Source organism: Phodopus roborovskii, unplaced genomic scaffold (assembly GCF_943737965.1).
Source record: "Phodopus roborovskii unplaced genomic scaffold, PHOROB, whole genome shotgun sequence".
Lineage (NCBI taxonomy): Eukaryota > Metazoa > Chordata > Mammalia > Rodentia > Cricetidae > Phodopus > Phodopus roborovskii.
This window is the reverse complement of record NW_026126413.1, coordinates 5966389-6093085: the sequence shown is the minus strand read 5'-3', so window position 1 is coordinate 6093085 and position 126697 is coordinate 5966389. Positions and strand designations below refer to the sequence as shown.

Sequence of the window (126697 nt, the reverse complement as noted above, 5' to 3'; positions counted from 1 at the left end):
CATTATGAACATTCATCCCAGATTTATCATGGCTCCAGTATTCAGAGCGTGTAATAGTGACCGGTATGAGATATGCTGGATTTGGAGGCCGTATTCCCTAGCTGTAAAGCCTACAAAGATATGCTAGCTTGTAAATCAGGACATCAAGATCTCAACCAACAAAGGGGGAGAACTTAAGCCAGTCCATCCTCGCTGCTGCTGATTACCCAGTTTCCATGGGGAACCTCCTGGTGGAGCAGCCACATGGCTGTCAACGCCTCTTCTCTGGATGAAACACATCTAAAGACCTTTCTCAATTATGAACCTCTTGGGAGAGGAGGGGAAGGGGACCTGATGGCTGGAAATATTTGCCTTTCAAGCATCTCTCTTTTACAGCTCACACAAAGGTTTCTGAGCCCGCAGGTCCTTCCAGGGCCCCACGGTGCCCTCGTTTTTCCACTCCACGGTACAGGTAGATTAACCAGTATTTGGATGATCTTTCCCTGGACGTCTTGGTGTTTTATGAGGCACTGTAAAGAAGGTTACAGATCCCCTTCTAGAGAAATATTTCTGATCACTGAAGTCTACCAAGCCATGTTCACAAAACACAGTCGTCTACCAGGCAAGTTTATCAGCTGATGAGATCTGAAAGTCAAGGTTTCACCTCTGTCCGTCTCCAGCTCTTACGTGGTTCCTGTCCCCTCTTCTGGGATGCTCCCTCTGCCTTGGCTGGGGGTGGGGAGTGATACAGATGTCCCAAATGGTAACTGATCGCAGCACTTTGAACAGCTCAGTCTCTGCTTTAACTGCTGACCACTACAGCTAAAACCTCCCTGGTCAAGGGTGACCCAGCCCTAGCAGTTTGTCAACATGTCAGCGTAGCAAAATGGCAATAGGTTCCCCCATAGAGCATGACCTCCTGAACCATGGGCTTTGGTCAGGTTTACATTACTAGGCTTGGATTCCTTCCTGTCAAACAGACCTCAGATACAATCAGAAGGCGATTGCTTACCCTATTATAACCTTCATGCACGTGGGAACATTTTGCATGTGAGGTTGGTGTTGAATCACACGGAGTCCACAACTGAGTAAGACCACTGACATCTTTTCACTCCCAGAAGCCGCCATAGTGCCTGCATAGTGCCTACATAGTGTCTGTGTAGCACATGAAGGCCGATAGGCAGGACGTTTCCGGGTCAGTTCTAGCTCTATTTCTCTAAGAGTCCTCCTTTAAATCCAGCTTGATACGAATGGCTCCAGAGTTGAAGCATAAATAACCACTCACCCACTCTATGAATTCTCTCCAATGTTGTTCCTCTTCTGACTGCTTCTGTTACTTGGAGTGTAGGAGATGTTGCTGTAAGGGAAGGCCCAAGCCTGGGTAAAATTGCACAGAACATACAGGAGAGCCCTTGGGACAGAGAGAACGTCCAGGAGCAGAGAATGCCCAGTGCATAGGGACAGGCAAAAAAAGGGATGCTAAGATATTGCTTCTGTCTGAGAAGGACAGGAAACCCTTCCTTCTCCCTCCAAAGCATTAGGCTGTGCTTCACAAACATTAGAGAATGCCTGCAGCTCCACTTTTGAGGTCAGTTATAGAGTCAAGGAGGGTGATGGAGGTGTAGGAAGTTGCTATTATTTAAATTCCTTTGAGCATTATTTCATGGTCCGAATTAGGGAGATAACAGGGAAGTATGTAATAAGATTATTATAAATAAAGTCTGATCTAGAAGCAAGGCAACTTGGGAACTATGACATCGCTGGTAACATTAATGAAAGGAGGCAAGCTCTTGGTTAGAGCCACCTGTGGGATCCTAGCAATAATGGCTTTTTATGGAGTAAGTTTTAGTCATTTTACCTGCCCTTGCATGTGTAATCCAATGCATGGTAGAACAGACGATCCTGTCAGGCTGACGATATGCAGATGCCATTATAATAAGGTCAATTAGTGGTCTCCTTGGTCACTGCTAACACAGCCCATGGTTGCATCAGCCTCCAGTCATGTGGTTGCCCCTGTCTCCTCTGCCTGTTTGGCCTGCCTCAATAAATATAGAAGATTCATGAATAGGACACTGCATCTCTCTTCAGACAAAGTTCTCTCTTGGGTGGAGGAAGTATGCTTACACTAAGGCCACCTGAAACCATGACCAAAACCAGCCTTTGCTCTTTGCAAACAGATCATCTCATACATGTTGTTACAAATTGAATAACACAAGAGCAGGCAGGGATGGGCAACCATAGAGGACATAAGGTCCACAGATCTCTTCTGACCTGACCATGGTCACACCTGGCCCCACCTTTGAAGCTAAATGAGCATGAAGGGGCCTCAAATCTGTTTGAACCTGTGTAATCTTCTTTTATTTGCTTCCCCAAGCCCCAAACTTGCCCCTTAAGGGCTTATTTTGGGGTACACAAAAGTCAGAAGAGGTTGTTGGCCACTGGCTCGTCCACCACAGCATTGCTGCAATGAGAAGCCTGGGCCTTACTCCCCATCCAAACGGAATGGTTGGACTCAGGGAAACATGAGGAGGAAGGGAGGTCACTGTCTCCAAGGGATGAGTCCCACATCTAAATGACCTCAGAGGACAATTGGCTTAGTTACTTTTCTGTTGCAGTGATAAAAAATCATGACAAGGGTAATTTATAGGAGAAGCCATTTAATTTGGGGGCTCAAGGTTCCAGAGGGTTAGAGTCCATAACCATTGTGGCAGGGAGCCCCAGGCAGGCAAGCAGGCAGGGAGGCAGGGAGGCAGGCAGGCAGGCAGGCAGGGAGGGAGGCAGGGAGGGAGACAGAGAGGGAGGCAGGCAGGCAGGGAGGCAGGGAGGGAGGCAGGCAGGCAGGGAGGCAGGGAGGCAGGCAGGGAGGGAGGGAGGCAGGCAGGGAGGGAGGCAGGGAAGGAGGCAGGGAGGCAGGGAGGGAGGCAGGCAGGCAGGGAGGGAGGGAGGCTGCAAGGCAGGGATGCAGGGAGGCAGGCGCTGGTGTAGTGCTGAGATCCACAAGCATGAGGCAGAGACAATGGCATACACTTTTGAAACCTAACCTTCCCCAGTTCCAAAGGTGTTTCTAGGGGCTCTGCCTGTCCATCCTCCAGTCACCAGAGCCAGAAGCAGACTGTCTCTGATCTGGGCACAGAGAGGGGACCCTCAAAAACACACCCACCATCCCAAATGGACCCTCTGAACTTACGTTATTACTACAAGAAAAAAGAAGAGAAAGAAAAAGAAATGACGAGAACAAAACTCAAGGAAGAGTGAGAGGCTGGGCTTTGGATCAGGTTGTAAAGTTCTTACCCAATATGCACAGCACTTTGAACTCTAGCATCACACCAACGGGGCGTGGCAGCATACACCTGTAGTGGCACCCTGTGGGAGGGGAAGGGAGGGGAGTAGAAATCCCAAGGCCATCTTCTACATTGCAAGGAAGAGGTGTAAAGAGTAAGGTTTTTCCTCTCGACGCTGATCTGGTCCCGCCGTGTGCCAGCCCCAAATAACGCACAGAGACTCTGTATTTGATGTAATTCTGTTGGCCCGGTTACTTGTTTCTTATCCACTAGCTCTGTCTTGATTATTAGCCCATTTCTATGTATTTCCACCTGGTCTTACCAGGGAGAGGCGGCTGGCAGTTCTTCCTTCTCCAGACTCTCCATCTTGGCTCTCTCTTTACTACTTCCTCTTTCCTCCTTGTCTCCTAGTCCCTCCTATCTTCCTTTCCTATTGGCCAACAGTGCTTTATTCATTAACCAGTATGAGATACATATCTACATAAAGGCATCTCCCATCATCGAGGCCCTATCTCAACTAATTACATAAAAAGAAAAACCAATGAGTGGCAGGGATATCGGATAGGGAAAGCATAAATTTGGGGCTGGAGAGATGGCTCGGTCCTTAAGAATACAGACTGCCCTTGTAGAGGCCCTGAGGTCAGTTCTAGGAATCCAAGTCTGGTGGCTCACAACCAATTTTAACTCCAGCTCCAGGGGGTCTAATGCTCTCTTCTGGACTCTCACATACAAGAACCCCCACACAGACCCACATACAGTTAGTGTATATTAACTAAAGTTATAATAGTCCATACCTTTAATACCAGGTGTCCAAGTTGAGATTCGCCTGAGAAAGACTGGAAATAAACACTATTTCAGAGGTCACTAGACCAAAGTTGTGGCTTCCTAAGACCTGGGACCTTGGCCTCGGCTTGTCACCTGCCTGAGCACTTGGTACAGGGGCTTCTTCAGGAATCTAGTGTGACTGTCACTGAGGCACGATGGATGGAAGCAGCTCGAGGGGGAAAGGGTTATGATATTGGCTTGTAGTTCCAGTTCATCATGGCTACCAGATCAGGAAAGAGAGTGCTGGGCAGGAGCCAGAGGCAAGCATACCCTTCAAGGCCCACCCAGGTTCAGCACATTCCGCACTTAAATCATGACAGAGCCCCACTGCTGAGAGCAAATATGTCCACAACGAGGATCTTTCTACCTAAGCGCAAACAACTGTCACAACATTTGGAGATTTTTCCCTACACAGCTGTTCATTTGTTGCTTAGTTTATAATGCTCACCAGAGTGGAAAATAGCAGATACCCCATGTCTAGGATACATGTGTGGAAGGGCTGCTTTAACTGAGAAGGTTTTCCCAACTTGCTTGTATTGTCTGTTTTGAGACAAGATATTGCTATATAGTCCAAGCTAGCCTTGAACTCACAACCCCTCCTCCTCTGTCTCCCGGCCTGTGATGTGGGTTCAAGCCCAGAAACCCATGGAAAAACAGACTCACTAGACACACCATGACACACGCATGCTGCATGTGTATACACACACACACACACATACACACACACAGCATGAATTTGTTGGGCACATGTCATGCCATGTTTATCTTGTACATACATACAAGATATATAGATAGATAGACAGACAGATCGAAAGAAGTGTAAAGACCCACAGCATCAAGTCTACAAGAGGATGCCAATACATAGCTCTTTGCATATGATCCACTAGGGGGCAGCAATCCTCTAAAAATAGCCTTGTTCTGCACAGCTGCTCTTCAAGGTGAAAATTTTTAATTTGCATACAAATTAACAGGTTTTCTTTTGGTCATTTCAGACAACTTTATTTTGGAGAGCGCCTTTCTCTGATACCCCCCCACACACACACACACATTTCTGCCCTTCCTCCCAGCCTGTTCCCTTCTACTCCAGTATCCTGTGAAAGTTCCTTACAAGGAGAGTAAGAAGGGTGTAGTTTACAAAATTATCTCCCTAGACTCATGACTCTGAGCACAGAGCCATTCACCTGGCGCTCATCATTCACACATTCATTCATTCATTCTGTCAAGGCCCACTGAGCCATCAGCTGCACTGTATTTCAGGCACCATGCTAGGCATTGTGGTGGCCAGAAGAGCACCTGACGCCAGGCCTCTGTTCCAGGGAAGCCTTCATCACCTCCTACTCAGTTACTTTAGAACAGTGAACCTTCATGTCAAGTACCTTTCCTTGGTCTCTGGCTCTCAAAGGCATGTCCAATCCATGACACACATACCACAAGATAACCATAAACGCAGTCCAACAGAAAATTGCAAATTTAAAACATTTAGAATTTGTTGGTTTGTTTCTGTGTAGCTTTTTGTTTTGTTTTTTGTTGTTGTTATTGTTGTTGGGTTTTATTTGTTTTGTTTTTTGAGTTTTTTTTTCAAGACAGGGTTTCTCTCTGTAGCTTTGGAGCCTGTCCTGGAACTCGCTCTGTAGACCCAGCTGGCCTCGAACTCACAGAGATCTGCCTGCCTCTGCCTCCTGAGTGCTGGGATCAAAGGCATGTGCCACCAACGACCGGCTGGATGTATTGTTTTTGTTTGGGGTTTTGTTTTGTGGGTTTTTTGTTTGTTTGTTTTTACAATGTATGTATTTATGTGTGTGCATGTATGACTCTGCTGTCGGGTTCTCAAAAGTGAACTTTACCAATGGCTCAGTGGTTAAGAGCCCACGTTGTTCTTTTTGTTTGTTTGTTTTTTGAGACAGGGTTCCTCTGTATTGCTTTGGAGCCTGTCCTGAAACTTGCTCTGTAGACCAAGCTGGCCTATAACTCACAGAGATCCGCCTGCCTCTGCCTCCTGAGTGCGGGGATTAAAGGTGTGTGCCACCAACGCTCAGCACACCCTTGTTGTTCTTGCTAAAGGTCCCAGGTTCAGTTCCTCATATCCACATGGTGATTCACAACTATCTATATTTCTAGTTCCAGGGGATCCAATACCCTCTTCTGGCTTCCAAGGGTACTGAATGCACTTGGTATGTAGACATACAAGCAATTAACACTATTTTTATTGCAAAGTTAGACATGCATTTATATATTGGAAGAACCTGTATTTAGTTAGCCATGAGTTTTTAGTTGGGTCCAAATGAGACCTGAGCCTAAAGCTCCCTGCCCCAAACAATGGGTTTCCAAGGAGAAGGAACACAGGCAGCATCCCAATCCAGACCAGATTGTTTGACACTGATGGAGACAGAGTGGGGTGGGGGGATAAAGAAAACCTGGTGCCCAGGGTGGAGGGAGTGTCTACTGCTGACTTAAGTAGACATCTCATTCTTAACAGAGCAGACAATGTCTCTTAGGCAATCACTCTACCAACTGAGCCTGAAGGGGCTGCATTCAAATCTTTATTTCAGGGTCTGCTTCTAGGGGAAGCTGGTCACAAGTAAACCATTCACTGGGGTTTTGCTGGATCCAGTCTTGGGGGAATATCTCTCTCTCTCTCTCTCTCTCTCTCTCTCTCTCTCTCTCTCTCTCACACACACACACACACACACACACACACACACTTCAGCATCTCTCTGAAGCAGACATCCTATCCTCCTGTATGTATAGTCGTGCATGTCTGCAATCCTACCACTTGAGAGCTTGAGGCAGAAAGACTGTGGGTTCCAGGCAGTCTCAAAAAAACAAAAACAAAAAAAGGTAACCTTCAAAAGGGTAAAGAAATCAGTAAGAAAGCTGTTCTACTTTCACGTCTGGTGCTATGATAAAACTTACTGACAGAAAGCTACTTAGAAAACGGAGGGTCTGTTGTAGCTCACAGTTCCAGAGCCTAGTTCATCACTGAGGGGAAGTCAGGACAGGTAGAGAGCCACGCTCACAGGCAGAGCAGAGAAAGAAGGAAGGCCTACATGTGCTCAGCCCCCCTCCCTATAGTCTAAGGTGCCCTGTCTAGAGGATGGTACTGCCCACAGTGGACTGGCTTCTCCCAAATAACTAACATTTTCAATAAAATCAGTTCCCCACAGACATGCTCACAAGCCACTTTGATAGGCCATCTCTCATAAATTGATGATTAAAACTTACCATTGTGATAGTTACAAGTCCAATAAGTAAATGGAAGCTAGAATAAGGAAGTGATATCAGTACTGGGTAACACTCAGTTTTCTCCCTTACCTATCCCCCACCCTCACACACAGCCCCTGCCTGCGACCAGGCCTTTTCGTTCCCCTCCCCCTCCTGTACTTCAAATACAACAAGAAACAGCAGGCAGCTAGTTTCTGCTCTGCCCGCCCGGCATGAGCTGATGGGTGGCAAGGATGATCCACCCAGTCCTGCCCTCCCTGATGAAGCCCTGCTTGGGTGATTCCCCGTCCTTCTGCACACTGGGGGAAGTTGCCGGGAACATGCTCTGCACGCAGCCTGCTTGCACAGAAGTGCATTTCCATCTCAGCAAGCACAGCTGTCACGCCTGCTGGCTGACTGAGGTCTGCTAGGCTCACCGTGTGCCACCCGCCCAGAGGGCACATGCAATTCACAGATGCTCAGCTTGCCAAATCCAATCCCTTCTCAGCGCCTGGATCCCCCCACCCTCACCCCCAGCCTTCCCAACAATTGTCACCTGCTTTGTGGACACCTAGAGTGACAGGGAACTCTCATCTACTGGAAGAAGCCTGTCTTAGTCTTTCCTAACAGTGGGCATCTTCTGTTATATACTGGTCATGTGCCAGGCAGGATTAATGTGCTTGATCTGTGTCAACTCATTTAGTTAGGGCAAACCCCCTGTGAAATAGTCACTGTCATGTGCATCCCCATGTGACAGACAGCACAGAGGATTAGTGATATGTCCCAGCTCCCAAAGCTCACGAAGAAGTGGTGGGGGGGCATTTTAAAGCGAGGCAGTCTCCCACCAATCTCACTATGCTGCCCCCTCATCCCTAGATGGAGGCAGGATACTCTCCTGCATCACCTAGCCCTTGTAGGTCCAATCTCTGTGAGGTTGTAATGCGAGCCAAGGCCCGGCTCCTGACTACTGTGCTTATACACACAAGGCTTCCCATGTAGCTTCAGGGTGTCAGCTGTCTCAGCCGTGGACCCCAACTAACACAGGACAGTTTTGCCTTTGCACAAAAGACTTCTAAGGCTGCTCTCTACATCTGGAAGGTTTCCTGGTGTCCCTCCAGTCTCACGTTCTATATGAAAGAATGTCCAACCTCTCAGCAACCGATGACAGACGATTAAAACAGCAAACACTCCAAAGCCCAAAGCCACGTTCTGGGCTGCAGGGTTCATTTGCTGCTGCTGCTGCTGACACCGTAACTCCACCTTTAAGGAAGGAATGGCTTTTGATTCATCTGTTAGTATTTATTCTAAGAAATTATTTACATGAAAATAAAAGCTACATATAGAAAAACATAGCAAACTTATCTCAGAGTGAGAGGAAAAAGAAAAAAAGAGCCAGAGGAGGGGAGGGATTGAAAGTCCAGCAAAATAACAGGACAAGTACAATTAAATGTATTCATCCACTAGCTTAACATAACCAAGTGTCTTAACAACCAAAGGGGTTAAAATAATTTGGGAGGTGGGAAGGTAAGACAAAGACAGCATCACGGTGGCGATCACTTGTGAGGTGATGGAGTGGGAATGCCTGGGAACTTTCTACTCCCTTTCTAGTTCATTCTCTAAAAGGCCATAGATCAAACAATCAAAATAAAAGTAGCTCAGGGTCGAAAAAGAGACACAGAGATAGTGAAGTGTAATGTGTAAAATCTGTAAAGATATATATATATATATATATATATATATATCCTTGAAGAGGATAAATAGGAACAGCCAGATAAAGGTTTTGGAGAATTAGGATATGATAGCCATAAATAATACATTCATCACTGTAGAAAATAAAACACTAGCATCTACTAATAACCATAAACAACAAAACCTGGGAGAGATATTCAGTCTGAGCAGGGTCCACAGGGCATTTCCATAACTGTAGCACACACACACACTAACAAAGGGCCTAAATTCTCAAAAGACCACAATTGAATTATATGGTTTCCATTATGGTTTTAATGCTCACCTCGGGAGCTTTTAAAGAGGACCTTGGACATAGAAGACAGATCTGGTCCACTGCATTTAGAAAGGGAAAGGGGGCCACCTTGCCACTTCTCGTAAACATTTATAGAAATCTCTTTAAAATCCACAGCGCGGAACACAGCAGGCTGCTAAAGCCCTTTTGGATTGTCTCCTCTGATCACTGGAGTATTCCATCTTTGCTTTGCTAAATAAAATTCCACTTATACAGTCTCTTGGTAGAATTCTTTCTTCCAAGAAGACAAGAGCCAAGTAAAAACCTTCACCAGGTAACAAATTTGGAAACCCTGATAGCATTCTGATAGGGGTCCACAAAGGGGACAGTTTCCAGAACAGAATTCACCTGGGTCAGGCAAAGTCACATATCCAGCCGTGCCTGGGCAGGAGCGCCTTGAGTTCCACAGGGAAAGGGCACCACCCCCCACCCCCCATTCCTGACCACCCTGGTGTGTGGCTTCCAAAATGAAAGTAATGGTGCTATGAAGGATTCGAAACACTTTCAGACTGAGTATCCCGTTGTGATCTTAAGTGAATGGATGAGTCTATGCCCTATAAGGAATGAACCATCAACCATCATCTGCTATTTCACCAACAGTCTTCAACCTGATCATTTATTAATGGCAATAATTACACCCGTTGGTATAGCGATCATAGCAGAAAGACCACACACGGATCACACATATAATCCCCTCGCTCAAGCCTATAAAGGGAACACCCCAAGATTGGCATTTGACAGGCACATTGGCCCACTCCAGAGAAATGCCACAATGCGGGAGCTCACCCCAGGACCTTGGCTCTAACCCAGGTGCAACGTCTCCTGCTGGTGACACACAGCCCACTCCAAATTGGGAGTTCCAAACTGCCCACCATCCAGAACTACATTTGACAGCGCTGTGCTCAGCATTTATTAAATCTTTTATCTGGTCCCCAACAGAGACTCTTGAGTACATCAGCTCTCTATGCCTAAAGTGCAGCCCCTCGAACACGGTGGCCTCTTTATCCCCGTCTTGGCCTTTCTGTAGCCAACATCTGTGTTATTGTGTGAGGTGCAATGTGTGGCCTGAGAAATAATATCAATCATTAAGACTGGAGAAGAAAGAAAGAGGCGTGGGTCTGGGTGCCTCTGAGAAGCCCCAAGGCAGGGTTTTGGCTGGGATGAGAAAAACCAACAGCCCAATTCCTGGCACGTCTCCAGGGACCTGAGATGACGTGTGCCCGGGCACAGCTTGCATAGCTGGCCCAAGAACCAGCTGGCACCGATACAGCAAAGAGAGGGTCCTGAGATTGTTCAGCCAGCTGGCAACATCCCAGCCCTACCCCTCAACCATCTGGAAAATGGAAATAAGACCTCTGCTTACTCCCAGGCTCCAGAGATTCATCCATGCAGCTCCCACATCCCCAGAGAGCCCCTGGGTTCAAACTATGGCCCAGCCTCTTTTGCCCTAAATAGCGGAGATGATCCATGAACCAGCGCATTTTCCAGTTGTTGTGGGCTGTCCTTATGTGTCATTCTGCTCCCTACCCCAACCCCCCAGAAGGGAGGCTTCTTGTAGGCTCCCACTCTCTACCGCCCTGGGGCAGCCTAGTCTCTGAAGCAGAGGCTCCGACTTCAAATTCAGTGGCTCAGGACTGGGGCTGTGTGCCTATTAGTGTGCATGCCTTCCTTTGCTCTATGGTATCAACTGGTTTCAGCCAGGTTGCCTTAGAATGCATGCTCTGACTAGAGATGGGGGCAGAGCTTCTACGTGCCCAACATGCTTCCCAATCACGCAGATGTCCCTGGTCCAAGAGGAAAGTGCTAGACAAGACAGCAGGAAGAAATTTTAGCCTCAAAAGCATTCGCATGGAAACCTGGGCTCCAGGCCTAGCTGCTGAGCCAGAGCCAAGTGTGACACTCTCCCTAGCTGCTCAGAGCTGCTCTGGAATGGATCAGGAGGTCACTTGACCCGCCCATCATTCTTCGTGGCAGCACTGGCACACAGCCTCAGAGGTTAGGTGGCATTTGGCTGGGTATTCAAGCCAGATCCAGAGGTCCATCTTTAGTTGGGGCTCTGGGATCTGTGGATGAGCACAGCCCAGTCTGGGAATGCACCTGAAAAACATCTCTGCCCTCTCCTTGTGGCTTCTCTGTACCTTCCCTTCCTCTAACAGGGGCCAGCCAAGCCTCAGGGTGGATGCCTTCTGGTTAACTGCCTTTTTCCTGGCAGGGCCTCTAAGCCCCTGGAATGGGCCTCTTGGAGGAGGCAGGGCCTCAGCTGACAAGCAGTGGACCACCGCGTGCAGGCTGCAGCTAATCTTGGACACTAGTCTTTTTAAGGGCATCCTTCCTTTTCCTCTGATTGTCACCATCTTACACCTCAGTTTAGAATGTTTGGAAAAGTGGTGCAAATACTCTGAAAGAATGGATCCTATAATTCTAGCACTTGGAACTGGATTGCATCTGTTACATGCATAGTTGTGGTTTGTATCCAAGTCTACATCGGTTCCATTAGTGCAACAGCCAGCCATGACTGTTGGCTGGACTCTGTTTGCTCCAGGGTTCTCAGGGTCCCTCCTTGGGTTAGCATGCTCTGTCCTGGTTTCTTCAGCCACCTTCTCTGTGCTGTTGCAAGGTGGGAATTTGGATACACAAACCCATCAAAGCTCCACTTGATCAAAACGTTGGCCATCCACAGAAATTTATTGTCAAGTGGCCCCGTCGTGGAGTCGTGCACAAGGCTTTTCAATGAATGAGGTAGACACAAGTTCCATTTTTGTGGAACAGGAAAGCGTCTCTGAAGCTTGTGTCCCACTTCCCATGGGCCAGATGTAATGTAGGGATGGGAGCATCCAGTTCCCCTTCTGCATGAGAATGTCTTCCTTTGAGAGGAATAAACATTGTCTATTGATGAGTCCCGATGACAAATCAAAGCATGATTCTACCAAAGTTCCCCTTGGGGAACCAATGAGTTTATCAGGCTTTATTTACAGAGCAGGGGTGGCATTAAGCCAGCCACACTAGAAGGCTTCTCCTATTATCCTTTCCCAACTAGATTCCTGCCCCCCTGCCCTGCATTAGCATGAGCAGTGTAATTAGAGCCAAATTGTATTCCAATGGCTGAGAGCTGTAGCCAGACACTCAGGTGATGATCCGGTGAGCCTCCCCACTCCCTCCTTCCATGAGGGGAATGCCAACAGTCAACAATCTCTGCTGTGATGGATTTTCAAGCCAGGGTCAGCAGATCTGGTGATAATGACAGCTGTTTTGCTTGGAGGATAGCTTTCTACTGTGCTTGATGGCAAGGCTTTCTTGCTAGTAATTAGTGAGTGCCACCACCTCCCCTGTGTTCTGTTGCAACATACCCAATATCCCCAAAAATGGCTCTCCGGGCTGATTCGAGAGTTTTACTGATAGGCGCATCACCATTAAATGGGGTTAGGAGGAAATAAGCAGGCAAAATGTTGTGCAGGATTGTTGTTACTAGGGTGAAACTGTTATGGTTGGATAGGAAACATCCACTGTGGGCTCGTGTATTAATAATACTTGGTTGCCAGCTGATGATGCTATTTTGAGGGGTTCTGGAAATTTCAGGAAGTGGGCCTATCTTTGAGAGTAAATACCTGGTGTCTATTCTTTCTCATGCCTGCCACCTGCTCCTACCACCATGATGTTTTACCTCATGTGGGACCCGAGTGAACAGAACTGACCATGACGGACCTCCAAAACCATGGGCTAAATCTTTCTTCCTTGTAATCACTGTGTCAGGCATTCTGTCAGTGGTGAACAAGTTAGCAGTCACTATACATGTTGAGAATAACCCCAGTCTAACTCACTCTCCAACCAAGCATGCGACCACGTTATGAAACTACACTGTGTTCTTCGGTGTCCCGAGTGGATAGGAGTGTCCTCTGTATTCCTATTTTAATTTATAACTGAAACTGTCAGCCACCAACTGAATCTCTTTCTAATTTCAGTTTTCAGTATATACCTGTGCAGGCTGCAGGGCCTGTTCAGTCACACTGCAAAGATCTGCTATTGCTTATGGCTTCAAGTAGACTGAGCAGCTGGATTAAGGGCGTGTGCTTCCTCAGGTTGCTAGAATTTGACATTTAGACAGCACACAGCACAGTGTTGCTGAAGGAAAGAATGAATTTTAAAAAGGGCAGTGGAAAAGACTCTGGCCATACAAGCATGAAAGTAGGAGTTTAGATCCAGGCATGGTGGCTCACTATAATCCTAGCCCTCGGGAGATTGAGGCAGGGGATTCCTCAGGGCAAGCTAGCTAGCTTGAGTAACCAGTCTCGACAAACCCTGAGTTTCAGTAAATTAAGACTGGGTGACAGAGAAAGTCACCTGACGTCGTCCTCTGTTCTCTACATACGCATGCAGACATGTGCCCCTTCACAGGCAAATATGAATGCAAGCACACACACCACACAAAAATGAAAGAAAATCCCGAGCGTATTGTATAAAGGACATTTTTCTCATTTCATTATACATTTACCTCCTCTAAGGTCTAACGACAATATGGTGACATTTAGTAAGGCTAATTTCAATCCCAGACATATTTATGAGTGCTGGCCTGAGTGTCCCACAACTTATCGGAGGTGGAGTGTGGTTACCCTGTGCAAGCAAGGACTTACAGTTCTTGTGTGGCTTTTATAAGAGACTAGATCCCACTCTACATGTGTCTGCCTTCACCTTCTGAGAACTGCCATCGCTAGATCTGCCACGCTGGCATATGGTGCTCTCTTCTGTGACTCCTCAGTGCAATCTTCAGTGAGACTTCAGCCACTGCTGACAGCGGGGAAATTCCAGAAAGGAGAGACCCACAGGAACTTACTTTTGCAGAACTGGTTACCAAGCTGTTGAAAGGGCTAGAAAGCATCAATTCTACACACACGTGAAAGAGATCAACACTGCGTCATCTGGGAAACTCATGCAAGGCAGTCTGGGAGGATGGGAGGACGGGAGGATGGGGCAGAGCTGGGAGTCCCTGCCTCGCTACAACAGTGCAGACCCAGGCCCCCTCCTTTTGGCTTCTCTGGTGCTACATCTTGTCTCTGTCCTTGGAGAGAAGCAAGCTGCACACAACTTTCTAAATTCTAAAACCAGGCTTTCCTGTCAGAGCTACAGCCAGACAGTTTCCACGTTCCAGATTTTACGTAGGTCTGTGTCTGGAACACTGATAGCTTTGTAAGACCCTCAGAATGAGGAGTCTTCCAGTTCCGGTCGGTATCCCAAGAACTCAATGTCCAGTCCAGTTGCTGCAAAACGCAAGAGGCTTTAATGAACAGGAAACGTTTGTGCAAACGGGCTCCTCCAGCACGCAGGCTAGAGAGAAGCCCCTTCCCTGGGCCCAGGTGTTTTTAAAGGCAAACTCACATTAGGGAGGGGGTGGGACCCTCTGTCCATTGAGTACGTGACCCTTGGAGGCCTGACAGTCTGCTATTAGGGTCAGCAGACCTTAGGGCCTCAGGGTGTGCTAATTAATTTTGTCTGGGCAAACCAGAGTTGCAGCTATCTCTTTGTTTCCTAACGACCCTATTTACCACCTGCTGACTCACAGGAAAGGAGGGGCAGAAAGGAGGGACAGTGTGAAGAGGAAGCTAGCAAATTCCAAGGAACAGATATCGGTTTCCAGGTCAGTCCTTCATTAACGTTTCTCTTTTGTCCTTCAGCTTCTGGAGAAGGAACACAAATGAAAAATGAATCTCGTGTTCCAGTCCCGTTCCTGGAAAGAGAGTGGGACAAACCCATTAATCCAGAGTACCAAGAACCAAACCAGAGGTTCCATTATGAGTGGCCCACCCTTCTCTGGGGTCTGCATCTCTATGCCATGCTCCACCATCCTCTCTCTGGGGTCTGCATCTCTATGCCATGCTCCACCATCCTCTCTCTGGGGTCTGCATCTCTATGCCATGCTCCACCATCCTCTCTCTGGGGTCTGCATCTCTATGCCATGCTCCACCATCCTCTCTCTGGGGTCTGCATCTCTATGCCATGCTCCACCATCCTCTCTCTGGGGCCTGCATCTCTATGCCATGCTCCACCATCCTCTCTCTGGGGTCTGCATCTCTATGCCATGCTCCACCATCCTCTCTCTGGGGCCTGCATCTCTATGCCATGCTCCACCATCCTCTCTCTGGGGCCTGCATCTCTATGCCATGCTCCACCATCCTCTCTCTGGGGTCTGCATCTCTATGCCATGCTCCACCATCCTCTCTCTGGGGTCTGCATCTCTATGCCATGCTCCACCATCCTCTCTCTGGGGTCTGCATCTCTATGCCATGCTCCACCATCCTCTCTCTGGGGCCTGCATCTCTATGCCATGCTCCACCATCCTCTCTCTGGGGTCTGCATCTCTATGCCATGCTCCACCATCCTCTCTCTGGGGCCTGCATCTCTATGCCATGCTCCACCATCCTCTCTCTGTAGGTAAGGCAGAGGATGGGAGCCAGTGTCTTCCTCATTGTGGGCCAAGGCTCAGTAACAGGGCCCATAAATAGGCACCTTGTGTGCCCAGAGACTGAAGGCAAATAAACAACAGAGTGACTTCCGGCCATTCCAGAGGGCATGGCACTGGCAGATGGGGGCTGCCAGTTGGGCAACAACCTTGGTGACTGGGTGTCACTCAGATGACTGATGATGAGCCGTGGAGAAGACAAACAGATTCAGTCACCCAGGTCTCCAAAAGGACATGCAGCGGGTGGGTCAGGGAGGGAAGATATATAAATGAAATAAATGAGGTGGTCTTTATCTGAGGTGAGGAATGAAACAGAGAAAGAAGTGCAAGGTCAGGCACAGTCATTTTTAAAGGTTTGTTTTTATGTATTCTTTGACAACTTCACACCTCTATACAATGTTTCTTATTCACTTGAACCAAATGTCTTTCTCCCGATGATCCTGGGCCCTCTCCCAATGCATTCATTCCCTTCCCATCTTTTTGCCTTAGGGGGGGAAAATCTTTTGAGTCCAATTAGTGCAGACTGTGTGTGCTTGTGCTTGGGTGTGGAGCCATCCCCAGCATTGGCAACTTTCCAGTAGCCGAGTCCCTTCAGCGGCCATCAGTGGCCAACAGCTCCTCCACTAGGGTGGGGCCTCATGAGCCCCTTCCCCACTGGTTTCTGGAATGCTGACTAGCTTGATATTGCAACAGGTAAGTTTTATTACAACAATTAAGTTTTATGCCAAAGAGAATTACAGTCTTCCTGGTGATGTTAAGCCAGAATGTCCCGGTATGAGCCAGATAACCAGGAAAACAATCTATCATGTGATGTGAATCTAAGCCTATCCCGACCAACTGGCCTACAGTCATCACTTACTGATTCATTTATTTAACAAATATATGTTATTTCATTGCCAGCCCCTCAAAGTTGACATGTGGGAGAGAGATACATAAAGCCTAAGCTCTGCAAGATAAGCTTTCCTCCAATGCTCTGGGATGTGTTGCTCTAAAGCACTGTGTCGTATATTCCCCCTTCCAGTATTAAATTCAGGGCTGGAGAGATAGCTTAGCAGCCAAGAGCACTGGTTGCTTTTCCAGGGAAGCTGAGTTTGGTTCCTAGCATCCCTGTCTAGTCATAACTAACTGTAACTGTAACTGCACCTACAGGGAATCCAGTACCCTCTTTCAGAATTCATAGGCACACACACACACACACACACACACACACACACACACACACACTTTTAAAAATAAATCTCAAAAAAATGAAAATAGGAGCTAGAGAAATGGCTCAGCACTTAATAGCATAAATGTTTTCATAGAGGACCCAGATCAGTTCCCAGCACCCACATGGTAGCTCACAAACATCTGAACTCCAGCTCTAGAGGAGCTGATGTCCTCTTTATGGGCATGTGGTGCATAGACACACACACAGATGAAAACACCCATATACAGATAAAAAGAAATCTTTAAAAATTAATTTACATAACATTATTGCTTGAACATTCATTTCTTACAGCAGACAGTTCTAAACAAGCAAACAAAAATAAAAGTAAATCTTTCAATTAGTTATCCAACTGCCTTATTTGTTAAACAAAATGTATCATTTTAATCTGGCTACAATTCTTCAATTTATATACATTGTTATTGTTGTTTTGAGACAGAGTTTCACTGTGTAGTCCTGGCTGTCCTGGGACTCACTCTGTAACCAGGCTGGCCTCTAACTCAGAGATCTGCCTGCCTCTGCCTCCCAAATGCTGGGATTAAAGGTATGTGCCACCGTGGCTGGCTTCAATTTATATTTTCTAAATAAAAGCTTTAATTCATGAGAAGAATGTTTTCAAAGAATGTCAAAACCACCTCAATTCCAGTAACAAGAAGTGTCCATCCTGAAGGTTAGAACACAGTGGTATTACACACCCCATGGGAAAAAAGCAAATTGTAAGAATCTTTATAACTGTCTGCATTTCCAGGTATGGTAAGTCATGCATGTGTTCAGCGTGTTTGCTGCACCACCGAGCAGGAGGATGGGACTTCTTCGTCTCATTACATCAGTCTGAAGTGTAACCAGAGGCCCCCTCCTTGTGGGAGGGGTCCATAACCCTATCTCTTGCCCTCAAGAGCAGCTATGCTACTTGCCTTGACCAAAAGCAAAAGACAACAGAAGAGCTAACCCTAAGTGAAAACAGTAAGAGACATTATGCGACCGACCAGGCCACATTCCTCCACTTTTAGCTTTAGTCTTGGAGCAAAAGACTCGGGTCAGAGCTGCAGACAACCTCAGGAGATGACAATGTGAACAAGGGATACCTTTGGTGAAGCATTGATTTTGAGGGGTGGGGGGACTGCTTGTTACCATGGATTAATTCAGTCTACACTGACTGATACATCCGCCTGCCAATTTCTTTTCTTGTCTGGAAAAGCCTTTGTGTGGTGAAATACTTGCTTGAGTTTTAACTTATGCTTTTTATATTTAAATTACACACACACACACACACACACACACACACACACACATGCTCATGTAGCTTCCTGAGGCTCTTAGGTGTGGACCACCAGTCATAATCTCATTTTAGTTCATTTCTACAAGTCAATAAAACAAACTAGAGAGAGCTCAAGCTCAGAGGGTAAAGCACCCTTATCTTGCAAGCAGGAGGGAGAATCTGAGTTCAGTCCCCAGAGCTGACATAAAATGCCAAGTATGTATAAGGTCAGTGCTGGAGAGGCAGAGATAGGCAGATCCCTGGGCCTACTGGCCAGCCAGTCTAACCTACTTGGCAAGTTCCAGGTCAGGGAGAGATTGACTCTGTCTCAAAAACAAGGCAGACAGTGTCAAAAGAATGACACCTGAGGCTGATCTCTGACCTCAGCACTCCACATGCCCATGAACACTTGTGCTTGGATGCACACACAATGACACACACACACTAAAAATAGCCAACAAAGCAGCGTTTCATTTTTAGTCCACAGAAAAAAATCCTCCTAAGCCTAAATTTAATGAGCAATTATGATTTAAACATTTGGACAGACCCTAAACTTAATGACCTACATTTTATGAGGTTTTGAATAATATTTTAAATCTAAAACATGGGTCTTTGTTCACCTTATAAAGCAAGAAAATATACACAAAACACCACAGCATATGACAAAATTCATTTCTAGATAAAACTCTTAATCTGACATAATTTAGCTTGTCATCAAAAAGTTGTTGGAAGAATTTTGGGGTTCTGGCAATAACATGATATTCCAGACTCATCTTGATATCTCCTTTCCTAAAACACACATTATGTATGCAGCCGTGACTATGATGGGCTTGTGGATGGAAAGCAAATGAAACACATCTGTGGAGCAGTGCCTGGGGCCAATGAGGGGAAGGCCAGAAATGCACTGAAATCTATGGTCTGACAGTCAAGAGCAACTACACCAAAACCCCAGAGTGCAACTGAGACTCAAGTACAGTTCTCTCCTGAAACAGCAGTTACACGATAGAAAGGCCAAGGGAAAGCAAGCTAAATGTGAGAAGGAAGAGGTCGACCTGTGGGAAGTCTTGGGGTACCCTAAGGGGTAGGGTGGAGAGCAAAGCACAGGCAGGCAGGAGCCAGGGTTGGGAGAGGGAGCCTTTTGGCAGTGTCTATAGAACCAAATGTATACTTTGTAAGGCTTTAGAAAAATATGCCTGCCGGGCACTGGTGGTGCACGCCTTTAATCCCCGCACTCGGGAGGCAGAGGCAGGCGGATCTCTGTGAGTTTGAGGCCAGCCTGGTCTACAGAGCAAGTTCCAGGACAGGGTCTAAAACAATATAGAGAAACCCGGTCTCAAAAAGAAGAAGAAGAAAGAGTCAAAGCTCCTTCGGGTATTAAGGGGGTTAGAATACCAACAGCTATAGAGGCATTGTGAGAATGACAGCAGTCATGTAAGTGCCCCGACAGATGTGGAGCCACCGGCATCGCTTTACCAAACTGCCCATATGGGTTAGAACTGAAGGCAGGACACCGGGAGGAAGTCCGGAACATCCCTCCATTCTTTCCCTCTTGCTCTCCTGTGTGGTTGTCCCTCTGCATGCCTGTTTAAATCTTCTGTCTTTTGCAAGTGGCCTTTCTTTTGGGTTCCGTGGTGACTCAATGACTAATGACGTCTTCAGCTTTCTTAACTTAGTGGCTCAATGAGAGGCCAATTAGAGAGACTGGGATATGGTTCAAGTCTCTTCCCAACACACAGGGAATCGGCCCTTTCCCTACCTTGAGGTTGTCTTCTTAACCAAACAATTTAAGAACGGACACAAACAGAAGCCTGTGGACAATTCTGTTAGCATTTACATGAAAAATCCAGGGAAGGCAAGCTGTAAACCCTTTAGTTGCCAGGAGAAGAGCAGAGAAGGGGCAAGCCATGCTGTTTGCTCTATGGTGGCATAGGACTCAGTCACATGGTGGGGATGGGAGCTTTAGAGAAAGAGGAAGGAAGCCCACAGCACCAGAAAGAGCGCACCAGTTCTAGCCTTCATAAGGAGAAAAAGGAACAAGGACCAGCTGCACCTTTCTGAGTCAGGACTCGAAAGAATGGGAGACCCAAATGAATCTTGTGACGGCGTAGCTCGTAGGAGCTGCATTAGAGGGTGTGAATTCTGGAAACGAAATGCATAGTGTCTCATTAAGGGGATGATCACTCTGCCCATCTCTTTAACATGGTTTAAGGTGAACCCACCTTCCTAGGGATGGTCCCCTAACCAGGTCATTGACGCTGTCCAACAGGAACGTTAGGTCTCCGCCCAGGACAGATACTCTATTCTCTTGACCGGGGATTCTCCCTTAGTGTTACTCTATTGGTGCACTAACATTCTCCCCTTTAAAGAGGTAACAAGAAAATCATTTAGGAACCAGATCAGGATCAGAGGCCCTTAACACTTTTGGCATCTCTGACCTCTGGCAAAGATGAGGCCGCCTAGAGTCCCAAGGACATTCCTGGCTCTAGGCTAAGAAAGGAAGTGGGTACAAGACATGATTTCGTGCTGTGCCCTTCACCTGTTTCTTCGTCTTGCAGAGAACAGAAGTGCGTGGACATCTGGGTCCCAGTTGCAGGGATTCACTGAAATTGCCTAGGCTAAGAAGATAGAGACTTCTTTTGGTCCTCAGTACAAAATGGTAACATAGCCAGGGCTATAATGGAAGTTTTTCCTTCTTCGGTGTGGAAGGGAGCCTAAAATGGCCTCTGAGAGCACATACAGGGTTGAGTTCTTGAACATCTTGGAACACAACCACACCACATAAAAGGAAAGGGAGGCGGAAGGGGGAAGCTGTGCAGAGAAAGGGAGTCAGCAGGAGCAGGACGGGAACAGGGGTGGATACGGGGACACATTTGACCAAATGCATTATGTACATGAAAATGGCTGTGGGAAGCTGTGTTTGTGGGGCTACAGTCAGAGCCACCCACTTGCCCCGTTTGTACCTGAGAGGGGGAGAGTGGATTAAGAAAGGCTAGGTAAAGACACTTAAGGAAAAAACAGAGACACAGGATTGAGTCAGGAGGGCAAACCCAGTCCATACTGAACACCCTATTCCTCAGCATTCTTAATTAAGTACCCAACCAAAGTGGGGACAATGGCAGAAGACTTCTCTCTTTTTTTTTTTTTTTTTTTTTTTTTTTTTTTGTTTTTTTTGTTTTGTTATGTTTGTTTTGTTTTTCGAGGCAGGGTTTCTCTGGATTGCTTTGGAGGTTGTCCTGGAACTCACTCTGTAGACCTGGATGGCCTGCCTCTGCCTCCTGAGTGCTGGTTTTAAAGGCATGCGTGGCTCAGAAGACTTCTATTATCACGTGTAAGGAACAAACAGACATACTTCCCTTAATCCTCCAGGTAGGTATTTGGTAGCCACACCTGTTATCTGGTCTTCAAGATCGAGAGAAAACACACCTGAGCCCAAGTCTCAGATAAGACATCTGCTACCAAGGCTGAAACACCCTGCCATAGTCAGGCATCTAGACATTTAGGCCTTTTGACATACTAAGGACAGGCATGAACTCTCTTATCTTGAGGCAAGATGAAGTGGATCCATCTTATGGCCCCAACAAATGTCACAATGAATACAATGTATACTTTCTAAAAAGGAAGGAAGTAGTTCCTTCTCTTGGGTCATTTTACCCTAAACTACCCAGACAAGTTTTTTTTTTTTTTGGTTTATCAATAATTTACTTTCAAGTGAAAAGGGAGACAAAGCATGGTGAAGACTGCTTTATTGGCGACAGTTAGTACACATCAATAAATATTGATCCCCAAAGAAGAGCTCAGTTACTCATCAAACTCATGGTCCATCAAGCTCTGGATGCAACTGAACCACAGGATGGCTGGAATGACAAAGTCGGTTCTGTTTCTTGGGAAATGAAGCCATAGCTAACTGGTAGATGGCATACACTATTTCACCAACTGTCAGCGCCATTGTGAGTCTGTAGAGAAGAGCATCAGATGTGTCGCCCTTCAGATGCACTGGTATCCCATTATCCTCCTGAAACAGCTTTTGTTTCTCTGGAACCTTGTTTTCAAAATGCCGTCTCGAAGTACTGCTGATGGTCCTCTGGGTAACCTGACGGAGGGCCAGCAGATACCGCAACATCTTGGCTCAGTTGCTGCCCACCAACTGCGACTACTAAATGCCCTACCCAGACAAGTTTTAACTTCTATCTTATTTAAGGTTTCCACCACTGTGATAAAACAAGATGACAAACAAACAAACAAAAAAAATTATTTCATCTTACACTTTCAGGTAACACTTCATCACTGAAGGAAGTGGGGGCAGGGACTCAAGCAAGGAAGGAACCTGGAGGCAGAAACCAAAGCACAGGCCTCGAGGAGTGCTGCTTGCTGGCTTGCTCCTCATGGCTTACCCAGCCTGCTTTCTTATAGAACCCAGAACTGACCCTGCCCAGTGAGTTGGACCCTCCCACATCAATCACTAATCAATGTACTACACACTTGCCTACAGGCCAATCTTACAGAAACATTTTCCCAATTTATTCTAGCTTGTGTCAATTTGGCATAAAGCTAGCCAACACATCTCTTATTTTCATCAGTGCCATAAAAGGACCCAGGACTTCACCATAACTAACAATATTCACTTGAGGCCTTTTCTCTCCCTGAAATTATAAGCCTAAATTTTCCTAGGAAGCTCGTCAGAAACGCTCTGTACAGTAAAAGTACATGCCTTAAGTGCCTTGCACAACCCAAGGACTCTTAGTTTTACCTCACTGGAGTATCATCCATCCAAAGCACCAAGCATGGATGATGTCTCACAGAAGATGGTCTATGGACTTTCAGACATCTGCAGGACTTCCAGTCTTGACAGGGAGAGGGGACCTTGCTATTTTAGTAAGTTTCAGGGACTTCCAGAGATCTTTGTGTTGTTTACTTCCTAAGTCCCCTCTAGAACATTACCCAGGATGTAATATTAAATATAGAAGCTTGTACTGGCTGCTTTTGTGTCAAATTGACACAAGCTAGAATCATCAGAGGAAGGAGCCTCAGCTAAGGAAATGCTTCCATGAGATCCAGCTGTAAGGCGTTTTCTCATTTAGTGATCAATGGGGGAAAGCTCAGCCCATGGTGGGTGGGGTCATCCATGGGCTGCTTGCTGGTCCTGAGTCCTATAAAAAGGCAGGCTTGGCAAGCCAGTAAACAGTACCCCAGTACCCCACCATGGCCTCTGCATTAGCTCCTGCCTCTGGGATCCTGCCTTATTTGAGTACCTGTCCTGATTTCCTCCAGTGATGAACAGCAATGTGGATTGTAAACTGAATAAAACATTTCCTTCCCAACTTAGTCATAGTTTCATCATAGCAATAGAAACCCTAAGGCACTGCTATACAATAGGATTGCACCAAAATGCTAGAAAACGAGATGAAGCCATTGACTGTGTCACTCCTTGAGAAGCCATTATCTACACGTGAGTATGTCTTATTCCTTCCTCAAGCATCTCTCTCTTAAACTCCATGGTTAAAAACAGTATTAAAAACGCCACTGAATAAACTACAACCCCCACCCCCCCACCCCCCACCCCCCCACCGCCACCCCCCCACCCCCCCACCCCCCACCGCCACACCCCCCGGCGTGTACACACTCATGCTCTCTGGTGTGCTTTATTCTTTCAAGAACACATTTATATTCTTAGCCAATGCCAAACCTGCTTCACGTTGGCTAATCTTGAAATCAAAGCCAGGAATCCTGGATTCACCCAAGCTGAGGTCCCTCAAGATTATAAGAAGTCCTCAGGCTGTGGAGTGTGGTCACGTGGAGCTGTGTCCCTGTCCCTGTCCCAGACAAAGGCGGCAGCTACCTTAACCACACACGGTTCCAGTTTCTATGGAGGCTGATTGCCTAACTTGGGAGGGAAAGTGCATTCCTGGCTCAGCCATCTCCAGCTGATATAGGACTAGTGCAAAGGCCATGGCTGCTCCTACTTAAAAACATTCTCTAGAACATGAAGGCTGGAAGACAGGGTGGCATCGGGCCATGAAGATGACAGATGAACACTTGAAATATTTTGGGTTTGCCAACCATGTGACTCAGATTGGCCTTGAACTCCTGACTGAGCTACACAACTTCTGCGATCCCAGGTATACGACACCCCATCCAGTTACTTGAGGTATTTCTTGCTTGTAGATGTGTGCATATACATGCATGTACATATGTGCACATGCACACCTTCTGATAGAGCACACAGCATTTTCTAAGTTATTTTCAAACATTCAATACATTCAGTATTTTTTTCAACATCACCATCCTATCAGCTACTTATCCTTTCCATATGTACCCTAGGTGGATTTTATTTCTATAATATTATTTTTTTTAAGCATTGTTGGCTATTCTGTTTATGGGGTAGGGGAAGCAGGTATGACCAGTAACTTTTTTCGTTGTTGTTTTTGTTTTTCGTGATACGGTTTTTCTGTGGCTTTGGAACCTGTCCTGGAACTAGCTCTTGTAGGCCAGGCTGGCCTTGAACTCACAGAGATCCACCTGCCTCTGCCTCCTGAGTGCTGGGATTAAAGGCATGCGACGGATACCACCGCCCGGCTGAATAACTTAATTTTTAACTTGGTGCGATCTGGAATCAGCTGGGAGATGGCATCTGTGCACATCTCTGGGGGATTATCTTCATTACATGAAGTGAAATGGTGAGCCGCTCCCACAGTGAGTGACACCATCCCCTGAGCTAGGACCCTGGACTGTATGAACAGGAGGCTGAGAGCTGAACACAGGAATTCATGCCTCTCTTCTTCCTGATGGTGGGTACATGTGACCAGCTACTTAGAGTCCCCGCTGCCCTTCCTTCCCTGCTGCCATGGGCTGCACCCTTCCTTGAACTGTGAACCAAAGTAACCGTTTCCTTACGTTTTCAGCAGGGTATTTTATCAGAGCAACGGGAAAAGAAAGCAGATGTGTGTTCCCAGCATGTTCCTGCCAGCCTGGTGCCAGAGCCGTGTCAGCCCCAAATAACACAGAGACTCTGTATTATGAAACTGTTAGCCAGTTACTAGTGTTTCTTATTGGCTAACTCTGTCTTAATTATTAACCCATTTCTATCGATCTAAGTATCTCCACGTGGTCTTGGCTTACCGGGAATACCTCCCAGCATCTCCTTTGCCTGCTACATCTCTGCAGAGAGCGATTTCCTGTTTGTCCCTGCTTATATTCTGATTCTGCCTGCCTGGCCAATCAGTGTTTTATTCATCAACCAATAAGACAAACATATATACAGAAGAACGTTCCCCATCAGGTGTGAGGTCTCGCCACGTGCTCCAGGCAGCCTGAAACTCACTCACAGTGCTGGGATTATAGGTGTGCATCACCATAAATACTCAGCTATTGTAGACTTTTCTTTGGACTAGTTTATAATTTTTGCATTAATTATAAGGAAAACAGGTTGTGATTGACAGGTGAAGAGGTGTGCCCTTTATGTAAAAGGCTTGGATACACACTGAATGTCCCAGGCAACTTGAGCCACTCTCACAGCACACAAAATGTATTTTCATCTGCATCATCTTTGGCACTCAGAAATTACTTGACAGTTTAGTTGATAAACCAAAATTTCCTTGGCCAAATGTGATTTTCTTATTATTTATTTTAATTTTAAAAAGTTATATATATATATACATATATATATATACACACACACACATATATATATATTAAAGATGTACTTATTTATGTATGAGTGCTCTATCTGCATGTACACTTGTAGGCTGAAAGAGGGCATCAGATCCCATTACAGATGGTTGTGAGTCATCATATGGTTGCTTGGAATTGAACTCAGGACCTCTGGAGGAGCAGCCAGTACTCTTAGCCACTGAGCTATCTCTCCAGCCCTAAAGTTTATTCTTTGGGTCTTTCACATCATGGATCTCAAACCCATTCATCTCTCTGTCCCTTCATAGCTACCCTCTGCCCTTGCAACCTCCCACCCAAAATAAAACAGAATAAAATTTGAGAAAAGAAAATGAGAGAGAGAGAGAGAGAGAGAGAGAGAGAGAGAGAGAGAGAGAGAGAGAGTCACACAATTTACCCTTTGGTCTATCTTTACTAGCAAGTGTTCATTGCAATGAGTCATTAGTCTAGTTCTAGGCCTGTGGTTTCTGCTACATGATTGATACCGGTCCTCCTGGATATCCTGTTCTTTCCCTGTGTCTTAGAGATCCTGCAGCTTTGGATCTTCAGGACCAGCCCCTTCACATGCTCCAGCAGATCATAGATGGGGGTGAGTGTTGGGGTGGGCCGACTCATAACTCTGGTTCTGGGTCTAAGTATTTGCTGGGTTGGTCAGCTGGCCACCCCCCCCCCCCTTCACCATCAGGGTGAGCTCTACAGCTTTGCTAGTTCACCCTGTGCAGCAAAAAGCAAGGGGAGGGGCCGTTCTCCAGCTTTGCTCAGGGCAGGCTCACCCACACCTGCATCACCAGGGCCAGCTCTACTGTGTTGCCTAGGTGAGCGGTGCAGGGGCCACTCTCTTGGGTGCTGCCGCTGGTGAGAGGCAGAACCAGTTCTCCTTAGGGTTGCAGCCAGTGAGGGGTGGGGCCAACTTTGTGCAGCCCATTCCTCTCAGCCTTTGGTGGTAACAGAAGCCATGGACACCAACCCAGACCAGGACCGCAGCACGGCCATGGGCCTGGCATCAGCCCAGGCCCAGATATCACTATGACCGCATGAGACTACCCATCTCAGTCCACTCACCTCTTCAGATATGCCATTCTCCACGGAACATTAACCATTCTATCTCTCATACACCACACCGTAGATTTGCTCACCGTAACAGTGCCCAACTGCCTGGCACAAGGCACTGGGTGGGCCTGTGTTTTCCCTCCAGGCACAGCCTGGAGCAAGCCGCTGATTCTTATAATTATTACGACTATCTAGTGTATGTTTTTCCTTTGTTTTGTTTATTGAGACAAGGTCTCTCTGTGTAGCCTGGAACTCACTATGTAGACCAGGCTGGCCACAAACTCAGAAACCCACCTGTCTTTGCTTCCCAAGTGCTGGGATTAAAAATATATTCAACCACATCTGGCTTTTAGACTTTTAGATATCTATTTCATGAGTATGAGTGTTTTGCCTTTATGTATGTGTGCATGTGTGTGCCTTATGTCTGCAAAGGTCAGGAGAGGTTGGTAGGATCCCCTGAAACTGGAGTTACAGATAGTTGTGAGCCACCATATGGGTGCTGGGAATTGAACTTGGGTCCTTCACAAGAGCAACAAGTGCTCTTAACCACTAGGCTGTCTCTCCAGCCCCTACTGTATTTTTAAAGTTAACTTACAAGGGCCTATTAGTTACTAAAGACACAGATATCCACTGACACTGTTCATATTTTCCTGGCTTGTCGTAACTTTGGTGTGTTTGTAAGTCTTGGGGACCAAACTTAGGGCCCTGGGTATGCTAAATACCAACAGTTCCACTGAGCCATGTCCCTAGTCCTCAACATGTTTCAAAACGTATGTATCTGTGTTCTCCAGCACCTGTTACATATGCTTAAGAATATCATTTATCCCTTACATATGGCCACATTTCATACCTCACCATCAAAAGCTCAGCCATGCCAATCACATGAAAAGCCCTCCAGAGTGCCAAAGCCTCACCAGCCCTACCTTCTACTGTCATCATTCATGAATCCTTCCTTCACCCCTCATTGAGCACCAGAATATGCCCAGAATCATGAGACATCAGAGAAACATGAATCATGGGAGATGTATATTCTAGTGTCAGAGACAATGTGAACACGAATATGAACAGTAAATTGAATGCTGAGGTGACTTAATGGGAAGGACCTCCATAGACTGTTTGAATACTTAGTCCCCACGTTACAACGGTTTGGGAAAGACTAGGAGGTGTGGCCTTGTTGAGGAAGAGTACCACTGAGGGAGGGTTTAAGAGGTTTTACAAGGCTAGTTCCAGCCCCAGCATGTTCTCTCTGCCTCCTGATTGTGGATCAAGATGTGAGTGCTCACCCTTTCCTGCATACCTTTACTCCACCATCATGGACTCTAACCCTCTGAAACCATAAGCCCAATTAAGCATCCTACCCATGAGGCAGCATTTCTTTGTGTAACCCTAGCTGTCCTGGAACTAGCTCTGTAGACCAGGCTGACCTTGAAACTCAAGAGATCCACCTGCCTCTGCCTCCTGAGCACTGGGCTTACAGGTGTGCTCCACCACTAAGCACCTTCATTTATAAATTTCTTGATCATTTTTGGTGTTTCGCTACACCAACAGAAAAACAACCAAGACAGATGGTGATGGGTTCTATGTAAGATGATAAAGCAGGCAAGGGAAGGAGAGTCCAGGAGGGTGTAGGACTTTTGTAAGCATGAGGACATTAGGGTGGAGAGTCACTGGAAAGGCAACACTGCAGTAGAGGATTAGGAAAACATGGTACACGCAATCCTAGGGAGGAGTCTTTTAGGATGGAGTGTACATCTGATGAACAGTCAGGACTCCAAGGATGCTGAAACAGACTGGCCATGGGGAAAGTGACAAAGATACAGTTAGTGAGGTAACTGGAGCAATGGCAACAGGTCATGCAGGTTTTATAGAGCCCTACAAAGACTCTGGCTTCCACTTTGAGACATTGTCTTCCAAGATGCTGCTAAAGCCCCTAACTCAAGTGTTTTGCAAGATGATCTTGCTACTCTCTTTTGCTGAGAAAACACAGAGAAAATGTGATATATAGGCAACGGAATATTACTTAGCCTTTAAAATGAAGGGACTCCTGCAATATGCAATGACTTGAAAAACCTTGTAGAACATTGGTTAAGTAAAACACTGCAGGTGTAGGCATATAAATCAAGCCATCTGAGTATTGCTACTGTCCTCCAACCCAGGCAACTGACATCTAGGACAGTTCAGTGGCACCCTTGCAAAGAGGTCATTCCAGCAGGGCTGTGGACGTTCTACTCCTTATTGTAGAGGAATGGAGAGGGTGTCACAAGACCATTATCTGAGTATCTAGATATTCTGTCGTCTTAATTTCATGTGGCCTTGGGGGGTGGAGGTAGGGTATATTAGGTAGAAGACTAGAGGAAAGGGCCACCATCTTTGTGGCTATGGGGAAGCCCTCATCCTCTAAGGGTGTCCTGTTGTGGTCAGGGAGGAATACCTACACCCCTTATATAACTACTCCCAATGCTCTCTGTAAGGAAGTGTAAGGAAGCCTAATAAACTGTTTCCCTAAAGTGAACTTTGACAGAATCATGCCTGTTTCTGGCTGGGACCTTAGGGGAAGGGGAAGGTGTTGTTTATGGTCTCTCATAAAAGAATTTTAGTAACGTGAGGCTAGGGTGAGACGGGGTGGATGGGGCTATAGTTCAGTGTTACTGTACCTGCCTACCATACATGAGGCCCTGTATTCAGCCTGTAACATCTGAAACACACACAACAAGCAAGGTAGTCACAGATCATAAAACTGTTACCAGTGACTTTGGGAATGTTAGAGAACTCAGGATTTCAGGTAAGAGTAAGTTGAAGAGAAATGCTGTAAAACACGCTGACTGCACTTAACAGTGTATTTAAAACTGCTATAAGAGGGAACTATATGTGTTCTCACATAAAAAAGAAGTAATACATTTTATTTAGCTTGATTTGGCCATTCTATGGTATAGAATAATCTTTGCACACTGTAAACCTGTACTCTCATTGGTTAATAAAGAACTGACTGGCCTATAGCTGGGCAAGAAGACACTGGGCAGGAAAGCCAAGACTAGGAGGATGCTGGGAAGAAGGGCTTCTGAGAAGTCTGGAGCAAGATGCAGAGGAAGCAGATGTGCATGCTGTATTGAGAAAAGGTACTGACACATGGCAGAGGGTGGAACACAGATAAAATATGGCTTAATTTAAGTTGAAAGAGCTAGTTTAGTAACAAGCCTAAGCTATCAGCCAAGCATTTATAATATCAAGTCTCTGTGTAGTTATTTGGGGGGCTGGCTGGTGGGACAGAGAAACTCTACCTACATTCTATTTGTAGTTCAAGGCCTTAAACTGGATACCATAAATCATCCATTTTATTTGTTAATTATAAACTATCAGCAAGTTGCCAAGATGTTTGATCCAAACCTGACAAAGGATAATTGGAGGCTTTAATCTTGTGTGGAATAGAAAGAAAATAAACAATATATTTTTCAAATTTAAATTTTATTAAAGTACAGAGTTAACAAGTTTGAGTTTTTTTTTACATAGGAAAAGGCCAGTCAATTTCAGGTGCTTCATAGAAAAATTAGCACTCAAAAAAGAAAAATACAAATCCACAATTGGCACTGTGGCTAATAGGGAAAAACAACAATTTTAAAAGGTAGCAAAATCTAACCATGTCAGAAACCTTTATAAACAAACAGTAGACTTACTACACAAGTTGCATTCGAACTCCAATATAAAAAGACATAACCACAAAATTTGACTATAGCTAATTGTTTCCAAAAAAATCTTTTTAAAAAATTAACAGATATGACTATAAAAAATTTTGTAGTTTTTCTTTGCAAAGTAAAAAAGTTTAAACCTTTAATAAATGAAGTCAAAATGATCCTCTTAAAATTTTTATAAATAGCTCTCAAGACATATATTACTTGTCTGCTGTAATCTTTCTTTACCTGAGAGAATTTCCCAGGATCCTTTTTCCCAAAGGATTGCCTTAGAGTCCTTCCATCATTTTGCTCAAATGAATGTGGTTAAACTTCTGCCGAAGTCAATTTTGGGCAAATACAGTCCTGATTTGCCTGCCCTTCCCCAACTAAAACAAAGTCAAATACACCTCTTTGGTAAAAGTCAAGTATCTCAGCCTTTCAAAATAACTGTCCCTGTGAACGCTTCACTGATGGAAAACCAGAGAGCCCATCTCTGTAGGAGATGAAAATGTTTACCAGGAAGTGAGTTACACACAAAACCCTTTAGATCCTGTGGCCCAGGTGCCAACCCCATCTCTGACGGCAGTGGGGCAACATCCTCTCTGGGTGTTCAGTTTAATTTCTGAAGCCTGTCATTTCTTAGTAGTATTTACCATGTGCACCGGTACACACTTTGGCAAACCAAAACAGATACTGCTTAGAATGGCAACAGAAGAAGAAAGCCCCAGAAGTTTAAACACACAGGCTCTGGAGCTCCTTTCCAGATAGCATGGAGCACCAATGATGGGCCGTTAGGCAAAATAAATATGTACATCACCTGAAAAAGGCAGAGGGTGGAGCTTTGGGAAGGGGGCAGTGAACACTACAGCAAAGTTGTCTGTGAACTGGAAACACTGTCGTCATGTGCAAACTCCTGCTGGCCATTCCTTACGGGAATCAGAACCCCAAAGCCTCAATACCCCACCCTCCCTCCAACTCCTTCCCTGCCACAGTTCACCCATGATATAAAATTTCCCCAAACCTCTGGAAAACAGTTCATCTGTTGACTTTCCAAGACCCCAGGACCAGCTACCCAGCAGCACAACAGCCTGACTCAGCAATGGTGTGGCAGGCTTTCCAAGGGTGAACATGGGGACAGTCTCCATGTCTAAGCAAGACTGCTGGGAGACACCCCCCCACCTTCCCACCCACCTTCCCACCCACCCCCACCCCCGCTTAAGTGTTTTACTCATAAAAACAAGAGCAAGAGAAACATACAATTTCTAACTCTGCTGCCCAGTCTGCCACTACTAACAGGGTCAACCAGCAGCTTCAAGGCATGCATTTGTATGATCCTGTGTGAATAGGCAAGAAGCAAGGGGCTGTTATCTTTAAAAAATTATATTATCAGAGAATAAGGCAAGTTAACACTGCCATTGACTGCCATTGTTAACTCAAAGCAATTGGCACACTTTCCAGTTTCTCAAGTACAAGAACCTAACAGGGTTCCTCAACCCTCAAGTGAACATCCACCTGAGGAGTTTCTCATAGCTCATGATGAATGTCAACTTTTTGTTTTGAGACAGGGTCTAGCTGGCCTAGAACTCACAGAGATCCCTTGCTTCTGCTGACATTAAAGGTTTAATTCTCACCTTCTACCTTTCTAAGAAACCCACAGTCCTCAAGTGCAGCCATCTCACTTCTGATCATCGATCTAACTCTAGCAGCTGAGAGTGAAGATGGGCATGGCCGACCATTCCTCTCAAGAGAGACCCAGTTTCTGAAGGGGAGGGCATGAACCCAATCATCACTTAGGCAGCTGGGAAGTAAGTGGGACCTGCCTGGCTGACAAAGAAGCCACAGGGGCTGCCTGTGACCGACCGGCACTGTCCTGTGTTTCCCTTAGCTGTTTTCTGGAGAGGAAAGGGGTCAACAAAACCAGCCCAGGGATGTGTGACCCTGTCAACCTGACCTTGGTCCAGTAAAACCAGTTCAAAACTCACCACATCTGGCTGCCAGACTCAGCAGAGAAGACAAAGGCTTGACTAGACCTTAGCAGGAGGAAAACAATATGGCTCCCACCTCTGCCTGAGGCCCCTCTGCTTCTCCTCAGAGCATGCCTTTCTGGTTCAGCAGCGGCCGCTGCCATGGAGACAGCTTACACAGCCCACTTTCTGAACCATCCCCAGTTGATGGGGCTCCCACTCCCACTGGATTAACTGGACTTGTTTAGAGTTAGTATGTAGCTTTTGTGAGTCTCACGTGTGTTTAAACCGAGTTTAAAGAACCTCTGACCTATATAAGGAATTGTGACAAAGTTAACAAACAAGGGATCCTTATTTGTGTACCCTTTAAGACTGTAAATTAAGTGAGTTCTTCAAAGAATCCACCCATATTAATCCCCCATGGCACTTTTAGTAGGAGGACACAGGAGTGAATAGAACTAAGAATCCACATTTTGACATATGGGAACCAGGCTTACGTGCGTCCCAATTCTGCCTGATTTGTTCAGATAGGCACAGAAAGAACAGCTAGATCGAGTCCTTTTGGGATGTCTGGAGAGCATTTCTACTCCACACAGAAGCAGGGTATTCCTCCACCAGTCTCTAGCAGATTCGGCACTGTGAATTCTAGACTAAGAACATCCACACTGAAAGTAAACACCGAGAGTATTACTTTCCAGAAGTGTGTGGGGGATGTTTCTGTGGACGTGATCCTGGCTGTGAGAGAGGCCCTCAGCCTCCTTCCGTTGCATCTAAGTCTAATTCCTCATGTCCTTGTCTAGACTGTCTGCTGGGCTCTGCTGAAGCTCCTCACCCCAGCCCTTCCACACCATGGAAGCCATGACGTTAACATCGGGGCACACTGCAGGTGAGGAAGGCCTCACAGACAGGATTGGGGCAGGTGGGGGCTGCCCTTAACACTCCGGCAAGGTTGTGTGACAAGCTGCAGCCAAGAAGCAACTTTTCTGTTAATGACACAAGTAAGAGCTCCGAGCCCGTGATGCCCGGGTAAAGAAAACTATCGTTTCACAATCACATGACCACCATACGTAAGTGCCGTAACTGCAGACCTGGATTGGGGAGGCATAGAAAGGCGGAGGACTCCATGGAGGTGAGAACAAATTGTGCTTTTCACATTATTATGAAGATTGCCAGACCAGAATGAAGGTCCTCTGCCAAGGGCAGAGAGGAAAGGTCCTGACCTCCCGGGAAAACGCTGGGGCAGGGACACGGGGAAGTTGTTCTGAGAGTGGAGGACCTTCCTCTTGTCTATAATCAGACAGCTGTGAGGGCTCCAGGAGGCAAAAGTGAATGACACAGGTCAAGACCCACCTGGGGGCTGTGGACTCAATGGTTTTGTTTTTGTTTCTTTACACTAAGGATGACAATGACAGGCTGTACAAAGCCATTTTCATCCCTGTGATGGATGGTGTGCCCCAAGTTCTGCTCTAGTTAAGACACACCCAAGAAAAACAGCAACAGAACTTTAGCTACCACTTAGGGTAAGGCATAAAGACATAATTAATTGCACCTATCAGCTTGGCTAAAGATTTCAATTCCTGTCAGTCAAACTGGTAGTTTCCTTTTGGATTTTAGACTAAAGCTGATTGGGAGATTTTGTTTTCTGAAAGCATCGTCAGACCCGGGGCACGAGTTGCTGCTCAAACCCCTGATGCACATAGTCAAAGACTAGCCCTCCAGAGTGGGACATAGGCCTGCCGAGCCAAGGGGCACTTGCACATCCTCACACCGAGAACTGCCTGGAAGGACAGCAAAGAGGGGCCACCAGGGTCCACAAGTACAGTATCACACATATCCAGCAGGAGGCCATCTTGACCCAGAAGATGGACCAGCTCCCAGTGAAGAAGGTCTCAATGGTGGCATCTTTATAACTGTTGAGAAAAGGACATAGTTGTGAGAGCAGAAGAGAGGGGAAGAGGTTTCCTCTGCTCTAGGAACTTTCTGTTCCCAGAAGCCTTCAACTTCCTTTTTTAGCAATTAATGGAGTCATAACTCATATATATTTAAAATGCATCATTTGGTGACTTCAAACACTTAAGACCTTTCCTCTATCACCACTACAGTGTTCTCAAGACTTGCTAAGTGGAATTAGCCCTTCCTGTGTTGTATGCTTTGTTTCTCGGCACAGAGATGGGACCCAAGGTCTCATACACTGAGCTGATGCTCTGCCTCTGAGCATCCCCAGGCACCTGCCATTCCTTAACTGTAGTGAGCACCCTCAGCATCCAGGAAAGGATGCTGGTCTACCAGGAAGAGTGGTAAGCTGTTGGTTACAAAGGCTATGGGTATGGTAAGAGCTGGACAAGAGTTTAGATGACTCCACACTGAACTTGGGTGTTGGTTATTTGTTTTTGTTCTGTCGCAACTACTGGCCTGTGTAGAAATATTTACTCTGAGCTTGGTTTTAGGGCATTTCAAATGGACCACTCACTGGAACCAGCTGGTCAAGGTCATCATCACATAGAGAGAAGCCAGCAAGAAGACAAAGTGGAAATAGGAGTAGCTGTAGACGGTGCCTTTCTTCTCATCATAGATGACCCGGGGTCCCTTTTTGACATTCTGCTGCTCTTCAGTGTCTGTGGATGACAAAAGGTGCCCAAGGGCAGTGGTGAGCCCACATATGGTTATCCCTGTCCCTGTAACAGCTCTTGTTTGCACATATCAGTCCTAGGTGCTGCTAAGTGGAAGATGCAGTAAATGCTATCTGCACCTCAGTCACCCCAGAAAATTGATTAATTAGTTTAGTTAACAAGTATTTTTATTTTAGTAGGCTGGAATAAAGAAAGCCCGTAAATACATAGAGAGTATCAGAAAGCTTAGCAGGAGGGTAGCCCATGAGCTTTCAAGCCCCTAGGACTTTCCCTTCTATGAAGAAATGGTACCCAGGTGAGGTATAGGGACCTCTTGTCATTTTCATATCATTCCTTTAAACACACGCACACACACCATAAGTTTTCGAACTCTTACTTAATTTATACATGAATCAGAATGCACACTGATTTTCCCTGCCAGCTGCCAACAAAACAAACAAAACCCAGCAACATTTGAGGAAGATGTAAGAAGTACATAAACAGTAAAATAGCTTTGGAACAAGTGTAGTTGGGTACCAACATAGTGTCTGAATTACTAATGCCTACAGAGAGAAACCCTGGTCTGCAAGAAAGATGCACTTACCCTCTCCATCTGGACCAAAGCAAAAACAGCAGCGGGCTACCTGTGAGAGCAAAGGCAACCAAGTCAGACACCTCTTCTCTATGTGCCTAGCACTGCAGGCTGCCCACATGGCAAAGCTGCTATCAGAAGCACATGCTAGTGCCTCAAAAGGTTTGGCTGAGTATCCATCCCAAGACACACGGGACATAGTAACGGGGGATGCCCCCATGGGCATGGGATATCCTAGCTAGGTACCCTAGGGACAAAGCTAACAGGCCATGTAGAACACCCAGGGGCACCATCTATGTTTGGGAGCATGCCCTGGGGTTAGTCTAGCTTATACTGCCCTTTAATTTTATCTAAATTCTGCCTAATTCTGTCTCCAACCTCACCACCCCCCTTCTACATGTGCTGACCCCTAATAAATTATCCAGCTGAGCCATTCTGCCATGGCTCCTACTTCTGGATGACTGAAACATGCAACAAACAAGATGAGGACCTTACTTGCCATGCAGCACTTTCTAGTGATTCATTCTGCAAGCTACTCAATTCTTCTCCTACCTTGGGGCCGGGACTAGGATCATGCTCACAACTGAAGACACTGAAATCAGGCAGGTTCAATAGGCAGCCAGCAAACTAGCTTCGTGACAGAGCTTGGAACACATGCAGAATGAAGACCTTGGGATCGATGACTCACAACAATAAGTGGCATGTGGTATTCAGGGGGCTGAAGAGTGTGGAATGTGAAAGGGAGAAACCTGAAGTGCCTCTTAAAGCCAGGTGCTGAGCAGGGATGGTGCTACGCTCCTGTCTTAACACTCAGGAGGCACAAGAATCCCAAGTTCAAGGTTGGCCTGAGCAACACACTGAACTGAAGGCTAGCCTGAGCAACACAGTGGAGTCAAACCAGCTTGGGCTACACAGCAAGATCCAGGCCAGCCTGGGTTATGTAGTGAGGCTCTGATAAAAGCAAAATAACAAATCAGACTGCTGAGCTGACTGTGGATACAGACGGCTGGGATACTAGTTTCATTAGTACAGTTTGAACTTTATATCTTTGTTCTTATTTGTTCAAAGCAATAAACTCAAAAAAAAAAAAGAAATGAAAGTATCTAAGTTTTATTACATAATTGCAGAAAGATTGATAAACAGGGTAAGCAGCACAACACATACCAAGACTATCTGGGAAGCATTAGCCCTCGTTATCTCTAGGGGAAAACAGTTGAGCTACAAAACCCAGAGCCAGAGCTGAGGCCATGGGAACATCAGCTTTTCACCTCACAAATCTCACTCAAGTCAAGCCCTTGTTTCCCTTTGGCTCCACAAGATTTGGACCACGTGAGGCCACCTACAATTCACTAACAGCAGTGGGCCCACTTTATTCATGCTGAGGCCTTGTTTCTTTTGAAGCTTAAGTTACTACAGAAAAATACTAGCTTGGTTTTCAAAGGTGTATCTCAGGCAACTCTATGTGGGAGCATCAACCCACTTGCTCAGAGGCAAACACTGGGCAGCTTCTCTTCAAAGGAAAAGAACAACATCCTCTCTTAAATCTAACCTGGGGACTGGCCACTGTTTGAGCCTGAACTCTGTACACAATGGGGGACTTTGAAACCATAATAGCCAACCCTCAGCAGGTGTCCACCCAGGCAGCCTTGAGAACAAAGGGACAAAGGCTGCTTCTGGAGGCCATTCTGCTCTGCAACAGACAGCAGCAACCTATTCAAACCAGCACAATTTTCTCCTTTAAGTGACAGAAAGAGATGGTGAATGATGCTGGCAGAGTAATGAGTCTTCATAATGGCTCACTATCTCTAGGTCAGGTGCTGGAAGGGGCATCCTAGACAGCCAGCTACAGAGCAAAGTGCCCATGGCTGTAAAGACAGTGGGGCTTGTCCATCCAGTAAATGCTATTCCAAAGGAGCCAGTGGCCAGATGCCAGGCAAAGCTAGCAGCAGGGATCAGGGACAGCAGCTGTACCCCGGGGCCACATCCTGTTAAATGGAAATCATTTTCCCTCTATAAAATGCAAGAACAGCCTCTCACTGGGTTTCCGCGAGGACTAAATGGCACACAGAAAGCTCAGTACCCAGCACTGGCAAATGCTAAATGACTTAGCCATCACTGAAGACCTAGGTTCTTCCCAGCCTGGAGTCAGGATTGAATCTTGTCTTAACTACCCTGTATGTTTGAGTTTTCTGACTACGGTTTAGGCTTTGTCAAGAGCTCCAGATAAAAAACTCCCTTACAGGAAAGAAAATGACTTGTTGGCTGATAGGCAGCTGCAGACTCCCTCCTCCCATTGCCATGCCGTGAATAGCCTCATGGATGTGTTTACAGTTCTGAATTCTTTACTGGAGGGTACAAGTGTGATGGAGCTGATGGATAATTACAGAGTCAGTGCACCCACCATGCTCAGCACACACACACACACACACACACACACACACACACACCTGCCTGCCTTCCTACGGAACAGGATTACATAACTCCATCGCTATGCTCTATACGGAGACTACAGATGGGTGTCAAACAGGTGAATGGTTTAAAACAAAAAGGACATCTGCATTCTATTACAACCAAAGAGAGTAAACAAGGACTAGCTCAGACTGGAGGTGGGCCTCTTTCTCGGATAGAAAACAGAACCATGGATGCCCACCCCCAAAGGTATCAGCATAGTGCAAAGGAAGAATTAGTTTTCTTACTGGATATAGAAGCCATACTTAGGACAGGTTCCATGCCCTGCAGTAGATGGCCACACAAAACAAACTCAACTGTATTTTTGGAGATGTTCTGTTTCATGATGCTTTGCTTGGACATTTTCTACTTTACTTGTCTTTTGTTTCACTGTTACAGATTCTGATTTTGTGTTTGTATGGGTTTTGTATGTGTGTACGCATGTGTATACGCATGAGCGAGCGCGCGCGCGCTTGTGTGTGTGTGTGTGTGTGTGTGTGTGTGTCTGAGAACATGATTTAGTGTTTCTTGTGCTTTTTCTTGTTTTCCCTGGTTGCCTTGTTTTGTTTTGAAGTTGGACTGTTGTTTTCTAAAGAGAGAGTGAAAGAAGAATGGTGTTGGATGGATGGGGCTGGGGCCTGAGAAGAGACAAGGGAGGAGAAACCACGGTCAGAATATATGAAATTTTTTATTTTTTGTCTGTTTGATTTTTTTGTTTTGTTTTTCAAGAGAGGGTTTCTCTGTGTAGCCCTGGCTGTCCTGGAACTCGATTTGTAAACCATGCTGAACTTGAACTCAGAGATTCACCTGCCTCTGCCTCCTGAGTGCTAGAATTAAAGATAAATACCACCAGTATCTGGAGGAGGAGGAGGAAGAAGACAGCTGCACATAAAGGCTATCCTGAGAAATGGGTCCTGAGCTGACACAGGGGAAGAAAAGGAAAGAAACTTACTTCCAGTTCAGGAGCTCCATAACGCCTCTGCAGAGCATCCAAACTCGACCTTGTTGTTGAAGTCAAACTAGGAAAAAACAAAGTCCAAGAACACAGTGAGAAGTTGTCATCTGGAATGAAGGGAAAGCTGCCTGGCTGCGCACCCACGGCTCTGGCACCTGCATGAAAGTGCATTTCCCTCCTCATCTCCATCTGCACAGAGGTATTTAGGGAGAGGAAGGGTGTGTCTGTGCTGAACAAGAGCACACATCTTCCTCCCTTGCTCTTACTTTCTAAGTGACAATGTCTTACACTACTTACAGTGTTATCAGACGCACCATCTAGAGACATTTAAACACATATGGAGGATATGTGCAGATCTTATGTAAAAATAATTCCCATACCACTTTATAGGTAAGAAACTTGATTTGGTATCTGGGGTGGGAGGACTCCTGAAAACAACTCCACACCAGACACTGAGGGATGAACACAAGCTACTGTGATATTTCATTTGCAACCCAAGTTTGTTGGCTGATTCTACAGCAATCTTTTTACATACACTATATTAGATTATTTTATCCAGACACAAGTTTGCTGGTTATCTCTGGTCTTCTCCTTGGCATTCAACATGGGTTCTTGCTGCTCCTCCTACAAATGACAACCACTTTCTAATTTCGCTTTTTAACTGTCTGTGAGTCTCACTTAGAGATCAAAAAGATATGAGAGAAAAGCAAAGGGCACCGGAGTGACTTTCCCTTTGAAATTTGTTAGAGAAGTTGGTCTGCTTTTGTTTTTTGCTTGTTTTTCCTTTACATCCAGGAGATGTAGCTCAGCTAGCAGAGTGCTTGCACAGCATGCCTGGAGCTGTGTTCAGTTACACAGACCTGGAACACCCCAGACTTGAGGAGAGCAACTTCAAGATCAGACATTCAAGGTCATCACTGACTACAGTGAATGTGAGACCAGACTGGCCTACAGTAGATCCTATCCCAAAACTTTTTCCTGCATTCCCTTTACATAGAGAGGTAAAATTACATGTAAAATTGGACAAAGGTAAGACTATTTTTCCCTTATACAAAAACATGGAAACACTATAAACAAACAAACTCAACATTTACCCAAACTTTATGCTCTTATTTCAATAATTCCTAAGGGCCATGAGTCTGCATGTGGCAAACCCTGTTTTGAGAGCTAGGGGCCCATCAGTAAATATGCAGCTACTCTGCCTCACACAGGACCAAGCTTACAAGGATGCAGAGGGTGACTATTGGGGCTCAAGAAGCTAGGCTCCTAGTGGACAGGAAGGGATTAAGATTCTTGTCACCAAAACAACAGGGTCTTGTCTGTTTGCTCAGACAATGAACTGCAGAGAAGCAATAGTCTCCCTTGCTAGCAAAGAGGTCCTCTGGGATCCATACCCTAGTCCTCCACTCCTCCATTCCACTTCCTGACTCAGGAAGACAAAAGCTTCCCGGTGGCCATGCTCCCAAGGAACTTAGCCATCTGTTCATGCACTTCGGACTTTTGCATGCCAAGTATGCTTTCATACAGCAGGAAGCTTCACAGGAAAACCCAAACTTTAATTTTAGTGTCACAACAGTAACTGGGGTTTCAACTGGAAACGGAAGACCAGTCTTTAGGAACACTGGAATAAACACTCCATTTCATACGTTCTTTGAATAGAAGTTTAAGAAAGACACAACTTTTGATTCAAGCTCTTTGCCACCCCATCCCCACCCTCAGATAGCACTAAACCAGGGAAGGGCTTTGCTTTTCTGTCTAAAACTATTTACACCCAGTTCATCCTTAGGGACTGTTTCTTCCTATATGTAGTATAAGACCTTTTCCCATAAAACTCTTGAAAACTGCATGTGAGCTATAAAGTAGTCCTTGGTTATTTTCATATTAGTTATGCTTAAAAGGAAAAAAAAACTGTTTAGTACTTAAGCCATTTAGGAAAATAACCACTGATTATAAAAGTGGGAAAGCTAAGAATCTATATTAAATACTAAGCAGCTTCCTGATTCAAAATAGGATGTTCTCAGCAATAGAACATGCCCTGTGGAAGAATGTTGGTATGGTGCTTCCTAATAATCTAATTATGCAGGTCACCCAGCGCTCAGGACCCCACCTTAGCAATACCACTCCAAGCCATCTCTGGGGTGGTCTTTGTCACATAATTGAAAGCAGCTACAATAAAATTGTACCAAAAGAGGGTGCAATTGCTTTGACCAACATGACCATGTTTTTCTAGAAAGGGCTGTGAAGCATTTGGAAGTTTGGGCTTGAAAGGCCATTAGGTCTCAAAGCTTAAGATTAATGTAAGGGGCCTAACCCATGGTGGATGGTGCCACCCTGGGCAGGTGGATCTGCGTAGTACAAGAAAGCAGGTTGAGCAAGCCATGAAGAGCAAGCCAGTAAGCAGCATTTTTCCTACCTCCAAGATCTTTCCTTGAGTTCCTGCCATGACTGCCCTTTACGATGGATTACAAGCTGTAAGGTAAAACAAACCCTTTCTCCATGCATTTGGTCACTGTATTAAGTTATGGTTTCCATTGCTGTGAGAAAACACCATAGCCAAAAGCAACTTTGGGAGGAAAGGGTTTATTTCAGCTTACAGTTCCTCATGATAGTACACTCAAGCAGGATAGGAGCCTGGAGGGCAGAGCATATGCAGAGGTCATGGAGCGTGTTACATACTGCCTTCTTGTTCTATCTGCTCTGTTTGCCTGCCCAGAGGTGGTACTGTCCACATCCTGTACCACAGGCTTGCCCCAGGCCAATCTTGTGGGGACATTTTCTCAGCCGAGGTTCCCTTATCCCAAATGACTTATCTCTGTCTAGCCAGCACAGCCATATTATCTATTAACAGTAATAGAAAGCAAACCAAAAAACTCTGAAATCATAAGCCAAAATAAATCTTTCCTTCCTTAAGATTTTTTTTTTTTTTTTGGGTCAGGTGTTTTGTCATAGTGATAATAAAAACAGTAATCACATAGCTATCAATCTCTCCACATGCTCGAGCAAAGGGTGCTCAAGCCAATGACGCCCAAAGTTGAGGTAAAGAGCTGCACGAACAGACTCCATTCTTTACAAGTACAAAGGACTCCAGGATCCTCCCCAGCCTGAGAACTCCAGGTGGAAATAGCAAAACAGCATTCCCAATCCCAAGAACAAGAAGGCGTTAAGGACTTTATGTCCTGTGGAATCTGGACTTTGTCACACGTTTCAGGAGAGGATGGAAAGCCTGGACTAATGGTGCAAACTCTTAGGGAACCCTGGCAACTGGGCCAAGGTGAGGGCCATCATGGGGCCCTGGCTGGGATGCTTCTCCACAGAGGTAACCCCTGGCACCAGGCGGGGCTCTAGAGAAGGTGGCCCAGGAAGCAAGGTTTGGACAAGACAACACAGAGTGAATTCTCAGGAAGTGCCTTGGCAGTAGGCAGGGCAGACACAGCACTAAGAAGCATTTGGGAGTGAGACAAGGATCCCCCAGAGAACTGTGAGGAGGTAAGTGGGCCATGCTTTCTATATTACAAAGTGTAACCCCAGACAATCCTGGGCCTAACACTGAACACCTCTTTAATTTCTTAGTTCTTCTCCTTTAATCTGCACACTACCTAGTGTTCTACACTGTACAATTTCCACCAAGAATGTAACTATTCCTATAATCATGTTCAAATAACAGCTTCAGCCCAGACAGTGTGGCCTCCTTTGAGAACATTCCCCAACCTCCCTCCCATGCTTCTGGAAAGAGCTGATAACCCCCAATGGTACTGGTACCTCCTTTAGGGGCATGTCCTTTCTTCAAGGCCCTGTGAAGTCTCTAAATTCAGCCCCTGTGAGCTTAAAGCCAGTATATTTGTTTATAACATTCTCCAAGCTTGGCTCCTCTTGGTGCTACAGTGGGTAATTACTGCCAGCATCCACTCTCCAGACCCTACAGGAAACTTAGCCAACTCCTGGGAGTGTGTTCACACATGTGTGACAGAAGCATCCATGGACAGCCTCTACACTCTGTGCACTGCGGTCTTGTGTCTTCATTCCAGGCCACTATGGTTCTGCAGTTTAATTACCATCATTCAGTAACAACGTTTGCTGTTGGCATTCAGACAGCCTAAGCAGCAGCTGCCAGCTTTGAAAATTGACAACTTTGGGGAACATCAAATTACCCTTTGCCAACCTCCATCATGATGCCTAAATTGTCTGAGATGGTCTCTCAAAAATGATCTTTTAGCCGGGTGGTGGTGGTGCATGCCTTTAATTCCAATACTCGGAGGGCAGAGGCAGGTAGATCTCTGAGTTTGAGGCCAATCTAGTCTACAGAGTGAGTTCCAGGACAGCTAGAGCTGTTACACAGAGAAACCCTGTCTGGGGGGCGGGGGTGATCTTTCTGGTTTTTCTGGCTTTTGTTGTTGCTGTTAAAGTGCTAGGGATTAAATCTAGGGTTTTATATATATGGAATGGCAGGCAAATTCACTTCCACAGCCCCAAATTAAAAGTGATGGGGGGGGGGATTTAAACCCAGATCCTCACAAAGGCTGAGAGTTAAGAATTGCTGTGCTAAGATGTGGGGATGTGACACACTTGTGGGAAATGGCCTGTGTGTGCGCGTGCATGAGTATGTTTGTGCACACACAATTATACCTGGCTCTACCATTGAGCCATACTCCCAGTCCTAAAAGAGACTTAAGAAAAAAAAAAAAAAAAAAAAAAAGGTTTTGCTAAATTACTTAGTCGAATCTCAACTTTGTAATCCTCCTGCCTCACCTTCCCTTATTAGCTGGGATCACAGGCACACACCAATGTATCTAGCTTTAAAAGTACGTCTTTACAACTCTGAGAAGTGGGGAAAATGTGAGTGGGTGGAAATTCTGTACTGAGAGATGCCCCACAACTGTCAATCCATGCAGCATACGCAGTAGGACTCTGATCTTTTCTTTGAATGGCCGAAGCAAACCTAAACCTCTGGGCTAGCCAAGGAACAACCACTCCCCCACCCCAGCTTTACTGGACACTGACGGACCTTCTAAAAGCCAGTATTTTATTCTGTTAAATACCCTTACAATTTCTTCTGATAACATTAAAGCAGACAAATAAACACAAACCCAAAACACCAAAACAAAAACCTGAAATGAAGGAAAATACGTATCTCCACTGCCATTCCTACCACAGGTTTGGTCTGACTCTTCCTGGGTTTCTAGTTTGTTTTGTTTTTTTAAGTATTTATTTTATGAGTATGAGCATTTTACATTCAATTATGTCTGTGTACCACATGTATGCCCGGTGGCCAGAGCTAAAAGAGAATCTGAACTGGAACCAGGGTTATATATGATTGTGAGCTGCCATGTGGGTGCTAGGAACTGAACCTAGATCCTCTGCAAATGGTTAAGTGCTCTTAACCACTGAGCCAACTCTCCAAAGCCTCCTCCTGCGAAGTTTTATAAATATAACTGTATTTGATTTCTTTCTTTTAAAGAGAATGAGCTATAAGCAGTTTAGTAACCTACTTCTCTCTTGACTGACCAATATTCTTGCGATTTTTTAAATTTTATTTTGTGTCTGAATGTTTCACTTGTGATGGGAGATGCCATTATGTATATATGCTTTTCATACTAGTTAATGAATAAAGCACTGTTGGCCAATAGGAAAGGAAGATAGGAGGGACTAGGAGACAAGGAAGAAAGAGGAAGTAGGAAGGAGGAGCCAAGATGGAGAGTCTGGAGAGAACAGTACGCGGCAGCCAGCTCCCGGTAAGAAGACCACGTGGAAATACATAGATTAACACAAATGGGTTAATACTTAAGATAGAGCTAGCCAATAAAAAAGCAGTAACTGGCAACAGTATAATATCTAATACAGAGTCTCTGTACATTATTTGGGGCTGGCGGCATGGCGGCAGGACAAGACCAGGCGGCGGGCGGAAAAACCGTACTCCTTACACACTTGCACATACGTCTGATTAGCATGTGTGCGCAATGTGCTAGTGTCCAGATGAGGAAGTCAGATCCCCTGGAGCTGGAGTTACCTCGGCTGTTAGTGGCCAAGTTTTTGAATCTAAGAGCACTGGAAGAGCATCAGTGCTTGGAGCTGCTGACCATCACTCCAGCCTCACTCACAGCATTCTTAAGTGCTGATCTGCTTTCTGCTGCTGTGGGAAACACCATAACATAAAGCAACTCAGGGAAGAAAGGACCCACTTCATCTTACACTTCCACATCACAGCCCATCGCTGAGGGAAGTCAGGGCAGGAACTCAAGCAGAGGCCATGGAGGAATGTGGCTAACTGACTTGTGACTCATGGTTTGCTCCCCCTGCTTTCTAACAAACCACCTGCACAGGGGTGGCACCACCTCCAGTGGGCTGGGCCCTCCCACATCAATCATTAATCAAGAAAATACACCCCAGGCTTTCCCACAGGCCAACCTGATGGGGTCTCCGTTTCTCAATCAAAGTTCTTTTCCCCAGATTACTCTGGGCAGCATACAGCCAACAGAAAAAGTGGTTGCATTAGGTATGGGCTCACTGGAAATGACCAAAGACTTGAATCCCCCTCATTGTTTAATTTTATGTCTGTCTGTCTTTGTGCGCATGTAGAGGCCAACTCATACTGGGCATCTTCCTCAATGTGTTCCTACCTTACTCTTTGAGACAGGGTCCCTCACTGAACCTGGAGCTCACTGACTGACTACACTGGCTGGCTAGCAGGTTGGGATCTGTCTGCCCACAGCCACAGCACTAGGGTTAGCAATGTGGGTTAGAAAGCTAGGCTTTTCACATGGGCACTGGAGATGTGAATCTGAACTCAGGTCCTTATGCTCGCACAGCCATCCCTTTACTGACTGACATCTCTCCAGCCTCAACCCTCTCTGTTTCAGTATAGCAGGTACTAGGTAGACCTTATGGAATTAAATGCCAGAAATGTCCCTTCTGACATAAGGGACAGACTGTGAGGTAGCACAGGCAGACTGAGGGTCCATGCTGGCTAGAGAACCACCAGTTTAACCAGATGGCACACAACCAAGCACTTCCTGGCTGGCTCACAGTCCTGAGCAAACACCCTCGTAGCGTGCAGGCCCTTGCTGGCCCCTTCCTCTCAGTAGGATTTATTAGAGAATGTGTGTCAATGTACTCAGACATTTTCTTTACACAGGCTGTCACTACCAGGGTTGTTTAGTTTCAGCAAGAAGAATTATAATGTGCCCACGACAAACTGATTCCTTACACACAGAAACAAAACATAAAACATGCTCAAGTAAAACTCACTCTGAAAAGGCTCCTGTTGAAGCTTTATTATCAGTGAAGAATAAGTAACCAGCCATTTCTATCCTTGACTTTTCTCTCCAGCACCCTCTGAAGAACTTTTAAAGTGGAGGCTGCATGGCACAGGTACGTGAGACACCCAGCCTACGTTACATGTATCCCATAGACCCTTGTGAGATGCTGCTTGGTCTACTTCAGAGCATGGTGGATCCTAGCACAGGAGAGGACACTTCCTGTCTGGACCACACATAGAACAACCAGGCTTTCTTTCCAGAGATAACAAAACAAACACTATTTGCCTTAGAGTTTTGCCAGAACATTTTGGCATATACTGTCTTTGGCTTCCTCACTATGTGTTCCCTTACTCTTCAAGGATGCCACAGCAACTAATCTTCAATCATCCTTTAAACAATGCAAGCTTCTATTTAATTTGCCCCATATAATGGAGCAATGAGTACACAGATTTCACGTAGGAGGCCACATAGCAACAAGGCTCTGTCGCTTCTGGCATTTTTCTGCTATGGACAGGGGCTGAACCAACACTTTCCCTGTACTGTTAAAGCCTGTAAATAGAGCGTCCGTAACTCTGTGGACTTACCATGAATAGGAGATGCACACGATCAAGAGAAAGATGCCCAGACAGGTCACCATGTTTTCATCTCTATGCAGGCCTTGACTGAAGTCAGGTGCACATATGGTAACATTCTTCCCGTGTTCATCTTGAGCTTGTAAACACACAGCAAACACAGACATGTTAGAAAGGCATACTGCTTTCATCAGAGAAGATTCAGATAGCTCTGACATGATTCCTCCCAATACTGAAGTCTTCGCCCTACTATCTGATTCTGCACAACTGACCCAGTTCAGAGCACTGCTCTCCCACATTGACAGCCTGCGCCCTCTGCGTTCCAGCTATGTGTTCAGGGATGTGATGACTCGGGAGTTAGTCACTCTTGCTCTTTTCTTAACTGGATCCACAAGCCTCTGAAGAGTGGGGTAGAGCAAGGCTCCCTGGTATGAACAGTCCACTTAAGAGTCAGCGGAATGGTGGCCTGAAACTGGGGCTCCAAAGCCAGAGAAGACAGGTTACTACAGATGACATAAGGGGCACAGCCTTTTTCAGCCTGTGACCTGGAAACCTCCTGAGGTCGTCTAAAGAAATAAATCAATAGGCTAGACATAAATGTTTCTATAATATCTCAGTAGCAATTTTTATAAACATCGTGTTTCAATTATGAATATCTAGCTAGATCTGATTGTCAACTTGACCCCAAAACAGGGAAGTGGAAATCATTCTACAAACAGTCTATTTGACATTAAGCCGGAATTGTCAGTGGAGATCACCTCAAAAGAATAAATATGTCAGCTGTGGTTTAAAAACCCTTTATTTTGGAGGCCAGTGCAGTGGGAGAAATGGTTTTTGTGAGATGTGAATAAAATTTAACATTTATATTTAGGTAGTACTACTTAAAAGTAAAAGTTTTTTTATTGTTTTGGGGAAATATTTGCTATTTAAAACAAGCACTGTGAACAAAACTCCATTAAGTTAAAACCAGAGATCAATATGTAAGCAACTGTAAATGAAAGTTTTAAGGGTAAACTATGTCAGGATTAAGCTTTTGTGTGTAACTAAACTCAGGGTAAGCTATAATTACTGGCAGACCTCCACTGACCTGAGCCGAACATGGTGGCATGTGCCTATAACTCTAGCAGTTGGGAGGCCGAGGCAGAAGAACAGCAAGTTCGAGGCCAGCCTGGGCTACATATTGAATTCCAGGCCAACTTGACTTTATAGTAAGACCTTCTCTGACAACAAATAAACCTGTAAGAAGTACCTATATCTAAATAAACATTACATTTGCTTTCTAAATTTAGCAACTTCTATTTTCTATTCTATTAAGATTACATTTACTTGATTTATAGAAGATCAAATATACCTGAATAGTCACACATCCCTGTATCTGTATGTATATACATATTTGTATATGCATTCTTATATATCATAAAAATGATAAGCATAAAATATGCTCTAGAAAATCAATATGAAAATTTGGCCACCTGTTCATAAGGCTTGGGGCCTCATAATATGTTAGAATACACTACTTATGTAGATTAAGTTTTACTTTTGGCACATGTCTTCAGTCCCAGCACTTGGGAGGCAGACAGATAGATTTCTGTGGTTTTGAGTTCAGCCTGGTCTACACAGAGAGTTCTAGGTCTGCCATGATCATGTAACCCCATCTTAACAAGCGTTCAAAGTAACCACTTTACCAGTTTTACACCAGTAACAGGTAGCATCCCCACAGAACTTGCTAAGCGCCAGCCTCTGTCTGACTGACTAATGCACACATCATCTGCATTTTCACTGAGTTATTAAAACCACACATAGAACAAAGCTCAGTCTGGCTCCAATGACCATGCTCCTTTCTCTGTGTTCTGTTGTCTCTGTAAATGAATATCGTCTAGGGCAGACTTTGAGACTGCCTGCGAGCCAGTGACAGATCTGGGTACAAACTGTGTTTTTTGCTTCCCTTCCCTTCACATTTTTTCCACTCTCTCTTACTGTCAGCTATAGGAAAAATTAATAATTAATAATTAAAATTAAATTAATAATTAATAATTAATAATTGAAACAAAATGAAGCAAAAACAAAACAGAACAACAACAAAAAGAATAAAATAAAGTGGTTCTTGACAAAGCAGAACAACAGAATGCAGAGGAGGCCTAAACATGTAAAAGCTGACCTGCCGATCTCTGTTCAAGTCTATTCTGTGCAATGGGAAGACTCAAAAGATGCTGGGGGCTGGAGGGCTCAGTGGTTGCTGGCCCTTGTGACTCTTGTACCCATGTCATGTGGCTCACAGTGGCCTGTAATTTAGCTTCAGGGGATCATATGCCCCCTTCAGGACTCCTGGAGTACCTGCACTCACACATGCACATGCAAATACACACACAATTAAAAAATAACAAAAAAATTTTTTTAAAAGAGAAATTTTTGTTTTTCAGTTAAAGACTTTATATTTCACGAAGAAGTCAGATCGTCTTGCTTCTTTGATTGAATCTTTGACAGCTCAGGGTCTGGGGAAATGAAGACACATGCATCATCAGCACATATCCCCAACAAGGCTCCTTACCTATTTTTTCAGGCTTGCTGGTCAGTGCTGAGAAAGTGAGGTATGTGACATAGCAGCTTATCAGCCCCGACTGCAACAGCCCAGAGTGTGGTTGTCCTGGGAACAAGAGACAGGACAAAGACAGGCTTGATGTCCCAGCAGCAAGACTCTGGACCTTAAACGGAATCCCCTCCCCATGATGAAGCTCCTTAATCTTGTGTACCCACCTTTTCCACAGAAAAGAAGAATCTAATGAAGTGTTTGTCTCAGAAACACATTAAAATTGGGTATGACTACTCTCACACTCAATTTTAAAGACACCAAAGTCTGTCCAACTTCTCCATAAACAATGCTTCAAAACCTATAACTACACAACACAATGTCCAGACACCTGAGGGTTTTTAATTGTGTGTGTGTATATGTATGTATATGTATGTATGTATATACGTACACACACATATGTACGTATATATATACATACATACATATATGGATACATGTATGGATACAAGGATGTATACATAGAGGTACAAAACTACCACAGCATGTGTGGAGGTCAGAGAACAACTCTCAGGAGTCAGTCCTCTCCTACATTGTGGGTCCCAGGGATTAAATTCAGGTTCTCAGGCTTAGCAGGAAGTGCCTTCACCTGCTGAACCATCTCCCAGGCCTCTCCCCCTGAAGTGTATAACATTAGTTCATAAATCACAAGATGAGAAGAAAATCAGCATCACTGTGTAGCTTAGTGAGATACACAGATAACTTTTACAGAACATGTGCAGATGTACAAGGCCATTAGATAATCCATGAAGCAGGCACTTAGCTGTCAGACGGACAGAAGAAAACAACAACAAAACACTCTTGGCCACACTAAGTACAAGACCTAGTCCAGGCTATAAAGACAAGCTATTGAACATGGCATTCTCTGGGGGAGGGACTTTTAAAGTTATAATATTTGAGTAACAACTTAGTATTGGGTCATTTAGAGTAACTACAGAATCTAGTGGCATGGGCCCTCTCTTTGCTAAAATTTTCAACCACATGTTCATATGAAAGAATTCAGGCTTCCTTCTGGTTAAAAATCTTCTTTTCAATTATAATTATCAACAGAAGTATTGTAACAGGTTTACACAATGTTGCCCTTTGGAATAAAACATCCTTAGAACTAATGGCAATAAGTAAAATGTTATACTTGTTTCATAAGGTAGGATTGAATGCAAAGGAGACTTTAGTCAGCTTATCAATAGTTTGTTTTAGGAAATTCTTTACTGTTCAGTTGCAGGGACTGGGAGAATAATCATTTGCCTCAATTTCTGTAATGCAGTTGAAAACTTAGAATAGATACTACTTAGAATAGAATTGCTACTCCTTAGCTGCTTCCTTTTTCCTTGAGGGGATGAGTCAGTCTCACATTGCCTGGGCTGGCCTCAGACACCTCTGTGCGGTCAAGGCTAACTTTAAATTTCTGATTTTTCTCGCTTCCATCTCCTAGGTACTGTGATTACAGGCATGTGCAAACATGCCTGGCTTCTCAAACCCACTATTTTGGAAAGGGTTCAAAGGGGTTATACATTTATTATCCACATATCATTTTGCTATCCAGAAATCCGAATGGCATGTGTAAATGAATCACCTACAGTGTAAGATTCCTCCAAGAAACACCAGACTGGGTACACCTCTCTAACTCTGAAAGCAGCATGGTTTCCACACACAAACTTATGAGGTCAGAGGTAGTTTATTGATGACAAGCCACACTCAACTCTCACTTCTTCTTCTTCCGTGGCTCTAAAACAGCCTGAGCAAGGCCAAGCTCACACAGCTCTCCTGACTTCACTGAAATAGAATCTGGTCATGACTGGAAGCAATCTGGAGATTTCCTATTTCCTGACTCACGAGCCAGGTTGTCCTCGGTTGCTAGTCACCTGCCTAAGACAATCCCAGGAGGAGCCTTTCCAGACCTTGTCATTCAAATTTCACCAGGACACAACAAGCCACATTTATGAATCTCTTGCTTAACAGAGGCTAAGCACATTCCCATGTAAAGGCCCCCACAAGCACTGTCTATCTTCCTGTGTATTGGCTTAAGTTAAGATCTTTCTGGACACAAAGCAAACCTGCCTATCAGCTCCAAATAAGCACGGAATATGAACAGAGACATGAGCCCCATCCACAGGAAGTTAAAGAATGACTTGGGCTTTCAAATAGCCACTGTGTGTGTGTTCAAAAATCACAAAGGGAAAATATACAGAAAAAGGGAAAAGCCATGCTTACGGCTCTGGACACAGGGTGAGATGGCTGCCAGAGAGATTAGCAGGCACAGGCCACCATGCACTCCCAGGAGGATCTTGTTGTCGGTGCAGTCATCCTTCTGTGTGTAAAATACTGCCATCAAAATCAAGCCTCCCACAGCAACAGAGTACATGATGAGCGTCGCCAGGGACAGGAAGGCGTACCACAGCTTGTTAGTGGTAGTGCCTGCATTCCTGTTTCTCCGGGAAGGAGGTAGGGAAGAAAGAGAAAAGAGAACAAGTCAGTGAAGGCCTCCAATCTCTGGAGCTTTCCAGTCCTCAGATGTTGGCTGACAGGGGCAGGCCCCATCGGGAACACTGGCACCATGATTAGAAGACACCTTGAACAACAATGACACTTGACCTCAGCTAGAAATTCTCACAGTTATGCAGACTGCTGACTTAGGCTTAGAACCATCTCCAAATATGAGTTTCTTCCCCTGCCCCAAGTGTGTTTATCTCCTGAAATGAACATCTACCAGCTTCACTCTAGGGTCCGCCACACTGAATGCTAACAGCGCTGGGGAAGGTAGTGGCGGCTTTGAGGCATGAAGCAAAAATGGTAATTCAGTGGGGTTGGCGTGGCACTTCTCTGTGAGTACAGACCCTGGCGTTGTCATGATCTCTCTTTCCAAGTGCTGCCAGTAGCTCCTCTGGAGCCACCAAACAGCTCCACTCACAGAAGCCTGGCCATCCCGTTCTTTTCCCTCTGTACTGAAAGGGGCCTGCATCAGGACCACCTCTCCAAAATACTATGAGGAAACAGTAAGGGAGAAATACTACAGTAAATAACATCAGGGAAAGGGGTTAGAGAGATGCTTGGTGGTTAAGAGCACTTTCTGCTCTTGCAGATGATGTGAGTTCAATTTCCAGCACCCATATCAGGCAACTCACAACTACCTGCAACTCCAGCTCTGGGGAACCTGAAGCCTCTGGAGGTGCCTGCACTCACATGCACATACTCCATACAGATGTGCTCACATGTGCATAATTTAATAAGTCTTTAAAGGCAGGGAAAGAAAAGCTGTAGTGGGGCTGGGAAGAAAGTTCAGTCAAGAAAGTGCTTGCCTTACAAGCATGAGAGCCTGAGTTCCAGATTTTAAAAAGCTGGGCATAGTGACATGTACTTCTAACACCAGCACTGGGGAGGTGGAAACAGTTAGATCCCTGGTATTCCCTGGCCATACTTGGAGTGTTCCAGATCAAAAGGTGGACAGCATCTGAAGAATGACAGCTCAGCTCATGTTGTCCTCTGGCTTCCACATACATTCACAAATGTGTTAACCCCTATAAACGTGAATATGCACACAACAGAATGGGAGAGAGGAGAGGGGAAGGAAGGGAAAGGAAAGCAAGGGGAGGCAGGGAAGGCCTACTGGGATATACCCTAAAGAAACTAAGAGAAGAGTCTACTTTGCAGTTCCTATAGACATTTATACAGGTATGAGTAAGATTTGTGGAGATACAATTCTGTAGAGGTTGTTGAGAACAATGAGGTGTTATATATGCTAAGCAAAGAGGAAAAAGCCTAGGAAGACTAGCTGCTGCCTGTCATCTGCCCATGATTCAGCTGCTCTTGGTGCCAGCAACTGTGCTCCCACAACCTCGCTCCCCCATTTCTTCAGAGAAAGCAGCTTGCCTAATGTTTCCACAGAGCTGGGAAGTACTAAAGCAACACAGCTAAAAAAAAAAAAAAAAATGTTTTCACAAAGGGAAGGTCACTGTCCTCGACACACACAGAGTAAAGAGGAAGTTAGGCTAAGATGATAATGACCATTATATTCCTGACACTTTGCCGGGCACTCTGATGACCCCAGAATTACCCCCCCATGAAAGGCACAAAGAAAATGAGAGACACTAAGACACTGGGGAACAAAATATAATGACAGGGTGAACCCTGGACAGACGGGAGGCAGGGCCTGCTTGCTCCTCATCTGGTCTGTGGATTTCTGAGTACATTGGTAGTCCAGGTTAAATATTTGGACCTCGTCTCTCCTGAGCTCCACTCCTCTTCCTCCACACATCACGATGACTCCATGCTCACTTCCTTTTCCTCTAACCAAAGAAGATGGCAACCATACTCTTCTTGTTGAGAGAAAGAGAAAGCACAAGAACCACAGGGCTTTCCTCACCTCCACACTTCACCTCACTTCCAGACCCACCCACACTTGAACCCTGCTCTTACCATACCAGAATCCCACCACCTTTGCAACCTGGCTCTGAGCTCCACGCCTCAGTGCTAGACCACCTCACACCAGTCTCCTTAGCGCGCACTATGGCCCTCTCTAATCTTCTGTTTTTTAAGTTAAGAATGATTAGGTTACATTCTTCCCTTCAAAACTCTTCTACTCTGCCAACATTTCATTTAAAACCCAAAGCCATAAGTCTGGAAAGGCATCACAGTAGTGAAGTATTTGCCTAGCAGATACAACGCCCTGCGTAAAAACCGTTTTTAAAAAGCCTTTACAGCAGCCCTCAAAGGCACTATGATCTGGCATAGTGCCATCTCTGACATCATCTTCCCCACTCTTCCCATGCCACTGGGCCCCAGACACAGATGTCCTTCTGCTTTTACACAAGCCCAACAAGCTCAGGTCTGAGCAGGGTCCTCCCAAGGACAGCCTGCTCTCCCGCACCCTGTATGGTGGAGTTTGCATGCATGAACCCTTTATATAACTGCATGATGCTGTGCTGAGTATCTACTTCCCCATGACAACACTATCTGCTTTGCCTTGCTGCTACCATGTAGGACAGTGCCTGGGACACTTGCTGACAGTGTTAGAAAGAAGTAGCATAGGTGGCAGAGTAAGCAAGAGGCTGTCGCTGGCTCCTGGTGTCTTCTTGCTGGAGGCCAACCCAGTTAGTACTGTGACAGTCACCTTTCCAGTCTCCATGTTCACAGCAGTGTTGTCTGGAGCACAATTGTTCCAAAAGACACTGACCACATGCTGAGTAAGAAGCCCCAGGACGAGAACCAGGTGCCTGGTAGAGTCTATTCATACAACAAGAAGACAGCCCCAGGCAGGGAAGGCTGGTTGAGCCCAGGCTCCATGAGAGGCAGGACTAAATTAAACCTAACAAGACAAATTTAAAATCTTGAATGTTTTCACTATCAAATCTCATAAGCAACACCTGAATATACTAGCTACCTTCTGTTATTTCATCTGTTGTTTGTTTATTTATTTATTTATGGAGGGGCATGTGGCACATGTGTGGAAGTCAACGGGAAATTTATGCAGGTTCTCTTCTTCTACCACATAGGTGTGGGGATTAAACCCAGGTCATTAGGCTTGGTGGCAAGTGCCTTTACCAACCGAGCCATCTGGTCAGCACCTGTACCTTCCATTATTTCAACTGTAATATAGAACTAACCTTTCAAATTGTGACTATGACCTAGACCGCAAAAACTACAACAAAACCACAACTATTAAACATCCAATCCAACCAACCACATCATTTTATAGTACAAAATCGGGTGTCAGAGATGCCAACAAATATTCCTCAGAGTGACATTCCAGAATGCGGAGGGACAGTAGATCTGTGTTCAGCTGGTTTGCAGGTCCAAGGCATGTCTACCTTGTGGCTTTGGGGAATCTTCTCTTTTGATATATTTATAAATGTAATAAAAGAGAAAGAAAAAGTGCCATCTAATAAGTTGTTCCTCTAAAGCCAGCCATCACATTTCCTGTGTTAGCTCTGAATCGTCTATTTAAATCAAAGCAAAATAGGAAAGGGGAGGGGGGGAGTATAAAAGTTAAAAGAAAGAAAACAATTTTAGTGAGTTCCCCAGCTTACTATTAATTTTAGGTTGATGAATCATCTGTAGGTGTGTTAGTTAACAAAAGGTTTTTGTTGGGATTCTAGCCTCAAAGCAACATTGTCTGCAAATGTCTTTTTTTTTTTTTTTTTTAAGATTTGTTTTTGTGTATGTATGCATCTGTATAAATATATTCCACATGTGTGCAGTGTCCAAGGAGTCTAAAAGTGAGTATAGGAGCAGTTGCAAGCTGCCCTGCTTGGGTGCTGGAGCTAAACTCAGGGTCTCTGAAGAGCCATGAGTACTCTTAACTACTGAACCACCAGCTCTCTGGTGTGTAATTTCTATAAGTTTTCAAAGTGACCAAAGGCCCACTAAACTGTGGCACTAATAATCAGTCCCAGAAGAATGGGCTCATGAATCAGTTAAGACAGAGAAACACAGATAGATGTGCCCAGGGGAACCCGCCGTGTGCTACACGAGTCAGAACTCAGGTTTCAAGACACTAGGACCTCAGCATAAAGCACACACATGTAATAGACCTGCACAACCTTTCGAGAAAACCTTTATTTTGTCCAATATAGAAGACACTATACAGCATTATCATTTAAAATGCATTCCTAATTCATTATAGGTACTTCTAGACAAAGAACATAGGGCCAAATGAAGCTATAGCACCACTTAACTAATCTTTAAGGAAACTCTACTGCCTCAAAACATGATCTACAAGAGATGACAGCACAAATCACTAAAATTTAAAAGTGACTCAAAACATGGATGGCAAGCAGTAACTCTTACAAAGGCACAAGTCAACCAGAAGAGGCAAGACTTTATAAAACATCAGAATGCAGTGGTAACACTTCTGTGTGAGCCCAGATGAAGCATGCCCAAGTTACAGTCACACAGGGTCCACACAGCCAGTTACAAAAGGCACAAGCAAGAAAGGCAGGCAGAGGGCAGAAGACAGAGTGGAGCCTTCCTCTGTGGTGGGTACTCTCTTTGACTCAGTGAGTGAGAGCTTTCCACAAAATCCACATACCAGTTCTTGTTCCATTTATGTGCAAACTCAACAATCAGGAGGAGCTGGATACAGATGAAGATGAAGCTGCCCACAGCTCCCACATAGCGCCAGGCTGCAAAAGAGCACAGCCCAATGGGCAGGAAGGTGAGCACTGAATTCGATTAACTAAAGGAAATCAACTTCTGATTCATGTTCACTCTAACACATTTCATTGCCACACACCATACAAGGTACGTACTACTCTCGTCCTCACTTGTTAAACCTGAGGTAAGAATGAGAGTCTGTGGGAGTTGGTTAGTGTCTCTTTGACAGAATCTAGAATCACTAGAGAAATGGGCCTCCAGGCACACCTGTAGGGGGTTATCTATCTTAATTGAGACTGGATGGCCATCTTAATTGTCAGGACCATTCCTCTGGGGGAAGAGTCTAGACTGTAAACTGGAGAAAGTAACCTGAGCACACAAGCAAGCGTTCCCTGCTCTTCTCCCCAGGCTTGTGACTAACTACTTCAAATGCTGCCTTGACTCCCTACCATGGTCTACACTCGAGAGCGTCCTTTTTCCTTTAAGTTGCTTTTGTCTGAGTATTTTATCACAGCCACAGAAAGCATAGTACTAAGACAATTAATTGTCAAAAGCCTCTCGCACATAAAGGGCATAGCTGGGACTTGGACATCAGTCTGGCTCTGGAACATCCAAGCTGAACCTCATGCTGAATTGATAGCTCTCAATAGACGCAGGAGTTCACAAAGTCCACAGCGGCCGCTGATTCACAAGCAAAGAGAAATATTGCTAGAAAAATCACTGGGCAATGAGTCTTGACTAACCAGTATGGAAATGAGGAGACAAGGATGCTTGTCTATTTTGGGCTCTGTTATAAAGTGACTATAATGTCTGATGAACCATGCCATGTGGGTCTATAAAAAGATTGAGCTAGAGCTGGCCTGAAGACTTTAGGCCACCTCTCACTCTAGATATCTATCTTCAATAAGCTAAAATACACATGAAAATTATCTCTGTGGAGAATAACATCTAGTTAACAGTGTTATAGCTGGAAGGAAGACTTAGATATGCCATTTTTTTAACACCTATGAAAAACCGACACATCCCTAAAGATGTAGCTGAACCCTAATATCTAGGGCATCGATTGAAGTACGGCTGGTGCCTACAAACTGCCATCTGCATTAGGAAAGTGAATCGATTTGGGTTGAATGAAGTGTTTGACCCACTGTAATTTAGATGTCATTCCATTCTTACCTGTCCTTTCCTGGGAAGAGGCCCTGTTTCAGTTATGATTAGTGGGTCCATATTAAACACAGACAAGGATTATAACTCCATGTTACCTAACTTCACAGTTAGGAAACTGTTTACAAAGTTTAGTGTGTTCAGAAAGAGACTGGAGAATGCCTTCCTTGTCCAGCTCTCACAGCTAATAACTGTTTCACCCTGCCAGCTCTGTGCAGTACTCAGACAACAAGGCCCCCTCACGGCAGAGGCATTCTGATAGGCCAGGTCTGTTTTCAAGTAAATATTAGAGACCTGCTTTATGCTCCAGGCCAATATGTTTATCATTGCAATTCCTTAGTCAACAGAGGAACAGAGGCTTCTCACAGGCTGCCTACAAGTAGTAGGAGGAGGAGTAGGGGACAAGGGTGTGTAGGCAGGTAAATCTGCCTTTAACTAGAACCAAACCCATGATATTGCATTTGGTAGGCAAGCACGCTACCACCGAGCACTGAGACTTTCTTTAACTCATAAAAGAATGAGTAGTTCAAAATATCAAAGGTACCAGACCACACTTTTGAAGACTATTACAATGTGTAAAAACAAAATAACCAGGTACCCAGAATACCCCATATGTACCATTCAGGAAGGTCTCCTGATCCGGAATGAAGAATGCTCCCGAGCACATGGCCCCCAACAGCAGGAGCTTAAAGAACCAGAAGCTGGGAAGATAAAAAAAAAAAGAAAAGAAATACATTTAAATGATATACAAACTCGGACAAAAGATCTCTCGGAAGGTAGCATGCCAACCCGTGTCCCTGTCATTGGTACTGTTCTCTCCAAGTGAGGGGGGCGTGATGAAGTGACTGCAGAATGCCTTCTCCATAGTTGGGCACACTTGGCATGGCTCCAATTGTACAAAACACTATTTCAGGGCAGGTTAGAAATGACCTGAGGGAAGGCCTTAGTAGAAACAATAAACTCTCTGCGTATACTGAATTTATCATCATGGCCGCAGGCATTACAAATAGCACTGCTGCTCTTGGACTACCAGTGACGTGCAACCCATCTTCCTCAAACCAGGGTCAAAATTTTAGCTAGCAGATCAGTTAGGGCTGGTGAGCAGAGGGCCCTGGAACACCCTTGGAGGCCAGCAGACTTACCCATTGTGGATGTAGGCCCGGCACCCTTTGCTGTTGTTGACCTTTAAGGTCAGCAGGCAAAACACAAAGAAGAAAGAAGCCATTCCAAAGCAGACTCGATACACGGCAGAGTACCCCACCAGGTTCTCGCAGGTGTTACCAGCTTTAATGCCCTTACAGAAATCTTCAAAAAAAGGAATCTGGGGGAGAAGGAGACACAAAAGTTGCCTGTTAGAACTGGGCTAGAGGCGAACCATCTGTGGGTGTTTGTCCAGCCTTAAGTCAAAATCCATGGTAAAATTCGCTATGTATGTGCTCAACAAAACCAAGACTTAAAGAAAAACTGTACATCCTCTAAAGACGTTTTAGCTGGAGAGGCTCAGCAGTTGGAGCACGGTTATTCCTCCAGAGGACACAGTTTGATTCCCAGCACCACACGGTGACTCATAGGTCCAGTAGATTGCTTTCTCCTGACCTCCAAAGACACCAGGTACACATACATACACACATACAGGCAAACATACACACATACACACAAAATTGAAAACATTCCTTTAAACACCTTTTCAAAGACACAGTCCCTCTAAAAGCACTGTTCAATCTTTATTTACTGCAGTGACTTTCAATAACAGAATTTCCATTGCAGTGTACTTCTTGAAATATACAATATGTAACATAAAAAGTGATAAGTGGCTTACACAATCACTCCAAATGTCACTCCTTCCTAAAGAAGAGTCAGCAACTTGGTGGGGGGCTTTTGTTCATTCATAAACAGAAATTTGTTTATACACATCTATACAACACATATATACACATACACACACCTATATACACCCCGGTAATACTACACTCGTTATATATTCATAATGCTTTTTGAAGATTTAAGGCCAAGAAGGTCCAAGCACAGAGACAAAGACAGCACAAGTTGGATTTTCTTCCCAAACATAATTTAAGGCACTGGAGGGCATCCTTGTGAGCCATCCCAGTGAGGACCCCTTGTTCACCACTTCAGAGTAGTGATGAAAAGTGAACACAAAGAGACTGGGAGCACCCACATGGAGGAAGGGAGGGAGCCATGTGAGTGTTTTCTGGAGGATTCTGTTTAGTTTCATCAGATGGGAGCCTCCCAGGACAGCAGTGAAGGACACTCTGGGTGGGTGGGTGTGGTGGTGTTTCCATGACCGTGAGCTCATGAGAACACTGATGTAACGGATTTATAACGCAATGGCACGATTGGAAGGTGATGAACAGTAGGAGGTGGAGCATAACTGGGAAAAGGAGGTAGCTGGGTGATATCTCGGGACTATATCTTTTTTGTTTTATTTATCTCTGAGAGTTTCATACATTTGAATCATATTCTTTCCATTCCTCCAACTCCTCAGATCCTTGCCCTCTCTCTTACCTACTCACCTACATGTTATCTCTTCTCTCAAGACAAAACAAATAAAAACTAAAAAAACAGCAAGTCCAATTTGTGTTGACAACTATTCCTGAGAATGAGCTGCCTTGGAGTGTGGTTGATATAGTGTGACTCCATTGAAGAAAACTGATTTTTCCTCTCCCAGCAGCTATAAGTAGCAAACAGCATCTTGAGCAGACGTGGGACTTGTTCCCAACTTGCCTCCCTCTCTGTGTTAAGAGTTTTGTCTGAATAACTTTGTATGGGTCTGTGTTCATATGATAATCGGTCCTGATGTATCTGGAAAACCTCGTTTGTGGAGCTGTCCCCCACCTCTAGCCTTTTACAATCTTTCCATCTGCGCTCCTGGGCTGTATCTTGCCCTGACTTCTTCCCGTGTGTTCCTTTCCTCTACTTTCTGTGCCATGCAGAGAACTGCCTCTCCAGCATACATCCCACAACAGGCCCAGAGATACTGAGAGCTAAGTGGCCACAAATCCTCAGAAACCATGAACTAAAATGATTAATTACTCTGAAAGCTGTATCTTTTAGTACTTAGTCCAGTAATAAGAAAAGTTCCTCAATATAAGTGGAGACCAGAAACAAAATTACTCTTCCAGAGTTCCAACTTACCCAAAAGGATGTCACTCTATATGATTACTACTGGTGACGAGGAACGTTGCTTTAAATCAGTAAAAATTACAAAGAAGAAACTTGACAACCTCATTTATTAGGCCATTTCATGTATATATACCTATTAAACATGTTTATTTTATGTGTATTGGTGTTGGGCTGCAAGCGTATTTGTATCCACTTGTGTACAATGCCAGCAGAGTGCACAAGAGGCATCGGATAAAATGGGACTGAGTGAGCATCGGCTGCCACGGGTGTCAGGAACTGACCTCTGGTCTCTGGGACAGCAGCCAAGTTCTTAACTGCTGAATCACTGTCTCAGCCTATATGATCTGCTTGTCCAGCACCCATGGGTGTCTGCTTTTGTTTCCTCTTTCACGCTCTTCCTTTTTTTTTTTTTTTTAAGCCAGGATCTTACCCTGTAGCCCAGGTGAACCTTGAACTAACAGTAACCTACTTGCCACAGCCTCGCAAGAGTCGGAAGACAAACCGTGTCTGTTCCCTCTTTGAGCATACAACCTCCTGAACCCTCACACACCACAATACATTCACACCAACCCTTCTTTCCCTTTTACTCCCGCCCCTTTCCTTCCTTTCATTCCCCCACCTTGTTTACTCACTGCCACTATTCCCAATAAAGCTGCAACTTGTTCACTCCCATCAGGCTCTGCTGTGGCCACAGTCCCTGAGGCCTATCAAAGGGTAAGTATGTGATCCAAACTAAAAGTGGGCAAATAAGCCTCGCTCCAAATACTGACCAAGCCCCCTCTATGCTCTGTGGGTGACTTAGCATATTTAGCCTTCAATAAGTGGTGAGTATTTTTAGGCAATAACCTCCAAGCTGAGCAAGCCAACAAGATTTTAAAAAGAGGAATTAGCTCTGATTAAATATTTGCTGTTCCAAACTCTATTCCAGTTTTGGGAAAAGAAAACATACATCACACACAGATTCCATACTCCAGGGTGTTACCTCTTAAGTCTGCTCTGGGCATCCAGGGACATTACACACTAGGCTTGTGTTCTGTACAGGCCTCTGGGAACAAGGACTTTCCTCACATCCCATAGAGAAATCAAACTCAAAACCAAAACCGTCAAGTAAGAATAAATATTTACAGGGAGTTTCAATCCTGACTTTGCTGTTCACCTGGGCAAGCTCCACCTCCCTCATTCCCAATTCTCTATCTTTCAAATGAAATAATCTCCTGATGTTGCCCAGAAAACTCTTCTGGCTAATCCCTGAGAAGGGCTAATGACAGCCCCTTGCCCACGGTAGTCATTACACTCATTACATGGGCACTGTCTAAGACAGAAGGGAGCTCTCCGGAGAGGAGTCAGACACACTGCTGGGATCACTAAGATAAGGAGGGTAAGGCAAGCATCTTGGAGCTCTATGCACGGTGACAAAGTATTTTCTGCAGACCCATGCCAATAAGAAGAATGATGGTCACGTTCTTACATACACAGTGGCACTCCATTCCAGTCCTAGTATTTAAGAGGCGGATGTAGGAGTATCTACAGGTTAGAAGCCAGTATGGGACACATACCAAGCTTAGGGCTAGGTTGAGCTACAAGGCAAGACCCTGCCTCAAAACATGAAGGGTTAGAGATAGAGGTCATTGGTAGGGCACTTACCAAGCATGTGCAAGGCTCTGGGGTTATCTGTAAAACTTAACAAAAGGAAACAAACAGAACTCTTAGACCCGGTCACCTCCTTTAGGAAAGTCCGCCTGGGAAATACTTCCAAGGCATGAGCAGAAGTGCCTCTCAGGCGAAAGAAGCTAGAAGCAGCAGCACTAGTTATCCCACCTACAAAGGTGGGCTGTCAGTGGTAACCCTGGCATCTTCAAGTTTGGGCGAGTTCAAGAGGCGCTGAGGAAGTGGCTCAATTGCTAACGTGCTCACTATGGTAGCCTGAGTTCCCAAGTTTGGGTTCCAGGGCCATGTGAAAAGCCAGGCCCTGAGGTACATGCATTTAATCCCAGTCCCTGGGAGGCAGGCACAGGGAGCCCCTGAGGTCTGTCCGTAGGCAGTCTGCACAAATCAATAAGCAGAAGGTTCAGTGAGAGATCCTACTCAAAACCAGTTGGGAACCACACGAGGGCACCCAACATCAACCCCTGTACACACAAGCACAGGTGTCTACACACATGAGCATGTACAGACATGGTAAACACACACACACACACACACACACACACACAGAGAGAGAGAGAGAGAGAGAGAGGGAGAGGAAGAGAGAGAGAGAGAGAGCGCTACAGAATGGTCTATTGATCTCATCAACTGGGATTTCAGAAGATGCAAAACACAGATTAGAAAAACAGATTCGTTGGGAGTGGTTCTCACAGAAACAGAGAGAAGATGGTAGTCACATGGCTCAGTAACACCCTGACTTCAGAAATGAAAATGGGATGTTAGCAAAGCGAATTAGTCTTACATTTCATTCTATCAAATTTCTGGAGCTTCAAACGAAATCACAGTGGTGGAAAGCTCTGGGCATGAGTGATGAGTTAACTCACAGAACCAGAAGAACAATGTCTAAGAATTCTTCATCAGCCCTCACTTGAAAAGAATGTGCGTGTGTGGGTGGTTATCCCCCTAGTCTCCTCTTGAGGCTCCCTGTCACCAACCAGGGTACAACAGCTGTGAGACAGGAACCCTGAGCCAGTCTCCACCCTTTCCTAAACAGAGTGAACCACTAGAGTTAGTCTCTTTGGTGTGTCAGCGCCCTGCAGTAGCTCAGGGAACCTACAAGTATTTAAAAACAGCAACACCAGCTAGGCCTTGCCTCTCTTTGGATTAAGTACCTCTCAAACCAGGAGCATCATGCCCCACCCCCTAAGTAAGTCTTCAGAAATAGAAAGCATATAGACAGACTGACAGTATAGTTCACACAAGTCCCCTGTTTGTGGCTAGCATGATCCACTAGCTAGAAAGTAGCTCTAAGTGAAGAGTTAAATAAACAAGCTAGCCTAAATCAGAGAACTCAGAGAAGATTGGGCAGGGCTGGAGGAAGGACTCTTTCAGACACAGAATTGAGTTAGTGAATCTCATCCTCCACTGACAGAGAACTGGGTAAAAATGAGGCAGAACCACATGAGTCACGATTCTGAAGGAGAAATGGGAATGACTCCTAGTGAAGAATGGTACGAGCGGACGTGAAAGAGGCCACCATGTGAGCCGTGGTATCACCTGTGAGTAAAGGTATGGGACCTGGAGGAGGATTCCCAGCTTTGCAGTTGCCAGGCAACCACAGCAGTGAATCGCAGCAACAGAAGGGTAACAATCCACGTAATGACCGCTTGTCCAGGAGGCACCTGTATCAGAGACAATGGACACATGGTACATACAGCCTGTAATTCTAGCAGTTGAGAAGCAGAGACAGGAGAAACGCCTCACATTCAAGACCAGCTTGGTCTATATAGCGTGTTCCAGGCAAGGCAAGAAAGGGGTGAGGATTTGGGGGTAGCCAGCATACACATGGTGAAGGAGACAACCCATGGAGTCAGTCAACTCTCCTGGGAGGATGGGAAGTAAAGGGGTAGAGGAAGGTCAGCCCTAAGCCCAGAGAAATGAACACTTAGGGAGTACTAAGAGCCTTGGTGACAAACCTCTCTGAGCTATCCAATCAGCTTTGATCCTCTTAAATGTGTGAGCCATCATGACAGATACAACTGTACGTATGGTCTTCTCTGGGGAACTTTGAAAAGCTCAGTCAAACTAGTTTGTATAGATGCTCTTTATCCCCTTCTACATACAAATGACACACATGTAATACAGACAGGGTTTGATCATCCATGCATTCTCACCTATTATGTGCAAGTACTTTTCAGGTCATGGGAATATACGCATCAAAGAAAACAGGTGTAAGATCTCACTTGAAGGCTGGAGTGTAGCTCAACCAGTAGGCTACCTGCCCAGCATCCACAGGCTTAGGTTTGATCAAGATGCTGTAGAATGCACTGGCTAAAAATCAACTGAAATCCAGGCTAACAAAGAGCTAACCTTCTGGAGAAAGGCTGTGCAGACAGCCACCCACGGTAATGTACATACATTAACCAGACATGTTTTTATGTATACCTTAAGGATTTCATCTATTAATCTGAAGTGTTTATGAATTTTTAAAACCTTGGTAGGACATGAGAATCAATTGTCTTCCATAGATAGGACAACAACACACTAAGCAACTCATGACTCTGAAAGGCTGAGTCACTTGCTTCTTAAACCCCTTCCTGAGAACCACGTACAGCAGACATTTGGGTTCTGACTCCAGCATCTCCCTCTTCTTACATCAGTCTGACTGGGATCCCCACATCCTCATTCTTCCATACCTTACTACTCCCTCATCCCTAACATGTTCAAAATGGATACATACAAATAATCCATCTTCCCCGTAAATTATTTCCATTTATTCCACGATTTCATATAGAAGAAAAGACACTGAATCCTATTTGCCTAAGTAGACATGTGCAATGTAGCCCTTGCCTGCAACTTAAACCAAACTCTGATTGCCTAAGCATAAAGTTCAGGACACTGAGGTTTAACCTTCAGAGAAAAAGGAAAGTAACTGTATGTGACCCACATTGAGCCACTCAGGTTCTAAAATAGTAGCCAGAAAAACTACAGCCCATAGATCAGATGTAGCCAGTCTCCCATTTATATAAACAAAGTTTTACTAGAAGGGACTATGCTCATTGAAGTACAATGGAAGCCCAGAGCTTACAGAGTTTCCTAGCAGACTTTTATGGAAAGTCTGACCACTAGCAAGCTTAATGTTGAACAGTAAACCACTGAAGTATGCATTTATATTTCAAAAGCCAAGTGGCAACTGTGACAACTCACTCTACCTATCAGAAGCCAAAGGAGCAGATGTGGGGGAGGGGGTTATACACAGATGTTTGGGTTATCCCAATACCACCTCTGGCTGATACATCTCCCCTTAGGTTCTCTCGTCACTGGATCTGATTCAAACAGAAGCAGCTGGCTTCAGTGAATCAAACTGTAGAATGTTCTGCATGTTATTTTTAGCCAACAAAGAGGATTTGTGTTTATTTTCTTGATGGAGAGGAGAATCTGGTAGAGATGCCTTAAGCAGCATTAGCAGAAACCCTCACATCTGTTTCATGTGTTCTAGAGCCACAGCCTGCAAAACCAAAAATAAACCACATTGATGAGGATCGGTTTCAGAGGGTGTGCTAACTGCAGAACTATCTCACTGAACTGCACACCCCTGTAGTTCTGGTTTCCTCAGCCAGAGGGAACAAGCAGCCTAAGGTCCCTGCTAAATCTGTCCCTCACCTCAGCTGTCTCTCCAAACCTCCCCAGGTGGAGTTCAGTGCAGTTCACACACTTCCACAAGTGTGCACCAACCAGCCTACTAGCAGGGTCTCCTTCCATACACACTTGCCTCAAACTTGAGATCTTCCTGCCTCAGCTTCTCGAGTGCCAAGATTGCAGGTCTGTGCCACAAGAGCCAGCTACCAAGCTATTGCTGTCCCCTACGCGAGGTCCAGTGCTCTACAACAACCATATGTTGGTTACACTTTATCCCCCACCTTCACCCCCACCTCCATACAGCTCAGTTTTTGGTGCCTACACTTACACGAATGGGTAAATCAACAAAAGCAGCAGCAGATTTTAAGAAGTTTTTAAAGAATAGAATCAGAAACTGGGTATCATGGGCTTATTTGTAATCCATACACTTCAGAGGTTAATGGACAGAAGGATCACTTGAATTCAAAGCTAACTTGGGCTACAGCTACAAAGCAAGTTCCAGACTAGGCTAGTCTATACCATAGAACAAGACTCTCAATCTCTCTCTCTCTCTCTCTCTCTCTCTCTCTCTCTCTCTCTCTCAATCAATCACCCTCTCTCTCCCTCTGCTGGTGCTCTGTGCACATAGTTCAGCCCCGTTTCAAAAACTCTACATTCCCAAAAGAATGTACTGAGACTACAGTTTATCCAAAGTAATATCCCTTATTATACTTTGTGAGGGACAGCAGAGGAGCACCAAACTTAGACTACACTTGTCTACTTTATCTGCAGATACAGCAGTGCACACATGCAATAATAGCAGCAAATCCTAGTACTTAGTAGGGAGAGACAGATGTAAGAGAGGTCAAGGTTATCCGCAGCTAGGTAGTGAGTTTGAGGCTAGAATGAGCTGCATGAGATCCTGTCTCAAAAAAAACAAACAAAAACAATGGATGCCTAAAACTATGGTCAATTAAGCTGAGTAATATGCACACAATTCCTATGATAAAATAAATAATAACAGCAAGACCTTGTAATAAACAGTTAACATCACTGCTCTTAACACTTGGAAGCCACATAAAATAAGAGTTACTTGAGTTGGGTGTAGTAGCACCTTCCTAAAATCCCAGCATTGGGAATCTAAGGCAAGGGACAAGTTTAAGGACAGCCAAGACACTTAGAAAGACCCTATCTTAAAAGAGAAAGGAAGAGAGAGAAAGTGAGAGGAGGAGGAAAGAAGAGGGAATAGGAGTTTAGTTATTGGTAGAATAGTTGCCCAGCATGTACAAGACCCTGGGTCCAATCCCCAGAACCAATAAACAAGCAAGCAAGCAAGAAAATAAATAAATACATAAGGATCTGATAACCAGGATGGCCAATGAGTGACAGTTGGTGATATAAAGGGATAATTCATATCCTAAGCGTGATAGAGGGAGGCAGGCAGTGCTGCATAATTTAAAGATTTGCACTGCTTATTTCTAGGCTTTTCCATTTATTATTTTTGGACTGTAGTTGACTTCAGGTAATCAACACCACAGAGAGTAAGACTGGGGTTGGGTGCTACTGCTCTCACGATGTTTATGTGCTTATCGCCATTCCCATCATTCAAATTCATTTCAGCTCATTCTGCTTTGTGGTGTTTGTTCCTTCTGACTCCGTTTCTATAACAAATAATGATGTTCGTTCTAACAGTAAGCGCTTGCTATTCTATCTATCTCCAAGTGTGTTGAAGCCATCATTTAATAGATGCGTTTGATAGTCACAGTGAAAGGACCAAGAGAAAGCTGACATTCTCATGTCTCTCTCCTATAGCCAGGACAACCTTTAAAAAGATCCAGCTAACATCTGGTGCCTTCCAACGAGTTCTGTGTAAGGGATCTGACAGTCAAGGACAATGAGAGTTGCCTATTGCTTTACAGCTCCTGGCAAACTCACAGTTATAGACAAGAGTCAATCTGGGTCCTTGATTCAGAGTCTAACAAAAGCCTCTCATCACAGTTCAAAGTGCTGCCTCCTCCTCAAGTACAAACATTCCCCAGCACCTCCACTGTGTAGAGGGCAGGACCCAGCAGAGAGGCACCAAGGTTGAAACTTGCAGGGACTGTTTGCTTCTGGTTTAGATGTCCTCAGAACAAAGAAAACATTGTTTTAAACCTGTGTCCCTACAGACCCTTACTGAGAAGGGATGGAACCCAGGGAAATGTAAGAGGTGGCACCTCACTGCCAGCCTCCCTAACCCTCAGCCCAGGGAAGCTATGATGGGCTCCTAGAGATCCAGATGAACCGAGGTTCTACACAATTGACCAAAAGGCACACTGACATGGAATTCACTTGATGTTCAGGAAGAGAACTTTAAAAAGCCATTTCATCTCAGCTGGGTTAAAATAACAAACCTGAAAATTCTCCAGAATCAAAGAACTGTGTTAGTAATATTTCTCTTAATTTGATAGTATTCTACCACAAAAAAAGAAAAAAAAACAAAAAGGAAGAAAAGAAAAAGAAAGGAAACAACAAAAACCCACTTAACAGACAGCTACTGAGAACACAAGAGATTTCTGCCAGGGGCTCTGACCAGGAGCCTAGGTCCTTGTGCTCAGAACATTCAACCAATAGAGACCAAACTCACAATTAGAGCCAGATAGTTAGCCCAAACCCTGCCATCCTGAACCAAGTAAATCATGTGATGTTTCACAAAGAGAAATATTTTTCACCAGTGCTGTTTGACTGCTTTAAAAAGACAGATACATGAAACACAACCTGAGGGCAGGCTCCACTTTCCATGCAACACCAAATAAATACTGCTTTTGTGGCTATCTGCTTTCCATTCCAGCCCAACAGTCCTTCTTTGAGCCCAGCTTTTGGCTGTAGGAAAGGAAGAAGGCAGTTGGGAAGGTGACCTTTCCAGGTCACTAGATACTTCTACCCCTCACTGTGTCCAGAGAACATCCAGGAACCCAGGAAAGCTTTGCTTATGAGACAGATGTCACTGTCAAAAGAAGGCACCTCGTAGATAAGCTACTTCTTCCTCCCTGTCTCTGTATTCACAGTGTTTAAGAGACAGAGGAGCCAGCTTTGCTCTAGGCTAGGGCTGCTGTTCCTGTGAGTTACCTTACCAACAAGCAAACCTAGTGATGGGAGAGGAAAACACCGGCTGAGCAGCCAGGGAGCCTGAGTTTCAGTCTCTGCTGTGACTAGGGTTTTTGGCCTGGGACAAGACACTTCACTGAGGGCTATGTCATCAGTAAGACAACTAGATGGGTAAAGTGACCCCTTACGACGCTTCCCAATCGCCTTTATTCTCTTATCAATTGATTCAAACTATATTCTTTACAAAGCAACACTGTTTCCTCTGTGTACCACTTAACAGGCCCTAGCTGTTTACTGTCACCCATCACAGATGTGAGCTGTTCTATTTTTGTTCATTTCTTTAATTGGATACTTTAGCTACAGATTTTAGTTCTTAGGATCTCTGAGACTAGCCCAGGAAGGCAAGCCACACAACACTAACAATCATGTCATTACAGTCCCTTAGTTCTTCAGGCTAAAGACAGGAAACAAAGTAGCTTATCTGCCAATCTACAGTCTTAAGTATAATGCATGGCACTGTCAACTCCAAGAATCATCTAGACAACTAGATGTGTACTTAGGAAACCCTTCAAAACCCAAGCGAAGGAGCCTCTGTGGCCAATTGAGAACTACAAGGAGCAAGAGTGTCCTCACTGGTGGCATCAGTTATCTGGAGAAGGAAGGCTGAGGGCAGGAGCCCAGTGCAGCCAACTCATTTGTGGTTGAGCAGAGCATGCACAGCACAAAACAAATACTCCCAAGGCCTGTCCATGGAAAGTCTGTGGTCAGTACTGGGGCGGAGAGAAGAGAAGGAAGAATCTACTAATGTCCCCAGTTCTGTTCTGAGTGAGCTGCCCCAAGGGAAGCAGGGTGGTCAGGGTAGCATTCCAGACACCAGCAAAGAGATCAAGACACCACAGACACAGCAGGATGGGGAGATAGAAAGCATAACAATATGGGTTGGCAAGGGTACAAGAAACTTGAACCTTTACACATCACTTATTCTGAATGTTTCACATGATGGTGGGGATGCTATTGGAACAGTATAGCAATTACCTTGAGTTAAAGGGACAAACAACATAAGTGTCCATCAACTGAGGAAAGGACAAATGAAATATGGAGTATTCATGAGGTAGAATACTATTCAGTCATACAAAGGAAGAAAGTACCGACACATGCTATAACATGATCGACCTTTAAAAACACATTAACTGAAAGATGCCAAACACAAAAAAAGTATGTAGTATATATTAGTCTACTTGCTGTTACTATAATAAAATACCTGATTCAGAATTTTGTTTAGTTCATGGTTCTGGAAGTTTCCATTTTGACACTTATGACTCCATCAGAAACACAACACTAATGCTTAGCATAAACTCTGAAATACAAGCACAACCTACAGCTAGGGTCTCACTACAGAATGAGAGCTCCTCTCAAGGCAGCCAACAAAGACTTTCCCAGCCAAATAAAGGCAGTCTATACACCTGGCCAAAAAGTTCCAGGAGTTTTTCTATGTTCAACTGAGCTGTCTGAATGTGGCCCCAGCCAGGAGTCGAGAGCAGGAGAGCCTGAGTGCTCTCACTCTGGCCAGGAGAACAGGACCAAGGCCTGCTTTCCAATGCCATGAAGCCATGAGACAGAAGCCCCTCACATCCAGATCCCAGTCAGTCTTCTGCTGTGCTCCTTAGAGACCCTTCACACCAAACTGTGCTGAAAACAAACACAGCCTCTTCACTAGGGAGGGAAACTAGTTAGGAGATCTGTTTCTAAGCCATTACCACTCAAAACTATCCAGACTTGCCTCTAGGAAACAATGTGCAAATTAAATGTTTGCAGAGAGATCAGAAGACACAGGCAAACATAACACATCCTACAAATGAATGAAGAACAGAAAGACAACGAAGATGGATCATAGCACACTCTCTTTGCAACAAAACGAATACTTCTCTAAAGCTTAAATTTAAAATAAATACTACAGCATCATGTTCCACACTGCATAAACCAAACAAATGAGTTCCCAACACAGTTTATGATCTATTTAGGGTTTTAAATTTTTAAACACACCATGTCAGACATCTCCCTCAATCAGGCACCAAGTGGAATTCAGGAGAAATATGGAGCTAAGATGTAAGAGCGGAGCACTGCAGGCTCTTCCCACACCAGCCAGCGAGCACACAGGAACGAACCTTCCATTGTCCCCCTTCCCAAAGGACCAGCTTCTGGGGCACTCAACTGTCACCTTTTATCTCCAAACCAGGCAGGCAGATCTTGTTTTATCAGTGTAGATCTGGAGCCCTTATTCTTTTGCCTGTTTCTCCTCTGTGTTCCACATTCTGAAGTCCACGAAAGCACCCAGGCATCAAATAGCCCAAGTTCTGGACTTGCTTAAACAGCATAGTGACTGGCAAGAACAGCCTACATTCTGACATGGGGGAAAAAATGCTCCAAGAAGTCAGAAACCACATGCTGTGACTCAACCATACATGGTCTTAGCATGTCTTTGTAGTTCCTTCTCACCGAGACCCAGAGGCAGCATTCTGAAACCAGAAAGAAGCCTCCTGCTCTCAACCCACACCCCACAGGGCACGTGACCCTGACAGGGCCCTTGCTAAGAGGCAAGAATGCAGGGTGGGGGAGCAATGACACACCCTGTGCAGGCCACAAGCCTGCCGCTCCTTTCCCTCTGCTACTCTCACCTCAAGAATTTCCACAGGCCAACAAAGGGCAGGCAAGGGCCCGCACAGGGCCAGCCTGTGCACTACAAGGAGACCTTTCAGGGCCACCCTCAAGCAGCGCCTGAGCATGAGGTCAGCCTGATTCTACCCCCACAAACACAAGCTGACTTTGTGGCCAGATAGCTGTCGCCCTGTGAATGGAAAAGGGTTTATTTCACCCAGAGTGACCTCACTCCCTATACCGGAAGCATGACCAAAGGAACTATTTTTAAATAGGTACATTAGAGGCAGGCATAAGAACCTAGGGTTGCCCCCCACTCCTCCTCCATCTGATCTCTGATCCCAAGTCACCCCAGTGTGCTCACTTCCCCCAGTCTCTCCCTGTTCCATGATGGTCACCTCGGATAGGGAATCTACAAGGGCTCCTCCTTTATCCATGGATCTCTGGGCTCTGGTCCTGTGACCCACAGTTGTTTTTCCTGCCCCTCTTGTCCTCGTTTCCTTGTTCTTTCTCTGTCATTCTAGCTACACAGCCCAGCAGCTAAGCACGTATTCGCACAGTGCAAACCCCAACTCTACCTTAGGTGGCTGTTAAGATCAGGTGTAAATTGGTTAAATGACTCATTGCTTCTTCCCTGTAGAATGGGATACCAGCAGCACCTACTGTATGGCAAAGGACAGTGGTGATAAAGGATGAAGATACAGTTAAATGCTCACACTAAGTCTGGCATTTGGTATTACCCTATAAGAAGCAGTTCTTAAAATACTTAGTACTTATTCATGCCACTTCCTCCATGAAGCCTTCCTGGGTGACACCAGTCAATATCTTCCTCCGGAAGATTCTGTCAGGAAGCACAGGTACCAGATGAGTTGTTAGGGGGTGTTACATGGAGCAGGATACTTGAATGGGAATCAGGTGTGTAATTATAAAATTTATGCCGGAAGCACATACCTTTGGCTTCAAAACTAACTATACAATTGCAATCACAGTGTTTGTTCCAAGAGATGTAACCTTAGGCTTTCATTCTACTTGCACTGAAATAAGAGCAGAGCTCATACCACAGACTGCTGAGACACAGAATTCTTACCACAGGACCACAGTGGGTCATAAGCATGGAACCTAGAAAGAGAGCATCACACTACTAGAAAAAATAAAAGTAGTAAATGGTATGCTGGGTGCAGCTCACTGGTAGAGGCCTCACTGAGCCTATTTGAATGAATGTAAAGGGAAATCAAACAAACCTTCAGTCAAAGCGCTAAAATCTACCCTTTTAGTCTTTTGTTTTGTTTTTCCAGATAGGGTTTCTCTGGGTAGCTTTGGAGCCTGTCCTGTAACTCTGTAGACCAAGCTGGCCTCGAACTCAGAGATCTGCCTTCCTCTGCCTCCTGAGTGCTGGGATCAAAGGCATGCACCACCAACCACCTGGCTCACATTCTAGCTCTTAAAAAGTTTTGTCTTTTAAATGTATATAATGGAAGCAAACATGTATGTGAATGCAGGTACCTGCAGAGGCCAGAAGAGGGTGACAGATCCCCTGGAGCTAGATCTGCCGGTAGTTGTGAGCTTTGTGAAGTGGGTGCTAAGACCAAATTCAATCCTCTACAAGTGCAGTACATGCTCCTAACTGCTGGGCCTATTTCCAGCCCCATGGGCTCAAACTTCTTGCACCAAACATGCAAAGTTAAACCATGATGCTAGTAGGGACTGTGTGGTAAATAAACCAATCAACACAAAGGAAGTCTGGCATAGACTCCTCAAGGCACCCAAACCCTTCATCTCTCTGCCTCAAAAGCTCTATAGTATCTTTCTGCACAGGACCTAGAGGATTTTACCTTGTCTTTTGAGTGGCATACCATATTTCCCATTGTGGTGCCTTACTCAGTTTATATTCTAATCAAAACCATGCAACCACAATTAGAAATGCACTACCCAACAGGAAGCTCGAATAGGCCTATGCTAACTAAAGGATAAATAGATCAAAAGCTTTTAAGACAATGTTTGCTGGGCTGGGGTATAGATCAGTAGAGGGATTGCCTGGTTCATGCCAGACCCCAGATTGCATTCCCAGCATAAAAAGGAGAAAGAAAAATGGTTGTTTTAGAGCAAAGTCTAATTAAGTGGCCATAGTGTAGCACAGTATTGGGTCACAGTTTGCCCCATTAAAGGCCTGGCTTCTTTACCTCCCCAGTGCCTGCCTGGGAAGATGAAGAGCTGAGTGGTGTACTAAAGGGAAATGGGCCTTAACAGCTAAGCTTTCCCCTACCACTTCCCTGGGCTGAGCAGCTGCCCTCTCCTCCTGGCCAACTGGATCTTAGTAGAACAAATCTGTCCTGAGCCACGCCAATGCAGCACAGATGAGTTGAAACTGATTGGCTTAGGAGCTCAGGAGAAAGCCTACCTCACTGCAAACACAAGCTGCATGATGTCTTGTGGCTTGTTAGGTAATGAACATGACATTTGGCCTCTACTTGCTGACATTTTGGTCTCTCTTTTTTTTTTTTCAGAACCTAGGACAGGAAGAATTGAGTTGTTTATTGGGGTTTCTTGAGATCAACAGTCTAATATAGCTCATCAAGAGGCCTACTATGGGGAGACAGGAAAAGGTCTTACATACGTCTCCAGAAATGTCACACTCCAGGCATCCCTGAGTACAGACTGCCCAAGAAATGTCTAAACTCTTGCCCTAACTCTCAGAGGCAACACCACCCAAGTGGTCTGTATAGAAAGGCTAAAGGCCTCACAAACCACTCCCTGGTATCTGTGGTACTGCCTAAGATGCATCATCTTTCCATAAGTGTTTATAACAAGCTGTGATTTGAGATTCTGACAGCCATCCATTTGACAGAGATGTGCACAGTTCTATAGCAAAGACTGAGGTTATCAGAAGCAGCTAAACAAAACAGAGACCAAACACAATCCTCTGACATCAACGTCCACTACCAACGGCATCCACCTGTGGCTCTCCCAAAGCACAAAGCTATTGAGGCTAGAAAGATGGCCCAGTAGCTAAGTGTTTGCTGCCTGAGCATGAAAATTTGATTTTGGATCTAGCACCTATGTAAAAAGCTGATCATGCCTACACATGTTTATAACCCCAGCACTGCAGTGATGGATAAGAGTATTACTGAGGCTTGCTGGCCTCCAATCACCAACCGAGCTCTAGGTTCAGTGAGAGACTTGATCTCAAAGGAATAAGGCAGAGAATGAGAGTAGATCACCTGCTGTTCTCCTCTGGTCTTCATGATCACCCAGACACACATCATCACATCCATAGACATAACTAGATATTATACCAAACATTAATTAGTTCAATTAATTAATCAATTAAAGCTCAAGCTCTGGAATGGCTTGCCTGCTGGAACTGAAAGCAGTGGACAAGCTTGAGACAGTTCAGAGACCAAGTATAGTGGTTTTGAATGAGAAATGTCTCCTACAGCCTTGGGTATTTGTACACGTGGTCCCAGGTTGGTTGGTGGCACTGTTGGGGAGATTCAGGTGGTACAGTCTCGCTGGAATAAGTATGTCATGGGGTCAGGGTGGAGGCAAGCTAGCTAATTAAAAAGCCATGCCAACTTCGACTCTGTGTTGTGCTATGGTTCAAAATGTAAGTTTTCAACTTCCTGCTGCCAAGTTTTCAACTTCCTGCTGGCATGCCTATCGTGTGCTGTCACGCCAACACACCATAATGGACTCTTATCCCTCTGGATAAGCCCAAATAAACTCTTCCTCTATAAGTTGCTTTGGTCATGGTGTTTCAATACAGTAACAGTCACCGTAACAAACCCCAAATCACAGTGGTGTGGAATCCAGCCCCCTCTAAATCATGTTTCTCATACAACTCCATCAAAACCCACAAACTTACATGCTCCTTCATCTGCTTGGTCACAGAGGATGACATCATCACACAGCAGAGGCCGACAACCAGGACAAAGTAGAGTAAGTACATGAAGCGTGTGGTTCGAGACTGTCGGACCTTAGGGCAGCAGCCACAGCAGAGGGAGCATCCAGCGGATCCGCAACAGCAGGCCAACTAGGAAAGACACAAACACCCTCTCAGCATGAGCAACTGTGACTATTCCTCAGGGTCATGGAACATGAGCCTCTGGAACCCCTGGAATTTCAAAGGTGGGTAAAGTGTCTGGCTATTCATAAGCCCCTCTAAGCCACACCTGAGTCTATGCTTAAAGGTACAACTCTTGGTGAGTTCTCTCCCCAGTCATTTTAGGATGGAGTCTGGCTGTCAGAGGTCACCAGCCGCATGACACTAAAGGTTGGAAATTTCAGCTCCCCACTCTCTCCTCTCAGGGAGAGAATGGGTGACTGAGTTAAATAACTTGTGGCTGGTGATTGAACCAATTGTGATACATATTGGCATGTCTACAAAAACCCTAAAGAGTGGGTTCAAAACTTGTGTCAGTAAATGTATCCACTTACACTGGAGATGTGCCCCATCGCAGTGAGAACAGATACTACTGGGGTTTGAACCCTCTGGGGCTCCTCACCCTGTACATTTGGCTGGGTATTTTTAACATTTACAGTAAGCAGAGAAATGAAGTATAGAGCTTTCCCTAAATTCTGTGAGCAATTCGGCAAATTACTGAACCCTAGAAGTAAAGGGTAGGAGCTCAGGTTTATACCCAATCAGATAGACTGCAGGAGTTTCGGATTGTGAGTAGCCTCAGAAATTGAGACAATTTTGTGAGACTGTACCTAACCTTGGTAGTGTCAAGTTTGAAATGAATTATAGGAGACCTAGCTGGCATTCTATCTATACAGACCACTGCTTTACAAACATATACCCTAGCTTTTGGTTGGTGGACTTACAGGCTTCAGAATGAGTATTCTTTTGGTCATCATGACCATAGGACACTAGGAGTGTGTGGCAAAGCTTTTGCTAGAAGTAGTCAGATACTGTCGTGAATGATGAGCACTAATGGCTTGGGAGATGGCCAGGAATAAGCAGGAAAGGGACTTCCTCAGAAGTGCATAGTCACTGCACTTAAGAGAAATCAAAGGTTTCTGGGATCAGCTAAAAGCAAAAAAAGGGTTCCATGAAAGAGTACATGCAAGGATTACATGAGAAATAAGAAGTGGAGCCAACAATCAAATGTCCAGATCCAGAGTCTAAGTCCAAACTGTGTTGCCTAGGACAAGGCTGAGCTATAGAAGGAAGCCTGCAATCTGAAACTCCAAAGTCAAGCTCATAGGTACCTCTCACACATGCACTATTTCTCAGTCTCATGCCCCTGGGGGGGGGGGGTGTATCTTTCTAGGCTGAGTGGGGCATGGGCTCAGTGAGCACAGAACTCCTGCTATACCACTAAGAGTATTCAAAGTCTTTCACTTGGGAAAACTAGACCAGTGTGCCACATCACCCTGTGTGTTACTCATGTGTGTACATGCATGTGGAGGCTAGAAGCCTATATTGGGCGTCCCTCCTCTTTCCTAGCTTTTATTTAAGCCACACTGTCTCAGATAACCAGATTTTCTGCATTTCAAGTTCAAATGTGACAACACTTAGCCCATTTGGAAAGATCAGTCCTTTAGAAGCAGTTTTCTATAGTTTGGGCCTTAAGCATTGCTCAAATGACCACACTGTAAAAGACTGGCCCAGCACAGAATGATCTAAGAGCCTAAGAAAGGTCTGGTCACAGAAAAGCACAGACAGTCCCGGGCTCCCTTTGTTTGCTATATGCTCCCCTCATGATGTGCTACTTATCACAGGCCCAAAACAGCAGGGACAGCCAATCACATTCTAAAATGCTGAGCCCAGTAAGCCTCTTCCCTTTATAGGTTGGTCATCTCAGGTGTTTTAGACGTAGCTAGAAAGCTTCGAGCTAATGGTAGAACCATACCAGAGCAGAGTCAATAGTTAAGCTTACTATCTCCACAGAAGGGAAAATGAATACATATAGACATTTAAATGTGTCGAAGAGTGACAGAACATGATTATGAAAACACTACAATGAAGCAAGCAGTATAATCCTATTCTATCATTAAAGTCATGTATCAATGTATGCACTGTATTTGTCAAACATTACTCTTAACTTACAGTGCTACGGGCTGGTAGTAGAGAATTTGCCTAGCACATGCATCACAATTGGTCTAAACACAGTATTGCCAAAAACCAGACATATGTACATTTATATGTATGTACATATTGTATAAAAATTCTAAAAAATACTGCAATTCAACAGTTGCCTTCCTCTACTATACTACCATAGCAATAAACAAAGTAATACATGCATGGCCTTAATCTGAATTTTGACAAATGCACCAGGTGGAACTGAAAACAGCGTCTGTGAAAGGACACTACAACTCCAGGAAACTGTTACTCCACCTGTGCTGAGTGGCCACGGTTTAGAGAACATAACTTCCAACAAAACAGGTTCCATCCAGCCCCTGCTGCCAGAGTTTTCTTACCCCGGCATCACCCCGGCACCATGGTGCTCTTCCTGGCTGGCCTAATCCCAAACTGTCACAAGTTTGGAGAGAAAAGCTAGTGTTCTATGTATGGCTCTTCAGGGCATAAGGCTTTTACCAAACAAATCAGGCTTATAAAACAAATGAATGTAGGGTTTCCAGCACCAAGACTGAGCTGTAACATAAACTAGGGACTTTGGGAGGGAGACAAAGGAGAGAGATAGTCATGGGACATAACAAACGTGCCACTGTGCTGGGGATGCTATGAGAGATGGTGATCATGGGAAAACGCTGATGTCACTAGGAATGCTCATACTGAGAGGATGCTGGTCAGTTGGGGGGGGGGGAAGACCCACCTCTGTCGTGACAGGGCATATGTAAAATATGTCTGTTTTCTACTCAGTTTTGCTGTGAGCTTAAAATTACTCTTTTTAAAAACCTTTTGTTTAAAATAAAAAATGAACAAAAGCAATGCTGTCCATCCTTGCCTCAGTAAATTAATGCTGAATGAGTAATGTCTGGTGAAGTCATGTGGGTGGCAAATTCCTCAAACCAAAAGTACAAGCAACTTTGGTCCCTGGGGCCAAAGTCACAAACCACATGTTAAACCCTTGCATTTCTTACTAGCATCATATCACAGAGCACTAAGGACTTCACTTTTTATTTTACTTCTTTTGTTTTTGAGATTATATCATCTCACCCTTCCCTTTCTTCCCTACCCCTAAACCTTCCCATATATCCTCTTTACTCTGGTTCAACTTCATGGCCTCTCTTTTCATTATTGTTGTTACATTATACATATGTATATTTCTAAACACATAAAAACCTGCTCAGTCTGTGTAGTGCTATTTGTACTATGTTTTCAGGCCTGACCACTTGGTATTGGAAAAGCAATTGGGGAAGACCATTTCTCCTGCTCTCAGTATTCCCTAGCTGCTGTAGGGTTGAGGTCTGGTGAGTCTCCTCCCTATAATTTTTAAACTCTTCAGAGGGCAAGGCTTACAGTTATTCAAAGTTCATATTTGTGAATAAACACCTACAAGTATTCAAATACTTAGTTACAAACATTGGGAATAACCTTATAAATCTTCACAAGGCCTAGTGTTAACTGTGGGCTATGTACCCAATGGGATATTGTTTTAAAATGAGTAGATTAGTATTACTGATCCTGTGTCTCCTTCAATATTCATGTGGTGAAATACTAACCTCCAGTATTCAAAAGTGTGATTTTTTGTTTGGTCTTTAGAGGGTAAAGTTTTTAAACAGGATTCCTGGAAAAGTCCCTAACCCAGTGGTTTGGAGAATACAGAGTCATCAGGACTGCCCTGTGAGACGAAGACATTAAGGAGCCATTTATAAGATAATCTGCCAAAACCTCTCTCTGGGGCTTTTAGCCTCTGGAAACATGAGAATGATTTTTTGTTTAAGCCATGTGGTTGGAGACATTGAGTGTGGCCACCCCCACTAACACAGTCCCCATGTGCTGACACAGGCTAGCTATGCAGAAGGTACATAGAGCTATGTGGGAAAACATAAGACTACTACCACTGACTACCAGGGGAATTCCCTAGATATGGGGAGGGAAAAGAAACATCTACTTTACACTTGAGTTTTTACAATGTGTGTATTCCTTTTGTTTTGTTTTGTTTTGTTTTGGGACAGGGTCTTAGGAAGTACAAGTTGGCTTCCAACTCTCTATGTATCTGAGGAGGGTCTTGTACTGATGATTCTCCTCCCAGTGCTGGGATTCGGGCACATGGCACCATACTTCACAAGTAGTCACATTTCTTTTCTTTTTAAAGAGCAGCACATGCACCCTGGGCTGCATGAGATCCTGTCAAAGGAAGAAGGGAGGGGAAAATCTAAGTATTTTAGAAAAGCAATGCAGTTTGAGGATATTTCTATAAAAGGATTTGTGAACATAGTATGGACTAAGTGATTCTCTTCCCTTCTGAAGAGCCCTTCTGTCCCTCAAACAAATCACAAAGAGTAATTTGTCACTCCTAGAGCCCTTCCCACTGCCCCATCTCACTTCTGAGGCATGCTCAACACAAGCTTTCAGACAGTGCTTTGTCCCTGCCTGGGAAAGGCTCAAAATTAAAGACAGGCCAGCTGTGCTCACTCTTCCCCTTTGTCTAAGGAGAATCCAAAACATATCCCACCAAAAGTGAATACCATTCTCCACTCTCCCTTCCTAGCCTTGCCCACCAGCCCTGGGAAGTCATCACCCAAACACTGAAAGAGGCCTATGAGGAAATGTGCCAGGAACCATGAGCTAGGGTTGGAGTAGCTTCAGGTATTTCTATTAAGTCAAAACACAGTATCTTCATTACATGTAAATCCAAGACAGCAGTACAAACTGAAAATAGCAACATATCAGGAGGCCTGCAAGTGTCAATGCGTAAGTGTGAACGTATAGTGGTACCCTAACTCACAGAAGAGTCCTCCCTGCCTTCTTTCACAATCCCAAAGGCCTAAGTACCAGGTTCTGAAGCTCACAGCAAGTAGCTGTGAAATGGGGCAGGAGTGGGTCGGGACAGTCAGGGATGGTAGAGGTAACTTGAGTGTGAAACTTAACTCAGGAGTTTGGGTGCCGATGCTCATGATCACACAAAACTTCAATTCTGGGCCCATTTCTCATGAATTCATGGTGTAAAATTCATAGGCAACCAAAATTCATGGTTTTTTTTTTTTTTTTTTTTTTTTTTATTACAGAGAGAAAAAGAAAAAAAAAAAAAAAAAAAAAAAAAAAGATCAGAGCTCTACTGTAGAAAATTGAGCTCTGGAAGACAAGCAAAGCTCCAAGAGAGTCCCAATGGGGGACTGCCAAAGGGGTTCTACTTGCTCCTGCATGGGAGGGGGACCTGCTGAAATATTTATCTACAGGCTCTTTATACAATTTATGAACTGGGAAGAGACTGTTTTTATCAAGACCAGCTAATTCTCTGAGTAAAGCTGAGTCAACAGAGATCCACATGCTCTACACACACACTCCACTGCTCCAAGCAGGGAAGTGATCAGGCTTGTTCACACACTTACTTAACCTAGAGGAATCGGCATGCTTTGATGCTCTCTGCATCTCTCACTTGTTGCTAACTGTTGGCTTCTACTAGTCATTAGCCACAGCCAGAATTACTACTCACTGACTTTGTAAGGTCTGCTAGCTGTCAGACTATGCTCTTTGTTCTGGATTTTACATAACCAGCTAGAGCTTTACCACAGGTCTTTTTCTTTTACTGTTGTGGATAGTTGAGTCTTCTTATAGTTTTCCAAGATGTAGTTATAGTTTCTTTTGGCTACCTCATGTTTAACTCCTTAATTATAGGTTGGTCTAGGGTAGTCATCTTTTTGGAACAGGCAGAATAAAATAGGTGAAAAATTGTTAAAAACTGTCCCTACTTATAATTTAGCCAGCAAAAGAATACATGGGAAAAAGTGCCTTGTGTGTACTTTCCTGGGGGGACTTCAGCCAACCCTCGCTCAAAGCCCGCCTTCCCTTTTATCCAGTCAGACCAGTTATCTCATACCCAGCTGCAAGCCCTTTCGCTTCTCATTCCCAGTGCTCTGGATCTCACCATCTAACCCTCACATTCGTTTTGTTTTTTGTTGTTGGGGTTTTTTTGTTGTTGTTGTTTTCTTTTGTTTTTAAATCATAACAGAAAGGGCCAGATCTGAAAACTAGAAGGCCAGAGTTTTAAATGGGCATGCCCTAGGTCCTGAAATTATGGACCACACAATCAGTATTTGCAGCTCTGAGTTTATGAGGGCTCACCCTACTGCACAAGGGTTAGGTAGAGGAGTAAAGGTGCCAGCATGGTGCCAGGCAGTGCATGCTAGGCAGTGTGTGCTGGGTACAGTCTTTTAAAAACACCATAAAATACTGAAGGGGGTTAAAGGAGTCATCCTGTTGAAATAGTGCATACCATGTGACAGGAGACAGAGAATGGGGAACTTTTGTATTCCACACTGTAAGGATGACTCTACACATATGCACTAGTAATGAGATGTTGGCTCTTGGTTAAGTTCCCAGGCCAGGCAATACCTGAGTAGACACAGAATTGATACCATCAGACAGTGGACAAACTCAGTAGTCCAAGAAGTACCCGAGACAGCCAGAAAGAGACGGAAGAAGTATGAATGGCAGACACCATGAATCTCAGGATATGGTGGTCACCTGACTGGAGGAGGCACGGTTAAGCTCTGAGATGATAAACAGTCTTTGTTCCCCTCTTGGCAAAAGCTTGTGAGCTAAAGATGAGACTGTAGGGTGTTTCCACGAAGGGTTAACCTACCAGCTGCTCAGGCCTATGATCATCTAACTAAAGCACAATTTACAGGTTTAACATACATTTCTGCTCACTGACAAACAACCCAAGCTCAGGCATAACAGTTACAACTGTAGCTAGTCCTCCAGGTACATACAGTCAGCTCATCCCAGACTCACAATGACTGTGCCAAAGTGAACTCAACACAAATACACACATTAGGAATGTTATTTATCCCTCACAAACAAAGCTTACTTCGTCTATATTATATATATATATATATATATATATATATATATATATATATATATATATATATCTCCAATCTCTTACTCTCTGCAGGAGACAACAATTACTGTTACTGCTGCCACTGCTATTGTCTCTGCTAAGGAGTGGGAGGCGGGGGGGGGGGGGTGCTCAGGGAAGTGAAAGTAAGCTGGTGAGGAAAGAACCAGGGTTTCACCTGTTGAACTCTTGTTTCCTGCTTGCATGAGTTAACACAACAGATCACATAGGCCAAACCTTGGTTTCCTCTCAAAGGGAGAATGACTGAGTTGGGAGAAGCATTTTTTTTTCCTGCCCTATACAGCCAGGGGCCAACAGTCACCTGGCTTTTGTGCCTATCTTCTCAGCTTCTAGGTCTAGCAGCAGGGGACCTGGAAGCTCTCCAAGCTTTCTGCCAAGCAGATCAATTACCAAGGCACCAAACTCCTTACCTCCTCACCAAATCCTGCCCAGTTCCTTGCTCTATAGAAACAGCCAGGCCATTCACTCACTCAGCCTGTATTGGTGTATTCCTGTTTACTAAGAGAACCATTTGCTCCTGGGACTGCAGCAGTGAACATGGAACTCCACTCCCATCACCAAACAAGGAAAGAAAGATATTTGTAAAAAAATGGCCAACTACATGTTTAAGAAGAAAAGGCATGCCAGGCACATGGAGGCTCATGTCTACAACTCGGCACTTGGAAGGGTGAGGCAGGAGAATCGCAGTGAGTTTGAGGTCAATCTGACCTGGGCTGCAGAGCTATAATCTAACACACAGCAACAATCAAGAGACAGAAAGAAGTCTAACAAGAAAAGGAAACTGACTAAGAGGAAAGATGGAAAGTAAGGAAACTTGAATGTTCAATGAACAGTTCAATGAACTGATCACTTCAATTTCAGCAGATCCACATTTAGAATAAATATGCCCACTGCAATGATTTTCCCAGTCATACAGAAAGCCACCCGTGGTGTGTTCACTGCAAGCAACTAGTAACACAGGCACACTAAGTATAGCAGCACTGGAGATAAAAACATAACAAGACAGAATAGCAACAACACCCACAACCCAGAAGATAGTTCAGTATGCCAACAGCACCAAAGAACTCCGGGTTAGGGGTGATTATGTTAGGCTGTATTTCCTGAACTCTGCAGCAAGTACCTATCTAACAGTTAGAAAACCACTGCCCCAAGTTTCGGTTTCAGAAGAAAACAAACAGCATTCCTGCTCCATCCTGTAGGTGGTAAGTACTCAAACATTAGCTAAATGAACCAGCGACCTAATAAAAGAACTCTGTGTCAGCCAAGAGGCCAACGTAAGACTACCAATTAACTGAGGCACAAAAGATTAAAAATTTCTACTGTACTCTTAGGAATGCTGAATTTGGTAAGGCTCTGTTACATGGTTTTACCACAAAACAAAAACACAAACATTAGAACTGGGTATATGGCCCTGTGGTTAAGTACTTGCCTAATACGAAAAAGATCCTGACTTTGATCGGTGACAAACACACAATAATAAATAAATCTCTGGGACTCTGCTAATGTTTTTTGTGTGTGTTTAACTAGTGTAAACAAACCTCTACTTGGTGATATCTAAATCATTAACAAATGAAAATATTAAACAGCTACCTAAAAGGTCAAGCAGGTGACTTCTCCTCTTTGGTTCAAGAATAGCCAGGCTTCTCAGTGGTTCCCAGTAGGCAGGCTGGCAGACAGGTGTTCCTTTTCAGTGTGCTAGAACACACTGGTTTCCACCAAAAGTTTAGTCAAGGCTCAATTCAGTACCCTTGGCCACCAGGACCAAGCCTGCACAAGGCCAGGCTATGAGCACTCACAAAACCAGCGCCTGTGATGGATGGCATCACAGTGGGGCCCTGGCCAGAGCTGTTCTTCGGAGGAGCTCTTCCTCCCAAGGTTAGGATTACTCTCCTCCTCTCAGACAGAAGATGGAGTCTTCCCATCACACTGCCATCTCTACTATCAGGGAGAAGAAAGTATGGATACAGGAGCATCATTTGTACCCATCAAGGAGAAAATCTCTGCAGTAGAATAGACAAAAGGGTGGGGGAAACCTCCCACTCCAGAAGAAAAAGCTGCCGGGAAACGAATCCCTGGAATTCAAATGGAAGTCTAGAGAAATAGGGAAAGTACTCACTGAGTTTAAATCACTATTGCAAATTAGCTTTAAACTCCCCTCAAAGGTGGGAGAGAATCTTGCTTATCTTACTTTATAAATAACAGCTTATCAACTAGCAATTACTGACACTCTGAACCCCAAAACTGCCTCCTGTGTCATGGGGATTATGCTGCAATGGAGAGATCTGTGAGTCCTGTCCAAGAGCCACTGAGTGCCAGCTCAGTTCCCAAACCCTGCCAAGCCACAAAGCACTCTACAGGCTGGAGACTAGGTCACAGAGATGGAGAAGTATGCTCTGGCATGGGAACAGCAATGAGTTCATTTCACTGCTCTCAGAGAGCTGAGCTTGGAGGGGCTGGAGCTCAGGAGTGCCAGTGTGAAGGGCTTCGTGGGAAACATGCCTCTTTTCAAGAAAAATTTTCTGCCCAGATGCAGACACTTGGATGCACTATAATGCCACAAACAATACAACATTACAACAATACAAAAGAAAAAAATGTTTACCAATGCTTCCTAGGGGGGGGAAAAAAAAACTAAAAACAAAAAAACCCACTGCCCCAGGACCTGACAATACAATTTCTGACCTCAGAAAGCTCCCATTCTAGTAAATAAATTTTACCCAAACTTAGTCAACCCAATGTGGGACATATCTGCAAATGTAAGTGGAAAGCCTTGGATATAATCCAGTCTTCTCATTTTCCTAAAGTGAGACTGGGTGTCCAGAAAGGTTATGATTCAAGAACAAAGTGATGGATATTAGACATCAGTGGACAAATAAAAAAACTCCATGAACATTAAAAGCTCAGCATCCTGGAAGAGGGTTCAGTCAGTAAGTAACTTGGCCTCTGGGCTCCACGCTTCAGTATGTATGGTGTAATATATGAGACATTCAACATTGCTATGTGCAATCATGGCAGATAAACTGAAGCAGCATTCCGCTCACCCTAACAAATGGGCAGTAAGCATCTAGTGCATTTTGAAAGGTTTCCATCACAACCTGAGAAAACCAAAATATGGAGAACGATGCCCACTCCAGGCTGGCCACAAAACCAAGAGGCTTCCTGCGGCTACAGCTGTGTCCTGATCAATGCCTAGCCTTAATGAACCTCCTTCCCCACCTTCTGAGAAGCAAAGAGCAGGAAATTCCCTACCCACCCCTCCACTATAGAGGGCCAACTACCAGTCACATCCCCTGCCCACACCACAGAAAGGTCTGTACTCAAGTAAAGCCTTGACTGCCCAGTGAGAAGGTTTTCTCTTTGTGGTCTGTGTGTGAAGGAGGCTCTCACACAGTCAGGCCTTGAGTGCATTCTGTAGTTGAGAATGACCTTGAACTTCTGACCCTCCACCTCCACCAAGCTTTGTTTACTTGGTGATGGAGATGGACCTGACTCAGTGCTTCATGCATGCTCAGGATGTATTCTAACAAACTGAACTGCATCCCTAGCCCCAAGATGGTTCTTTCCAAACTTGTCTCTCAGTGAGAGCTCTGCCCATTTTATCAACCTTAGATTGTTTAGGGCAGTTAGAACTCCAGATAGTATTACTTTTTAGGATCCACAAACTGCTCCATAAACAGGAAAAATTTTCATGTAAATAAATACGTAAATCAGAAAGTGGTTTGGAAAACTGTCACGGAGCCATGTGCCAGAGGCAAAGAGCAGGGGCAAGAGACAGATGTGATGGTGGGGGTGGGGGGATAACCCACAGGCCACCCTCCCCTTCCCAGGCACTCTGCTCTGGACGGAGGCTGTGGGGACGTGAGAGGGCTTACTGGGCGGCTTTCCAGGGAGCCCTAGCAGCAGCTGCACTGGTTTTCTATGGCTGAGAAAATCCCTCCTCCTTCCTCATAGTTAATCTTACCATCCACCAATCCCCAAAACATCAGGAAGTCTCTTCCTAGCTCTCCTCTCATTTCATCCCGGAAACCCATCTCCTTCTCCCACTTCAATGTGAAATGCAAAGGAGCAGTGTTGGCTTGTCCCACAAAGCAGAATCACAAGTTCATTACCTCTTCTAAAGGGTAGCAACCTTCAGCCACCTAGTTGACTGCTCCAGCCCCTTTAACCCCTTCTGAACCAGGTCCTCTTTCCAAGGCTGGCTGGGGCCCAACCCTAAACAGCTGGTATGGGGATGCTTGCCATCAGGGTGCACTGCCTCAGTGGCAACAGCTGGTAGACAACTATCACATACATACAATTCCCCCTGCACGACCAACATGAGACGCAGCCTTCTTAAAATGTACCTGTGAAGGAACCTGGGCCCAGGTGAAAATGCAGTTCAGTGCCAGAGCACTGCATGCCTGGGGTCCTGGACTAATCCCCCAAAACACTATCTATCGGTCAGTAGGAGTTAAATAAAATAATCACTTCTACCAAAATACCAGCAGAAACAAAAATAGCCATAAGCAGGGCCTCCCTGCTCCAACTTTTATTTTCCTCTTTATTCATCAGGCAATGGGGGTAGGGGGAGAGATCTAGAGAGGTTTCCCTGGATCGTTTTCATGAAACAGGTCATTGCTCACACTGGAAGTAGTGACCCCTCTACTTTTAAAAGGCAAAACTCTTTCATCTTCCCTACACTGTGAAGGCCAGCTCCCCAGCATCAAAGTCAACTGTGAGAACCCTGAAGCCAGCCGGAAACGTACAATGTGAGCTGTTAATTGGACTGGGAGGTAAACAGGCCCAAAGGACAGGCAGTTCAGAAAATGAATCTTAATTACTGTTATTTGCACAGTCAAACCCAGTATTCCTCCAGTCAGCTCGAGGGATGAATGTGGACTGAGCAAGAGGGGTTGCCTCTGAAGACTACACCTGACCTGCTCATTCGTTTCTTGAAGCTTTGCTGCTCAGTGAGCAAGTGTGCTGCCCACAAAGGTGCTTGAGAATCGGTAGTACTCAGTTCCACTGAGAGCAAAAAACGGAACCTCGCTGGGCCCAGTCCTGGAAGCATGGCCTCTCATCCCCAACCTGGATTTCTCACGCCCAGCTCCTTAGACCTCTCTTATGCCTTACACGCCATCCCAAGAGGTCTACGACTGAAACTCAATTGTGACTGCCTCCTACTTTACAACTTTCAGATTTTCTGTATATATTTCCAATGCCCAGGTATCTTGGGTTCTGCTGCCCCAGGAGGGGCTGCCCCATCCAGGGCTAGTTAATGCCTAGAAATAGCAAGATGTTTGCCTGATAGTACAACTTTAACCAAGCAAAAGCCTCCCCTCCACTCCAGGAAGGAACACACTCTACCAATTACCCCAGGTTCTGAGCCAGACTAACCACCCAGAATCCAAAGAAATTACCCTGCCCACCTCACTCCCAACATGTAGACACTGCCTGTGGGCCTTTCTCAAGGAAGCTACAGCAAAGGAACAAGTCCAGCCTATTCCTGTGGCTTCCCAGGTACTGAATGGTGCACCTTGTCCCTCTCCTCTTGGCAGCTAGAACAATTATTTTTGCACTGTAGTTGTCCCCTTCTCACCACATCTGAATAGTAACAGACCTTACATTTCAACACACACACACACACACACACACACACTCTCTCTCTCTCTCTCTCTCTCTCTCTCTCTCTCTCCATGGTTTAATTTTTATTTCTTAATCCCATAAATTTTCTTTAAGCCTCCACCACCTGCTCCCAATTATATATGGGCAGATGGCAAGGAGAAAGAACACAGCATAAATACTAATGGTTAGTTGGGAGTTCTATGGTATTTAGCTTGCTTTTTTATGAACAAATACACTAGGGGTCCTATCTGATTCTTATCTCTAACTGCCTCAGTAAACACAGTACAAGCAACAGCTTTGAAAAGAATAACACACCCTGAGAGCAGGGCTCAGTAAGAGTCAAGTCAATGCTCTGATGAAATAAAAATAAAATGCATCTTTACACAGAAATTCTTGGAACCTTCAAGCATCCAGAATGAACTAAAAGCAAGCACATGTCAGCATGGCAGAAATAGGTAGAAATCAGAACCACAGAAACTCTCTGCCCAGCCCTGACCTCCATTCTTCATCATTCCTCCAGTTCTAAGCCCACACCCACCCCACTCCTGCCCCTGTTAAAGGGCTTTCACTTACAGAATCACAATCCCTTTTCAGGAACCTGAGTCACCAAAAGGTCAACTATTACAGAAACCTCTTTTGGAATGATCTCTGACCCCAAAGTCCTCCTGGCTCCAAAAGTCAGTTCTCCCTTACCAAATCTCTGGAATATTTAGAGTACAGTGTGACCTCTCTTCCACCTGGCTCCATAAAAAAGGCTCAAGTCAAGAAGACCTTACAGTGTATGCAATGAGGCCAGCACAGCAGCTGGCTGGAGGCTAGCCTTTCTCACCCACCTCACTGGGGGCCAGTGCAGAAGCTTGCTCTGCAGACACAGCCGCTGCCATATTGTTCAGAAAAGCATTCTTAAAATGTTTTCAAATAATGGAAAACTGCATGCATCAGATAGGATCCATTTAATATCCCAATAACTCTTGCTCTACATTGAATCTTGAGTGTCCCCTCCCCCCAAAGGTCATGTGTCTTGAACCAGACTACAGTCTAAAGAGAGGAAGCAAAACCTTCAAGCAATACAGCCTAGTGGAAAGAATGCTATGGGGTGGGGTGCCCTTGAAGGGCATTTGGGACCTCCAACCTCTTCTGTGTTTCTTAACTGTATGGTCACATGAGAAGAGCCAATCTCCTTATGTATTCCTCCACAATGTATCATGCCATTGTAGGCCCAAAGCAACAGGGCAAGTGACTGAGGCCTGTCCCTGCGAAACCAAGAGAAACTCAATCCTCCTCTTTTATGCTATCTCAGGCATTTGTTACAGTTCTAGAAAATGGAGTAACAGGTAAGGGGCCTCAGCTATTGGCACGGATTCATTTAATCCTCCCACAGCCACAACACGAGTACTCTCAACTACTTTTCATGAATGAGAAAGTATCACTTTCAAATATGTGCTACTTTTAAAATCACAGCAAAAATCAAAATATACGATAGTTTTGAAAAACTCAAGGAGGTGTAAACTAAATAGAAGATACAGGATAGAAGAGAGAAATGGGAGTAATGGCAAGTCCGTTTATTCATAAATGAGAAATCCTGAGGGACAGATGTCAAGTAACTCTCCTGAAGTTCTAAGAGATGAGCTTCATTCCTTACCCTCTACTCTGCACAGTTGTGGCACCCTGAGCATGAAGTAGCCACCATGAGCTGCCCATGCATGGCATTAGTTTACTTGGAATTGACCTGACAAAAGCAACTTAAGAGAGGAAGGGTTTCCCACCACTTGGGAGGCAGAGGCAGGCAATGACTCTGGCTTCTGGGAAGGTGGGGGTGGGGTTTCATTGTGGTTCCCAGCTTGAGGGTCCTGTCCACCAGGGAAGTCACAATCAGAAAGCAGAGAGCTCACATAGAGCTGGAGCAGATGGTGACATCACTCAGTGCAGGATTTCCCACTCGCTGGCACTGACCTTAGTGCTCTTGACAAGGATGCTGCAGGGCATCCCAGCAAAGGCTTCCAAAGACTAGAGCCTCATTTCCTCAAACTCAACTTGTTGCTGACACTTGCTCAAGGTGGCTTACTTGGTGGCTTCTCTTTCCACTACTTAAGGAAATCCCAGGGGATGGGAAAACAAAGACACCCTTCCTCTGAGGGACAATCTGCTCTCTGGGAAATTGCAACAGCTTCATTACTCAAACTTTATATCAGGGTCCCATGAAAAGAAAAACAAACAAATTATTCCTCCTTGCATTTCTGCCTTCCAACTCATCATTTGCCCCTTTCCAGAGGGGCTGGGCAGTTTCTGAACCACTCAGAACAAATAACAAACATCAACAAAGGTATCTGCTCATTTATGCAGCATCTGCGGCCAAGTCCTGTGACAGATGCTATGACGTGTGGAAGTTTCTCCCAGCTGGTGAGGCAGTCACTGTCATTACCTCCACTGTGGCTGTGGGAAGCTTGGACTCTTGGCAATGTGATATTGACAGCCATATCTCTGCAGAGGTGAGGACAGGACCAGACTTAGGGGTAAAGCCAACCTAAGAAACTGTCCTACCTCACTTAACAAAGTGGAAAAGAACAGGAAAATTACACTTCACATGGGTACATGCATAAAGGTATACATGTGTGTCTCTTCATGTGAAGATGACATCATCTTTTTTTTTGGAGACAAGATCTCAGTGGCCTGAAACTGGCCTCGTCTGGCTGGCCAGTGAACCTGAGGGATCTCTACATGCCTGGTCAGGACTGGATTACAAGCATGAGCCAATGCCTGGCTTTTTTTATGTGGGTTCCAGAGTTGGAATTGGGTCTCATGCTCAAATATTTTGTTGACTGGCCTTTTCCTCCAGTCCCAGAACCACACTTTAAAAACAAACCAAAAAAAAAAAAAAAAAAATCAATAATTACCTTTTAAAACCCAATCAAAAATGTATTTTCCAATAAAGTTACTGTTTAATAAATGAGTATCTAAGACTAGTGCTTAAGATGACTCCTGTGGGAGGGGGAAGTGTGCTTCTGAGAGCTTCAGGGCTCAGGGCAGTCTCACTGTAAACACAACTATCTCTCAGAGCTCTAACACAATCTATTGCAAGGCTGTGATAGTAACAATCAAATCTCTATGAATATTTAACCTCCATATTATTCACAGAGATGGGGCAATCATCTTGGGAAAACCAGTTGCCAGTCCCCAAAGTATGGTGACTGCCAGTTTCACCACACTGAAACTCCAAATGAGTTCTTCTATAGGACAATGTTTAAAAATAAGAAGAGAGATGGCCTAGCAGTTAAGATCCCTCAGTGCTCTCACAGAGCACCCATGCCAGGCTGCTCACAAGCACCTGTAACTCCAGCTTCAGGAGATCCCACACCTCTAGCCTCCATGGGCACCTGTACTCAGCTGCACAGAAACACACACACTATCCGAATGAGCTTTCTGTTGCTGAGATAAAACATCATGACCAAAGAACTTGAGGAAGAAGGAGCTTATTTACCTTACAACTCTCAGGTCACAGTCTGTTACTAAGGGAAGTCAGGGCAAGAACTCAGAACAGAAGCCTAGAGGCAGGAGCTAAAGCAGAGGCCATGAAGGAGCTGCTTACTGACTTAATCGCAGGACTCACTCAGAACCACTTGTCCAGGGGTAGCAGTGTTCCCAGTGGCCGGGCCCTCCCACATCAATCATTAATCAAGAAAATGACCCAAAGACTTGCCTACCGGCCATTCTAAAGGAGGCAACTCTCAACTGAGATTCCCTTTTCTTAAATGTCTAGACTTGTGTCAAGATGACAAAAACCAACTGCCACATGTGTACACGTGTGTGCACACACATACACTATTAAAAGTAATAAAAACTGGGGCATGGGGTGCATTCCTAGCACTTGGAGGCAGGGTAGACAGACATCTGTGACTTTGAGCACAGCCTGGTCTAAATAGAAAGTTCTAGGCCAGCCAGGCTACATAGTAAGAGCTTGTCTCAAAGCAAACAAACAAAAAACAGCAACATAATAATTTTTAAGTGAGAAAGCTGAGCATTCAGAACTAAATCTGAGCATTTGCAGACAGTTAATCTTGTCAACATAATGAAATGAGGGGAAGAAAATTCACTTCTAATTATTCAACTAGACCTGAGTATCTAAATTCAGAAGAATGAAGTTGGACATTTTCTTGAGTGTACAAAAGTTCATGCTAAAGTCTACATGTAAGATCTAAAATGATGCAAGTCTTAAAATAAGACTTATTTGCATAAAAGGATTTTAGCTAAAAGACCTACAGCACAACCAAAAACAGAGAGAGGTTTTTATGCATACATCACCCAATTAATAACTTTTCTGTTGTAAGTGGTATCATCAAAGATGACAACTCACAGAATGAAAGTATTTTCAAATCACCTGCCTCAGGGGGTACAAACCTGGAATCCAAAACACATGAAGATCTCTTAAAACTCAGAACTGGGAAAGGATCCAAGCAGGCATGACTCCAATAAGCTCATGAAAAGACACTTAGCATTCTGAGTCATGAGTGCTGTGCAAGGAATGACAGTGACAGGCTAGTGACACATAGGTTCTGAGTGAAGTCACAGACGTAGAGCCAAAACTGCAGCTGGAGTGCTCTCTGGAAGGGATGGATCCGCTGGGAGGCAGGGAGAGCTCTTTTCACAGTGGTTGAAAGGAAAGAAGGTAGGGCCTATGGGGTACACATCTGTGTAGGACTCCTATCTGGATGGCTAGACAGACATCTAATTCTTCTGCTAAGATGTGAGCTCTCAAGTATGGCTTCTCCTTCTTAGGACCAACTATTTGTGCAATGCAGCACAGTACTCCAAGTCCTATTCATGAAGGATTGACATCCTCAAAATGCTGTCTAGAAAGACTGAAGCCAGGCTTGTGTGATGTCAACTCTTCTGGTCCTGAGAATGTGAGGAGTTAGCAGAGAAGAGGCAATCGGGCAAGAGGTCACAAAAGCAGAGGAGCATGACCTTGAAAGAATGCTCCTCACTGGCTCAATCTTGTGGCTTGGTCAGGACAACCCAGGACCACCTGCCCACACAGCAGCCAGACTTCAAAGAGAGATATACCTCCACTTTGCAGCTGGAAAGTCTGCTCACTTGCCTTTGTTATCTCCCTGGGCCAAGGACCATCTGGACCAGCTAAGAGATATGAGTAATGGGAGAGGGGAGGAGAAAACTAAGAAAGAAAAAGGGGAGGATCAAAGAGGATAGGGGCCCTATAAAAGACCAGCTCAGGGTGCACTAGATGATCTACCAGCTCTGCCAAAATGGTGCTTTCTGCTTCTTCTTCAACAAACATCTAATCTATTTTCACCTCTCCTGGGTTCTTACTTCTTTTGTCCCTTGGTTTAAATTCTTTATTATCCTGCAGGAAGATCCTACATAGCAACCAACACTCTAGCATCCATACTCCTGTTACAAGAATAGCCCTAAGGCAAAAGGAACCTAGCTGTGAGGTTACAATAGCCCAAGAAAGTCCTCATCCTAGAGTGGGGTTTATAGTTAGGAAAAAGCAAAGCCAAAACAAGATATCAGTACCAGTTCACACCTCTAGGACACCCTTTCTATTTAAGGGCACAAGACAAGATAGATAGATATCTAATTAAGGGCACACGACACAGGTTTGCAGAAGTTAGAGCCCTGAGACACTGGTGATGAGCCATGAAAAGCAGTAGTCTCTTCCTGGCCTGATGGCACCCAAAGGGTTAAATCTAATCACTCGGCATTTCTACCCCTACATACAAAAACTTGTAGGAAAACAGCATTATTTAAAACAATCAAATTTTAGCCAGCTATGGTGGCACACACCTGTAATTCCATCAGATTAGGAGCAGGGGCAGAGGCAGAGGCATACAGACTTGCAATTTATGTTTCAAATGCCAGTGTCAAATTTGAGGTTATCATCCTGCTTTATAGATGACAAGTCCCAGGCCAGCCTGGGACAGAGTGAAAGCAATAATCAACAGTGGAAATAACTGAAATGGTCACTAACTGATAAATGGAAAAATATGGCACTTTTCATTGAAGAAAGGAATGAGCTAACACAGACAACATGCACAAACCTTGGTAGAAGACAGTTACAAAGGCCAAGTGTGATAAGGTTCCCTTCACACAAAAGATGCAGAGAATAGGCAAAGCCGTAGAGATGGCAGGTGGCTTAATAGCTGTCAGGACTCGAGTGAATTTGGAAGGAAACTGGCATTAACTGTCACTGATGACAATGACAGAAATTCTTATTGTAATAATGACTACACAGCTTTAAGCATTCAAAAAAAAAAAAAAAAAAAAAAACCAAACTGAACTATATATCTTAAATGGATGATATACAAACACCATCTCGAAATAACACTTTTAAAGTGCACTCTTTAAATGTATGTGCATATATGTGGGGGGTGCACAGCATATATGGAGGTGAAGGACTTTTGGGGAGTCGGTCCTCTCCTCTACCATGTGGGTATCAAGGATCAAACTCAAGTTGTCAGGCTTGGCAACTCTTGACCATTGAGCCATCTCACGGACCTCAAGAAAACATGTTTCCTAAGTTATAACTTTTAACTGGGCATGGTGCTATACACCTATCATCCAAGCAGCTGGGAGATGTAGGGAGGAAAATCAGAAGTTCGAGGCCTTCATCTACTACACAGTAAGATCAAGGTTAGCCTAAACTACATGAGATCATTTCTCACAAACAAAAATCAATAGCATTTTGGGGTTGGAGTTTCTTATTATGTAGGCTTGAGTATGAGGGATAAACTAAGAAATAGAAGCAGTCAGAAGGACAGACAGACAAACCTGAGAGCCTGTCTACAGGCTTTTCAAAGATGCCTAGCTGATAGCAAGACATAACCCAGGGTGGGTATGGGCTCCTCAGGAAAACCTGCTAAGTTTTTGTTGTTGTTGTTTAAGATTTATTTTATTTGTGGCCTGGAGTGATTGCCTGACATTAAAATCACTTGTTGCTCTTGTCAAGGACTTGGGTTTGATTCCCAGCACCCATATGGTGGCTCACAGTCATCTGTAACTCCAGTTCCAGGGGATCCGATGCCCTCTTCTGACCTCTGAGGGTACCAGGAATGCACATGATACAAAGGCATACATGAAGGCAAAACACCCATACATATAAAAATAAAGTTTAATTTTTTTCATTAAAGGTTTATTTATTTTGGTTTTTAGAGACAGGGTTTCTCTGTATAAGCCCTGGCTGTCCTGGAACTCACTATGTAAACCAGAGATCCTCTTGCCTCTGCCTCCTGAGGGCTGGGATTAAAGGTGTGTGCTACCACTGCCCAGCAAATATTTATTTTTATGTTTACAGATGTCTGTGTTGTCTATGTGAGTGTATGCTCACACTTAGGCCAGTTCCCCAATTCCCCAAAGACGTGATAGATGCTCTGGAGCTGAGGTTACAGGTGGTGTGAGCAGAGCTGAACTCTGTTCTGCTGTTAGACAGGAAGGTCTCTTAACTGCTGAACCGCCTCTTCAGCCGCATCCCTCACCCCTCATCTTTAAAACTAAACCTAATCTGTTGTCATCCTTGCAGGATTTAAAAAAAAAAAAATGTTTTACACTTTCAAATAATGGTATTTTTTAAAAAGATGGTTTGTGGCCAGCAAGATGGCCCTTTCTCCTTCTCCATAAGTACTTTGTGCATTTTAATGCTTTAATATGTGCTCTGCAACCCTGACAACTTGCTTTGGAGTCCTCAAAGCCCACGGTGAGAAGAAAGAACCAACTCCAAACAGCTGTTCCTGGCCTGCGCATGTGCAGCACAGCACACACACCTGCTCTCTCACACACAGGACTCACACCTGCATGGACACACACTCCCAACAATAAAATAAAAGCTCTTAAATCATTTGGTAGGCCATGTCTGCTCAAGAATGAAGCAGATGTCAGGCATTTGTCCAACTCCACTTTAAGCATCAGGAGGGTCTCTGAACACCTGTTAGTTTGTTTAAGCGTGAACAAAGTGACCCCAAAGGCAAGTTCGCAGCACTTTGAGGGCTGAACATGCGCTTATGTTTCTGAAGTTGTAAGCCTATAAAATGCTTTATAAAGTTTACATGAAGTGTTTTATGGATCTTTCAGTGTTTAGGTTTCTTAAGAGCGCACATTTGAAATGCCTCAGTCTCAGCACTGGGGCTCCCATGTCGGCTCTCTTGACCTGCACAAACACAGCCCTGGGAATGATACTTGCTGATAACCACAGCCCAGCTGGAACCGAGACAAAGTCATGTGCCAGCTTAGTTACTATCTCAACGCCTCTGCTCTGGTGGCACACTCCTTTTCTGTAGTTCTATTTACACCTCAGTACTTGAGCAGAAAAAACCTCCATTAACATATGTAAATTGTGGGCATGCAGATAAAAATAAGTACTGCCACATAGTCACACCAGATGTGCAGCCAACTGACATCGCGGTCCCTGTCCTACACAAAAGTGGGCTGACTCTGTTATGGTCCAGTCCATTTTCTAAAAATAGCATGTACTACCACCTCCTACACCCTTAACTCTCCAAGGGCAGGGATATCAAAATCAAAGCCATGCTGGGAAATGCAATTATGTAAGATGCCAATTTTTACACATTTGGCTTTGCTGGAAAGCTTTGCAAATTTCAAAAAGCAACCAACATGTGTCAAGATGAACCTGGACAGCACAACAAATTGTCAAATGAAAACCTATGTCCAGACATGAGCGCCTACCCTCCAGCCTCCTGTGGTGACCCACTGCAGCGATGGCTGCTGCCATTAACTCTCAGAAATGTCCATGGCTTGCACTAGGATCTACACATAGAAGCCCACATGTGCTTTTCTTCTTTGAAAACCAGATACATGGATTTACCATGTTCTGTCCTCCAACCCCCTCCTGCAGGGGACACTGCTACTTAACACTGTCAGAGCTACGCATATTACATGCTACATACATCAAGGGGCCTACTCATGTAGCACACTGCTTTTTAGACAGGTTTTACTATTACCGAGGCTGATTATGACCTCCATCTTTCAGCCTCAGCAGCAGTGGGGTGCTCTGTTCATTGTTCTTGTTGGTTTGTGTTGGGTTGGGTTTACTAGGATGCTTTCTTGCTGTATAGCCCTGGCTAGCTGGAATTTACTAGGTATAATAGGCTATGTGTACTTGCAGTGATCCTCCTGTTTCTGCCTCTGCCTTCTGAGTACTAGGATTCTGGACTGGACCACTCCATCTGCCTCTGCCTCTGAGTACTGGGATACTGGACTGGACCACTGTATCTGCCTTGGGATAGATATACTTTTCATCATGCAAGTTGCTTATTTTCATACTCCCAAAGATGCTTTTTAAAGGCCACTGAGTGGAACAGAGAGATCTTTTTCCGCTTAGGAACACGCTACAGACACACATGAAGCAGCAGCCCTCTGGAGCAGTCCAGTCTCTGCCACATCTCCTGGGGAATAAGAAGGGTCTAGATAGGTCCACTGGACCTCCTTTACACGAAACTTGCATGTGCAGCAGCCCTCACCCCACCCTGCACTCCCACCACCATAAGGAAACAATTTACTGCTTCATGCTTTTCAAAGCCTCCAGCCAGAAGCCACTGCTGGGCAAAATGATTTGCATAAAGTTCCTCATTGGTTACTCAGTGCTGTTGAAGTGGCCTAATTTCCCTTACTCAGCAACCTGCAACTTTCCCAAAGTACATCTCAGGGTACAAAAGTATTTTTAAAGAATGTTTTCTGTTAAATCTTGTAATCCACATACAGGGTAGAATTTTCTGGAACAATAACAACAAAATAAGTAACTGCCTGGGAGTTTAAGAAACATAAAAAGACAAAAAGCTTAAACCAAATTTATCACAGAGAAATACAACATGGGGGAAAAAGCCAATTCAAGATTTAAACCACAAATTTATGTTTAAAATTTTAACCATGAGCTTTGTTGGGTTACTTTGAAAAAAGCCTGATGCCCAGCCACTGACTCTCAGGATATGTGTGTCTACTTTATACTGTGCACTGGTGTGGGCAGGAGGGGACGGGGACACAGGAGCAGGGCAAAGCACACAAGCTGCTTGGCAATGTGTGGCCTTGCCGAGGCCCCATGCTGGGAGCCCATTTCCCCTTTAGTTACTGGGAGGGTGCACATCTTTCTGGCACCAGAAGAGGACCTATGGCCTCCCAGACTCTCTATCTCTGATATCGTAGCACCTGGAGAGCACTGGAGGTTTGGGCAGCATGTCCACAGGAACCTGGGCTACTGGGAACAGGCTACTATGTGAAGCCTCTCAACACCAGTGTGAGCACACATGTACATGCACGCGCGCGCGCGCACACACACACACACACACACACACACACACCCGCCAGTCTCCCGATTTTGTTTGTGGATCAGGTGGATACTTACACTACTCATACAGCAGGACTTAACAGCCAAATTGGGAGTTTCTATGACTTGGGAGCTGAAGACTGTGAGGGAAATTCCTGGAAAGAAGCTGTGTTTACAGAGACTGGTTACAACTGCAGTGATGAGGAGGAGTTGGAATAGTACAGGTCCAATTACTTCATCTCGGGTTGCTTTAGCTCCAACAGCTACTGCTCACCCACCTCTGTTTCAGAACTAACATCCAGTGATTAATAGGTAATTTAGTGGACCACTAACTTCCACCAACCTGAAAGCTAAAATATCATCAAACAACACTTGAGACCTAAAAAAAAGTCTCTCTACCTTGCTGTAAACACCCCCTTATGACTTTTGTTCTGTAAAACTATGAAACTGCTTCCATGTTGCAACGTGGCATTTGGAGTGTCTGGGTTACTGTTCCATGCTTATGCTGTGAGGAGACATTATGACCAAGGCAACTTTTAAAGAAAGCATGTAATTGGAGCCTTGCTTCCAGTTTCCGGAGTTAGTCCATGGTAATCACGGTTTGGAGCCTGGCCGCAGGCAGACTAACATCATCAGTAGTAGTCAAGCTGCAGGCAGGGAGGGAAAGACTGGATTGGCATGCATTTTTGAAACCTCAAAGGCCACCACCAGTGACACATCCTTCCCAAAAAGTCTACTAACTGGGGAGCAAGCATTCAAGCCTATAGGGGGCCATTCTCATTCAAACCACCGCATGGGGTAACCTAACCTGGCTCCAGGTCATGGCTGCCACTCAGAAAAAAACAACTCTCTCTTACTCACTTTAAGATGAAAGCTGTGCTGTACATGGACAAGACCATGCTACCCCTTCTGACTCTATGATACAATAATGACTGTGTCCCTCTGCAGGACACAGCCAAGTTCGCTCGGTTCTGGGTGGCTAGCAGGAAGAAGGATTGAGCTAGAGGTCACTGGCAACAAAGAAAAGCTGACTCCAGAGAGGAAGATCCTGCCTCTAGAGCGGTTTGCTTAGTACAGTAAAAGAAAGCAACACACAGATGGGTCAGAAGGGCAGATCCTTCCATCACCAAATTTCTGGGAGTAGATCCAAAGGGAGCCTGCTGGACCAATACCAGGCCTCACAGCTGAACAGAAGTGTGATTTGAGGACATCCATCATGAAGAAAGCTGGAAGCTCAGGGCTTCCTGGCTATTCCAGGCTTCAAATCTCAACAGGAGTGTGTCTGGCTCGTCCTTCTTGAAGAAAGCCTGCAAGTCCAGGTCTTCTAGGCTATTCTTCATGTACTGACTTTGAAGGTACACATGTTCCAACAGGATCTGCGTGTTATGGATGATCCAAGCTCAATAGGAAGGGCAGTTTTCTCTGTGAGACACCAGAGGCCTGGACCTCTGTACTAAGCTGCACAGTAATACTCAAGATGCACACAGTGCAAATGGTGTTGATTCACAGCAGAGCACATCCGGGCACCAGCTGCCATTCGCTGCAGATGCCCCCCTCTTCCCACCACTCCACAGCAACCTGAGGCTGGAACTTCCAACACCTATTCCTACAAGCATGTTGGGTCTTCTTCAAAGTAAAGTGACAAATTTATCACAGTTTAGGTATGCCTTAGCAACCTTAGGTTTATCAAATTGTTAATACAATTTTCACCAGGTTCCTTTTTATGATTAATTTATTTCATGTGTAGAGATATATTTTGCCTGCATATACATCTGTGCACCACTTGAATGTCTGGTGCACACCAAGGCCAGAAGAGACTGTCAAACCCACTAGAACTGGAGTTGCATCTGGGTGGGAGCCACACGTGGGTGCTGGGAATCAAAACCAGGTCCTCTGGAAAAGCAGACAGTGCTCTTAACCGATGAGCCACCTCTTCAGTTTCAAGCTCCCTTTCTCTTAAAAACATGCTAGTGACAAAGTGTTGTTGATGTTTAATGCTGTGCCTCACGTGCATTTTTCCCATGAGATCTGTGGTTTGCTCGCACAGTTCTACATGCATGAGTGCACAGTGTACTATGCATATTGTTTTCTCAAAGACCACTATTTTCAGGGGTTTAAACCCAGGATAAGAAATATTACTTATGACCTGTTTGAATTCACTAAATGTCTAAAAGAAGAATAGTGAAATACAACAAAGTACTGACAGGACTTGCTCTTCCAATTATTAAAAGTTGTATTTTTTTTTCTGTATTAGCGTATTCCTTAAATACTATGCTAACCACATATTTTTAAAGCATAAAGTACTTTGTTGATTTGGGGAGGGAGCAGATTTTATTCTTCTCTCTCTCAAGATTTTATTCTCTCTGTGTGCGTGCGTTCGTGCGTGCGTGTTGTGTGTGTGTGTGTGTTTATGTGAGTATTTTCTATGTCTGGTATATGGATGTTCTTGGAGTCCAGGAGAGGGCATCAAATGCCCTGGATCTGGAGTTACAAGTAGTTGCCAGCCACCTAGCACTGGGTGCTGGAATTGAACTCAGGTTCTCTGGAAGAACAGCAAGTACTCAAACCCTGGCCATCTCTCCAGTTACTTGAGTACTGTTTTAAAATTAATTTTCATGCAACATTAACATTTTAAGAGCCACCAGTTGGAGCTGACATGCAGCTCAGCAGCAGAGGGCTTCTTTAGCATGGTGCAAAGTCCTGTGCATTGGTAGTCATCCCCAGCAAAGAAAGAAAATGTCCCTCAGAAATGTGCTGCTACTTAGAGGCGACTCCACACTTAGGCTTGCAGATACCTAACAGGTAATAAGAAACAGGATACATGCTTACTATGCCTGTCTTCATTTTATACCTGCCTCCCTTTACCATCTTAAATCTGGAGGCAAACACGTGAACTGTTTAAAAGAATGCCCCTCTAAAGATGGGAATCCTCCCCACCAAGACTAAACATACAATAATGACTAAGACACTTCCAGGTGTTGTGGGGGCATCATAAACAAGAGATTGCTAACTACCCCCTTTCAACTGCCCCAGTACAGTCACCTCAGATTCTAGGGTCACAGGTCTGATGGAGAAGCCACCCCAATCTTGCTGCTGCTGCTGCTCTGCCGGTGTGTACTGAACTCATGACCAAGGAGACCACAGTTGGAGCATGACGGCTTTATGATGCCTGCTCCCTACCCCCCACCCCAGCCACTTTTGCTCCCTCTTTACAGGACCCAATAATAATAAAGACACAAAGTTCTTTATTAGCTCCTTGAAGGCAGGCATGTGGAAGCTGGATCCCAACAGCCTTCTCAATAAATTGCTTTCCTACTTCACCATTACTTTTTATGCTTTTATTTTGGGGTGAGTGGCTGAACTTGGTCTATTGGTGATTGTCAGATATGAGCAGTGAAACAACAAAATCCCCAATACCCAGAATTTAAAAACACACTCCCTAAATAACTACCAGTTCAGAGAAGAAATTATGAGAGAATTTAGAAAACTATTTTGAGCTGAATGATAATGAAAATACATCAAATGTGTGGACTGCAATGTGACAGTTTTAAATGCTTATTTAAGAAAGCAATAGTTTAAGCATCTGCCTTACAAAGTCAGTCAAGAGGCAAATTAAGCTGAAAGTGAGAGAAAGAAATAACTAACAAAGAAGTTAGCAAAAGGAAAAATGAACAATTGTAGCTGATGCGGCAGTACACACCTGTAACCTGCTCTTGGTAGGGTTACACAAAAGGATGGTCAGTCCAAGACCAGCCTAGATCACACAGCAAAGCCTTATCTCAAAACTGAAAGAAAAAAAAAAAGGAAATGAAAGCTGCCAATGAAGAGCAAAAAAGTCTTGTCTTCCACAAGAGTAAAGAAGCTAGAGCCAGGCAGAGGTACGGTCCATGCCGGTGATGTTAACACAGAAGGCAGTAGCAGGAGGATACCCCAATAAACACACCAGGCCAGCATCTGGCTCAGGAAGTAAACGAGCTTGCCACCAAGACTGACAATCTGAGATGAGGGAGAGAAGCGACTCCTACAGGCTGTCCTCGGACCCCCACATATTTGCCTTTGTACAGGAGCCCACACACACATGAATAAATACATGTTAAAAAGAATTAAACTCCTTAATTTTTATGGCTTTAATAAGTTTGGGTTAACCTATCTATAAATCCATAATTTTATGTTTGTAGGCCTGGCTGAGATGCAGGTAGCAAAAGAGAGCCTGCCTCAAATAAGCAAGGACAAGGAATGAAACTCAGTGGTAGAAGACTTGTCGAGCATATGCAGGGATCTGGGTTTCCATCCCCAGCTCCACAATAATAGTGATGGTAATAATAACAATAACAATAAAATCAACAAACACCCTAGCTACATTAATTTAGCAGAGAAGGGACACAAATGATGAGCATCAAGAATGCAGATAACTGTATACATTATAAATAAATAAAAAAAAACAGCAAGAATGATAAAGGTGACATGACTCCAGAGCCATACTTGCAGGTGTCTCTGGAGACCAGGAGAGGGCATGCATCAGATCTCCAGGGAGCTGGAGTTACAGGCAGTTGTACAGGCACCTGCTGTGGTGCTGGGAACCAAGCTCAGGTGCTTTGGAAGAGTAAGTGCTCTTTACCACAGCCCCATCTCTCCAGCCCCTAGAAGAGACATTTCTAAAGGACTTGCACTTAGGAAATCTATCCCATCCACCTTCTGTCAGGTTGAAAAATCAGGCAAAGGATGACAGGATTAGAACTGACCTTTGGCAGAAGGACTGATTTACAGGCAGTGTGAGCAAACACTCAGAAGGAAAGCAGGGGGAAACTCAGCAACCTTGGCTCTCAAAGCAGATGAGAAACATGTTGTTTATGGCCTGCACTCCCCACCTTCCTGCCCCCAGCCCGGGCCCTTGGTGCCTGCTTTCTGCAGGTCCCACTTTGCCATTGTCGAGCCATCAGCAGCCTCCGCAGCAAGCACAGTGTCCTGTGCCAGAGTCCTATCCATGCTCTCAGCTCTCACTTGTGCTTCTGCGTGTTTCCCAGTGCTGAAGAATCTGTCAAACTAAGCTGCGTTTCCCAGACCCTGTTAGAACCCTGAAAATGAATACACACTTAGATGGCGACAAATGTCAACCCATCTTCCTGTTGTGGTAGGCAAGGTCCTGGAGCAGGTCTAACCCTGACTACTTGGTAAATTGCAGCCAAGGAAACCGACAAACCATGCTCATTTATTGTTGGTTAATGAATTCTAGCATGGTAATAAGACATTGGCATAGTCGGCTCAGAACACTGAGGCAGTGGGATCGCAAATTTGAAGTTAACCTGGGCTACAGAGTGAGTTCCAGGCCAGGCTGGGCTGTTTTGCTAGTTCTAAGTCTGTCGCAGACTTATGGTTTGGGTGATAGAAAAGCACATAAGAAGTAAACTTGATAATGAAAAGTGTAAATTCCAGTGTGAAGCAGCGCTCCTTCATAACGGCTGTACCAGACAGAAGCTCACTGAGATGTACGGACTTTCTAAGTGCCCAGAAGTGAGGAAGTAAGATGCATGGGGTTAGAGGGCAGCTTGCAGGAGCTGGTTCTCTCCTCCAACAAGACAGGTCCCAGGGACTGAACAAAGGTCAACAGACTATCTGCCAGAACCTTATCAGCTGAGCCATCTCATGAGTCCTTGCTTTTATTTTTTGAATAAAACATTCTTGTGTAAGGCTTGGGCAAAGTAAAAAGTATGGTCCTTCTTATTGGAAACATGTTCAGGGTACACAGATACAGCTGTATGTACAACTACAGGGCTACATGGGAAACATGTTCAGGGTACACAGACATAGCTGTATGTACAATTGAGGGCTACATAAAATACCTCCAGCCTATTAATGTGGACTTACTTGGCATGCTCTGAAGGGAAGTATCCCACCCTACACAACCCTAACCACTCTCTTTCCCCAGAGACTGAAGCTTCAGAACTAAGAGGTACAAACTTCAGCGAGCTGTGAAGAAAGCCACCTTAGGAAAGATATTACCCTAAGAAGCCAAGTAGTGACTAACAAGTTGAGAAGAGACAGCCTTTCATTTGTACTGGATACCCAGTGAAGATGCATCAGCTGACATGCTGCTTTAAGGGTTTTAACAGCTCTAATACACACACACACACACACACACACACACACACACACACACACACTCACACACTCACACACACTCACTCACACACTCACTCACACACACTCACACACACACATTCACACTCACACATACTCACACACACTCACACACACACTCACACACACATTCACACTCACACATACTCACACACACATTCACACTCTCACACACACTCACACACACACACTCACACACTCACACACACACTCACACACACACACACACACACACACCAGCCAATGGAGCAAGTCAGTAAATCCCCAGGTCCTTAGGCAGAGCATAGGCAAAGCTGAGGGACAAGAGAAGTTTCATTGCTATGGTTACAGAGCACTGCCATTGTCCCTAAGAACACCACTGCAGATCAGGGCATGAAGTCAAGAACAAAAGACCGAATTCCTCCTTGGTTTCTGTGAACCAAGATCAGAGCCAGCCCTCCATTAAAGTACTTAGAGAGTCCAAGAACAAAAGGCTGGGGGAAAATTCCACACAGACTTCACAAGCTTTGTTTCAAAATGCAATTAGGCAGTCTATAAACATGTTGTGTAAACATAAGTCCGATTTTCCACTGCTCACCTTTTATAAACAAGCCTTTCGGATGGATATGAGCTTGGCCCACCTTTCTTCTGACTGGACAGTGTTCTTGAGAAGCAAAGAATGCTATCTAATCACTTCATACTGCAACATGACTTCAAACCCACAGTGCTTCAAAACTTGCTCTGTGATACAAACCCAATCCAACTAAGGTTTTCCATGCAGCTGCTTTCCAAACCCTTCAGCAACTTTAATGTCATAAGGCAAGCTACAGAAGCAAAGGCCAAGAGCAAAAGCCTGCTTCCCTTAAAATGCAAGCACATGGTTTATATAACCAAACCACTGTTTGAGTTTCCTATACATACTACACTGACTCACGGGTTATACAGCCAAAATCATTTTAAATTATCATTAGTAGGAAAAATAACCATTAATATACAAATTAGAAGATGTAGGAAATGAGCCAGGCGGTGGTGGTGCATGCCTTTAATCCCAGCATTCAGGAGGCAGAGGCAGGTGGATCTCTGTGAGTTAGAGGCTAGCCTGGTCTACAAAATTACACAGAAAAATCCTGTCTTGAAAAAACAAACAAACAAACAACAACAACAAAAAAGATATAGAAAACGTTTCAGAATACTCTTTTACTGGAGCCACAGAGGATCATTTTTGACTACTTAGAAAGTGATTTAGTTTGCTAAGTTGACCAATACTGCTCTCAACATTCAATCATAACACTAAACTCAAACAAAAAACAGCAATATGGGAATGAAAACTCACTACATCAAGCTGCCTGCCTTGGGGTAGTACTTGGTTACATGAGCTTTAGTCATTAGGTGAGTAGGACATCACTTTTCAGCCTCTGAGGTTAGGTCAAGGATACTGGAGCAAGGGCATTTTGGGCAGGTTTTACCTTTTCAAAGTAATGGGAACAGCTTGGTTCGGGAAGGAAAAGCAATTGCATATACTAGCTAGTACTACAGACCTACCAGCTTGTATACGAACCCTCCATAGCTGAGTATAGGGGTACTTACCTTTAATTCCTTCTAATCCTTTTAAATAGTGCCACTCCTTGATGTCCAGGCATTCAAATATATGAATCTATGGGGGCCATTCTTATTCAAACCATCACACAGGTCAACCAGGGCTACATAGCAAGACCCTGTGTGTGTGCGTGCGTGCGTGAGGTGCGTGCGTGCATGTGTGTGCACGTGTGTGTGTCTGTGTCTGTGTGTGCATGCATGTGTAAATGCACATGCACACACACAAGTGTATGTGTGTGGGAGAGTGTATCAAAAGATTTCAGACAACTGGACTTAGCTCTGAAACACAAGTAGCCATGCCATCATAATTATTGCTTTATCCTCTCTGAAGTTTTTTAAAGATGATTACATTAAAACACTTGTGCAACTACGGATAAAGTTGACGAGACTCGGTCTACTCAATGCCAGATGCCCAGTATCTGTGGGAAATCTACCGGCAATATTTACATGGAAAACTGCAGTCAGGGATCCAGCAGCGGGGCAGTACTGTGATTTTTATCTCTTTAACTCAGAGATGAGTCAGAATCTGCTTTCCATTTCCTGCATACTGGTGGCTCCCCAGCCTCCCCAGCACTCTCCCACTCCGCTAGACAACAAAGACTGAGCCCAAAGCCATTGTCAGCTAGTCCTGGGCAGCTATCATGAATCCCAAGAAAATAAACATGAGGGAGCCACCTGCATTCCAACTCTCCAGCTCACCCAGCACCAGCAACCTTCACTGGCTTCGCTGAGCAAGGGAAGAAAGGGGCAGAGACTTACCTCTCAAGAACTGGAATGTGGCTGAACCCTGCCCAGATCTCCACTCCAGTCTCAGCTCACTGTAAGCTCTATCAACCCACAGCTCCATCAACAGGACAACGACCTGACAGCAGGGTTGAGGCAGGATACAGGCATCCACTGTACTCTGCCAGCATTTTATACACTAAGAAAAGTAAATGACTAGAAAACTAAAAGTGCCCCACACTGGTAATAAGTGCTGGGCTCAAAGTCAGAACCGCGACCCACTTCAGTGACATAATGGCGTATGTATGTATGTATGTATGTATGTATGAATGTATGTATGAATGTATGAATGTATATAACAATAAAGAAAAGGCTCAAAGTTAGAAAAGACTCAGAATGACTGAAATGACCCAGTTTTACAAAATAAAATCACATATATTAAACAAAAATGATGATATATTAAATATCAAAACATGGTTTTCACTGGGTAATTGTGATTTTTCTTTTCCTCAGTGTTTACAGTACTGTCACATGATTTCAAGAGTATCAGTTTTGGAAAGAATAAATCTGTGCCTGGATTCCTTCCAAAGGTGGGAGCATCTGATATGATGAGGACCCAATAAAAAACAGGGAACAAGAGCTTTGTGACCAAAACCCTCATCGGGTCATTCATGCACACAAGATGCAACACACTGTACTAGCCGGGCCACACATTTAGCATACTAGAAGGACATTCTTGGGGTGTCATCAATATACTGTGGTATGTAATCTGAATTTTTTTTATGTGTGTATGTTTCTGTGTGTATGCGCTCGTGCTCATGCGTGTGTGCTTGCCACAAAAACCTGGCAACCTGAGTTCAATACCCCAAACCAACATAAAGTAGAGAGCCTAACCCACAAGGCTGTTTTCAGACTTCCACATGCATGTGCTGTGGCAGCCATGTCCCTCCACACACACAGGTAAGAATTTAAAATACATTAAGAACACTCTGGAAGAAGAGACAGGGCTACAGCAGGCAAATTCTGAGAGAGAGAGAGAGTTCATTCTTTTATGACAAATCAACAAGCCTAGGGCTCTGGCAGGCAAAGACACATTTACAAAGGCCAACCCTGTCTAACTGTTCACTGTCTAAACTGGGCTACGGCCACTACTCAGTCTCCTTTCCTACTCCTTCTCTAAGAGGCTGACTGTTCAGGTGGCCCACAGCTGTAGTTCCAACACTTGGAACACTGAGGCAGAAGGGTCTTCTCAAACTCAGTACAATCTAGGCCAGCCAGAGCTCTACACAGTGAGGCCCAGCCAGAGCAAATAGGCAGCTCGGGGAGCACAAAATGGAAGTTCAGTTCTTTACCTAATACTTGGCAAAGGCAATACTATGCTTTAACAAACATCCTAGGGTATTTCTGTTTTGTTTTACTGCTTTTTAATCTTCAACAATGGATGATAGCCCCTGGTAGTAAAGGGTTTGTAAATTAACATAATAAACATTAGGGTGGGTTTCCACTAAAGAAAACCTCAATGATCAAGAAATATTATCTTGGCTAGGCAATGGTGGCTTCCCAGCACTTGGGAAGCAGAGACAGGCAAATCTCTGAGTCAGAAGCCAGCCTGGTCCACAGAGCAAGTTCCAGGACAGCCAGAGCTATCCTGAGAAACCCTGTCTTGAGAAAAAGAGGAGGAGTGGGGAAGGGGGGGGGGAGAAGGAAAGGAAAGGAAAGGAAGGAAGGAGGAATAAGATCTCACCTGGCATGGTGACACATGCCTTTAATTCCAGTACTCGGGAGGCAGAGCCGAACTCTTGAGTTTGAGGCTCAAGGTCCAGTCAGAATTACATGATGAGATGTATCTCATAAAAAACAAAACAAAACAAAACAAAATCCATAAGCCACACACCAGCAATTCCATCCCTGGAGAACTAGAGACAGGAAGATCAAAAGGTTAGGGTCACTATCAAGTCGGAAGCCAGTGTGGGTTACATTAGACCCTGTCTCAAGAAGAAAGTTGGCAGAAGGGGCGGGAGAGAAAGGGGGAAGGTGCAGGGAGAGATGAGTAGAGTATGTATTGACCTGTCTGTAAACATCTGGGCATTTCTGCCCTTGGGAAGCTGCTGCTCAGATGGGCTGAGTCTTGTCTTTGTCAATGGGAATCATAGACTGGACTTGTCCACAAAGCCCTGCTTATGTAGCAGTCACTGTTGTTAGGCAAGTTCTACCTTCTAGAAGGTGCTCACATCTGCCCTAGTGAAGTTTTCCTTCAATATGCATGTCACAGCATCAAGAAGGCAAAGAGTCACAACTTCCCTGAGCTTCAGGAAAAGCTGCAAGACCGGCAAATGGTTGCATGTGTGTGGCAGAATTTAAGTCTGTAAGTGGGTGTTTGTAGCCTGGACCAGGTATGAGGAAGAAACTAAACCTCACTCACCCTTTCCTACTGGCAGCCAGATCTACCAAGACAGCCTAATAGCTGCATATTCCCAAGTGCCTAAAGGTCGTTGAGTCTTTGTGCTGTACTAAAGAGGAAAACAAGGGACAACTCTCAAGCTGAGAAGTCAGCCAACCAATCAGTCTGTGGATCCTTTTGTTTTATTTATTTATTTATTTATTTATTTATTTATTTATTTATTTATTGTGCTTCGGTTGTCTCACCTGTGAAAGACATCGCTGTTACCTAAAATGATCATATATTTGTAAAATATATGGTGAGCACAGAAATAAATTTCTGCTATCACCATCATCATCAGCACCATGATTTTATCACAAACACTTAAACTTGCCTGTAGGAAAGCCTGACAACTCTCACTCTCAAATTGTCTTGGAGAGGCTATCTAGATTTTTTTTTTTTTTTTTAAGCATGCATCTCATTTCAATCTAACAGTATGTCACAACTCCCTTCATTCCCAACCAGCCTTTAAGTCAGAAGAGCAAGGAAGCTTTCTGTTTGTCCCTAGAGGCCTGTGTCACATACAGTGCTCTAACCCAGGAGGTACTGGGTTGCCTCTCCAGAGATCTCTGCCTCCATTAACATCCATTAGCCAACAACGAGGCAAAATCTGAGTATCAGAGTAGATAGAACAACCATGAGAAAGATGACTGGCAAGGCAAGCAGGAAATGACAAGCCACTCCTTGGAGCTTGGTGTGGTAGCACATGGCTGTAATTTCAGGAGACTGAGGCAGGAGGATCACCAGGATTTCAAGAGCATCCTAGGCTACAGGCTGAGTTCCCAGTGAGTCTGGACTAAAAAGTAAGAAAAGAGGGTATGACTCATTATGTGGGATTATAGGCTGACAATCTCCAGTCACATCTGTTGGAGAGAGTTCTCTCACCTGCTTGAAGCCAATCCAGCCCCGAACCTCCAATATATCTCAATTCTTCTCACCCAACCCTTCCAAGGCTGTTTACTATCTAGCCATGTTACAGAACTACTGGATTTATTGTTGTTGTTTACACACTGATGGAATGTGCCCCTACACTTACACACACATAGGTCATTGCCGGCAGAGATGTTTGGTTTCCTACAACATATCCTCCTCCTAACACGTAGCAGATGTTTTTAAAACAATAAGGATACAACTGGTAGACTTAGTTTCTGGTGATGCTGTGAGGTTTGAGGGTTTCACTGTGTACAGTGCTAGTGAATGAACTCAGCCAAGTGCATGCTGGGCAAGCATTCTAACACTTAGCCACATCCCCATACCCTCACATAAACTCCAGCTAGGGGGTCGACAGTCCCTCCCAGCTATATAAAATCATGTTGTGATTGGCTGCTCACTACATTGCAACCTACCACAGTGAGGCCTACAGCAGTACTGAGAAAGCAGAAATAAATATCCTGTGGGGAATGGCCAGGACTTGGTTCTTTCCTAAGTCCTACGAGGGGGGTTTTAGAAACAAGTCATAAATCCTGGCAGAATATTACTCATACCAATATATTTTTTAACTCATTTAAATTACTAACAATAATTCTCAGAGCCTGAAATCAGCCACCTGTCCTCAAAGAGCTTCAATGGGCTTCCAAGGGAGCAGAAAGGCAGATGTCCCCAAATATATGCAATTACTATACAATGAAAAGTGTTGCACTACATTGAAGAATATCACAAAAGAACAAGAATAATGAGTTTTGAGGTGCTGCTCGATGATAGAGCATTTGGCTAGCATGCACAAGCACAAGACTATGTTTCATTCCAGCATAAGGCTGGGGTGGGAGAATGTGCAATTTTCTTCAATCTTTCTGGCCCCTTTGATCTCAAAAGCTCTGGTAAAATGGAGGCCACTGGTGGGACACATTCCTTGGCTCTTTCCTTTCCTGACTTGGGGAAGGGGTTTTACTTTACCTCAAATGAAAAACCCTCAATTTCTTCATCTGAAAACACCAGCATGACTATATGCCAAGCACAGTATTAGACCTCAGAAACCAAGATGACTCCACAGGATCACCTCAAAGAGGACAGGATGGATTATTGGCCATTATAACCGGTGGGTCCAGAGACTCAGCTTAAGCCCTACAGCTGGCCTCCATTGTCCTGACGCTCAAAGTAAACAAGACCAGTCCTGCACCTCAATGCCCACCCACCGCGATGAGATTCAGGGGTTTTGTTTTTATTTTTAATAACCCATTAAAACCGAACAAAAAGACATAATCAACGTGGGGACGAACATCCAGATGGCTTGGCTTTGCCTAGTTCGCTGCTGTTTTTCTAACCCTGAAGAAGGAAGGGAAATTAGCATTAAAGGGCTAAAACCTAATAATCCTCTCCTGTTAGGAGACGCCTATAGCTTGGATATCAAGAATTTAACTAGTAAGATTACAAAACAGGTTCCAGCAAGATGAGACGCAAAGGAGGGTGTAAAAGCTCGTGCCCAGTCAGGGTTGGGTCGGGTCCGGTCTGTAAACCAAGGAAGCAGAATTGAGCCTTCCCGGAGCCCAGACTTGTGCCCGGGACTTTGCAAATACGGTTTCCAGACATTCTCATGACTACAGAGCCCACGTTCTAGACTTGGAGATGCCAACGTGCCCTGCCTGGCTGGCCTGACTCCAGTTGCATTTGGAGTGTGGAAACGGACCTTGTCCAACCCCACGCTTTTTCCTCGGTTCATCCCACAGGCAGTGCGCAGCGGCAGGAGAGCTGCGGAGCCCAGGGCCACTCACTCGAAGCTCTGCAGGAGATGACACGTCCCGGGAACCGATGGGATCCTCGGCTCCAGCCCCGCCAGCCCGGAATCCCCGAGGCCCGACGCCGAGGTGGCCTGGGTTGCCTCTCGGGATTCCCCCGCGTCCCTTCCCGCCCACGGGGTTTCCTGAATCCCAGCCCAGCGCTCGGCTCGCCACTCGCGGCCGCGTCCACGCTCCTGACAACCCGCGCGGCAGCCCGCCTCGCTCACCTGGCCAGCACAGCACCGGGCAGACATGGCCGCGGCCGACGACCTCGGGGACGCTGCCCGCTGGGCCCTCCCGGCTCAGTCGGCGAGCACGCGACTCGGAACCCGGTCGCGCTGCGGTCGCGCTGCGAGCGGAGCAGCCCAGCTGAGCGCTGGCGTTCCTCGGCCCCAAAACAACCGCCGCCAGGCCCCGCCCCGCGCCACAGGCCCCGCCCCGGACCGCCCACTTCCCAGGCCCCGCCCCTCGACAGGCCCCTCCCCCTCCGGGCGGTGCAGCGAGCTCCTTCCTCCGGCACTTCCGTCCCGGTTAGGCGGTGGGAGCCTCCGGCTGTTCCCGACCCGCCCGGTTCCACGGCGCCCTAGTGACTGTCCCTACGGGGCACCGCTGGTCCTGGGCTGCCTGCCTCTCGCTCCTCAGAGGCATCCACCAGGTCCCAGATCCGGGAGAAACACCATTTTGCCCTCCAAGCCCCTCACATGCGGGGTCCACCCATCCTCAGATTCCCAGGCGCCTGGCTGTTCCACCTGCTGTTCCGCGGAACTCTGGGGCCTCTGTCCCAGTGGTCTCGGAATCCAGGGACTCAGTTGGCGTCCTTGCTCCCTCTCACCTGACCCACACTGAAAGCACTCGGACAACTGTTGGATGTCAGGGGAGCTCCGGGTTTTTCTCTCTACCTCAGTCTCTCCCCACGGGTCACTTCAAATGTAAAGCTTTTTCTTGGTATGAATTTTATTCACACCCATCCCTTTTTTTTACTGCAAGAGTGTGTCAGATAAACATTACTGTACCCATCTGAGGAAACTGGCAGTGGAAGGCCAAGCACCTTAAAGAGCTTGCCCCGAAGTCTCGGCAACTGAAAAGGCAACGCTGGGAATGCTAGTGTCCTGTCCTCAGGCAGACAACCCAAGGCTTTATCTTCACTGGACAGACCGAGCCTTTGCCCGTAGTGTCTTGGGAAGTTTTGGAGGTACAGACTAAAGGAAAGCCTTTTGACAACCAGTGCCCAATCTTCCGTGTCTCAGATCCAGGAGTTTCGAAGCAGCCCTACTTGGAGGCCAGGAAAGTTATGAAGACAGCCGCTGTTAACTAAAAATAAAGGACACACCAAATCAAGTCAGCACAGCAACTTGCTGGGTGGCAGCCTGTGACTCAGCCAGGACCTCCACCGGCTTTACAGTGAACCTCATGTTTGCTGCAGGAAGGTCACTTGACTTAGAACTTCAGCCCCTGGGGAAACCGGTTGGACACCAGGCAGGTGTTTCTGTCTGTGGAAACCGCCCAACAGGTGTAGATGGGTGCAAAACCCGCAAACCTTTAAGCTGGGACTTAACCACTCCTTTAGGAGAATCCTCGACAAATATCAATTGGTTAGGTTCAGGGCTTCCCATCACAGTCCTTTCTTGGTTGTTTGTCAGACCAAAGCTAGAATTCACAGCATGGAAATCTGTGTCCTGGAAAGCCACTGGCCTCATAGCAGCCAGGGTGGGCAGAGACAGACATGAAGGCCCAGAGCCCCACTTGGGCCCCAAAGATCCAACTTTCTTCTGGTAAGTCCCACCCCATCTCAGTTATACCACAGGCTGGCCCAACCATAAGTAAGTGTTCAGGTAACCCTTCCCTCGGGAGACGCTCAGCTGTGCGACTCAGACAGGTGCACAGGTCAAGATGGCAAATGTGTGGTTTGGAAAGGCAGACCTGGAGGTGGGGCTGGGATTGGAGCTGAGTGGTAAAACACTTACCCAGCATGAGTGAGTTCCTCCCCCAATATGCCAACAATAATAAATAGCCTGTGAACATGTCAGATGTACACCAGGGTACCAAAAAAACCAACCACCAACAAACAAAAAACATTAACAAAAGCCTCAGCTTCCCAGAGTCTGAGCAAATTGTAACTTCACTAAGAACAGGCTGGATAACATCACCTCTTTGAAGCTCTGACTTAACCACCACTTGTATTAATGAACATGTTTGCATGAGATGAAAAGATAATTTGTGATTCTCTCTTCTGGTCTCAGCCCCTTTCAAGATCTACGTGGACTGTGGTGCATGGACATGCCATGCACAGCCAGTTTTACAAATGGCATCAAGAAAACTGGTTGCAGGCTCGGATGTAGCTCACTGGTAGAACCCTTGCCATGCCTGGTCTGAACTGAAGTTTTCTGAAAACACTGTGGTTTCTCTTCTTTAACACACTAGTGTTGAAGTCTGGCAGACTAGACTGGGCCTACATGATTGATGGAATGTTGTAGAGCGAAAATCAAAGTTATCTTGGACTATCTTTAGTCATATTACTAACTACTTACTTCCCACCTTCAGAATCTGACCTAACATGTTTGTGAATATTAGGTAAAACCTTTGGAATGTACTGCTTAGCAGAGTGCTAGCTTCCAACCATAAAACCGAGTGTTATAATCACATCTAAAACCTGTAGCTACTTCTCCACTTTGCTTTGTCCTTCCTATCTGATATCCCCGCCAAAGTATTTGATAAATACATTCATTTATTTCTTTTGTTCTGAGACTATAAAAATTAATATGCCCTCTCCTGCAATAGAATGTCATTCACACCTACCTGAAATTATGTTCCCAGACCCTGCTTATTCGTATTTGGCCCAGAATTGACAATCTCTTGTTCCTTGAGGGTTAAGAGCTGTCTTTACATCAGCACTAACAGGCACCATGTCTGTCCTAGGTTGCATTCTCAGATCTACAGAAAGGAAACACTAGCAACAGAGAGAAATCATGTAATGGTTTGGAGTCCCAGTTTCCTAGGACAACTGTCAAGAAACACAAGCCAAGGGCGTATAGGACCAGAGTGGAGCTCAGGGTTACCACATTTCCCTAGCGTACAGGAGGGCTCAGAAATGCCAAAGCTATCCCTGTGGCTGCTGACGTTATGAAGACCTTCACAAACCCCCAGACCCTGAGCTGCACATTAGAGTGTGCATGCTGCTGTAAGGCCAGGACTAGCTCAGAAAGCCAAAGTTCAAGGCCCACCCTCTAGCCAAGGCAGGCTTGCAACTCTGGCTCCACATCCAGTCTAATTCTGCCTCCAGTTCAAACTCCCAAGGGTGCCCAGCCCCTTCAGTCTCCTTAATATAGACCTCTGGGTTGACCCCTAGACTGCCACAGGCTTGTTTGCTACTTGTACAAACTAACTCTACACAGGATTTGCCAGCAAGAATAAAAGAAAGAAACTGCACTCTTCTTAGATCATTGATCAAAGACCTCAAATTATTGTGGCCAGGCATGGAGGTTCCCTCAATGCCCCACTCTGATGACCTGCCTGGGTAGAAGCATCCTTTATATTTGTGGTTTACTAACAAGAGTAGCGGAACTTCCAGGAGACCAACTCAAACAGTGGCACCTTAATGTTTTTTATTATTATTATTATTATTTTGAAGTAGTCTGCATACTTTTAGAAGCGAGACATGGTGTTCCTAACTTGAAGGCAGTTGTACAGTCAGGCCCTTTTGATGTGGCTTTTTTGGGAACAAGCAGTAACAGATCTATTTTAGTAAGACTGTAGCTCTTGGCAGACCAGGTACAGCAGTCTCCCCACAAAAATTTTCTTAAATTAACTAAACTAGCTTTAGTTTGTATGATTATATATGTGTGACACACATAAAATTAGAAATAAGTAGCTTGTAATTTGCGTTTTACCCTCCTTGGATTTGATGATCATTTTTGATAGATGTAAATATTTAAAAATACCACACACTGGGCTGAAAATAGTGAGATGTGTGTGTGTTATTAAAATCAAAACGAAAAATAGACAACATCCTCTATCCTTTTTAGGATGGTCCAAAACTCAATAGGTAGACCAGGCTAGCCTCAAACTCCCAGCCAGCCACAGTGATCACAGTACTGGGATTGAGGTGTACACCACCATACCTGACAACAACTCCTCTTTTAAAATGTTTACTCAATTTAAGAATTTTCATTACAAATTTCATTTCTAACTCAAGAAGTGACTAAAAGCAGGTAAATATGTTAGCCCCGTAAAACTTTAACAACCTTGAGGAAGAGGACTAATGATGCAATCAATCTTCTGGGTTTGCTGTTGCCATCAGTATGAGGGAACTGGACCCTGGGCCTGGGGCAATTCAGATAAGTGCTCTACCACTGAGCTATGCCCCATCCCCCCTGCTGAGGCTTTTTGTTTATTAGGTTGGTTGGTTTTTGGTTTTTGGCTTTTGTTGTTGCTTTTCATTTTGGTTTTCGAGACAGGGTTTATCTTCGTAGTCCTGTCCTGGAACTCACTCTGTAGACCAGGCTGGACCCGAATTCAAGAGATCCACCTGCCTCCCAAATGCTGGCATTAAAGGTGTAAGCCACCACTTTAAGAGCACTTTCCCATCAGCCTGGTCCCACAGTCTCTTCAGCCCCAAATAACACACAGACACTCTATTAGACATCTCCCATCACATCACTGCCTAGCTCCCTCTGCTGAATTTTAAATATTACTGATTTTTTTTCCCCTATGCTCTTCCTGTATGAAGCTCTTGGGACCTGTGTTGGTTCACAAACTTAGACACATCTGGGATGAGGGACTCTTTATTAAGAAAACACCCCCTCAGACTGGCCTGTAGGCAAATCAGCGGTGATGTTTTCGTCTATGGTGGTTTATTAAGGAGGACCCAGTTCACTGTGGGAGGTGCTACTCTATGCAGATAGTCCTGAATTATATGAGAAAGCAGGCTGAGCACACTATGGGGAACAAGCAGCCTAGTGGTCCTCCATGAGGCCTGCTTCCTTCCGTTCCTGCCTGAAGCTCCTACCCTGCCTTCCCTTAGTGGTGGAGTATGACATGAGAGTTAGAAGACGAAATGCACCCTTACCTCCACAAGCTGCCTTTGGTCATGGTGTTTAACACATCAATAGAAAAGCAAACAAAGACAGAAATTGGTACCAGAGAGTGAACTATTACAGTGACAGATCTGGCCATGTTGTTTGGGGGATTATGAAGAACTTTGGAAGTTTGCACTGAAAAGGCCATTGAATAAACAGAACTAAATGAGCTATTGTGGGAGCTTGGAAGAGAAAATAATGCTGAGAACAGTAGCAATGATGGAAGCCTGGCTTGTGAACTTTCAGAGATGTTTGAGGGTCCCGTTAAGACTGTATCAGGACGTTTAGTATTTTGAATTGAGAGTCTATGGCTCTGGTCAGCTGAGGCTAAAGAATTGGCTGTAATTAAGAAGAGTCCAGAAACACTGAAGTTAATCCTTTGCTTTGCCTGCACAACCGATACTGGTCACCTGGGGCCAAAGAATCAGCTACGATTAAGAAGAGACCAGCATCGTTACGTCAGACTCTGGGATCATCACACAGAAGCTGTGGTCTAGAGGAGGCCAAGGCCATACCTTGCGCTGGTAGCTGAACTTAGTAATGGGTAAGTCCCAAGTGGTACCGAATTCGAAGGCATGGAGGAGTTACGGGGAGCAGCTGAGGTTGCTGTGGGAGGTCAAGATGCACCATTGCAGAAGATGCAGCCTCAGTTACAACGGAAGCCTCAAGTCTGAAGGGTTCATGGAGAGAAGTTGTGGCTTGGCAATATGTGGCAGGGCTGGTGAGCAGACAGCCAATTAGGTGGACACCTGGCTTTTTAGAGATGCCAGTACCATACAAAGACCCCTATTGGAGCTGGCCCAAGCCTGCAAGAGAAGTTGTGTGTGCTGTGCATGGCAGAGCCAGAGAGATGGCACTGCTCAAAGATTTTTGGAGCTTGTGAGTCCCATCAATCTGACACTGAACTTTGTGCTGTTGGACATTGATGTGTGCTTAGATCTGATTGCAACTACGCCTGGCTTTTCCTTTTTAAAATAAGAAACACCTAACTTTTATTTTACAGGAGCCCACAGCTAAGGGACTCTGCGATTTGAGAGAGACTTTGAAAGTTTCAAAGAGACTGAATATTTTAAAGACACTGAACCTTTAAAGTGGTTGAATCTTCAAAGACTCTAGGACTTCTAAAAGTTGGAAGGTGTTATACTGTGATATTAACATGACATCTTGGGGACAAACGAGAAAGGAATAGTTGTAGTTGAATAGTGATGTGTCTGTGTCAAGCTGACAAGGGGTCAGTTGTACTGGCTGTTTTGTTTTTTGTTTGTTTGTTTTGTTTTTTGTTAGCTTGATACAAGCCAGAGTCATTTAGGAAGCAAGACCCCCAACTCAGGAAACACCTTCATCAGACTGGCCTGAAAGCAAACCAAATCATCAGTCAGTTTTCTTGACTGATGATTGATGTGGAAGGGCCCAGATCACTGTGGGCAGTGCCACACCTGGGCTGGTGGCCCTGAATTGCTGAGCGAGGCATAGGGAGCTAACAAGCACATAGCATACCCATGACCTCTGCTTTGTGTCCTGCCTCCAGGTTCCTGCCCTGAGTTTCTGCCCTGACTTCCCCCAGTGATGAGTGTGACCTAAAAGCTATAAGATGAAATCAACCTTCTTTTGCCCTAAGTTGGCTTTGGTCATGGTGTTTTATCACAACAATAGAAATCCTAAGTAAGGACTTAGTGGTTGGATTTTTATATTGGTTCAAAACAAACAACTACCAGATTGGTGGCACACACCTTTAATCCCAGCACTCAGGAAGCAAAGACAGGTGGATCTCTGAGTGTTTGACACCAGCCTGTTCTTCATAGCAAGTTCCAGACCAGCAAGAGCTAATTAGACAATAACCCAACATTTCCTGTAATTCCAGTATTTAGGTAGTACACATAGGAGATCATGAATTGGGAATAGAACTGGTTTCATAGTGAGTTCCAGACCATCCTTAGCTACATAGACTTTTTTGCTAATTAACATTTTAACTAACAGCTAATTAGATAACCTGTAAGTCTGGGGGTTCCATGTAAAAACAGAGCCCAGTGATGTGCCTACCCCACTCCTAATACTTTTATTTCTGTTAAACCAATATATGCAAAAGTTTTAAAATTCATTTTCTAAAATAATAAAATGAAAAATAGTATCTTTCTGTCTCACACCCAACCTTCCAGTTCTTTTCCCAAAATCACTTCTCCACTATTTACCTCTACACTTTTATGCTGTTTCTGTGATGGAAAAATTAATAACTTAAAAGTATAAAATTAGGACTTTTGGCAAGAAGGGAAAACTAAGAGAACAAGAATTTCTGCTAGTAGATAACTCCCTGACTACATAGCCCACATGCTGTTCTCAGGAGATAAAGAAAACCCCCTAACCTTGCAGGTGTGCTAACCAGTTTTGCCCAAACAAATGACAGTTACTATTCACTTTGATCCATGATGACCTTGTAAAGAAACTTTGTACTCTATGAAATGTCTGTAACCTTGGAAACCTTGTGTGCTGAGACTAGGGTATCAAGCCTCCCTTGCCCTTTCAAAATGCTTCACAATTGTAAGCAGGCGCCTCACTCTTCCAATAGAGTGAGGTCCCAGACGGTTTGGTCCTTAGCAATAAAAAAAACTTTTGTTTTTGCAGTCAGGAATCACTTTCTTGGAGGTTCTTAACCTATTGGCTGTACTTATTGTGTAGTATCTTAATGTTCTATGGGGGAGACTCTCAACAAAAGGAGCAGCACTCCACCTACCTGCCTCTGTGCCAATCTAAGTAGATCATAGTTTTCGTAAATCAGCAACCACAGCTATATAATTATGGCTAGGATAAAGTGCTCACTATATAGCCACATCATGTATAAAGATTGACTTCTTTCTTGTTGACTTTTTCTGATAAACTTATTTTTCAATCTTCTCCCTTCATCCTTTCTTGGAGTCAGTATATCCTCCACCCCCTCGCCCACGTAGTCTAACCCCACAGAAAGACTCTGGGCAAGCTTTGCTTGGTGTCCTATTTGGTCTCTGGTTTTGAGGAAGTTATAATGCTAGGATCATGGTGACAAACCATAGATAAGCATTTCCCAGACCAGAGCAGACACAGAGAAGAGTTAATTAAAGGATAGACAGAAACACAGCAGGCAAATTCTCAGATAGAGACTCATACTTAGAAAAAGCAGTTCTTTTGCTTAGCAGGGAAGGAAAGTTATTTGGTCCTATCTCTTGCACCATTTGTTTGGGGTCTACATTGAACAGATAAGCAAATACCTCATATTGTGTGAAGCAATAAATTTTACAACATCTGTTGTCTTTTCTGAGGTTGCCCTTTTCTGGTAAGGCCCTGCCCTAATTAACCTTTGTTATCTCTAGACACAACCTGGAGACATCCCAAGTCTCGGCTGAGGGATTGCCTAGATCCAACTGTCCCGAGGCTATGGCCTTATCCGTGAGAGAGTCTTATTTGAAAGGAAAGGAAACAGATACTGGGCCCTTGGGAGTTAGGCATCACAAGCCACTGGTGGCAAGGTTCTGGTAGTCAGGAGCGCATTGTGAAAGTACTGTATTCTTGCTTTATTTTGGCCTTTTTGTCACCTCAGTTTCCTTCTGTATAAACTTGGAGGCATGGGGAAGTTCATACACAGTAGAGTCCTTAGACCAGTATCTATCCTGCAATAAATGCTTGACACCGCTTTAAATTACATGGCTTTCCTTGTGCCCATCCTTCATCTTTCTCGACTTGTTCATGTACTCCACCATTTTATTCGTTTTTAAACATCTATTGATTTATTTGTGTGTACGTGTGTTCATGCAAATGCATGTGTGCAGGCTTGCACAAGCCTTGGCACACATGTGGAGGTCAGAGTACAACCTTCAGAAATCTGTTCTCACTGTCCACGCTTTTGAAGCAGTCTCTCTCATAGATTTTGCTTCTGCTGTGCATATCCCACGTTACCTAGCCTGCAGGCTTCAGAGCAATTTCGGTCTCTGCCTGCTGTCTCTGTAGAGGAGTCTTGGGATGCCAGATGAATGCTAAACCATCTCCCAGGTCCCGATCTACCATTCTAATTTCCCAGACAACCAACCATGTCAATTCCATTTTCTCCAATGGCCTTCTCTCTCTCCCAGAGCCCTACACACTGTTCTAATGTGGATCCCTTTCAGTTTCCACAGCGGCACTCTGGGTCATGCAGGTTCTTGGTCTGCTTGATAAAGGACTCTAATCACAGACTCCAAAGGGAGCCTGGGGACAATTTTATTGACCTTTGAAAGGAACGCAAACAAACAGAATAGTTAAGCTGCTGAAAGGAAGCTAACACTTTCTAGTTTGAAGCCAAGAAAGCAGCCACCTTAGCCACAGATATGTGAGGTGTTGCATTGAGTGGGAATATTGGGAGAAGGGGGTGAAAGGTGTCTTCAGAGTTTGTGAGAGGCTCAGGGCAAACAGGTGATGGGTTTAGGATTGGAGCTGGCACCTAGAAAGGGGAGATGTCAAAAAAGGAAAGAGAAAAAAAGCCAGGCCTTCTGCGTTACAACTCGAACAGAGAGCAGGATCAGCAGTGACTCTTTAAGCAGCTGCCCAGAGGGAGGGGCTTTGGAGAATATTTGAGTATGGCCCTCAAGAAAAGGATAGCTACTTCTCCTGTGGGATGGGGCTCAGAATGGACCCCTTGATAGGCAGGTACACTATCACGGAGCTCTATTCCCAGCTCTATCATGGACCTACATTCCCAGCTCTATCACAGAGTGCATTCCAAGCTCTGTTGGGAACTACATTGCCTGCTGCCCTCGTATTTGCTTATCGTATCTTCAAATATATATTGTCTCTGTCTACCTTCCTGCTCCAGGCTTGTTTTCTTAGGCTGTCAAGGAAAACTGTCCTCTTAACACCCAAGGCTTCCTCCGTGTCTGGCAAGGGACGCCCTTGCTGTTCTCATCAAAGAGGAGTTATCAACCATCCAGGAACCCACTCAGCTGGTAAACGGGGTACTGCTCATCACTATCTGTGTTAGAGGACATCACATGTTATTCTTGTGGTTCAAAGGAGTTTCCGACATGGGAGGTATCTGCTGTCTAAGTCAGAAAAGATGCTATCTGGGCATTGGTCAGGCCACTCACACCACAGGAAGCTGACATAAATAAACATGGCTCAGATAGGGTCTGGAGGGAAGCTGGCTACAATCCATCCCTTCTCCCACTCCTGTTCTTCTTGTCTAGCAACCCCACCCCCACTCGCCACCGCCCACTACCCCCTGCTGCCCCCGAACCTGTCTCTTACTCCCTCCTGTTCCACACTGGTTTTCCAGAGGCCAAGTCGACTTTCTTACTTAATTCCCTGGTTTTAATGAAAGGCATCAGCAGCTCCACCCAGAATCTCTTCTCTAGAGCACTGGCCTTCCTTGAGCTGCTGGAGTTACAAAATGTTCTTTTTACCAAATCTTTCTTACTATGCCCTGAGTCTCCTTCCAGTAACTCCTTTCCTTTCTGCTTTCTGAGATGGCTCAATGGTTAGTTCTTGCTGCTCTTGCAGATTACCTGGGTTCAATTCTCAGCACCCACATGGGCCAGCTCACAGCCAACATCTTCATGCCTCATGTGTACACACACACACACACACACACACACACACACACACACACACTTAAAAATAATCTGTAAAAAAATGATTATAACCATGACTGAGAGGGATACTCTCTCAGCCTAGACACATGGGAGAAGGCCTAGGCCCTGCTCCAGATGATATGACAGACTTTGAGGATCCCCATGGAAGACCTCACCCTCCCTGGGGAGCAGAAAGGAGATGGGATGGGGGTTGGGGGGCAGGGGAGGAGGAGAGGGAGAAATTGACATGTAAAACAAGTTTCAAGTTTAAATACAAAATATTATTTAAAAAGATACTTTTCCCCTTAATTATACAATAACTGCAACTCTCACTTTGGTCCAGCTTCCAGCCTTTTCTATTTTGCTCTTAAAATGTCTGGAAAACAAAAAGTGGTGCCGTGACCTGTCTTCTGCATGCCCAGGTCACAGGAGCCGCCCCCAAGCCCAGCGGTGCTCCCTGCATCTTCCTGTTATGTTTGACAGGAGGACTAATCCTCCTTCTCCTGATTTCCTTTTTAAATACACAGAGGGAGAGAGGAAACAGCGTGGAGAGCGTTAGGAGTAAAGAATAATGGGTTGGGACGGCAGGCGGAAGTTCCCCTGCCCCTTGCTGGTGGGTGACAGTGGGCAGATGGGAATCAGAGACCTGTAGATGTGACTCATATTGAAAAACATTTTTTTCCTAGACAGGGTTTCTTTGTGTAGTCCTCGCTGGCCTGGAACTACCTTTGTAGACCAGGCTGGCCTCCAACTCACAGAGATCAGCCTGCCTCTGCTTCCCCAGTGCTGGGATAAAAGGTGTACGCTACTGTGGGGGAGGTAAGAAACTAAGATAGACACTGAGACAGAGAACAGGAGAGAAGAGGGAGACAGGAAAAGTCCTGTCTGCCCCAGAGGGATATCGGGAAAGAGAGCTAAATGGGCGGAGTATTTCTTTAAAAGATTCCGGGTGCAAACACCTGCCATGCGAAGGTGGGTGAGAGGCGGGGCCAGGTTTGCCTGGATTACAACAGAGAAGAATTTTCAAAGAATGCTCATTTTCAAGTTCAGGTAATGACCACAGATAGGTTACCGCAGTGTTGCTGGGTTATAGCTTAGACGGCAGGCCATGCGAGGAAGAAATGGTTCCTTTATATGATTACCAGTTGTGTGCACAGAGTGCTGCCGATTCTGGGGTTCTAAAACAGCCCTTTTAAAATTCTGCCTTCGTGTTGTAAAGATTCTCCCTTTAATTCCATCGCATTATTAATTTGCTTGGCAAGTCCTCCGAGTATAGTCAATACAAGGAGAAAGACTCTTAGGTAACACTCCAGGGACTCCGATTCCACACTAATAAATGGGGAGGAAGTAGCTCAACAGGCTTTTCAGCCCATCTAAGCTTCTGGGAGCATATTCGTTTCAACGTTTTAGACCTCTTCTGTTATGGTGGGACCTAGTCCTGATGCCAATGGTTAGGAGACATGCTCCCTATCTTTAAGATGTATGGGGTACACTTGTGTTTTCTATTTGGGTGCATTCGGGTTTTTAGTGAATCCTTTTGAAGGGACCCAGCTATTAACCTCCATTTTGCCTCTATGATCTGTCCATTCCCGAGTTGCTCTTACACTCGGTTTATCTTACAGTCCAGTACCACAGACCTATGATTGACATCCTATGAGGCAAAGGGAGATTTCCCCAAGCAGCAGCAATTTCCTTGACGTTTGCAAGACTGTGAGAACAGCCCTGAGATAATGACCAGTCAGATTGTGACCTGGCAGCGACCTTTCACTGTCAAGCTGCCCCAACTCTGCCTTTGTTATGTTCCTATGTAGAAAGCAAAGAGCCTTGTGTACACACATACGCACTGGAGAAGGCAGGAATGTTAAACACACAGCTGACCTCTTCAACGGAATGAGGTGCAGAGCTGCTCCTCCTGGAATGCTAGGCATGACCTTTCAGAACCCGATCCTTTGCTGACTGACCGGACAGGCTCTGCTGTATCTCCCAGAATTTATCTTTTTACTTACCCAAGACCTTTCTCCCTACATCTTGAGCATTGCTTGTAGACCATAAAACCCACCCTTATGAATGATGTCACAGCCTAAGTGACTTGTTATCTTAGGACCAGGTCAATCCTAACACCCACAGGCAGTGTGTTTAGCTCAGGCAAACTCCCAAGACCTGAAATCTTGGGCACTATCTCAGCTTGATTCCCAGCCTGGTTAAAATAAGATATATTCTTGTGACTTTGGAAAATAATCATCATAGTGCATTTACTATGAAGTATTAAAAGCATTTCTAAAGATGGTTCATTTCTATTCTTCTACATACCAGGGAAAAATTATTCTATTCTCTTTGATTTTAAAATTCAATCCTTAAAATGTTCACTGTCTTGATTTCACGTAAGCACAGCTTATAGCTGAGATTGACATTTATACTGTCCTCAACTCCCTTGTGCCTTGTGTCGAGCACAACCTATGGGTTGTATGGAGCTCAGCAATTAGGATATCCACACAATATCTGTCTTTAATATGCTGTTTATTCTGAGCAAGGGACGGTTGTTTGGGCAGAAATGAGGATGCTTCAGAAGCTCACTGGCTCAACCTGACTCTGCTATAAAGTCCTAATGTTGCAATATTTTGTTTGTGTTCTGACAAATAAAGCTTGCTTGGAGATCAGAGGGCAGAGCTAGCCGCTAGTTAGCCTGTATCAAAAGGAGACAGGAAGTGACAACATGGGGTAGAAACAGGAAGGGATTAGGCAAGGCATAGACAGGCTCTCAGCCCTTTTGGTCTAAGGATTTGGAGAGGCAAGAAGTGATTGTGGCTGATACTTTGCTTCCCTGGTCTTCCAGCCTTTACCTCCATGTCTGATCTGACTCTGGGTTTGTGTTGATAAGACCAATTAGGATCACGATTCATCCTTCAGCTGTGGCAGTGATGGAGGTCAGGAGGTCCTAGAGAGCGTACTGATGGGTGTCGACAAGAGCTAGAGATGAGGCATCTGGGGAGAATGCTCCCAAAGTTCCATTTTCTGTGTCATTTCATTGGGTAGTAAATAGCTTTGCCCTCTCAGGGAACACAGCTTGGGGCTCATTCACCAACACATCAATACTATGTTGAGGTTGCCTCATTAGCATAGCTGCCTGGTGGCCTGCCAGGGGCTTGCTTTGGAGGTGAGCTCTTATCAGAGCTGTCTGGTGGCAAACATCTAGCTCAATATTCCAAGTCACACAAAATGGCTTGTGAGTTACACAGAATGGTTTTAAAATTATATCCCTTACACCACCTGTCTCCCCAACCCCCCTCAGCTTTCCTCATTAATCTACTCCCATTTCCTAAAAGAAGCACTAAAGGTGAGATCATTTGTTTAAATAGTACTGTTTTATGTTGGCCTATCTTTAATTTGTCTTTAAACAAGGCCGCCTGCTGTCTCTTTGAGTCTTTATACTCAGAGCATCTATGAAGTGTAAGCTCTTTGGAGGTGATTGCTGGGTCAGAACTACGGCCAGTTAACAGCCTTCAGAATCTGATAGCTTCATGAAATCAAAGGCTTTCTCTGAGGATTTCTTCTGAAAGACATCTACCTTGCTCTATGAGGGACAAAAGGCAGAATTT

At 44.9% G+C, this 126697-nt stretch overlaps 1 protein-coding gene across 1 annotated transcript; it reads right to left on the bottom strand.

The window, feature by feature from the left end:
• Nucleotides 1-34090: 34090 nt before the first annotated feature.
• On the bottom strand, nt 34091-112753 carry Serinc5 (serine incorporator 5). The gene is made up of 12 exons (XM_051182969.1): nt 112684-112753; nt 75843-76010; nt 58978-59156; nt 58454-58536; nt 56610-56703; nt 51797-52008; nt 49547-49642; nt 47011-47137; nt 39171-39237; nt 35783-35822; nt 35040-35184; nt 34091-34479 (listed from the first exon to the last, which is right to left on the bottom strand). Exons 1-12 carry the CDS (start codon nt 112708-112710, stop codon nt 34332-34334), a joined length of 1386 nt encoding a protein of 461 aa, XP_051038926.1. The 5' UTR covers nt 112711-112753; the 3' UTR covers nt 34091-34331.
• Between the last annotated feature and the right edge of the window lie 13944 nt (nt 112754-126697).

What these genes read in the sequence shown, in the direction of transcription:
- Serinc5 (XM_051182969.1), bottom strand. Translation starts at nt 112,710, where the DNA reads ATGTCTGCCCGGTGCTGTGCTGGCCAG. An exon ending in CATAAATGGAACAAGAACTG is followed by an intron (nt 52,009 to 56,609) that starts GTATGTGGATTT and finishes CCGGAGAAACAG; the next exon opens with GAATGCAGGCACTACCACTA. An exon ending in CAGCAAGCCTGAAAAAATAG is followed by an intron (nt 47,138 to 49,546) that starts GTAAGGAGCCTT and finishes TGTGTTTACAAG; the next exon opens with CTCAAGATGAACACGGGAAG.